Raw genomic sequence first — 144,179 nt, forward strand, 5'->3', positions numbered from 1 at the left:
AGGAAGGAAGGAAGGAAGGAAGGAAGGAAGGAAGGAAGGGGTTGGTGGAGGAAAGGAAGGGGTTGGTGGAGGGAAGGAAGGGGTGGGTGGAAGGAAGGGAGGGGTGGAAGGAAGGGAGGGGTGGAAGGAAGGAAGAAAGGAAGGAAAGAAGGAAGGGGTTGGTGGAAGGAAGGAGTGGGTGGAAGGAAGGAAGGGAAGGGTGGAAGGAAGGGGTGGACGGAAGGAAGGTAGGTCGGACTCACATGCTCATTCAGAAGCATCAGAACTGTCGGCTGCTCTGTGTTCAATTTCCTGCCCACACTTCCTTTGAAGCTGCATGGACTGGAGTGTGGGGCGGGCACAGGGGGAGGCAGAGCAGATCCAGCCTCTCTTTCTCCTCCCTCCTTCTTCAATGAAGCAGCTGAAAGCCACAGGAGGGAGAAAAGGAGAATCGTCTTCCAGCTGCTTTATTGAAAGCCATTCCGTGTCTTTCCTGTGCACCCCTCCCCGCCCCCCGGTGTGTTCCTCAGTGCCCAGTCTGCTATTGGTGCGGTGGATAGAGGGAGGGGCTGGGCACTGAGGAGCACACAGAGGGGGGGGGCAGAAAAGAAACGGAATGATCAGGTATGATCTGTTCAGTGGTGACAAGTAGCAATCTCCTGTATGGCTTACAATAAAGCAGCTAGAAGCGGATTCTCCTCCTTTTCCTCCCACGGCTTTCAGCTGCTTCATTGAAAGCCATACAGGAGATCGCTGCCTGTCACCACCCCCACTGCTGCTCCTCCTCTACACTCCTAGTCTCAGCGCTGCTCGCCCCCACCTTAATTCCACTCGCCCAATGCGAGCGGGCAAGTGGAAATTTTGAGGGCTGTAATAGTATACTAGAAAAAAGGAGGAGGGGTTGTTCCAAAGAGAAAGAATCTCAGGGATGATGGTAAATTGTGCCTATGATGAACCTATATAACATAGTGGGCAAAACACAAAAAATAAATAGGGGTTGAGCAAAAATATATTACAATACTTACCCAAAGAAAACCCAAAAGGATAAACAGTGGGTATTAAGCTTGCCATACATGGCTCTGTCTTTTTTGTTTAGCAAGTGAAGAAAGAAAATACCGCTCAGGTAAAACAACATCAAAACCAAAACAGGTGCAGACCCTGGCTTGCCACCACATACACATGGAAAAGAAGAAGGGTTTGGCCGCACACCAGTGATATAATGAAAAAAGTGAAGACTACTTATTGATCCATAAAAGGACTCAAATAGCACAAGGACCTGGTGCTATTTGTGTGCTTTTATGGATCAATAAACTATCTTCACTCTTTTCATCAGAGCTCCGGAGTGCAGCCAAACTCTCCTTTTTTATCACCCAACGGACTGAGCAAAAAAAAAAAGCTGAATCAATTCTCACCCACACATTTGAGGTGGATGAGAGAATTCTCCCCTCGGCACTATTGTATTCTGATAGTTGGGGGACTTCTCTGCTGCCCAAATACACAGATCAGTGCTTCAGCCATTGGCAGCAACTACTGATCTAGCAGCTTTTTCCAACAGGTCAGTTCAACAGAAGTCGATAGATTGACTTCTGTTGAGCAGCAATGGCCACATATGTATCAAAATTCCACCCTGCTGAAATGGTTGAGTTTTGATCCATCTATTGCCACTTTTAGATTTCAAATATCAAAACTATAGTAGTCTGTCGCTATGGAATTAATTAGTTAAAATTGTATGGTCAAAGTTTGCCCAGTTGTTTGCTAGTTTTAGGTGTTTTAATCACAGTTCAGACTTCCAAGAATAGATATTTCCTTTTCAAGAAGAGAAGGAGAGAATGGAGTCAGGTGAAAGCTAAGTAAGAGTGGCATTGGAAAAGAGAGAATTCGCCAATGATTCATTGAAAGGTTGAGTTTGGAAAATGTGGGTAATTTTCAGGGGTCTACTTATTAGCTGGCCAGCCATAGACTTAAGTTAAAAAGGTTTAGAGGAAGGTGTGGTGCAATGGAACTTGCGCGCTTACATAGGGGTTGATTTACTAAGACCGGAAAGTACAAACTCTTGTGCAGCTGTGCATGGTAGCCAATCAACTTCTAATTTCAGCTTGTTCAACTAAGCTTTCACATCAAAAACTGGAAGTCGATTGGTTTCTATGCAGAGCTTCACCAGATAGTGCACTCTCCAGTTTTAGTAAAACAACTCCATAGTGTCTGGTTTGTTCCCCTTGCAATAATATAAGAATTTTTTCCTGCGCATTTGTTTCTCTGCTAAGTTAGACAGACAAAGGCTGAGAGAAGATTTATATTGCAAGAAGAGGGTTATAAAGGTTTTATCCAAGTCCTGTATCTTTAGTGTGCATATTTCCTTGTAATAAGAGGCTATCGGGATTTATTTATCTTTTGGGCCTCCAAAAGGAGAATTGGAAGATTTCAAAGACACATCTGCTTGGATTTGATTTATGGGCACATCTGTTGAATACTTAAAGTTACACACTTTATGGCAATCCCCACTGAAGTCAATTTAAGGTGAATCTTTAAACCAATTTTCTCAGTTTTCAAGATTAATAGGCAAGGGATAGTCATGAGGAGTGGAGCAATGCCAAGGTGGGACATGTACCAGCCCAAAAACTCTTAAAAAAAATACCAGGGAGCATTTCTTTCAAAAAAAAAAACACACAATGTCTTTAAATAACATGGCCTTAAACTGTTACTAAATCCGCAACAGTAAAATCAATCTGTATATACAGCAAAGCATGCTTGTTATACTCACTGTAGATCTTAAGGAGTTAATCCTCTGCGTTCTCTAAAAGGGATGTTTAATCCTGTCTTCTCTGATCCTCCCCTTCTTCCAGTGTCCCCGACTCATCTCCTGATAGAACAGAGTGCCTTGGGGGTAAGCTGCACATGCTCAGTTTGGGGGAATAGCATTTTTTTTCTTGGGAGAGTGCATGTGCTCAGCACAGGGCCAATCAGCGCTGTCCAGACAGAGGGCCAGGGGTTATGGAGGCTCGAAGGACAATCAGGGGAAAATAAAAACTCCTCCTACAAGCTTTATCCAGTGCTCTGTTGGACACTGATAGAAATCACAAGACTGCTATATACTGCTGTTGAGAAAAGGTATTTAGCAGTTTATATTTACTAAAATAATTGCATTTCCATGTTGTGTGTACTGTGGGAGACCAGATATAGTGAATGCAAGGGTCTGGGGAGACCAGATATAGTGAATGCAGGGTCCGGGGAGACCGGATATAGTGAATGCAGGGTCCAGGGAGACCGGATATAGTGAATGCAGGGTCCGGGGAGACCGGATATAGTGAATGCAGGGTCCGGGGAGACCGGATATAGTGAATGCAGGGTCCTGGGTTTAGAAACACTTTAAATCTGCACATGAAGTGGTGCACCTGTACGAGGTCCTGAAGCAAAAAGTGACATTTACAAAGAAAAAAATAACATTTAAAATTTCCACTAAGTTACATGTCCCAGTCCCCTCAACAACCATACCAGACCCTCCTTATCCTAGATAGGGGTCTGATGTGGATTATAAGGAGGAATTTGACCCAAAAAAAAGTCAAGGGGGTCCCCCTAAGATATTAAGGGGTAGCCCAGGGACAGACAATAGAATGCATGGTGTCCCTCCCAAAACTGTCATCAGATGCTTATCCGAGCAAGCAGCTGGGGGGGGGGGCAATACCAGGCCACCGGCCCTCAAAATTAACAGGAAACCTTGCAATTCTCACGTTCCCCAAGAAAAGCATCTCCAAGAAAAGCAGCTCCTATTATTTTTGCTTTATTACCTGTCCACAAATGGTGGCCCCCTGCAATCCATGCTCTTTTTTAACAATAGCTTGCCTATTAGGCTTGAAAATGGTCAGAATGTAGTATTAAACTTCTCCACCCATAAACTTCAATGGGGTTTGATGCAATGATCATGCATTGTTGAATTTAAGTAGACTTTGATGATCCCCCACAAATCGAGCAGCATTGCTCATCCCAACAAGTGGACTGCTCTCACAAATATTTTCTGAAATGTCTCCTTCACATCTTGCCACCTATAAATGTCAATGGATTTCAAACAGAATTTGGTGAACCCCCTTCATGAATAGATCTTGGGCAAATTTGCTTTTCCCTACTTGTGAACTATCCTGACAGATATTTTCTGAAATGACTCCTTCACATCTTTATTTCTCAAGCTGTATATCAATGGATTTAAGGCAGGGGTTACAACACCATAAATTATAGAAATATATTTTAGATTTGAAGAAAAACTTTTCATTTGTCCCATATACATGCTGATGCACATTCCATAATACATAGAGACAACGGTCAGATGGGAAGCACAGGTGGAAAAGGCTTTGGCTCTTCCGCCAGTAGATCGGATCTTTAATATCGATGAAATGATAAGGATGTAAGACACCACAATGAACAGAAGTGGTAGTACAAGTGTAAAAAAACTTACAACAGCAATAGCTAATTTATAAAAGGTGAGGTCTCCACAGGCTAGCTCGTGAATCGCCAAAATCTCACAAACAAAATGGTCCAGTTTGTTTGCTGTACAGAATACCAGAGGCCTTGAAATAAATGGAACAACAGATATGAAAAAATATCCAGGCCACTTAACTATTATTATGTTTCTACAGATTTTCCAGCTCATAATGATGTTATAATACAAGGGGAAGGATATTGCCGCATAACGGTCATACGCCATCACCGCCAATAGAAAGGACTCAGCACTTCCTAGGTATATTCCGCTGTACATTTGCACCAGACAGCCTGTGATGGAGATTGTCCTTCTAATGGAAAGTATATCTATAAATGCCTTAGGAAGGAATGTGGACGAGTAGCACAAGTCTATGAATGAGAGATTGCAGAGGAAAAAGTACATCGGCAGGTGAAGTTTAGGACTGATGATAACAGCAGAGATAAGAGAAACATTTCCAAAAACTGTAAAAATATACATCAGGAATAATGCAACAAAAAATAAAATGCAGATCTGCATGTCCTGGGAAAATCCAACTAAGATAAATTCTTGAAGGAAGGTTTGATTTTGGGGTTCCATCTTTTAAATTAGGAAAAGGGGAAATATTATTATGCAACTATAAGGTACCCTGATATCCTGCAACATGTATAACACAAAGCAATTTAATGTTGTCTCGTGTAAGAATTTAGTCAATAATATTGGAATCTAAAAATGAATATAAGGCAAACATATTTGTCTTTAGTGTTTAATGTTGCAATATTATTTAAAAATTAAATAAATACAGTAAGAAATTTAAAATAATGCTGTGAAAAGCACCATATAACATTGCCCCATGTCAATAAAATTTATTGAATAAAATATTAAAAACAAAAACCATACACAAATAAATTACTACATAAAGAGCACTGTTTTGTTTCTTTTTTGTTGCATGTTCTTATATCTATGAAAGTGGAGCTATAGCAGAAGAAGGAGTAGAAGATGGAGGTTGAAGGGATTGAACATCCTACTGGATATGAGGATACATGCTCTTATGACCTTGATTGATATTGGGGTCCATTTTAGAGGGTGAGCACACATATTGCACGGGGTGATCAGAATAGTAAGAAGAGAAATGTCAGATTATTGAAGATATTACACATTATTGACACTGGTGATGGGCTAGTGACACTGGGAATGAAGGACTCTTTCTTTTCTTTTTTTTAGATTTTGTGCTACATTCTTTATATTCTGTGTGTTTAATTGGGCAAATATGTGGCAAATGAGGTTTAATGTTGGTAAATGTAAGTTTCTGCACTTGTGGGCTAAGAATATGCATGCATCATACATACTAAAGGGGGTACAACTGGGGGAATCAATGGTGGAGAAGGATCTGGGAGTTCTGGTAGATCACAAGCTGAATAATGGAATGCAATGCCAAGCTGCGGTTTTTAAAGCGAGCAAAATCCTCTCTTGTACTAGGAGAGGTATAGACTCCAGAGAGAGCGATATCATTTCCCCCGGTACAAATCATTAGTAAGACCTCATCTGGAATATGCAGTTCAGTTTTGGGCACCAATTCACAAAAAGAACATTGGGGAACTGGAGAAAGTACAGAGAAGGGCAACCAAACTGATAAGAGGCATGGAGGAGCTCAACTATGAGGAAAGATTAGAGGAACTGAATTTATTCTCTCTTGAGAAGAGGAGATTAAGGGGGGATATGATCTCCATGTATAATACATAAGGGGGATATGATCTCCATGTATAATACATAAGGGGGGATATGATCTCCATGTATAATACATAAGGGGGGATATGATCTCCATGTATAATACATAAGGGGGATATGATCTCCATGTATAATACATAAGGGGGGGATATGATCTCCATGTATAATACATAAGGGGGGATATGATCTCCATGTATAATACATAAGGGGGGATATGATCCCCATGTATAATACATAAGGGGGGATATGATCTCCATGTATAATACATAACGGGGATATGATCATCATGTATAATACATAAGGGGGATATGATCATCATGTATAATACATAAGGGGGGATATGATCACCATGTATAATACATAAGGGGGGATATGATCATCATGTATAATACATAAGGGGGATATGATCACCATGTATAATACATAAGGGGGGATATGATCACCATGTATAATACATAAGGGGGGATATGATCATCATGTATAATACATAAGGGGGATATGATCACCATGTATAATACATAAGGGGGGATATGATCTCCATGTATAATACATAAGGGGGATATGATCTCCATGTATAATACATAAGGGGGATATGATCACCATGTATAATACATAAGGGGGGGTATGATCTCCATGTATAATACATAAGGGGGGATATGATCTCCATGTATAATACATAAGGAGGGATATGATCACCATGTATAATACATAAGGGGGGGATATGATCACCATGTATAATACATAAGGGGGGATATGATCTCCATGTATAATACATAAGGGGGGATATGATCTCCATGTATAATACATAAGGGGGATATGATCTCCATGTATAATATATAAGGGGGATATGATCACCACGTATAATACATAAGGGGGGATATGATCTCCATGTATAATACATAAGGGGGGATATGATCTCCATGTATAATACATAAGGGGGGATATGATCTCCATGTATAATACATAAGGGGGGATATGATCTCCATGTATAATACATAAGGGGGGATATGATCTCCATGTATAATACATAAGGGGGGATATGATCTCCATGTATAATACATAAGGGGGGGTATGATCCCCATGTATAATACATAAGGGGGATATGATCTCCATGTATAATACATAAGGGGGGATATGATCTCCATGTATAATACATAAGGGTGGATATGATCTCCATGTATAAATACATCAGTGGTTCATATAGTGAACTCGGTGTAGAGCTATTCACCCTGAGGTCATCATGTCTGGAGGAAAATAAATTTAATCTCCAAACACGGAAAGGTTTCTTCACAGTGAGAGCTGTGAAAATGTGGAATAGACTCCCTCAAGAGTTGGTTCTGGCCAGCTCAGTGGATTGCTTTAAAAAAGTCCTGGATTCTTTCTTAGATACACAGAATATAACTGGATACTAACATTTATAGGTAAAGTTGATCCAGTGAACATCCGATTGCCAATAGGGGGATCAGGAAGGAATTTTTTTTCCCTGCAGGAGCAAATTGCATCATGCTTTGCTGGGTTTTTTTTGCCTTCCTCTGGATCAACTGTGGGTGTAGGATTATAACTTTTTTTTTCTCTTTTTAATGGTTGAACTGGATGGACTTTTGCCTTTTGTCAGCCAGACTAAGTATGTAACTATATGTAACTATGTATGGTAATTATTTATGGCATGCTGAAAAGCACTACTAATGTTTAGCAGCAATTTCTCTTTATACATTTTTGGGTGACACCGCACTGATTGTTTATTTCTACATTTATGTTTGCTATCACGCCTCACTCTATGTACAGTTTTCATTATGTCTGTGAAGCTGTTGCAAATTTTTTGTACCTGTAGACCTTACCAATAACAGCACTTTCTGTTGTAGAAATTTGCAGTCGTTCAAGGTTCTTCAATTAGCTGTTGCAATGCCTACGAGGTCTCCAACAAACTCCTGCTAAGCAGCCCAAACACCAGCCAAAAGAATGTGCAAAGAACCCTCATTGCTGAAGTGCAGATCACGTGGCTTCACGTGGGTTAGGGCCAATATTAGGGTTGGTGTTATCAACAAAGCCGTTAATTACCAAGTCAGTGCTCTAATGGTGATCATATAACTTTGTTTAATGTTGTAGAAGAAGCCTGAAATTTAAAGACAATATGGCTCATTCCTAGTAACAAAAAGTTCAAAAGTGGAGTTGCTCCCAATGGCAACCAATAAAAGATTATATTTAATGTTTCTTTATAATGAACGGTAAACCAACCCCCGATTTAGTGCCCATTTTCATGTCTTCAGTTTTAATAAATCACCACCATTGGATCAAGTCAAGAGCTGGAAAGTCCATTTGTGGCAATCTGTTTCTAGAAAGGAAGGAATCCTTATAGATGATAATAATGAAAGTAGAAGAATGTGAGTGTTTGGAGATTGTTTGTGGCCAATACTGTTCAATAAAGAAACTATAGAAATGTGATAATTTTCACGTTCTCACTCCAGACTTAGTCCAGAACAAACACATATTTAATACTGATAAGAGCACACATCCTCTTCATTATTGTATTCTTCTTCTGTAATCCTATTAGGGTTTTTATGTATCTGATAAATGCACCATAGAGATTAATCAACACGACAAAAAAAAAAACACTTTGAGATTAATTAACACAATAAAATCAGACTTTATTCCTGTTATCAAGGGGATATTTAATAGCTTCTGTGAATTATGTCATCATTGCAGACAATAAAACAAAAAAAATACAATTGTTAGTCACTTAGCTATGTTCATCCTTTATGGACAAAATTCAATTTCACGGTTTTAACTAGAGATGAGCGAATTTTTCAAAAATTCGATTCGGCTGATTCGGCGAATTCCAGTATGAAATTTGATTCGATGCGAATTAATTCGCTACGAAGTTAACTTATTAAAAGGGTTTCTAGGCTTCAGAGAGCCTTTAAATTAGTGCAGAACACTGTACCTTTAATTTAAATGCCCTTGGAGATGAGGAAGGAGAAGGAGAAGGAGAAGGATGAGAAGAAGGAGAAGGAGAAGGATGAGAAGAAGGAGAAGGATGAGAAGAAGGAGAAGGAGAAGGAGGAGAAGGAGAAGGATGAGAAGAAGGAGAAGGATGAGAAGAAGGAGAAGGAGAAGGATGAGAAGAAGGAGAAGGAGAAGGATGAGAAGAAGGAGAAGGATGAGAAGAAGAAGAAGTGTTGTGGGCCTTTTGAATTATGTCTCAAAAATATGACTTTATCAAGACATAATATTATATGACAAGCAGCTCAGCATAGCCGGATGTTAAGGGTTAATTTGGCTTGGTTGGAAAGTCGAATGACCATCTGGCTGGAGAGGTGTAGACGGTGGGTGAAGGGATTTTTTTTTCCTCCTAGAGACAATCTACTATTTTGAAGTTCTACAGGTGGTCAAACACCATTATTCAGACTTCAATAAGCAGGTAAACATATACAAGGTCTGGACATGACAATAGAGGAACCAAACTGATTGTCTGAGAGCTTACCCAAACCTTGTAGAGTGTGATAAACCAACAGACCTCTGAAACTATCACAATATACTATTGTCCACCAAGGGTGAAAGTATTAAGAGTTGTTTACTGTGACTCAAATACAAGAGCCAGGCAAACAGAGAGTTTTTCCCTACACATAGAAAATGTTGGTTCTAAAACAAAGAAGTTAAATTCAGGACATTCAAGTCTAAAAACTGACTGTATATAACTACAAAGATATACTACAAAAACATATTATAAATGAGATGTTATAAAGGATAGGTTTCACACACCACCAAATATTCAGCAATGGGAACTATATATCACTAACTTGAGTATTGAGATGATGGAAAGTAAGATGTATTATAAACTAGCATTAGTTACATGTCTTATCAGGAAACAGACAGGATGGTATTTCCAGAAGGAATAACTGAATATACACCTATATTCCATGGTCCCTATTTAGAACATTATAGGTATGATCACTTCTATATCTGGAAAAAGCCGTATATTTAATTCCTGAAATTACCTTAAGATTCCACCCAAGGTGAGTCATCTCAAATACTCAAATTGTTCTATGATACATGACTGCCATCTGGCGGGCAGGTGAGAAATAGCTTATGTACACACATTTCTCAACTAGCCAATCAAGAAGCCTGGTGGGAAGGTATCTTAGAACAATGGATTAGTGGATATAAAAAACCCATGCACCTTTAGAAAAAGAACCTCATCAAGAAAAAACTCATCAAAAGAAAAGACCTCAGCAAAAGAAAACCTGACTGAAGAAAGACCTGATTCTGAATAACTACTCTTCCATACTTTCAAACTTCCTAAAACTTTACTAAATTTCTAAACCTCTATCCTTATAACTTCCTACATTCTCCCATACTAAATATCTATCACTTGCCCTATAATATCATTTCTAAAGGCGTTCCACTGCCAGCTAAATCCACGGGAGAGTTGCCTAGTCTGAATGCCGGGTGCGGTGAGATTGTTTATTTGATTTTGTATTACCTATTTTCTCTGTTGTGTGGAATCATAAAATTACCTTAGTGTATCACAACAATATTGGGTAGTTAGATATATGTAGAGAGATCCTGTTTTACTGTTAAAAATTGTTTGTTGCCATATTATAATTTTTTTTCATATTTCATAATTTATTGAATATTAATAATCAGAGTATAAAATATCAAGGGCTAGCTTCTTGCAATCCTATGGCCACGGCTTGTGAGAATATAACCTTTGAGATACTCGAAATTATTAATTATTAATAAATTTAACAAATAATCAGATAATTTAAAAATTGTGATATTGATGTAATTAGTTAGAAACCTTATTATTGTGTCTTACATTGGTAGGGTATATTTTTGATTGTGTGTACCAATGTTCATTTATCACCAGTCTTTTGCGTTTTGTGTTAATATATATATAATTTTTGTACATAAATAAATTTTTATATTTATCTATTATAAGGCAAATTTTGTGTGTATGGTACGAAATCATATTGGCTAAAAGAATTCAAGGTATAATAATAAGTGGTGATCAAACTATCAAGGTGTCCAAATTATTGGTTTACTAAATATTTGCCGTATCTTAACGGCTGGAGGCACTGTAATATTTCATCTAAGGGAAAGGGACACGCCCTTTATAAATAAAATATATCCTTACATAAACCACCACAGGATAAATTTGGAGGCACTGCTGAGATCCATAGAAATCGTACCATAATACAAAACGCACTGGTGATTGTATATTTGTACACTTTAACAAACATATATTTTGTATCAAAATGGCATCCAGTAATCACGGATCCACCTCTTCCAAGCATAACGAGGAAAATATGGCGGCTCAAGGCATTGAGCAGGAAGCTCTGAAGCCAGCTCGGAAAGCTGCCGGTGCTTGGCAGAAGTATGTTGAATGTGAAGTAATAGATTACCTCTGCAAGAGATTAAGTTTGGGGGATAGCAATAATGAATTCGTGGATGAAGAGAAAAGGCAGGCTATGAGCACCTTTGAGGACCTGTTCAACCAAAAGGGCCAGGTTTTTGAGTTTTTAATGGCATTTGCTAGAGTAGAAAGTGATAGAAGCCGTGACAGACTTCTCCTAGAAGCTTGGCCCATGTTATGGTTCATGACCGCTGGAGCTGCCCAGCGAACCATGACTTTAAGGGAAGAGTTGTCAGAGGCCCGCCTCTTGTTAGAAAGCAAAAATCAGGACATTGAGTCTTTGAAAGGGAAGCTTGGTCATGCCGGTATTCGTTTAGACGAATCCCAGAAATATTATGATAGATTGGTCAGAGACTTTCGAAGTGCTCAGGACCTGTATGAAAGAAACTTTCAGGAATTAAAACAACTTCAAGAGAAGTATCAGGACTTAAAAGATGAGGTGGAGTACTTCAGATCAGAACGGTTATCTCCTGTCAAAATTAAAGTTCACCCAGGGGATAAGCATGACCAGTCAGAACTTACATTGATAAAATCTGAGCAGAAAACTCTGGAGGAGCAGATTATGAGGTTGACGGCCCAAATAAATTCTGGGGTCCAAAACCGGACCAACCCAGTCAAGCCAGAGGCTGATGAGCGGAGATACCCGCATCACAGCGAAGTATCTGATAGTGAGGCAGGGTCAGAATATAGGTCACCTCCTAAGCTTTTAAGATACACTCCAGAGCGCTCAGAAGAAAAGTATGAGGTTTCATATAGACAGGAAGGGAAATCCCAGGGGTCATTCAGGAGATATGACACCCCAAAGGTCATTAAGTTCCTGAAGGACACTGTTCCTATGTTTTCTAAGAAAGGGTCCCTTGAGATCACCGAACACATGAAAACATATGAACAGACGTTAGAGATTCTGGGCATTAGAGATGACCACACCAAAATAGAATTGCTGCCATGGGTGTTTGAAGAGAAATACCGGCAATTCTTTGAGACCTTGAGGGCCTATTCCAATCAGTCCTGGAGAGAGGTTAAACATAAGTGCCACATGGAATTTGGGCCTTATAAAACTGTAACCTCTGCCAAGGCTGCGGCCTACAATTTAAAGTGTGGTCCTCACCAAAGCCCTGCAGAATTTCTGGCTGTCCTCAGAAATGCCTATTTCCTGGCTGAAAAGGATCCCAATCCTAACCAGCCAGAATTCAAGACCCTATTCTATGAAGCATTACCTGCTTACATAAAATTGGGACTTGCAAAGGATTACAGAAAGGGATGCTCTCTTGATTGGTTGGTGAGAGAGAGTGACTATTTATTCTCGATCCAACAGTCCAGTGAGGGCGGGATAAAAAGAGAACCCAAAAATAGCCCCAAGATAGTAGCAACCACTACCGTTTCCCCTCCAAATCCAAATTTGCAGGCAGAGAAGAAATCATATGCGGAAGTAGTCCGTGGGGGTAAAACCAATGGTTCCCCTAGATTTGTGCCTCAAACCCAGCAAGTGAAGGAGGTCCATAACTTTGCACCCCAAAACCAGTGGGTGAGAAAGGATAGACAAAAGCCAGGAAACTACGGTAGTGGAAGTGAGAAGAATAAAAAGTATGGTAAGGGCCAGTATAGTGATGAGAATCAAAGGAGTCAATGGTATCCTCGGAGGTTCTATTATCCTCGCCAAAACCAACATGGGAATTTTTATGGGAACCCCAATTTCAACAGGCACCATAATTACAATAAGAATCCCAATTTTAATAAGAACTCCGATTTCCAAAGATTTCCTCCACGCCAAGAACACCCTCAAGCTCAAAGGGGGGATACAGTACCCCAGGCTCCCCTTAATGACAGGGAGACCCCAAAACCTCAGAGAGAACAATGGCGTCGGGACCAGAGCAGTAGTTCTGACTCTGAGTCTCATTACCAGTCCCGTCCAAAATACAAGCGTAAGTATAGGAAGAGGGAGAATCAACAGAATGACTCCTCTGAGCGTATTGGACAAATAGAGGCACAGGTCAGCAAAATGGCTGAACAAATGGACAGGCTTGTCACTCAATTTTCATCCAATCCTTTTTTAGGAGCAGCTCCTGTGACCAACCAAGGGTCACAGAATTAACAGGCAACCAAGCCTTAAACCAACAGGGGAGAACACTGAGTCAAATGACAGGAGATGTGTGCCCCGTCCCTGACACGCCTACTAATGGAGAAGCTAGTTCTCAGGCAAAGGGGGACCATTTGTTGGTTATTGACGATTCTCCTGTTTTTCAGTGTCCATCTATTGCCCCTAATATAGTCGCGGCATCGGAAGTCGTCGGGATTGACAAGCCAGACGGAGCGCCAACTTCTAGTTGTGCTTCTGTCTTGAGACAGTCCAAGAATCCCACCAGGGAGGATAAGGGTGATGTGTCCACCACATGTGGTGAGATAAGAGCTAGTCATATGTTATTGAAGGGCCCACAGATCTTCAACCACACTAATTTCATGTGTGAGCTGACTGAATCTGATGGGAGATATTATGCCACGGTGCAGGTGCAGGATGCCAGTGATCTTTCTATTGTCGGCTTAATAGACACTGGATCCCAAGCAACCATCATGTCACAGGAACATTTTGATAAAGTGGCGAATGTCATGCCCACCAAGCCGAGACTTAAAAGCTTTGACAGCTCATTAATTGGTGTAGGTGGAGACCCTTTACAAGTCATGGGTACCACCTGGCTTAAACTGAAACTGGGTAATAAGGAACTGAGACACCACATCATCATTGCTAGCATCTCCCAGCACCACATGATAATTGGGATGGACTTCCTAAAAAGGCTGAACACAGTAGTTGACTGTGTGAACCAAGTACTGTGGTCACAGGTAAATACCCCGATTAAATATGGGAAAATTAAAACTCCCCATTCCCGACAACACTGCCACCTGGTGGAAGAAAGGCCTGGATAATTAGAAATCCATTTCAGGAACAGTCAACTTCCTGATGTAACGGTTATCAAACCTGATGACCATAACCCTATCAGAAGAGATGAGGAACACATTTTTAGAATTCCCCAAGATAAAATAAAAGATATTTCCCTCCAAGATGACATCCTTACGATATCTTTTCATCAGGAGGATAAACCAAGAAAAGGGGGAGATCATACCCAATTCTTGACAGGTATTGAAAGGGTTAACAGCGACTTGTTTATCCCCATCCGGATAAATGGTCTTAATAGGTCAAAATATGCCAAACTAGATTTGAGACAGGAACACAGCTTTGTAAGCCATGGGTTGATAAAACACCTGACCGAAATGGAAATGATCCGTTTCTCCACACCTCAGCGTCATTGGATTTCAGACTCCATTGATGACTCTGATGATCACAATTCAATGGCTAGGTGTTTCTTAAACGTCACTGTAGGAAACAAAACAGCCACCCATGTGTTCCTAGTCTTGGATAATCCCCAAACTAAAATTTATTTTGGCAACGATGTGTTACATCGATTTGCAATGCAAGTCGACCTAATTAATGACTGTTTATGGAGTCAACTAAAGGGGGACCCCGAAAAATACCAAAATCTGGACTTAGCTTTAAAATCCCAGCAACAGATGCCTTATGCTGTTGAAGTCCAGGTAGCCCAAAAGATTACAATTCCTAAGGGCATAAATAATTTCATACTCCCCATCCAAGTTAAAAAGGGACATAGACTGAAGGGGTCAGATGCATTAGTATGCCTCTCCCATAAAATGCAGGGGGAGGGACTGAACATTACACACACGCCCCTAGTCAACACACATCAATCCCGATGTACATTTACATACATAATCTGTCCAATCAGGACATCGTCTTACCCAAAGAGACCCTTATTGGTCTAGCGGTAGAAACTGAATATTATACCTTTGGGGTCACTAACCAGGTGATTGGACTCATCCCCGATGAATATTTGTCGGAGGAACAATTAATTGAACAAACATTCCATTCATTACCAGAGGGTATTTTCACCATAGAGTCCATTTATCCAGTCGATTCTAAAGATGGCACCTGTCGAATCGAAGAGACATCAATTGTCTTTGATCACCCAATCAAAGAACAAGAGTACCCCAAAGAACCTGGATGGCAGGAGAACACACACACACATCACATACCCAATGACCTCACCACGAAACTTGAAGAGGCATATGAGATAGGTCAGCCGGAAAGCTTTCCTGGATTCAAGGAGTTAGTGGAAGAGATGGTGGCCCTCGCCGACGCGTGTGCCAGTGATCTCGACCGACAATTGCTCCGAGAGCTTCTCCTTGAATTCCAAGAGATCTTTGCCAAGGATTCTTACGATTGTGGGACTACTGACCTACACATCGCTAGGATCCAAACAGATCCAGATGCCCCACCAGTATTCGTAAGACAGTATAGGTTACCATTAGCTTCCTATGAATCTCTAGCTGAGATTATCAGGAAGTTACATGAAAGGGGTATAATTAGGCCCATCCACAGCTCCTACAACCACCCGATCCTGGGTATTTTAAAACCCAATGGACAATGGCGTTTGTGCGCTGATCTCCATCAGCTGAACAAACGTGTGTACATGTCAGGATGGCCGGTCCCATACATAGACCAGTGTCTAGCCCAGCTCCAAGGATCCCAGGTTTTTACAGCCTTGGATTGTGCACAGGGGTATTGGACCATTAAGGTGAGTGACGAAGACCAATACAAACTGGCCTTCAGTTTTGGGAATCGACAATATTGTTGGGTGCGAATGCCTTTCGGATTCATAAATTCCGGACATGAATTTGCTGTGTTCATGCACAAGGCCATGCCAGACGCCTTCGAAAGGGGGACGTTGGCATATGTGGACGATATCCTGATCAAAAGTACTGATATGGCCAAACACATTACAGAACTTCGGCATGTCCTGGGCCAATTAAAAGCAGCAGGAGTTAAACTGTCCTTACAAAAAGCCCAGTGGTGTCGCACGAAGGTAAACTTCCTAGGCCATGAAGTTACTGCTGAAGGTTTGAACCCACAAAAGAAGAAAGTTGAGGCGGTTATGAACTGTAAAGTCCCTACTAACCTTAAAGAATTGAGATCATTCCTAGGTATGGTAAACTACTCGCGTAAGTTTATTGATAATTACGCCGAGATAAGCAAGCCACTGCTTCACCTACTGAAGAAGGATGTCGAATGGTCGTGGGGTAAGAAACAGGAGGACGCCATGAAGGAATTAAAGGAACGTCTCACACAAGCGCCGTGTCTAGGATATCCCGAAGGGGGTAAAAATTTCTATCTAGAGACAGGGTTTACGCAGGTAAGTATGAGTTCCGTTCTTTACCAGAAACGTGATGATGTCAGTAAGGTGATTGCCTATGCCAGTAAAACTTTGTCCCCGGTTGAAGTAAAGTTCAGTGACTGTGAAAAAGCTCTATTGTCCACCGTGTGGGCATTACAGAATTTTCGCAGTTACATTCAGGGAGAGAGAATCATTGTTGAAACGGCACACCAGCCTTTACAGTATTTAAAGAGTGAACGTATCAAGGGAGGAAATGTGTCTAATAGCCGCATCACTGCTTGGACTTTGTCTTTGGCCTCTTGAAATTCGGTACAAACAGAACAAGGAAAGTCCAGTAGCCCAGGGCCTAGCCGAGCTCCATGATTGTTCCGCAACTACGCCTGCTATGGAGGCCCCGGACACTGACTTTCTGGAAGAACAACTGTTCTCTCCCTACAAGGTTTATGATGAAGAATACTGTAAACAGCTGCCGTGTGTATATGTGGATGGTTGTGCTTTTCATCACAAGGATGGGGAACAGCTCCAACTAGTGGCAGATATTGGAATCGTTTGGACCCAAGGTGTCACCCCAATTTCTGTGGGATACAAACTTGGACCAAAAAGCAGTCAGGTTGCTGAACTTACTGCAATTCTTAGAGCAGTTGAGATGGCTATAGAGTTCAACATTAAAGAGTGTGCCATCATAACCGATTCCAATTATGTCAGGAATAGTTTTGTGGAGTATTTCCCTAGGTGGAAGCGAAACAACATGAACAAGAGTAATCACAAACCCGTGAAACATGGTAAGCTCTTTTGTCACATCGATGAACTGGTAAGGTCCAATGATATCACCCTGCACTTCAAGAAGACCAAAGGCCACTCCAAGGTTCTAGGTGCCGAGAAAGAAGGGAACGATCTGGCCGATTCTCTAGCCAAGGAAAAAGCAATCACCGGTGAACTGTTAGACATTGATCAATTTTTAGGTACCGTACAGGTTGAAGCTGTCACCAGGCAACAGGCCAGAACAGCTGGTGATCCAAATGCAATACAGTGGAGTCACGATTCTCCTAGTGAGGATTTAATTACTGCCCAAAAAGAAGACCCAATAATTGGCTTGTTTTATAGTCATATAGAAGATCCCAACCAAAATCCCATAAATAAGGAAGTATGTAGTGGGAAGGAAGATTTACGTATCTTAATGAAATCCAAATCCCAATTCTCTTTATACCAGGGATTGTTGATACGAACCTCAAAGGGTGGCGTACAACAATGGGTCGTCCCACTTAAATTTAGAGGTTTGATGCTACAGCATGCCCATGATGCTCCCACTTCCGGTCATCGTGGAGAGAAGATCACGTATGAGATCCTGCGGGATTATGCCTACTGGCCTCATATGTTACGTGATGTGAAGGAGTACTGCCAAGGTTGCCTAATATGTCCCCAATTTCAACCTACCAAGCCAACTCACAGAGCACCTCTCCAGAAGAGGGGGATATGTATGCCTTGGTCAGACCTTCAGATGGATTTTATTGGGCCCGTAACAAAATCTTCACGAGGAAATCGGTATATGTTAACAGTTACATGTTTATTCACCAAGTATGTCGAATGTATACCAGCACCAAATAATAGCTCCGAGACATGTGCTGCATTGCTAATAAATCATGTATTTTCACGTTTTGGTCTACCACAGAGGATAGAGTCTGATAGAGGATCGCACTTCACTAGCGAAGTGATGGCCAAATTGTGGAAAATTTTGGGGGTTAAAAGGAAATTGCATATCGCCTATCGGCCAGCCTCTAGTGGTGGTGTAGAACGATACAATCAGACCATCGTTAACGTCCTTAAGAAATTTGTTAAGGAAACAGGCAAAGATTGGGATGTCAAACTCCCGCTGGTCCTGATGGCGTTGAGGGCTACTCCGAATACAGTTACAAAAATGTCATCTTTTGAACTGATGACAGGTAGACGGATGGTACTGCCCCAGCACTTATTGTATCGCACTACAGATCAAAATTTGATCAATGCTACCACCACACACCAGTACATAGAGGATTTACGTAAACATCTGCAATATGCTTTTGCCTTTGCCCAGCGGAATTTGGAAAGAGCTGCAACTAGTGCTAAGACATACTATGATCTCAAAACCTCCAAGAAGGAATATGAGATTGGTGACAAAGTCTATCTATACAACTTTGCAAGAGACCAGATCAAGGAACGGAAATTCCTTCCATCTTGGAAAGGTCCGTTCTCTATCATTGATAAAATCTCTCCGGTCGCATATAAATTGCAGGTTACCCGGTATGGTGAAATCAGTGATAGATGGGTGCACATCAACCAATTACGTGCTTGCCATCCAAAGTCTCAATTGCAGTTGTTGGAAGACTAACCCACCAGTTCCTATCTGGAGATATTGAGATCATCATATAATTTCCTTTGAACATATAATTCATTTTTTTCCTTACAGGATCCAGTAATATAATTTTATGTATATCCAATACTTAAACTGTTCATTTTAATAATTTAGAAAGGAAGGCCCAGACGATGACTAAACCGGCGATCGGAGGTGTCAATGACCAGACCCTAGAAGGAAGCTATAATGTCCGGTGGGAAAGACCAGATGCCAGAGATCGATCCGGAGACGATAACCTGATGTCCCAGGCCACCAAGGGCCAGTCCAGAGGAAAAGACCCGCCTAGGAGACCGTCTACGAGACCTGTCGTGCGGAGGACCCATGGACCCCAAGGTGGATGTGCCAGGCCAGGCCGGCCTCATCACAAGACCAGGATCGTCATCAGAAGTGTCCATCTAAAGACGCCGAGTCAAGTTGAGGACCAACCAGCATCACCGCTGCCATTTTTATTATTAAAAAGAAAAAAAAATTATTTTTTTTTTTATTTCATTCACTTCACCGGAGAAGACGAACAATCACTCTAGCCAAAAGCCCCACTCATGTTTTGCGACACAGACACCCCTATACACGTGCCTGTACCCCAAACAAAGGGGGATTTGTTGTGGGCCTTTTGAATTATGTCTCAAAAATATGACTTTATCAAGACATAATATTATATGACAAGCAGCTCAGCATAGCCGGATGTTAAGGGTTAATTTGGCTTGGTTGGAAAGTCGAATGACCATCTGGCTGGAGAGGTGTAGACGGTGGGTGAAGGGATTTTTTTTTCCTCCTAGAGACAATCTACTATTTTGAAGTTCTACAGGTGGTCAAACACCATTATTCAGACTTCAATAAGCAGGTAAACATATACAAGGTCTGGACATGACAATAGAGGAACCAAACTGATTGTCTGAGAGCTTACCCAAACCTTGTAGAGTGTGATAAACCAACAGACCTCTGAAACTATCACAATATACTATTGTCCACCAAGGGTGAAAGTATTAAGAGTTGTTTACCGTGACTCAAATACAAGAGCCAGGCAAACAGAGAGTTTTTCCCTACACATAGAAAATGTTGGTTCTAAAACAAAGAAGTTAAATTCAGGACATTCAAGTCTAAAAACTGACTGTATATAACTACAAAGATATACTACAAAAACATATTATAAATGAGATGTTATAAAGGATAGGTTTCACACACCACCAAATATTCAGCAATGGGAACTATATATCACTAACTTGAGTATTGAGATGATGGAAAGTAAGATGTATTATAAACTAGCATTAGTTACATGTCTTATCAGGAAACAGACAGGATGGTATTTCCAGAAGGAATAACTGAATATACACCTATATTCCATGGTCCCTATTTAGAACATTATAGGTATGATCACTTCTATATCTGGAAAAAGCCGTATATTTAATTCCTGAAATTACCTTAAGATTCCACCCAAGGTGAGTCATCTCAAATACTCAAATTGTTCTATGATACATGACTGCCATCTGGCGGGCAGGTGAGAAATAGCTTATGTACACACATTTCTCAACTAGCCAATCAAGAAGCCTGGTGGGAAGGTATCTTAGAACAATGGATTAGTGGATATAAAAAACCCATGCACCTTTAGAAAAAGAACCTCATCAAGAAAAAACTCATCAAAAGAAAAGACCTCAGCAAAAGAAAACCTGACTGAAGAAAGACCTGATTCTGAATAACTACTCTTCCATACTTTCAAACTTCCTAAAACTTTACTAAATTTCTAAACCTCTATCCTTATAACTTCCTACATTCTCCCATACTAAATATCTATCACTTGCCCTATAATATCATTTCTAAAGGCGTTCCACTGCCAGCTAAATCCACGGGAGAGTTGCCTAGTCTGAATGCCGGGTGCGGTGAGATTGTTTATTTGATTTTGTATTACCTATTTTCTCTGTTGTGTGGAATCATAAAATTACCTTAGTGTATCACAACAATATTGGGTAGTTAGATATATGTAGAGAGATCCTGTTTTACTGTTAAAAATTGTTTGTTGCCATATTATAATTTTTTTTCATATTTCATAATTTATTGAATATTAATAATCAGAGTATAAAATATCAAGGGCTAGCTTCTTGCAATCCTATGGCCACGGCTTGTGAGAATATAACCTTTGAGATACTCGAAATTATTAATTATTAATAAATTTAACAAATAATCAGATAATTTAAAAATTGTGATATTGATGTAATTAGTTAGAAACCTTATTATTGTGTCTTACATTGGTAGGGTATATTTTTGATTGTGTGTACCAATGTTCATTTATCACCAGTCTTTTGCGTTTTGTGTTAATATATATATAATTTTTGTACATAAATAAATTTTTATATTTATCTATTATAAGGCAAATTTTGTGTGTATGGTACGAAATCATATTGGCTAAAAGAATTCAAGGTATAATAATAAGTGGTGATCAAATTATCAAGGTGTCCAAATTATTGGTTTACTAAATATTTGCCGTATTTTAACGGCTGGAGGCACTGTAATATTTCATCTAAGGGAAAGGGACACGCCCTTTATAAATAAAATATATCCTTACATAAACCACCACAGAAGGAGAAGGATGAGAAGAAGGAGAAGGATGAGAAGAAGGAGAAGGATGAGAAGAAGGAGAAGGATGAGAAGAAGGATGAGAAGAAGGAGAAGGATGAGAAGAAGGATGAGAAGAAGGAGAAGGATGAGAAGAAGGAGAAGGAGAAGGATGAGAAGAAGGAGAAGGAGAAGGATGAGAAGAAGGAGAAGGATGAGAAGAAGGAGAAGGATGAGAAGAAGGATGAGAAGAAGGAGAAGGATGAGAAGAAGGAGAAGGATGAGAAGAAGGACAGTTCTGTGACAGTTTCTGTCTATTTTTGACAGTTCTGGGACATTCACTCCATACAGCGGTTTCAACCGCTGTATGGAGGGAATGTCCCAGAACTGTTATAAATAGTCTATTTCTGACAGTTCTGGGACATTCCCTCCATACAGCGGTTGAAACATTGTATCTATTTGTTTCCATAAATGGATCCATTTATGGAAACAAATAGATACAATGTTTCAACCGCTGTATGGAAGGAATGTCCCAGAACTGTCAGAAATAGTCTATTTCTGACAGTTCTGGGACATTCCCTCCATACAGCGGTTTCAACCGCTGTATGGAGGGAATGTCCCAGAACTGTCATAAATAGTCTATTTCTGACAGTTCTGGGACATTCCCTCCATACAGCGGTTGAAACATTGTATCTATTTGTTTCCATAAATGGATCCATTTATGGAAACAAATAGATACAATGTTTCAACCGCTGTATGGAAGGAATGTCCCAGAACTGTCATAAATAGTCTATTTCTGACAGTTCTGGGACATTCCCTCCATACAGCGGTTTCCGGCAAAAAGTGTATGTGCAGAGTTCCTCTATTCTGCAGATACACTTAGAGGAGCTCTGCAGATACACTTTTTGCCGGCTTGGAATTAATCTTATTTTCATCCTACTTCTTCTTTTTCTTCTTCATCCTCATCCTCAGAAGAAGAAGAAGAGGATGAGGATGAAGAAGAAGAAGAAGAAGTAGGATGAAAATAAGAAAAATTCCAAGCCGGCAAAAAGTGTATGTGCAGAGTTCCTCTATTCTGCAGATACACTTAGAGGAGCTCTGCAGATACACTTAGAGGAGCTCTGCACATACACTTTTTGCCGGCTTGGAATTATTCTTATTTTCATCCTACTTCTTCTTCTTCTTCATCCTCATCCTCTTCTTCTGAGGATGAGGATGAAGAAGAAGAAGAAGTAGGATGAAAATAAGATTAATTCCAAGCCGGCAAAAAGTGTATGTGCAGAGCTCCTCTAAGTGTATCTGCAGAGCTCCTCTAAGTGTATCTGCAGAATAGAGGAACTCTGCACATACACTTTTTGCCGGCTTGGAATTATTCTTATTTTCATCCTACTTCTTCTTCTTCTTCTTCTTCTTCTTCATCCTCATCCTCTTCTTCTTCTGAGGATGAAGAAGAAGAAGTAGGATGAAAATAAGAATAATTCCAAGCCGGCAAAAAGTGTATGTGCAGAGTTCCTCTATTTCTGACAGTTCTCTGACAGCTTCTTCACATGTACAGCGGTTGAAACATCTGTATCCTAAATGTAAACTAATAGATACAATGTTTCAACCGCTAAACATGTGTTCCTTCTGTCAGAGAACTGTCAGAAATAGTGGAGCTCACTGCAGGGACACTTTTGCCGGCTGATCGGGAAATATTCGATTCGCGCACCCGAAGTAGGCAAAATTTCGGATTCGACGCGAATCGAATATTTCCTGAAATTCGACTCGAATTCCGGTTCGCCTGGTTCAATTCGCTCATCTCTAGTTTTAACCACTTGCAGACAGTACATATACTGTGATGGGATGGCACCTGCAGGCACAATCACATACATGTGCATCACAGTGCCTTCTCGGACTAAAGGAAGTGCTATGGGTAAAAAAAAAAAAAATCCCTGATCGCCCCCTCAGAGTAGTACAGTGTTAGTATGGTGACACTGAACTACTCTGATGAAAGTATGTAAAAAAATTGTAAAAAATAAAAAAAAGTAAAAAAATTACAAAAAATTTAAAAATTGAATAAGAATTTTTTTTTTCTAAACATAATGCCACCAGGCAGTGTTCCTGATCAACACCACATCAATCGTTTGATGACATTGTACTGCAGTGGTGACAGTATGAAAAAAAAGTGAAATCAAATGTATTCAATTTCTTTACTTTCAAAAAAAGGTGTAAAAAAATTACATCTTCAAAAACTCGTCATGCCTCTTACTAAATGCCTCAGACTGTCTACATTCAAAAAAGTAATTTGGGGGATATTTTTTCATTTCTGTTATCGGTTCTCAAGAAATGAGATACAGTAGGTATTTAATACATCAGGATTGATCAATATTCAAAGATATATTTACCATAGTTTATAGACCTGGGGTCAGCAACCAGTAGATTGTGATCTACCAGTAGATCTTGGCCTAGTGACTGGTAGGTCACAGTCAGGGCTTGCTGACCCACCATCTCAGAGCATCAAACAGAGTGCAATGCAGAGTGACTTCTTGTAAAGTTGGAGCTGTAGTAGGGAGCAAGTCACTGTCTCCTCTGTAGTGCCGGCTCCTACGCCCCGTCATGGTTGGTGGGTGTAGCACCTGCCAAGAATGACCCATTCAAGTGAAAAGAAACAGGGGGTGTAATGCCTTCTATGGCATGTGTACACCTTTGGCTTCTGCCTCAGTAGCTAAAGGGGGTAGGGATTGGGGACGGTAAAACCTTGACTCAACCGCAGGGTTTTACTACCCACCATTTTACATGTGAACAGGTTTTAAGAGTGCTGCTGCCGGATGCAACTAAGTGCAGCAGGCACTGATGCCCCTCTGCAAAGTGATCTGAGTGTGTTTGACAGGTGGTGAGGAGGTGATATGTTGCCTCCTCACCACAATTTAAACCCATGATTGCTGTGCTATGCACAAGATTGTGACATGGTAGTACAGCAATTAGAGGTTTAAATCAGGTCTGAGGAGGCAACACTGTGCCCGGTGATCTTTGATGTCCCATGATGTTCAGGTAGATCTCCACCTCTTTAGGGTTGCCTACCCCTGTTATAGACACTATAACTTTCACCAAAAACAATTAATATACACTTATCGGGATTGTTTTAATAAAAGACATGTAACAGAATATGTTTTGGCCTAAATGTATGAAGTTATTTGATTTTATTTGATATGTTTTAAAACAGAAAGTATAAGATATCAGGGTTTTTTTCAAAATGTTTGGTCTTTTTTCATTTATATTGCAAAAAAATTAAAACAAAAACCCTGTGGTGATCTAATACCAACAAAAGAAAGTTCTATTTGTGTTAAAACAATGAGAAAATGTTAATTTGCATACATGATTGCATAACCTCACAACTGCCAGTTAAAGTAGAGCTGTGCTGAATAGCAAAAAATGCCCTGCTCACGAATCTTCCGGAGCTCAAGTGGTTAGTAACGGTGGAACTTGCACAGAGCTGTGCTGGATAGGTGCATTTAGAGCCTTTCTCTGCCTTTTTGCCCTGGAGGAACCCTTAACCTGCCTGGCAGTATTCCCGAGTGTAGCTGGGATATTCCCTGGATCAACTTTACCTATAAATGTTACATCCAGTTATATTCTTTGTATCCAAGAAAGAATCCAGGACTTTTTGAAAGCAATCCACTGAGCTGGCCAGAATCAACTCTTGAGGGAGTCTATTCCAAGCCATCTCTCTGCACTTGGTCTTGGTGTGTGGTATCTCATTAGTTATTTCAATGTACCTTCTCTGGAGCCGGGATGAGCTCTTTAAAGCACCCTTTAACCTCCCTGGCGGTATTCCCGAGTGTAGCTTGGAGTTAATTTTCAGTACCAGAGGCGGTAACCCCGAGCTACACTGGGGAATACACTGCATCGTTGCTCTGGGATCCCTCGATCACGTACCTTGTCCTGCGGTACTGCGATGTCCCCCCTGCAGTGTCCCCAGCCATGTCCTCCGGCCGATGCCGGCATTCGTCTTCCAGGTTCCATCCCCTGCGAGCATCGGGACGTAAAGGGGACAAAACCGGCGGGAATTTCAAAAATGAAAAAAATTTGACATTACTGTATCAAACAATTTCACATACATTTTGTCCCAAGTGCTTTGTCCGGCGCCCTGCCTGCACTTTTACTGTTCTTTCTGCCTGGAAACGGAGAAACGTCCATGACGTCCAAAAAGCGTCCCTTTAGGTCAAAAGCGGTTTTAGACCAGCTAGAGAACAGCGATAGTAAATCAGAACCACTTGCAGAATTGAGTGATAATGATTCGTGGGGAAATTCGTCATCAGACACTGAAAACGATTTTGTGACTGAACTCAGTGATGTGTGAACTTGGCGCTATATTTCAAATTTCAGTGTTTTGGTTTGATTACATTATTGAATTAAATTTATTATTATTATTATTTTTTATGATTATTTATTATATTATAATTTATGATTTTGTGTTTCAAATTTTATCATACCCGGGATGATTACTAGACTCTTGTTCGTACAGATTTCAGGGAGTTATACACTTTCATTTTTTTAATTAATTTTTTTTTGATCCATTTTTTTGTTTATATATTTTCATTATTTTCCACACATTAGAGTTTTTGCACTACTTGATCACTTGTTGAGTGTTCTTTTATGTGTTTTATTCATGTATTTTCAAAGTGGCAGCATTTTGTTTATGTGTTTATACACAGTCATTATTTGTTTTTTAGTGGTATTCATCACTTTTCACGCATTTAGGGCAGTTTTTTTACAATTTATTATCACAAATTGCTAATCAGCCAATCATATGGCAGCAACTCAATGCTTTTAGGCATCTAGACGTGGTGAAGACGACTTGCTGAAGTTTAAACCGAGCATCAGAATGGGGAAGAAAGGGGATTTAAGTGACTTGGCAACAACGTAGCATGGTTGTTGGTGCCAGATATGCTGGTCTGAGTGTTTTAAAAAACTGTTAATCTATTGGGATTTTCATGTACAATCAACTCTAAGGTTTACAGAGAATGGTCCGAAAAAGAGTATATATCCAGTGGTGTTGATGAAAATGCCTTGTTGATGTCAGAGGAGAATGGCAGACTGGTTGCTGCGACATTCAGAGGGTAGGGTCAGAATTTGGCATTAACAACATGAAAACATGGATCCATCCTGTCAATGGTTTAGGCTGATGGTGGTGTTGTAATGATGTAGGATATATTTTCTTGGTACTAGCAAGGTAACCCCATTAAAGTGGCCGTTGAGTGTAGGTCCATGCATGCAGCAGGTTTGTTGCAGGTCATGAGTAGCACTGTTTGTTATGAAAGTTTCATAAATATCCAACAAAAGGTACATGAATTTATCACACATTGCACCATTTGTAACATGGGTGAGACACAAATTTCTACAACGCTTGTTATGAATTCCATGGAATATACTGTATTTTCATTGTCCTTTAATTACTACCATGGCTTTAAAGCATAAGTTCAACCTCCAGAAGCTTTTCCATAGATCTCCCTATGCAATTTTATATCAAATGAATAGTAAATACTAAAGCTCCTCCTGTTGTAAATGGTAGAGCTCCTCCCATTACAGATGCAGATGTTGGGGGGGGGGGGCTCTCCAGAAAATACACTGTCCAGCTCATTCCTCTTCCATTTTGTGATTTATAGGATGGGATGAATATCACAATAATGGGCCCCCTAGCAGCCGCTCCAGGCCGTTCAAACTGCACGTGATCACAGGGCATTTTTTCCCACTCCAGCTGAGCTCAATAGTGGCCACTATGGGAAGTTCAAACTGCACATCTGTGTGGTATTCTTTTTTAGCTAAGCTCAGAGGCCCCCAGGATCTGCAGGACCGGCACCATTTACAAGAAAAGAGCTGTACTAGTCATTGGTTATAGAATTGCAAAGGGGAATTTTTAGCAAAAGGTGAACTTACACTTCAAAGTTAAACTATAGGAAAAAAATAATTATATATGTCATGCAGTCTGTCAGAACCATTAACACAGCAGTGTTACATTAGTCCCCCCCCCCCCCCGAACATAGTTTTATAACTTGTTGGCCCTGTTGACCCATTATTTTTTTACCTCCTGCAAAAGACCTAGTAAGGTACTCCTGAGGAAGTTGAAGGTTCAATGAAACCCATAAAGAATTCCGCCTCACCGAAGATTCCATCGGCCGTTCGTGTGTGCGGCGAACTCACTAATGATAAGGGCGTTCTGTGGGCTGTTTGCCCGCACTGTGCCCTGACAGTACATTGTGATTGGCCAAAGCAATGCACCTGACCAGGTCAGGTGCAATGCTTTGGCCATTTACAGTGCATGATAATATCATATAGGGTGGGCCCCCATGTGATGTCATCACTATATTTAAGAACTGTCATCCCGGCACAGATGTCAGACAGCCAGTAGCCAGCATCGAGAGCAGAGCATTTTCTTTCTTTTTCCGGGTCGGCAGTGGTGGCAGGCATCGTGATTGATATTGGATCTACTTAGGGGACATTTTTTTACCTTTGGTTTTTAATAAAGGACTTGTCAAAGACTGTCTACTGTCAATTTTTACACTACACTTTTTTTTTTTTGGTGAATGAGTAGCAGTACAAAGTACCCCATACTCATTCACATTGGGGGGTGGGATCTGGGGGGCTTGTTAAAGAGGGCTTCCAGCTTCCAATAAGCCCCCCCACAACCACCAGCCTCGGTTGTGATGAACATGGGGACAAGGTGCTTTGGGGGGAACCCCCACACCAAAGCACCCATGTTGAGGACATGTGGCCTGGTATGGTTCAGGATTGGAGGGGGGCACTCGCTCGTCCCTCCCCTTTTCTGACCTGCCAGGCTGCATTCTTGGATAAAGGTCTGGTATGGATTTTGAGGGGACCCCCATGCCATTTTTTAAATAAAATTGGCATGGGGGTTCCCCTCAAAAGCCATACCAGACCTGAAGGACTTGGTATGAATGGGGGGACCCCACGTGTTTTTTTTTAATTGTTATTTATTTAATCACAGGGCAATCCCAGCAATTGTTTTGACATCAAGCATGCAGCAGAACCCTGATGATAGCTGAAACATGAAATAATGTTTTTAGTAGCTGTTCTGTATCTTACCACATACTCAGATGAAGTAAGATACCGCTTAGTGCATTGTCCCCTCGCAGTCAAACTTTTGTTAGGTTCGAATGTTGGACCCTAACTGATCAATATCTGCATATGAGGTGTTGTGAGAGGATAGTGTTGTTATTGTCTTGTATTTTATGTAATAGGATTTTCTAATCTTTTTAAAAACATGATTGTTCTTTTAACCAGTGGCATAAGGACTCTTGTTACCATTTAAAAATATCCAGCCTATTAAGGCAACTTGTTTTGCGAAATACATCTGTACTTGGTTGTTGAACATGGCTGCATCATTTGAAAGGAAAAACGTGCAAGAACAGTATGCATCTTAAACATCTTACATCACTCACATTCACTGCATGCCCCCATCCCAATAAATAAAATACAAGCTAGTACACTATACACTTATTAGTTATAATAATGTATTATTTTATTTTTATTCTATTATATTATTATTATTATTATTATTATTATTAAAACTATCCTGCTTCTGTCAGATGTTACACTGTTGCAGTATCTTAATTCTTGTAGTAAAGCCCCAGCCTGTACTTTTGTCTATGGTAAATTTGGGCTAGCCTTGATCTAATGGAGTTGACCCAAGTACAGGTTTTAGGTGGAGGTGGGGTAGGTTTCCCTGAATAAATGAGATTTCAAGGATCACCTAAAGGCAGACAGAGTAGAAGCTAACCGGACATACTGGGGTACACAAAAGTGGCCAGGTCTGGGTAGGACAAGGGGCAAGGGATTTTGTCATAAAGGCAGTCAATAGCAGGATGAAGGGAAGGGTTGAGGTGGTGAAGATCTCTACAGGTAACTGTTTGCTGGTTGGAGGCATAGGAGGATGGAGACAGGAAGAGTATGAGACTGATAAGGTTGTGATCAGAGAGAGGAAAAGGGATGTTGGAGAGGTTGCAGGGAGTGCAGAGGTGGGAGATTACAAGGTCAAGGGTGTTGCCATTGGAGTGGCAGTTTGCATCCATTGTTTTACTGTAGGTTAAAAGAGGACATTAGTTTGAGTCATTGAGAAATGGCTGAGGTGTTAACATTGGCTGGAATCTTAATATTAGCAAGGTTGATGGCGGGTATTTCAGAGGAGAGAAAGTAGGATAGCCATGCAGAAGTCTTTAAGAAAGCATGACACAGGGCCAGGAGGCCGGTAAATGACTGAAATACTCTGGAGAAACTGGAGAAAGAAGAGGAATAGAGTGCACTTTAAAAAAGCAGAGAGACATAGAGGGAGGTGTAGGTAGAAGCTGGAAGGTGCTTTGTGAGTAAAGGAAAAGTCTAACTATAGAAATATACATGAATGGTTAATATTTACAAGGATACATGGAGTTGGAGGGTTAGGTTTGGAGGTTGTTTAAACTGTGTTTCTTGGCCAGAATGTAAGCGTTTTTGATTGTCTTTTGATGTTTGAATTTTCGATTTTATTTCTATAATTTAAAAAAAATGTTGTTTTGCACTGCACAAGTGGAATTGCTGGACTTTTAGAGGAGGTTTTTGATACATAGACAAAATATAATCATGGGCCATTTAAAGCTCTAAAACATTAAACTACCCAACATTCAACTCCCTTGTTGATTCCAGTGCATTTAGCAAATATATGGAAATTTGCTAATTTTTGGCTGAAATTTTGATAAAGAGAAGCTAGTCAGTTTGGCTAGTCACAACTGAGCATTCTAAGTCATGGGTAACTCAAGTATCAGGTATGGTTGCAGTGCAGCTTGGTAGATTAAACCTGCTCTCCAAAAATGGGTGTTCAAAACAAACTATTTTTGTTGTATGCTGTAGAGAAAGAGATAGGCCATGAAGGAAGAGATGTCAGTTAGACAGAAATTGACAAATGAAAAAAATTCCCCAACACACATGTATAGCTTCACACTTTTGTCATGAATATAAATTATTATATCATGCTCTATATAAACATATGTTTACTTCTCTTTTATATAATTAAGGCCCAGTTCTGGAACCTAGAAATTATCCCTTGCAGTGGGGCTACACTCGCACTACAAGGCCGATTGCTCATTTAAGTCTAGGGGACTTGTTTAAAAAAATTTACTTACCCAATCCTAACAAATCATCCTAACAAATCATTGGGGTCATACAAAATACTAGATGTGGTATTTTTTTCTGGGGTATTATTTTTGTACCAACTAATTTGATCAAAACCGAAGATTTTGTAATCTAAGTTATATAATTAACTTTACTTTCATGTACTGAGAAAAATAAATGTTCTATAAAACATAGTTTTGTCAAAATGTTGGAAATTGTTCTTGTGTTCATTGAGATATTGATTAAAATCTTACTTTTCAAATTACTCATTTATGCTGAGCGCCATATTTACCATAGTTTGTAGACTTTCACACAGTCTAAATAATAAACACTTTTTTATTTTAACCAACACATTGTTGAATACATTTTGGCCTAAATTTGTGCAGAAAGATTTATTTGCAAAGTTTTCCAACCAAAATAACCAAAACTAAGAGAAACTTTTAGTTTTCAGAATGTATTTCAAAATGTAACCTTTTCACGCCAGCTGTATGCATATGCGTGGCCACATGGGTGGGCCTTAACGCAGAGTGGCCACATATATGCAACCCTTTGTGTGACGGTAGTCACTTTGGGTGGGGGGCCCATGGAACACAGCTCACTTTGGAGAGGTGGGGAGACCCCTGTCTCAGCTCCCCATATCCCTCTTATGTGTAAGTCACCCTGTGCCTGTTAGGGGTGCAGAGTGATATGTCTAAATATTGTGTAGACATGAATAGGTGGGGTGGGGGGTTGTTCATTGTTTAATGCTATGTGGTTGTATCCCATTGTTCTATTGTGCGTCTTGCTTGGGAGCAAACTATTATGGGATGTATGTGTTTGTGTATTGGCTTGGTGGGGGGTGTTTCCAGCAGCCCTTCTCCCTGATGGGATTGTCTGCTGATGTGTCTCATTACTGGGTGTGTATTGCCCCACCCTGTGTATATATCTTGTATCTGTGTTAAAATAAAGTATTCTATTTCCTGATTTATTTCAAGACTGGTCTTGTCTAGTCTCGTATGGCCAGCAGTGGTGTCCGTGGATCTGTGTTTGGACAGGGAAGCGGGAGTCTAATGGAAATACCCTAGTGCAGTCACGGTCCGGTTCCGTTACACTTTGTAAACAACTTACCTTGCTGAGAACGCTCTCCCTGCACGTTCCCAGCATGGTAGCCAGCGGGGATTGGTAAGCTCCCGATGCAAACTTGCGATTGGGAGCTTTCCAATCATGTGACAGCGGTCACATGTCCTTAATGCCCACCTCTGCTTCCTGGCGTTTAGAACTCTTAAAGGGTGAGCAAGCAATAGGTGGGAAGGGGTTAAGGTCTTTTTTCCCTTTTTGCAGTATAATAAAACATAAAGATTACATGCCACCAAACGAAATCTCTGCCTCCCTTAAAAAAAAAGATATAAATTTCACGTGGGTACAATGTTGAATGCCCGAGTAATTGTTAGCCAAATTATCACAGTGCTGAATACTGACCAGCACAGGAAGGGAATTTTACACCACAGGCATTTAGTGGTTAAAGAGCAAAACTTTGTTTTGAACTGGTGGTTTCCAATCTGTTAAATTTCTCTTCGGTGTTATGGGAGAACTAGTGGATGACCCTTACAAACATATTCTGAAATGCCTCTTTCACATCTTTATTTCTCAAACTATAGATCAAAGGATTTAACACGGGAGTAATAACACCGTAAATGAGAGAAATATATTTCAGATTTGAAGAAAAACTTTTCACTTGCCCCATATACATGCTGATACTCGTTCCATAAAACATAGAGACAACAGTCAGGTGAGAAGCACAGGTGGAAAAGGCTTTGGATCTTCCACCAGTAGACCGGATCTTTAATATCGATGAAATGATAAGAACGTAAGACACCACGATGAACAGAAGTGGTAGTACAAGTGTGAAAAAACTCACAACAAGTATAGTTAGTTTATAAAAGGCGAGATTTCCGCAGGCTAGCTCTAGAACCGCCAACATCTCACAAGCAAAATGGTCCAGTTTATTTGCTGTACAAAATACCGGAGGCCTTGAAATAAAAGGGACGACTGATAGGAAAAAATTCCCCGCCCATTTTATTATTATTATGTTTCTACAGACTATCCAGTTCATAATGGTGTTATAATACAAGGGGAAGACTATTGCCATATAACGATCATACGCCATCACCGCCAATAAAAAGGACTCAGCGCTTCCTAGGTATACCGCACTGTACATTTGCACCAGACAGCCGATGATGGAGACTGTCCTTCTAACGGAAAATATAGCTGATAATAGCTTTGGAAGAGAGCTGGATGAGTAGCACAAGTCTATGAATGAGAGATTGCAGAGGAAAAAGTACATCGGCAGGTGAAGCTTAGGACTGGTGAAAACGGCAGCGATAAGAAAAACATTTCCAAAAATTGTAAAAATATACAACAGGAATAATGCAACAAAAAATAAAATACACATCTGCATGTTCTGGGGAAATCCAACAAAGATAAATTCTTTCAAGAAGGTCTGGTTCTGGAATTCCATGTATTAATTTAGATATTTTGGGAATTTCCTTATGCAGGTAGAAACTCTATAGGGGCAATATTGAGGGTAAGGGTAATAAAAAGGAAGAGAACAAAATGTACCAATAAACATTCCAACTTCCAAATAAAAAAACAAATATACAGTATATTAACTTCTATATGCAGGGATGCTGATAGGGAGGTAGTGCTGGCCCTCCTGCACCAGGCCACTTGCACTCACCGGCCATTTTATTCGGCAAACCTTGCTAGTATTGGGTTGGACCCCCTTTTGCCTCAGAACTTCCTTAACCCCCCTGGCGGTATTCCCGAGTGTAGCTCGGGGTTAACTTTCAGTCCTGTGCCCTGCCTGCAATTTTACCATTCTTTCTGCCTGGAAACTGAGAAAAGTCCATGGCATCCAAAAAGCGTCCCTTTAGGTCAAAAGCGGTTTTAGACCGGCTAGAGAACAGCGATAGTAAATTAGAACCACTTGCAGAATTGAGTGATAATGATTTGTGGGGGAAATTCCTCATCAGACACTGAAAACGATTCTGCGACTTTGCTCAATGATGTGCGAACTTGGCGCTATATTTCACATTTCAGTGTTTTTGGTTTGATTATATTATTGAATTCAATTTATTATTATTATATTATTATTTTCTATGATTATTTATTATATTATAATTTATGATTTCGTGTTTCAAGTTTTATCATACCCGGGATGTTTACTAGACTCTTGTTCAGACAGATTTCAGTGAGTTATTCCTAAGAATTACAGGCCTACAATAAAAAAACAACATATTTCCATTGAAAACAATGTACCGCTTTGAGCACAGAAATACTGACATAATCAGACCGCCAGGGAGGTTAATTTTTCACGGCATAGATTCAACGAGGTGTTGGAATTATTATAAGCATTATCCTGCTGGAAGTAGCCATCAGAAGATGGGTACACTGTAGTCATAACGGGATGGCCATGCTCCTCTGAACTCAACAAGGAATTTTTGTCCACACAACTGCCACTCACTGGATACTTTCTCTTTTTCGGACCATTCTCTGTAAACCCTAGAGATGGATGTGTGTGAAAATCCCAGCAGATCAGCAGTTTTTTAAATACTCAGACCAGCTCGTCTGGCACCAACAACCATACCACATTAAAAGTCACTTAAATCCCCTTTTTTTCTCATTCTGATGTATGGTTTGAACTTCAAATATAAGTCGTCTTCACCACATCTAGATACCTAAATGCATTGGGTTGCTGCCATGTGATTGGCTGATTAGCAATTTGTGTTACCAAGCAATTTAACATGTGGACCTAATAAAGTGGTCGGTGAGTGTATGTTCAGCAAGAAGTACAGGGGCCAAGAGGGGACAATTTAAATACATTTTTGCGCATGCAGAGTAATCCCACAAGCTATAGCCCCAGAGAATAACATTTTCCTGGGCCCCATCAATTTGAGCAGCAGGGGCCAAAGGCAGAGAGGGAACTATTTACTTTTTTTCAGGAGCAGGCAGAGAAATCCTCCATGCCACATCTCCTGTCAATTAAATTAAAATTCTGGCCTCTTCTATATAAATCTGCTAGGGCAGGCTGAGGGAAACCTGTCAGGCAGGGGCCTTATCATTGTATGGAGCCCCACAATTTCTAAAGGTGACCCTGCCTGTATGCATCTTACATCTGAGTCATAAATATAACAAAAAAAATGCAAAAAAGATTTCCTCTGCATTCTAAATAGCTCAAAAAAGATCTGTTATTGTTACATTTTAAAGTGGACCTAGCATCACATGCTAAGAAATGTGTGAGCATATTGGTATTTAATACCATTCGCAGAGACTGCAGTACTCCCCTGAAAATGACTTTATCTGTTTTAGTCTCCATAAGGATCACTCCATCTTTGTTTGGTCATCATCCGGGGTCACCATCTACTTCTTGAACTGAGATGCTAGCTCCAAGATGATACAATCATGTCAATTCTAGTGCCTGTGCTGTTCTTGGCTGTGTTCACAAATGTCTGGTTCAGATCAGCCTCTGCTGCAACCTCTCATTTTTGTGACCATATACAAAGTTACAATGTACAGTCAGATCGCAGATTATTTATGTCAGAAATCCTTATCTGCATACTTCTTGCTAGAGTATTAAAGTGTTACTAAACCCAGGAGCCTGCATTCACTATATCCGCTCTCCCTGCACCCTGCATTCACTATATCCGGTCTCCCCGTACCCTGCATTCACTATATCTGGTCTCCCCGGACCCTGCATTCACTATATCCGCTCTCCCCGCACAGTGCATTCACTATATCCGGTCTCCCCGCACCCTGCATTCACTATATCCGGTCTCCCCGTACCCTGCATTCACTATATCCGCTCTCCCCGCACAGTGCATTCACTATATCCGGTCTCCCCGGACCCTGCATTCACTATATCTGGTCTCCCCGGACCCTGCATTCACTATATCCGCTCTCCCTGCACCCTGCATTCACTATATCCGCTCTCCCCAGACTGGGCTCCCCGGACCCCGCATTTGCTATATCTGGTCTCCCCGGACCCCGCATTCACTATATCCGGTCTCCCCGTACCCTGCATTCACTATATCCGCTCTCCCCGCACAGTGCATTCACTATATCCGGTCTCCCCGGACCCTGCATTCACTATATCTGGTCTCCCCGGACCCTGCATTCACTATATCCGCTCTCCCTGCACCCTGCATTCACTATATCCGCTCTCCCCAGACTGGGCTCCCCGGACCCCGCATTTGCTATATCTGGTCTCCCCGGACCCCGCATTCACTATATCCGATCTCCCTGCACCCTACATTCCCTATATCTGGTCTGCCAGGACCCTGCATTCCCTATATCTGGTCTCCCAGGACCCTACATTCACTATATCTGGTCTCCCAGGACCCTACATTTCCTATATCTGGTCTCCCCGGACCCTGCATTCCCTATATCTGGTCTCCCCGGACCCTGCATTCCTTATATCTGGTCTCCACGGACCCTGCATTCACTATATCTGGTCTCCCCGGACCCTGCATTCACTATATTTGGTCTCCCTGGACCCTGCATTCACTATATCTGTTCTCCCCGGACCCTGCATTCACTATATCTGTTCTCCCCAGACCCTGCATTCACTATATCTGGTCTCCCCGAACCCTGCATTCAGTATATCCGGTCTCCCCGGACCCTGCATTCACTATATCCGGTCTCCCCGGACCCTGCATTCACTATATTTGGTCTCCCCGGACCCTGCATTCACTATATCTGGTCTCCCCGGACCCTGCATTCACTATATCCGGTCTCCCCGGACCCTGCATTCACTATATCCGCTCTCTCCAGACCCTGCATTCACTATATCCTGTCTCCCCGGACCCTGCCTTCACTATATTTGGTCTCCCCAGACCCTGCATTCACTATATCTGTTCTCCCCGGACCCTGCATTCACTATATCTGGTCTCCCCGGACCCTGCATTCACTATATCCAGTCTCCCCGAATCCTGCATTCACTATATCTGCTCTCCCCGGACCCTGCATTCACTATATCCTGTCTCCCCGGACCCTGCCTTCACTATATTTGGTCTCCCCAGACCCTGCATTCACTATATCTGTTCTCCCCGGACCCTGCATTCACTATATCTGGTCTCCCCGGACCCTGCATTCACTATATCCAGTCTCCCCGAATCCTGCATTCACTATATCTGCTCTCCCCGGACCCTGCATTCACTATATCCGCTCTCCCCGGATCCTACATTCACTATATCCGGTCTCCCTGGATCCTGCATTCACTATATCCGGTCTCCCCGGACCCTGCATTCACTATATCTGCTCTCCCCAGACCCTGCCTTCACTATATTTGGTCTCCCCGGACCCTGCATTCACTATATCCGCTCTCCCCAGACCCTGCATTCACTAAAACCGCTCTCCCCGGACCCTGCATTCACTATATCTGGTCTCCCCAGACCCTGCATTCACTATATCCGCTCTCCCCGGACCCTTCATTCACTATATCCGGTCTCCCCGGACCCTGCATTCACTATATCTGTTCTCCCCGGGCCCTGCATTCACTATATCTGGTCTCCCCGGCCCCTGCATTCACTATATCTGTTCTCCCCAGACCCTGCATTCACTATATCTGGTCTCCCCGAACCCTGCATTCAGTATATCTGGTCTCCCCGGACCCTGCATTCACTATATCCGGTCTCCCCGGACCCTGCATTCACTATATTTGGTCTCCCCGGACCCTGCATTCACTATATCTGGTCTCCCCGGACCCTACATTCACTATATCCGGTCTCCCCGGACCCTGCATTCACTATATCCGCTCTCTCCAGACCCTGCATTCACTATATCCTGTCTCCCCGGACCCTGCCTTCACTATATTTGGTCTCCCCAGACCCTGCATTCACTATATCTGTTCTCCCCGGACCCTGCATTCACTATATCTGGTCTCCCCGGACCCTGCATTCACTATATCCAGTCTCCCCGAATCCTGCATTCACTATATCTGCTCTCCCCGGACCCTGCATTCACTATATCCGCTCTCCCCGGATCCTACCTTCACTATATCCGGTCTCCCTGGATCCTGCATTCACTATATCCGGTCTCCCCGGACCCTGCATTCACTATATCTGCTCTCCCCAGACCCTGCCTTCACTATATTTGGTCTCCCCGGACCCTGCATTCACTATATCCGCTCTCCCCAGACCCTGCATTCACTATATCCGCTCTCCCCGGACCCTGCATTCACTATATCTGGTCTCCCCAGACCCTGCATTCACTATATCCGCTCTCCCCGGACCCTGCATTCACCATATCCACTATCCCCGAACCCTGTATTCGCTATATCTGGTCTCCCCGGACCTTGCATTCACTATATCTGGTCTCCCCGGCCCCTGCATTCACTATATCCGGTGTCCCCGGACCCTGCATTCACTATATTCGGTCTCCCCAGACCCTGCATTCACCATATCCGCTCTCCACGGACGCTGCATTCACTATATCTGGTCTCCCACAGTACACAGAACATGAAAATGCAATTATTTTAGTAAATATAAACTGCTAAATACCTTTTCTTGCCAGCAGTATATAGCAGTCTTGTGACTTCTATCAGTGTTTTGCTGAGCACTGGTTAAAGCTTGTAGGACTTTTAATTCTCCCTTGATTGTCCTATGAGGCTGCATGACCCGTGACCTTCTGTTTGGACAGTGCTGATTGGCCCTGTGCTGATCACATTCACTCTCGCAAGGAAAAAAAAAATGTATCTAGCAATACATGTCAAACTGAGCATGTGCAGCTTGCCACCAAAGCTCTGTTTTATCAGCAGATGGATTAGGGACAGTAGAAAAAAGGGGAGGAACAGAGAAGACAGGGTCAAACAGACTGGAAGATTAACCCCTTAGAGGTTCCACAGTGAGTATAACAAGCATGCTTTACTGCATATACAGACTGATTTTGCTGTTGCGGGTTTAGTGAAACTTTAAGCTTAACATGGCTAAAACTCAAATAATGCCAATTTATGTCAGAATTGGTCCTCAAATCGGCATTGAAGTGGAAATTTAAAAATAAATCATTTGGTGCATGTTCCTCAGGGTATTGCCCAGCCCCCCATGCAATTTGTTTTACAATGTCTTGCTTTTTAGCCTAGACATTTGCAATTACTCTTTTTTAGCAATTGGGCTTGGAGTCGGCATCCAAAATTTAGCATTGTTCACCGAACCCGGGTACATTTACTTTGTCACTATCATTGAATAATAACTGGCGATCCTGCAATGAGGGTCCTTGTTCAGGCACTTCCCATTACAGAATGAAAATGTTTTGTACTTGTCTCCTAACTGTGCTCTGCATGGTCACATATGGATGCTACCATTGGGCCTTTTAACATGCAATATGCAAGCCTTGTCCACTTTCTGCCACCATCCAAAAACCAGACATGAGAAATGCCATGCACCCATCATCAGAGTGCATGTAGACATAGCGTTGCTGATTGCTGTCTTCTCCAGCGATGTAAACCGAGCTGCAAATGAGCAACTCAACTTACAGTGATGGCCCGATCCCTCTGTGCCAGGATGACTGCCTCTTGCGCATGCACAGGAGCAATGTCATCCTGCATCGGCCAATGAAGGCAGCTGAATACTGTCACACAGAAGAAGATACTGGCACTAGCAAGAGACAAGGACCATTGTAGGAAAAGTGTGTATAGACCCCTTTAATTCTGCTTTAAATGCTTAATTTGGCATTACTATTACTAAATACATTTTCAAACAATTATTTTAAAAATGGTAACCTTTCTCACTATGGAATAAAAGCTGAAAATGATACCAAAGGTAATTAAAAATAAATAAATTAAAAAGGAGGTTCTACTTACCTGCTCTGAGCAATGATACTGCATGGAAAAGTTGCTTTCCTTCTCTTCTGGCATTCCCCTGCCAGTGCTGTCCACAACACTGACTGTGTGATGGGGGAACCCTTGGTTGAAGGAGAGACAATTGCATAATCTACGGCCCAAGTCTATAGAAGCTATGTCTATAAAGATCTGGACAATTGAGGGGAAACAAAGAGAGACCACCAGAACACCAGAATAGGCCGCAATGGTAATTATTGGATATATCTATGGCATTTATATATGTTTGCCCTATGTCTTGTCTCAGTGTCTGTGTATTTAATACTGTGATTGTATGTTGGAGCAGCCTTTCTCAACCAGGGTGCCCAGGCACCCTGGGGTGCCTTGAGATTTCTTCAGGGGTGCCTTGGCAAGATGTCTAAAAGTTGCACAAAACGTGTATACAAGCCAGTGAGTGGAAGAAGCTTGACTTTTAGTTACACAAAGTCACAGGTTTTCATTGTGCACCATTACGACCTTCTAGCCACCGACAACCAATGTCATCATCAGTTGATAAGGAGGATGTCAGTTGCCTTCACAGCATCCTTGTTTGACCCTCCCCTGCCCCTCTCCATCAGTGCTGGGTTCACATTAGCACAGTGATGGAGAAAAACAGAGAAAAATACTTCAATACTAGTCAGTACCAGTGTACAAAAGTGTATTTGATTTGGAAGAATAAAACACCTCTACCATTGGGTGCCCTACGTGTTTGGATGTTGCTGTGCTATATAAAACTGTTAGAATAGATTTTTACATTTTGGAATGGGGTGCCTCAGGACTGTCCATAATTTTAAAGGGTGCTTCAGGACTGTCCATAATTTTAGAGGGTGCCTTGAAATTGTCCATAATTTTAAAGGGTGCCTTGACTGAAGAAAAGGTTGAGAAACACTGTGTTGGAGCATGCTTAATAATTTCTCTGCCTAGGAATAAATTATCAGTTGGCTGTATTAAGTTCATTTTATTATATACCCATACATTCCTGTTGTTATGTTAAACTGCCATTCAAGTGTATACACTCTCTCTTTACCAAATTGAATTACTAGAGATATTAAAACCCAAAGTATATTAATTTCAGGTAACACTTATTGACTGTAAACAGGTCTTTTAATATCAACAAAATCACCAAAAAATTTTCTCTTGCTGTTTGTTCTAGTGATACTATTAGTTTGTTGCACATTTTGTTTCCCATTATTTATTGTACAATATAATGCTAGGCATTTTCATTGTGTTCCTTTAAAGTGTCTTCTGTTACTTTATATTTAAAGAATTAACTTTATATTTAAAGCAAATATTTAAAATAATATTTATATTTTGATATTTTTTGGTAGAGGAGTTAAAAAAACAATTTATATAATTTTTACTATACATAATGACAAAGATATGTGAAAGAATAGAAGCGAGGAACTTGTTTTCCAACTTCAAATGGATTACCTCTATTTATCTTTCAAGAGCCCGCTGTATATCACCGTGAATTAAAGGACACACTCCAGAATTGGTGAATACTAATACTACATAGGGAGAGCAGAAAATACATTCACGCTTCCATCAGTTTCCTTTCTCTATGACTATATATAATGTTTTAATCACAAAGGATAATGCACCAAGGAGATCAATTAATACACAAACCACACTTTTTTTTTTTTTGTAAAATGATTTGGTGTAAGTGATTACCTATTCGCCGAAAATAAATGAAAGAGAATATAATGATCCTCAGTCACAAAACAATATTTATCCTTTTCGGACAAAACTTTATTTCACAATATCAATATATCTAAACTCCTAATACACATAAGCTAGTTTTAGGCAGAAATAAGGACTACTCTACAGTTTAGATTTAGTGCACCAGTTTACAAAAAGATTGTACAGCCAGTTCAGAAATGGACAAATAAATTAATAAAGGGCATAAAAGGATCTGAGCCATGAGGAATTTTACTAACTGAAATGAATGTAAGATCATTTGCAAAAAAGTGACGAAGTGGTGATATGATCATTTTTATAAATACCTAATTGGTCTATACTGTATATTGGACTTAGTGGGAAATTGTTTACTTTATGGTCACAGCAAAAAAACTAAAGGACACTCGTTTTGGTTGAAGATAAGGAGGTTCGACTTCTCTTTAAAGGAAGGGTTCTTCCCAGCAAGAGATATAAAGATATGAAGATAGTCTAGCTGACCCAATAGATTGCATACAAAATGGGATAGGAAAGAATGTTTATCTATTGGAGTAAGTTGCACCATGATTTTAAGGATATTTACTTTTTTCTGTGGGTCAAATACAAGTTTAGGGGTTTTTTTTCTTACTCAATGGACTAGTGTCTTGTTTCAAAATAGTTATGGGGGTAATTTGCAATACACTCTAAAAAGTTACTCCTCACAGTGTGTAGCACAGTCAAGGGAAGGTTCCACTCTGGTTGTTAGAATAGAATGAGGTAGGCTGGCTGCCATACACCTCACATGGCCAGACTGGTAAGCAAGTAAAAGCTTGATTCATCCAGACCATGTCTCCAACATTTTTAATCATGGAGATCATAATTATGAGACATGGTCTGGGTGAATCGAGCTGAGGCTGCTTTTAACTGCTTGCTACTCGGGTGAGGTGTGATATGGCTGGCCTACCTCTTTCTACTTTTGCAGCATGCTTTGGGTCTGGACGGACCTTTCCTCAGCCTGCACCCTCACTGGTCATCCAGCTCACCAGACTTTGGCAGCCTGAGCAGGGATCTTTAAGCATTTATCATGGTCCACTCTGGTTGTTGCTATGTGAATTATTTTGCACTTATCACCCCTGCATAGGGGAATACATAACAGGTAATTGAGTTAGTTCATTGTGTAGTAAAGAATCTGATTGAGGAGGAACTCCTTTTAGAAAGAGGGAAAAGTTGAAGAGTTGAGTTCCTGACTATAGAAGCTAACCAGTTTGTAGTTACTTGGTAAAAACGTTTATCCATTTTTAAATATAGGAACCACCTTGGCATTACACCAATCCAGTGGTTCCATGCCAGTTATTAAATAGTCTCTAAAATTAGAAACAATGGCTTGGATATAACAGAGCACAGCTGTCTGAGGACCCATGGATGTAAACCATCTGGTCCAGGTGTTTTATTCACCTTTATTTTGTCTAAATGTTTCTGGACCATGTCACTGTGGATCATTTAGGGCTGTGTCAAAACTAACCCCATTATGAACTTGAACTTCTCCATTTTCTTTTGTATACAGATAGCTGAAGAAGCTAGTTAATACATTGGTCTTCTCCATGTTCTGGGTAACCAGCTCAAAATTATGTAGTAAAGAGCTAAATGCTTAGACCTGACATTTTTACTGTCAATATATTTGAAGAATTTTGGGGGGGTTGTCATACTCTGCAACCTGAGGTTCATTTTCAATTTCCGCAGCCTTGCTAGCTTTTTTACATATTCTGTTATATTCTTTGTAATCTTTAAAATATGATAGTGTTCCTTCATTTTGTATATATTTTTAAATACATTTTCTCAATATTTATAGCTATTTTAACCCTGGACATGAGTCACATGGGGTTTCTCTTTAGTCTTTTTTTAACTTTTTGCCCATGGGAATATACACTATATTACCAAAAGAATTGGGATGCCTTCCTTTATACGCACATGAATTTTAATGGCATTCCAATCTTAATCCATAGGATCCAATATTGAGTTGGCCCCGCCCTTTGCAGCTATAACAGTTTCAGCTCTTCTGGCAAGGCTGTCCACAAGGTTTAGGAGTGTGCCTATGGGAACGTTTGCCTGTTCTCCTGGCAACCGCCAAACCCAGACACGTTCATAGGATTGCCAGATAGAGAAGTGTGATTGGTCATTCCAGAGTCCAAGTGTACAATCCAAACGCACACATTACTGAGTTAAAAATGGCTGTGTGTATAAGTGAGTGCTGCAGCGAACGTCAGCTGGAACCAAACAGAATCTGCAAGGGAGCACACTGAGGATCACCAATATGGGTCCAAAAGTTTTAATAAATTATCACATACAGCAAGGCAACATTTTGGAGTCTCGCAGGACCCCTTCATCAGGCATGTGACCCCTGATGAAGGGGTCCTGCGAGACTCTGAAATGTTGTCCTGCTATAACTATGTGATTGTTCATTAAAACGTTTGGACCCATATTGGTAATCCTCGGTGTGCTGGAGATATTCTCCCTTGGTCACTCCAGAGAACACGTCGCCATTGCTATAGAGTCCAGTGGTGGCGTGCTTTACACAACTGCATCTGACGCTCTGCATTGCCCTTGGTGATGTAAGGCTTGGATGCAGCTGCTCTGCATTGGAAACCCATTCCATGAAGCTCTCTACGCACTGTTGTGCCAATATGAAGGCCACATGAAGTTTGGAGGTCTTTACCTATCGACTCTGCAGACAGTTGGTGATGTCTGCGCACTGTGCGCTTCAGCATGTGCTGACCCCGCTCTGTCATTTTACGTGGCCTACCACTTCAGTTGCTTCCACTTTGGTTTAATACCACTAACAGTTGACCGTGGAATATTTAGTAACAAGGAAATGTCATGGATGGACTTATTGCACAGGTGACAACCTACCATGGTACAACACTTGATTTTACTGAGTTCCTGAGAGCGACCCATTCTTTCACAAATATTTGTAGAAACAGTCTGCATGCCTAGGTGATGATTTTATACACCTGTGGCTATGGAGGTGATTGGAACACCTGAATTCAATGATTTGGAGAGGTGTCCCATACTTTTGGCAATATAGTGTATTTTGCAGTGTGTTTGCATACAGTTGATTTGAATCATCCCCATTTCTGTTGAACAGTATATACCAGTAAATACCCATCCAATGAATAGTGTATACTAGAGCTCCTCCTGTTGTAAATTGTGAAGGTCCTTCCATTACAGATTCAGCTGTTGGTGGCTCTGCAGAACAAATGCTGGCCCCTCATCCCTCCTCCATCCTTTGTAGGATAGGCTGATCATCACAATAATGCGCCCCCTAGCGGCATTTTCTGGCTGTTTAAACTGCACATGTGCGCAGTGCATTCTTCCCCTGTCCAACTGAGCTCAGTAGGGGCCACTCCAGGCTGTTCAAACTGCAGTTCTCAAGCTAAGCTCAGAGGCCACCCCAACACCTGCAAGACCTTCACCATATGCAACAGGAGGAGTGTTGATATGTACTATTCTCTGGAAATAGAATTGCAAAAAGTATAGTTGAACTACTGGCAAAGTAAATAATTAAATACAGTATATCATGCAGTCTGTCAGTACCATTACCGTAGCAGTGTTACATTAGTCCCCTCCCTGTAACATAGTTTTATCACTTTTTGGTCTTGCCAGTAGACCCATTATTTTAATTCCTGCAAAATGCAAAGCTGTTTGGCAAATGTGACAGTTTCAGTTATGTTAAAGGGGGATCTTTGTGTTAAAGCGGTAGTAAACTCTGCCACCTTGTACCTTAATAAACATTAAGGCAACCAATAAAGTCACCACAGGATACATCACTATACTGTATCAGCTGCTTATAAATATGTTAATATCTGGGCTGTGATGCTGGTGTTGGTGTATTGGTGGTTTGGGGGATTTAGGTCCAATGCTGCTGTCTGCTTGGAAGCAGCCTACCTGAGATCTCTAGTTAATCTCCATAACATTCCTTATCGGGGACGTAGGGCTTATGATACTATCCCTGGGCCAATGCAGGCTACTATGCAAATCTTGGTTTCGACTAGATGACGATTTCTTCAACCTGACCACATCTCTCCGGCTCAACCCCTTTGGGTTCCTGCACTTCCTCACTTCCATTCCATCCCCAACCCGCACCTCTGGGCAAGATATGGTATTAGGACCCTTGGCTAATGTTATGCCCTCTTGGGTATTATTACAATTCTCTCAGCTATCCCAAAAATCCCATCTCCCACGGAGAATGCTCTTTCAACTGCGGCATATGGCCAGGGCCCAGTTCCCATGACCATATATCCTCCAGGGGGACACTATTCAGGATTTGTTGACTCAGAAAGACCTCCAAAAGCCACTGTCTGCCCTTTATAGAACATTGCTTAGTGTTAACTCCCCTAAGGTTGAGAAGGTATGGGCCATATGGAAAGAGAATATCCCTTCTCTGGATGAGGATTGGACAGAGGCTCTAGAACAGGGTTGGTTATCTCCTCCAGGTGTATGCTTATACAAATCTAATTTCAATATAGGGTTTATTATACCCTCTTGAAGCTCTCCCAGATCTACCTGTCCTCGTTGCCACTGACATCCGGATACTTTATTACACGTTGTGAACATACCCTAGAATTTTTTTTTTTGGTCTGATGTTTTAGATATGATCAATGTACAACTGCAGCTGTCCCTGACCCCTTCACCTGCCTTCGCATGGTTGGGGCTTCATGATGATATGCAATGGTCCCACCACTTGAAATTGCTGATCTCCTATCTCCTCTACTATGCTAAAAAAGGGATTCTTTTAAAGTGGAACTCTGGGTGCCCCCCCAGTGACATCGTCCTGGGAATCAGCTGTGGATGCGGCCCTTCCAATGTACAAGCTTACCTATGTTAATAGGGGCTGTCCCTGGAAAGTTTTAACATGCAGACATCATGTTTATACCAATTCTTAACGTTGGATACTGGCCCTTTAAGTTCTCCAAAGTTCAATGTGCAGATTAGAGATGAGCGAATCGAAGTAGGCGAAGTGGAATTCGAGTCGAATATTGTAAAATTTTCGGACGCGCGAATCGAAATTTTTCCTAAAATGGCGGCGGACATGTGCGGCGACGGAGCGGGGATGTCTGGGAAGGCGCGCAGACAAGGCGCGCTGACCCATAATGCATTCCTTAATGACATGTGATCGCATTAGCCAATCAGCAGCCAGCCAGCCAGCACTGTGTAATGGTCGAGCTATAAATAGCGGCCATTTTAGAATTCTTCATTTGCCTCCAGTCATTCAAGAGAGGCAGACCGCTCTGTATTAGGGACAGAGTTAGGGCCACAGAAACGTTACTTGGGGACAGAGAAACGTTACTTAGGGACAGAGAAGCATTACTCAGGGACACAGAATTGTTAATGAGGGCCACAGAATCGTTACTTAGGGCCAAAGAAACGCTAGTTAGGGCCACAGAATTGTTACTCAGGGACAGACAGAATTGTTACTGAGTGCCAGAGAATTGTTACTTAGGGCCACAGAAACGTTAGTTAGGGCCACAGAATTGTTACTCAGGGACAGACACAGAATTGTTACTGAGGGCCACAGAACTGTTACTTAGGGCCACAGAAACGTTATTAGGGCCACAGAATTGTTACTCAGGGATAGACAGAATTGTTACTGAGTGCCAGAGAACTGTTACTTAGGGCCACAGAAACATTATTAGGGCCACAGAATTGTTACTCAGGGACAGACAGAATTGTTACTGAGTGCCAGAGAATTGTTACTTAGGGCCACAGAAACGTTAGTTAGGGCCACAGAATTTTTTACTCAGGGACAGACACAGAATTGTTACTGAGGGCCACAGAACTGTTACTTAGGGCCACAGAAACGTTAGTTAGGGCCACAGAATTGTTACTCAGGGTCAGACACAGAACTGTTACTTAGGGTCACAGAACTGTTACTTAGGGCCACAGAACTGTTACTTAGGGCCACAGAAACGTTACTTAGGGCCACAGAATTGTTACTCAGGGACAGACACAGAATTGTTACTGAGGGCCACAGAAATGTTACTTAGGGCCACAGAAACGTTATTAGGGCCACAGAATTGTTACTCAGGGACAGGCAGAATTGTTACTGAGTGCCAGAGAATTGTTACTTAGGGCCACAGAAACGTTAGTTAGGGCCACAGAATTGTTACTCAGGGACAGACACAGAATTGTTACTGAGGGCCACAGAACTGTTACTTAGGGCCACAGAAACGTTATTAGGGCCACAGAATTGTTACTCAGGGACAGACAGAATTGTTACTGAGTGCCAGAGAATTGTTACTTAGGGCCACAGAAACGTTAGTTAGGGCCACAGAATTGTTACTCAGGGACAGACACAGAATTGTTACTGAGGGCCAAAGAACTGTTACTTAGGGCCACAGAAACGTTACTTAGGGCCACAGAATTGTTACTCAGGGACAGACACAGAATTGTTACTGAGGGCCACAGAATTGTTACTTAGGGCCACAGAAACGTTACTCAGGGACACAGAATTGTTACTGAGGGCCACAGAACTGTTACTTAGGGCCACAGAAACGTTAGTTAGGGCCACAGAATTGTTACTCAGGGACAGACAGAATTGTTACTGAGTGCCAGAGAATTGTTACTTAGGGCCACAGAAACGTTAGTTAGGGCCACAGAATTGTTACTCAGGGAAAGACACAGAATTTTTACTGAGGGTCACAGAACTGTTACTTAGGGCCACAGAAACGTTAGTTAGGGCCACAGAATTGTTACTCAGGGACAGACACAGAATTGTTACTGAGGGCCACAGAATTGTTACTTAGGGCCACAGAAACGTTACTCAGGGACACAGAATTGTTACTGAGGGCCACAGAACCGTTACTTAGGGCCACAGAATTGTTACTCAGGGACAGACACAGAATTGTTACTCAGGGACACAGAATTGTTACTGAGGGCCACAACCATTACTTAGGGCCACAGAATTGTTACTCAGGGACACAGAATTGTTACTGAGGGCCACAGAACCGTTACTTAGGGCCACAGAATTGTTACTCAGGGACACAGAATTGTTACTGAGGGCCACAGAACTGTTACTCGGACAGACACAGAATTGTTACTGAGGGACACAGAATTGTTACTGAGGGCCACAGAACCGTTACTTAGGGCCACAGAATTGTTACTCAGGGACACAGAATTGTTACTGAGGGCCACAGAATTGTTACTCAGGGAAAGACACAGAATTGTTACTGAGGGACATAGAATTGTTACTGAGGGCCACAGAACCGTTACTTAGGGCCACATAAACGTTAATCAGGGACACAGAATTGTTACTGAGGGCCACAGAACCGTTACTTAGGGCCACAGAATTGTTACTCACGGACAGACACAGAATTGTTTATTGAGGGACACAGAATTGTTACTGAGGGCCACAGAACCGTTACTTAGGGCCACAGAAACGTTAATCAGGGACACATAATTGTTACTGAGGGCCACAGAACCGTTACTTAGGGCCACGTAAACGTTATTCAGGGACAGACACAGAATTGTTACTGAGGGACACAGAATTGTTACTGAGGGACACAGAATTGTTACTGAGGGCCACAGAACCGTTACTTAGGGCCACAGAATTGTTACTCAGGGGCAGACACAGAATTGTTACTCAGGGACACAAATTTGTTACTGAGGGCCACAGAACCGTTACTTAGGGCCACATAAACGTTAATCAGGGACACAGAATTGTTACTGAGGGCCACAGAACCGTTACTTAGGGCCACATAATTGTTACTCAGGGACAGACACAGAATTGTTACTGAGGGACACAGAACCGTTACTTAGGGCCACAGAATTGTTACTCAGGGACAGACACAGAATTGTTACTCAGGGACACAGAATTGTTACTCAGGGACACAGAATCGTTGAATTAAAGAGTATGTCAGACAACATGCAGAGGAGTGGCAGAGGAGGCAATGTTTTAGGAGCGAGCAGACGTGGCAGCAGAGGAAGGGGTCGAGGCAGCACTTTTCGCAGCCAGAGGCCAGTGCTCCCCGTGTCATCCAGCGGTCGTGTCTCCACCGACAACCCTGCCGTCATCGATTGGTTGGCTCGGTCGTCTTCCTCTTCCCAGGTCACCTCTGACACCTACAGCCAACGGTCGGTGGGTACGTCAGACACAACCGTTAGTTGGCATGGCCCGGGACCAAGCCCACTGAAATCACGTGTCCTCTACCTGCCCCTGTCCTTTGGTGTTCCCTCACCAAGCGAAGTATCGCATGCTGTGGGCTCAGCCCCACTGTACAGTGAGGAAGAGCTAACAGAGAGCGGTCAGGAACGGGGGGAGACATCCGCCTTTTCAGCAGCCAGGCGAAGAAGTAGTGGCGAGGAGAGTGGCTCGGTAGCCGGTCTAGAGACAGGTCTGTCTCCTGACCCAGACGCAGCCGAGGGGGCTAGTAGTGAGGCGGAGACCCTACTTGATGATGAGGAGGTTGATCGCACTTGGCAGCCTCGTCGTCATCAGGCAATTTCTTCCGCATCATCAGGAGAAGAGGGTGGCAGCTTGGCAGTGAGCGAAACAGTCGGTGGGTTGCCCAGGAGGCAGCAGGGTCGCAGCAGTGTCAGTGGAGCCAAACGGCCACGGAGTAGAGCACCAGCTCCACTGCAGCCTACCACCACGGCCAGTAGTGGTGCCGGTGTGCACGGAGGAAGCAGCAGTCAGCCAGTGAGGAGTATCGGGGGCAAAGTTTCCTACTCGGCGGTGTGGCAATTTTTCGTCAAGCCGCCCGAGGAAGTAAACGTAGCCGTATGTCGACTATGTGGCCAGAAAGTCAAGCGTGGCCAGGGGGCCCATGTTGGGACTACAGCGTTGCGGCAGCATATGCAGCGTCGCCATTTGGTGGCCTGGGAAAACCGTGATAAAGATACTGCGGTTCTGCCCGCCCCAGCCCCCGCTCCATCACCCGCTCCGTTACTTGCTCCGTCACCCGACGTCAATCGCCCTCCATCAGCCAGTCAAGGCTCCAACACCTCTGCTGAGGGGAGTTGTCGCTCGTTGGCATCTTCCGCTCATTCAGATGCTCCTTCTCCTGCTACTCCTCTTCACGGATTCCGTCAGCAGTCTTTCTTGGAATCCGTTTCCAAGAGACAACAGTTTGCGAGCACGCACCCGACGGTGCAAAAGCTGAACGTCCTCCTGTCCAAGTTGCTGGTGCTGCAGTCCCTCCCTTTCCAAGTGGTGGACTCAGCACCTTTCCGAGAAATGATGGCTTGTGCCGCGCCGCGGTGGAGAGTGCCAAGCCGTCATTTCTTCGCCAAAAAGGCAGTGCCAGCCCTGCATTCACATGTAGAAGACATGGTGGGCCAGTCTTTGAGCATGTCGGTCTCTGCCAAAGTGCACGGCAGCGCCGACGTGTGGAGCTGTAACTACGGTCAGGGACAGTACATGTCATTTACGGCCCACTGGGTGAACGTGGTGCCGTCACAGCCACACCAGCAACTTGGACAGGTCACGCCGCTTTTGCCTCCACGTTTGCACGTCCTTGGTCCACAAAAGATGTCCGCCTCTACCACCTCTTCTTCCGCCGTGTCCTCAGCCGCCACCCCCGTGCCAAGTCCCATTACCCGACCGGCATATCACATGTGCAGGGCGCAACTGTGTCACGCTGTTCTGCACCTGGTATGCCTTGGAGAACGTAGTCACACAGGGGAGGAACTTCTCAGTGTAATGAACAGAGAAATCGACAGATGGCTGTCTCCGCGCAAACTGAAAATCGGAACCATGTTGACCGACAACGGAAAGAACATGGTGTCTGCTCTGCGTCAAGGAAGGTTGTGCCATGCGCCATGCATGGCTCACGTGTTCAATCTGGTTGTCAAGCGGTTCCTAAAATCCACCATCCCACTGCAAGACATCCTTAAAATGTCACGTAAACTTTGCATGCATTTCAGCCATTCCTACACCGCAAAGCACACCCTCATTGAGCTGCAGCGGCAGAACGGAATTCCACATCATCGCCTGATCTGCGACGTTGCAACAAGGTGGAATTCAACCCTACACATGTTAGACCGCCTTTACGAGCAGCGAAAGGCCATTACCGATTTCCTGATGTTACAAGCGGATAAAGGTACTCCCCTGTGTAACTTCGATGTCAGCCATTGGCAGCTCATGCGTGACACCTGCCGCTTGCTCAGGCCCTTTGAGGAGGCCACGCTATTCGTGAGTCGGCAGGACTATGGGATGAACGACGTCATTCCTCTGTTGCACGTCCTTGAACAAATGCTGTTAACAATGGCTAATCAGGGTGCGGTAGACGTGGCGCAAAGATCTCAACGCCACATGACCCCTGTGGGGGCAGGACAGGAAGAAGAGGAGGAGGTAGAGGAGGACATTTGTGCTCAGGAATTATTGAGTGAAATGGGTGGTTTTTCCACTCAGCGGACAGGAGTGGAGGAGCAGGAGCATCTGGTAGAGGAGGAGGAGGAGGAGACAGAGGACCCAGACGCACCGTGGCAGTATGCTGTGGAGATGGAGGCAGGGAGTCCCTCGCATTCCTTGGCACAAATGGCCCATAGCATGCTCGCTTGCTTGCGTAGCGACAGCCGAATAATAACCATCAGACAGAGGGATGACTTTTGGCTGTCCACCTTGTTGGACCCTCGCTACCGTTCCAAAATGGTGGCCTTTTTCACACCTGCTGAGAGGGAGGCCAAAATAACGTACTATAAAAACCACCTATGTAGTCAGTTGGTCTCTGCCTTTGTGCGCCAACGTCCATCCTCAGACACTGTGGGCCCTATGCGCTCGCGTTCCGCTGCCATGGCAGCAGGGGAGGGGTGGGGTGGTAGGAGCAGTGGCAGCTCCACCAGCAGCGGCTGCCTCAGTCTGCAGTCGATGATGAGTAGCTTTCTTCACCAGCGCAGTGAGGAAAGTACTAACCAGCCGCAGCAGCAGCAGCATCAGGTGGACCTGGAGCAGGACCTCAAACAACAGGCTTGGGCCTACTTGGACAGCACCCTGCCAACCGAGGTAGACAATCCCCTTGACTACTGGGCAACGAAACTTGACCTTTGGCCCCAACTAGCTGAATTTGCCCTTGAAAGGCTGTCATGCCCGGCCAGTAGCGTGGCATCGGAGCGCGTGTTTAGTGCGGCAGGAGGTATTGTAATTCCGCGGAGGACACGACTGTCCACCCAAAGTGTGGAGAGACTCACGTTTGTGAAAATGAATCAGGCGTGGATTAGTCTGGATTTCAAACCACCAGTTCCTGACACAACTGACTAAATCCGCCATGAATCATGCCTCAAACATGTGCCACTTTCAGGTCTCCTCACACACTGCTGGTGTGTTCCATTTTTTGTCATAGGGTGCTGGCAGATTACGGGCCTCCCATAGCTGCTGCCAGGCCCCTAATCTGCCATAGGCCCCTATATACCGCCTCCTCATGCTGCTGCCAAGTCCAGAGTCTCTCATGGGTCCCTGTACGGCCTCCCATTGCTGCTGTCTCCATCGCCACACTCTGCCATGTGCCACTTTCAGGTCTCCTCACACACTGCTGGTGTGTTGGATTTTTTGACATAGTGTGCTGGCAGATTACGGGCCTTCTATAGCTGCTGCCAGGCCCCTAATCTGCCATAGGCCCCTATATACCGCCTCCTCATGCTGCTGCCAGGTCCAGAGTCTCTCATGGGTCCCTGTACGGCCTCCCATTGCTGCTGTCTCCATCGCCACACTCTGCCATGTGCCACTTTCAGGTCTCCTCGCACACTGCTGGTGTGTTGAATTTTTTGACATAGGGTGCTGGAAGATTACGGGCCTCCCATAGCTGCTGCCAGGCCCCTAATCTGCCATAGGCCCCTATATACCGCCTCCTCATGCTGCTGCCAGGTCCAGAGTCTCTCATGGGTCCCTGTACGGCCTCCCATTGCTGCTGTCTCCATCGCCACACTCTGCCATGTGCCACTTTCAGGTCTCCTCACACTGCTGGTGTGTTGAATTTTTTGACATAGGGTGCTGGCAGATTACGGGCCTCCTATAGCTGCTGCCAGGCCCCTAATCTGCCATAGGCCCCTATATACCGCCTCCTCATGCTGCTGCCAGGTCCAGAGTCTCTCATGGGTCCCTGTACGGCCTCCCATTGCTGCTGTCTCCATCGCCACACTCTGCCATGTGCCACTTTCAGGTCTCCTCACACACTGCTGGTGTGTTGAATTTTTTGACATAGGGTGCTGGCAGATTACGGGCCTCCCATAGCTGCTGCCAGGCCCCTAATCTGCCATAGGCCCCTATATACCGCCTCCTCATGCTGCTGCCAGGTCCAGAGTCTCTCATGGGTCCCTGTACGGCCTCCCATTGCTGATGTCTCCATCGCCACACTCTGCCATGTGCCACTTTCAGGTCTCCTCACACTGCTGGTGTGTTGAATTTTTTGACATAGGGTGCTGGCAGATTACGGGCCTCCTATAGCTGCTGCCAGGCCCCTAATCTGCCATAGGCCCCTATATACCGCCTCCTCATGCTGCTGCCAGGTCCAGAGTCTCTCATGGGTCCCTGTACGGCCTCCCATTGCTGCTGTCTCCATCGCCACACTCTGCCATGTGCCACTTTCAGGTCTCCTCACACACTGCTGGTGTGTTGAATTTTTTGACATAGGGTGCTGGCAGATTACGGGCCTCCTATAGTTGCTGCCAGGCCCCTAATCTGCCATAGGCCCCTATATACCGCCTCCTCATGCTGCTGCCAGGTCCAGAGTCTCTCATGGGTCCCTGTACGGCCTCCCATTGCTGCTGTCTCCATCGCCACACTCTGCCATGTGCCACTTTCAGGTCTCCTCACACACTGCTGGTGTGTTGAATTTTTTGACATAGGGTGCTGGCAGATTACGGGCCTCCTATAGCTGCTGCCAGGCCCCTAATCTGCCATGGGCCCCTATACCGCCTCCTCATGCTGCTGCCAGGTCCACAGTCTCTCATGCCATGTGCCACTTTCAGGTCTCCTCACACTGCTGGTGTGTTGAATTTTTTGACATAGGGTGCTGGCAGATTACGGGCCTCCCATAGCTGCTGCCAGGCCCCTAATCTGCCATGGGCCCCTATATACCGCCTCCTCATGCTGCTGCCAGGTCCAGAGTCTCTCATGGGTCCCTGTACGGCCTCCCATTGCTGCTGTCTCCATCGCCACACTCTGCCTTGTGCCACTTTCAGGTCTCCTCACACACTGCTGGTGTGTTGAATTTTTTGACATAGGGTGCTGGCAGATTACGGGCCTCCCATAGCTGCTGCCAGGCCCCTAATCTGCCATGGGCCCCTATACCGCCTCCTCATGCTGCTGCCAGGTCCACAGTCTCTCATGCCATGTGCCACTTTCAGGTCTCCTCACACTGCTGGTGTGTTGAATTTTTTGACATAGGGTGCTGGCAGATTACGGGCCTCCTATAGCTGCTGCCAGGCCCCTAATCTGACATAGGCCCCTATATACCGCCTCCTCATGCTGCTGCCAGGTCCAGAGTCTCTCATGGGTCCCTGTACGGCCTCCCATTGCTGCTGTCTCCATCGCCACACTCTGCCATGTGCCACTTTCAGGACTCCTCACACACTGCTGGTGTGTTGAATTTTTTGACATAGAGTGCTGGCAGATTACGGGCCTCCCATAGCTGCTGCCAGGCCCCTATTTACCACCTCCTCATGCTGCTGCCAGGTCCAGAGTCTCTCATGGGTCCCTGTACGGCCTCCCATTGCTGCTGTCTCCATCGCCACACTCTGCCATGTGCCACTTTCAGGTCTCCTCACACTGCTGGTGTGTTGAATTTTTTGACATAGGGTGCTGGCAGATTACGGGCCTCCTATAGCTGCTGCCAGGCCCCTAATCTGCCATAGGCCCCTATATACTGCCTCCTCATGCTGCTGCCAGGTCCAGAGTCTCTCATGGGTCCCTGTACGGCCTCCCATTGCTGCTGTCTCCATCGCCACACTCTGCCATGTGCCACTTTCAGGTCTCCTCACACACTGCTGGTGTGTTGAATTTTTTGACACCCCCTTGAGCTGCAGCGGCAGAACGGAATTGCACAGCATCGCCTGATCTGCGACGTTGCAACAAGGTGGAATTCAACCCTACACATGTTAGACCGCCTTTACGAACAGCGAAAGGCCATCACCGATTTCCTGATGTTACAAGCGGATAAAGGTACTCCCCTGTGTAACTTCGATGTCAGCCATTGGCAGCTCATGCGTGACACCTGCGCTTGCCCAGGCCCTTTGAGGAGGCCACGCTATTCGTGAGTCGGCAGGACTATGGGATGAACGACGTCATTCCTCTGTTGCACGTCCTGGAACAAATGCTGTTAACAATGGCTGGTCAGGGTGCGGTACACGTGGCGCACAGATCTCAACGCCACATGACCCCTGTGGGGGCAGGACAGGAAGAAGAGGAGGAGGTAGAGGAGGACATTGGTGCTCAGGAATTATTGAGTGAAATGGGTGGTTTTTCCACTCAGCGGACAGGAGTGGAGGAGCAGGAGCATCTGGTAGAGGAGGAGGAGGAGGAGGAGACAGAGGACCCAGACGCACCGTGGCAGTATGCTGTGGAGATGGAGGCAGGGAGTCCCTCGCATTCCTTGGCACAAATGGCCCATAGCATGCTCGGTTGCTTGCGTAGCGACAGCCGAATAATAACCATCAGACAGAGGGATGACTTTTGGCTGTCCACCTTGTTGGACCCTCGCTACCGTTCCAAAATGGTGGCCTTTTTCACACCTGCTGAGAGGGAGGCCAAAATAACGTACTATAAAAACCACCTATGTAATCAGTTGGTCTCTGCCTTTGTGCGCCAACATCCATCCTCAGACACTGTGGGCCCTGTGCGCTCGCGTTCCGCTGCCATGGCAGCAGGGGAGGGGTGGGGTGGTAGGAGCAGTGGCAGCTCCACCAGCAGCGGCTGCCTCAGTCTGCAGTCGATGATGAGTAGCTTTCTTCACCAGCGCAGTGAGGAAACTACTAACCAGCCGCAGCAGCAGCAGCAGCAGCATCAGGTGGACCTGGAGCAGGACCTCAAACAACAGGCTTGGGCCTACTTGGACAGCACCCTGCCAACCGAGGTAGACAATCCCCTTGACTACTGGGCAACGAAACTTGACCTTTGGCCCCAACTAGCTGAATTTGCCCTTGAAAGGCTGTCATGCCCGGCCAGTAGCGTGGCATCGGAGCGCGTGTTTAGTGCGGCAGGAGGTATTGTAACTCCGCGGAGGACACGACTGTCCACCCAAAGTGTGGAGAGACTCACGTTTGTGAAAATGAATCAGGCGTGGATTAGTCTGGATTTCAAACCACCAGTTCCTGACACAACTGACTAAATCCGCCATGAATCATGCCCCAAACATGTGCCACTTTCAGGTCTCCTCACACTGCTGGTGTGTTCCATTTTTTGTCATAGGGTGCTGGCAGATTACGGGCCTCCCATAGCTGCTGCCAGGCCCCTAATCTGCCATGGGCCCCTATATACCGCCTCCTCATGCTGCTGCCAAGTCCAGAGTCTCTCATGGGTCCCTGTACGGCCTCCCATTGCTGCTGTCTCCATCGCCACACTCTGCCATGTGCCACTTTCAGGTCTCCTCACACTGCTGGTGTGTTCAATTTTTTGACATAGGGTGCTGGCAAATTACGGGCCTCCCATAGCTGCTGCCAGGCCCTTAATCTGCCATGGGCCCCTATACCGCCTCCTCATGCTGCTGCCAGGTCCACAGTCTCTCATGGGTCCCTGTACGGCCTCCCATTGCTGCTGTCTCCATCGCCACACTCTGCCATGTGCCACTTTCAGGTCTCCTCACACACTGCTGGTGTGTTCCATTTTTTGTCATAGGGTGCTGGCAGATTACGGGCCTCCCATTGCTGCTGCCAGGCCTGTAATCTGCCATGGGCCCCGGTACCGCCTGGTCACGCTGCTGCTGGGTCCACAGTGTGACATGGGTCCCTGTACCGCCTCCCATTGCTCCCACTCTGCCATGTGCCACTTTCAGGTCTCCTCACACTCCTGCTGGTTTCCATTTTGTCATAGGTTGCTGGCAGATTACAGGCCTCCTATAGGTGCTGCCAGGCCCCAAATCTGCCATGGGCCCCCGTACCGCCTCGTCACGCTGCTGCTGGGTCCACAGTGTGACATGGGTCCCTGTACCGCCTCCCATTGCTCCCACTCTGCCATGTGCCACTTTCAGGTCTCCTCACACTCCTGCTGGTTTCCATTTTGCCATAGGTTGCTGTATGGCCTCACATTGCTGCTGCCTCCACCGCCACACTGTGGCTCCAAACACTGGTTTTGGCCCCGTGACTCTCCAAATGAGTGAAGTGTGCGGTGATTCTAAGATCGACGGCACTCATCTGCATGTCATACTGACTGACAGTATTATTTCTCTTCCCCAGCAGACTCCAAGGGCATTTAAATTAAAGGTACAGTGTTCTGCACTAATATTAAGTCTCTCTGAAGCCTAGAAACACCCTTTTTTAAGTTAAATTCACAGCGAATATATTCGACTCGAATCGAATATTTTCCACGAATTCGCCGAATCAGTCGAATCGAATTTTTGAATACTTCGCTCATCTCTAGTGCAGATATCATGTGTATATTTATTTTTTAGATATGTAGGTAAAAATTGAACAGGATTTTTGCCCAGTTTTTATTACAGCCTAGTGTAATTTCTGGGCTTGTTTGTGTTACAAGAGTTATACTATCAGGTTCATATGGTAATACAGTTCACCAGGTGAGAGATTGAACCATTTCAATTATTTTTAAGTGATTTTTAGTTTTCGTTTTATAATTTATGTCATTAGGATTGGAGTTGCCCTTTAACTTGCACTGGCCCTTTAAAAATAAATATATTTCATTTATGTATAATTATTGATATCATTATTATTCTCAGCTTGCTAGGATGTCGGATAATGAAATGCGTAGGACGGAGCCTCGGAGGTGACATCACCACCTATGGGTGAGCTGCCTTTGTCTGTTTAGACCAGAGCAATACCTATTATAGTGATTTCTTATGCTTGTGATGCTAGTGTCGGCTCTGACACTGATTAATGTGAGTGGTTTTAACACGTTCAATGCATTTAATAAAGCCTGGATGGTTTTACACTGTGTGAATTCCTTTTTTCTTCCTCCGTGTCCGATTCTGATTATATGAGGAGCCAATTGCTATTTGAAGGAGTTTCTATCATCTGTTGTGTGCTGCTGCAGATCGTTGCTCCCAGAGCACAAGCGGTTATAGCTGTTTTATAATCTTACCATCATGGAGCTGTGGTGAGTGGATCCAATTGATTTGGTGGTGGATTCTCACGTTTTTTTGATTCACATTGTATGAGAAGTTTAAAGAAGAGTCATTGGTTCACAAATACAAATTTTTGTATACTTTTTATTTATTTATTTATTTATACAATTTATGGACTTTTTGTTGGACACTTATTTATATATTTTTTCTCTGATTTGAAAAAATATTTTTGATTGATTTGTCACATTCATCTGATATTATTTGATATATGATTTATTCACATTATAATACTTTCTGAGTTCACTCATTTAGAGATATATTATTTTAAAGAGCGCTGCCTTTCTTTTTTTTTTTTTGCTTTTTAGATTGATCCAGAGAATGCAGCTACACCTTTTGCTTTAGGCTTCAGTCGTCTTCTGTGTCAGGTAGAAGAAATAATTATCTGGTATTCTGATCCGAAGGGGGTGACCCAGAAAGAATGGAAGGAAGAGACAGGAAGAGAGGGGAAGGTGTAGGTAACTGATGGGGAATGAGAGAGGAAAATAGATACAAAGGTGTCTGGAAAATAGGATGCACATAGCAATTGTGTTTCCTTTCAAAATTAATCAAGGGTACCTTATTAACCTAAGTCTAATTCAGTCCTTTAGTGGCTTTGTAGGTTTCAGAGGATTGGAAGTCTTTCCATGCCTTCCACGTGTTATTGAACTGAGTTAGTCCGTCTAGTTTGTAGTGCATAATGGATCCCATGACATGAATATGGCTACATGTTCTACCCACTCCCTCAGAGAAGGAACTGTGGGGTATCTCCAAAGTCTGGGGATCAACACATGTGCTGTGTGTATCAAGTGCCTGGTCAAATGTTTAGGTGGGGGATTAAGACCATCTATCTCAACATGTTGTAAGAAGATTTATATGGACTAAGAGAGGTTCAAGCCTGTGACCAGGGGGCGGACTGACAACTCATGGGACCCCCTGGCAATAGGGGATCATGGGGCCCCTGTGTCCTTGCCCAAACTTAAAAAAGCCTATGAAAAAGGTACCAGGGGCATCTCATGGGGCCCCCTACTGACTCGGGGCCCTCGGGCAGTGCCCGCGTTTCCAAATGGTCAGCCCGCCCCTGCCTGTGACTTGCCTAATCAGAGAATATATGGTTTCCAAAAGGTTTGTAGTGGCGTGCAATACCAACTGTGGTTCAGAGAGCCATTGTCCCTTAAGCATCACCAGTCTTTGAAATGAGTGAGTTTATTTTATTCAATCTTGTAGGAGTCCTATACCAAAATGAAAACATTTTGTAATTAATCACTTGAATTCTTGTGCTAAATGGACTGCTATGAGAGCGCTGACAGGTGTTGGTCCATTGTTCATCTGTAACTGAGATCTGTAATTCTTTCTCCCATTTTTGTTTAAAGCTGGAAGCCAAAGGGAAAAGAGAGTCTGCTAGTGTGGGATAAATCCCAGAGATTACCATGTTATACATAAGTATACTGTATCTTTAGTTCCATTTTATTTAGTTAAAGCTCAAGTTCAGGGAACCTAAAAATTATCCCTTAGAGCGGGGCTGCAAACACACTGCAAGGCTTAATTGCTCACTTAGGTCTAGGGGACTTGTTAAAGACAATTTATTTACCTGATCCTCTACTTTTCCCCATGCTACAAGATTGGTTCAGTCCAGCTCCAGAACTTGGGGGAGTGCCATCTGCCAGGGGAGTGGAGGTTCAGCATCTGCATTTTCTAAAAACTTCCAAATAACAGGATCTTCAAAAGACTCACCATGCCTCCAAATAAATAAGTTGGAGGTCTGCTTTCCAAAATGTGGTCATTTTGTGAGTGTTTCTCCAGTCCTGGCACTTCAGGGCCTCAAGAATTATGATAAGTAGTCAGGGGATCAGATACAAAATGTGTGCCCTTAAAAACCTGAATGTGCTCCTTGGATTTTGGGCCCCATTATACATCTCAGCAACAAAAATGTCTCACACGTGTGGTATCCCCATACTCAGGAGGAGTAGAAGAATTTGTTTTGGTGTAATATTGCAATTATATCCATGGTGTGTATAAGAAAAAACTTGTTAATAATTTTCCAAATTCAGGTCATTTTGGGATTTGTTTGCACTGACTTTTTCAATAAGATAGGCAGTCAGAACATCATGGTTGATATATTTCAAACATACTGTATATACCATTGTTTGTAGACTTTATAACTTTTACACAGTGTAAATAACATAAACTTGATTTTGTTAATTTACCAAAGAAATGTAGCAGAATAAATTTTGGCCTAGATTTGTGTAGAAATTTTTTTGTCAAAGTTTTAAAGCAGAAACTAAGGGAAACAGTTTTTTTTTCAAAATGTAACATATTTTTCCTTTATATAGTAAAACATAAAAAACCCAGTGGCAATTCATTTAACCACCTCCTGTCCGGCTGTTGTATATAAACGGCCAGACGGAGGCAGTGCAGGGTCGGGTGGTCATTTATAAACGGCCTCCCCGCACCCTGCTTGTGCGTGCTCCCTGGGAGCGCGCAGCACCGCGATCCAGTGCCCACTGTGTCCTCCGGACACAGTGGAACACCGATCGTTGTACAGGACCTCTTTGCGAGGTCCCGATCATGTGTTCACTGATTGGCCAATCAGTGATCACATTCACAGTAGTAAGCAAGATGTCACTTGTGACATCATTGCTTACTACGTGTGAAATCTGTGAATGATCACAGAGGTCACATGGTACAAGGTTATTCACAACATCCTTGTACCATGTGACAAGCTGTGACCAATCACAGCTCACTTAGTAGTTCTCAATGGCTGCAAGAATGCAGCTAGAGAGAAGGAGAAATGATTGCTTTTACATCCTTTATGGGTGTAAAAGCAATCAGTGTAAAAAAAAAAAAAAAAATCTTCATCACCCCCCACAAGCAGACACTGTACTGCTAGGATAACAGTATGAAAAAAAATTATAAATAAAAAATAATATTAAAAAAATAAAAAAAGTAAAAAAAATGTTTAAAAATTATAATTTTTGGTTATAAACTAATTTGGGTTATTTATTTTTTACTAAAAATATAACGGAATACATTTTGGCCAAGATTTATGATGAAATACTATTTATTTTCAAAATTTTATAAGAAAAACACTTTTCAAAATATTTGGACTTTTTAATTTACATAGCAAAAAAAAAATAAAAATCTAAGTGGTGAATAAATACCACCAAAATAAAGCTTTATCTGTCTCAAAAAAATGCTAAAAAATTCATATGGGTACAGTGTTGCATGACCGCGCAATTGTCAAAGTGTGATAGCGCTGAAAACTGAAAATTGGCCTGGACAGGAAGGGGGTAAAAGTGTCTGGACTTGAAGTGGTTAAGTACAGTGTTGCCTGCCCAAGTAATTGTCAGTCAAATTATTACTGTGTTGAAAACTGAAAAATGGCCTGAACAGAAAGGGGATTTTACATGGCAATCATCTAGTGGTTAAAGAGCTAAAGTTTTGTTTTGACACATGGTTTCCAAATCTATTACAATTTTCTTACAAACATGTTCTGAAATGCCTCTTTCACATCTTTATTTCTCAAGCTATAGATCAAAGGATTTAACACAGGAGTAATAACACCGTAAATAAGAGAAAAATATTTCAGATTCGAAGAAAAACTTTTCACTTGCCCCATATACATGCTGATACTAGCTCCATAAAACATACAGACAACGATTGTGTGAGAAGCACAGGTGGAAAAGGCTTTGGATCTTCCACCAGTAGACCGGATCTTTATTATTGATGAAATGATAAGGATGTAAGACACCACAATGAACAGAAGTGGTAGTACAAGTGTAAAAACGCTCATAACAAGTATAGTCAGTTTATAAAAGGCGAGGTTTCCGCAGGCTAGCTCTAGAACCACCAACATCTCACAAACAAAATGGTCCAGCCTGTTTGCTGTACAAAATACTGGAGGCCTTGAAATAAACGGGACAACTGAAAGGAAAAAATTCCCTGTCCATTTTATTATTATTATGTTTCTACAGACTATCCAGTTCATAATGGTGTTATAATACAAGGGGAAGACTATTGCCATATAACGGTCATAGGCCATCACCGCCAATAAAAAGGACTCAGCGCTTCCTAGGTATATGCCGCTGTACATTTGCACCATGCAGCCTGTGATGGAGATTGTCCTCCTAAGAGAAAATATATCTACGAATACCTTTGGAAGAGAGCTGGATGAGTAAAACAAATCTATGAATGACAGATTGCAGAGAAAAAAGTACATCGGCAGGTGCAGTTTAAGACTGGTGATCACAGCAGAGATAAGAAAAATATTTCCAAAAACTGTAAAAATATACATCAGGAATAATGCAACAAAAAATAAAATACACATCTGCATGTTCTGGGAAAATCCAACTAAGATAAATTCTTTAAGGAAAGTTTGATTTTGGGGTTCCATCTTTTAAATTAGGAAAAGTGGAAATATTATTATGCAACTATATTGTACAATGATATCCTGCAACATGTATAATACACAACAATGTAATGTTTTCTAATACATAAGAATTTGGTCAATATTATCTACTGAAATCTAAAAGGGAATCTATGATAAATATATTATTTTTTAAATGTTTTGTTTCCATAAAGTTTTTATTGAGGTGAACAGCATAAAACAAGTACCAACAGTAAGCGCAGTAGGATAAGGTACAGAAAAAAGAACAAAAAGTCAATCAATGACGCCCCTGAAGATGTCACAGATGGCGAAACGTGTTGGGATGAGTCAGAACGCGTGACGTCAGCACGCATCTTGTTGGTTAGAAACTCACCATTTGGTTATATGGTGACATGCTGTTTTAACTATCTTTTGCTGGATGTTTAATACTACGTTGTAAGGCAATAAATCCTGTTAATAATACTACACTATGAGGATTCTTTTGCTTTTTGGATGATTTTTCCCTCTTTGAGGATAATTCATTGTTTTAGGTCTATGTCTGGCAAATTACCTGAAGTATTAGTTGGGAGCTAATGCCTTGATTTGGGAATTTATTGAAAGGGATCCAATAAGCGTCTATGTACATCTAACATTTGGAGTTCACCTTATCCTCCCAGAGTCAAGAGTGTCTGAGCTCATCATCCTATTTGGATATCCACACTTCGGTTTTCTTGACCGGCACTTAATTGTGTGCTCATTCGAGTCTGGTAAGAGGCAGTATTTTTTGAGGTGCTGGTGAAGGTGGATTTCCAAGGCGGTTTTCTGAACTTTTTGAATTTTTATTTGTCATGAGAGACTTTTTATTTATTTATTTTTTTTTGCAAATCATTGGACTTTTTAATTTATAATTTTTATTTATTATTTACTTGTAGTTTTGTAATTTTGGTGCCATACCTTTTTTGTTTTATATTAAGCAGGTATGGCAATGTCACTTCTGACATCATTGCTTACTACTAGTGAAATCTGTGAATGATCACAGAGGTCACATGGTACAAGGCTGTTCTACTGTACTACTTGTGGGGGGTGATGAAGATTTTTTTTTTTTTACATACTGTCACCCTAGCAGTACAGTGTCACCATGGTGACACTGTACTACTTGTGGGGGGTGATGAAGATTTTTTTTACTGAGTGAGCTGTGATTGGTCACAGCTTGTCATATGGTACAAGGCTGTTGTGAATAGCCTTGTACCATGTGATCTCTGTGATCATTCACAGATTTCACACCTAGTAAGCAATGATGTCACAAGTGACATCTTGCTTACTACTTTGCATGTGATCACTGATTGGCCAATCCGTGATCACATGATCGGGACCTCGTACAGAGGTCCCGTCCGACGATCAGTGTTTCACTGTGTCCCGGAGGACACAGTGGGCACCGGTTCGAAGTGCTGCGCGCTCCCAGGGAGCGCGCACAGCTAGAAATGGCGGGTGCCATTTATGAACGGCAACCCGCCCCTGGAGTGCCACCTTCCTGCCATTTATAAACAGCAGGTGGATGGCAAGTGGTTCAAATTCTTCGCAATCTTGAGGAACCCCATTCTAAAATTTAAAAAACGAACAGTTTTACTTAGCGTAGCAACATCTACACATGTAGGACACCCAACATTAACCACTTCACGTTGGTGCCTCCTGGCCATTTAAGAGTATCAGAAGCCAGGAGGCAGGAGGGTTTTTTAGGGTCATGTGACCACCTTGATTCACCATCACAGCGATAAAAGGAAAAGGTCCTGATTGGGACCTTTCCGTGAGTCAGGGACATATGTGCTGGGAGCACGCAGGGCACGCGCTCTCAGCACATATTTATTTTCTAATTGCACGCAAATATGCGGTCGCTCGGCATCAAGAGGTTAAAGACGAATTATTCTTCCAAAGCAAATATACCTTTGCACACTGGTACTGACTAAGGTCCCAATGTTTCCCTTCTTCCTCATTTTCTCTCCCTCTCTCATCTAATGTGACCCCCAGTGTTGATAGACAGGGGCAGGAGAGGGCAAACAAGGATGCAGTGTAAGCACCCAATGTCCACCATATCAACCAGGTGACGTCATTGGTTGTTAGGATGCTGGCGGCCAGCAGGTTGTAATGGTGAACCGTGAAAACCTGTGGCTTTGTGCAATGAAAAGGCAGGCTTGGTCCACCCACTGGCATGGATACAATTTTTGGGCAATTTTTAGGGATTTTGCCAAGGCACCCCCGAAGAAACCTGAAGGCCCCCCAGGGTGCCTGGGTATCCTGGGTATAAAAAGGCTGATCTAAGTCTTGACTCGGTTCAATGGTATTGATTTATGGAAACTGAAGAATCAGTTTATTGAATCAGAAGGATGGCATCATTATTATATATTTAAGAAGTTAGTAGCAATATCACACTATATGCTATAATTTCTTCTTTGGCACAACGGTGGAGCGTTTTGTTTGGAGAAAGGAAGTGGAAGAATCTTCTGAGTCTGGCGTGGTGGAATGGAGGTCTAGAGGCTTTTAGAGGGGCTGTAGGATCCCTAAAAGTCTTACTATTCGCCAATATCTGGTGAGTGCAATTAATGTTGGTTTCTCACTGGTGGATGGTGGAAGCACTTATTACAGAAGGATATCACATTATAAATTTATTGGTTTTTGGTGAAGCACTTTGAAGTTGAAGAAAAGGCTAAAGTTTCATAATGTTATATATATTTTGATGATTTTTGATATTTTGATGGACACATTCATTTTGGACACTTTAAATCACATTATGAGTTTTTCATTTTATTTGGATATTATGTGAAATTTATTATATTTTTTTGTTTGTTGGACGCATTTATTTTGGACACTTCAAAATTTTTATACTAGTATTTTTCTTTTTTTATGTATCATTTGTTGGGTATTGTGCTGTTTATTTGATTAATAACTGTGTATAACCACATAAACTGAGCTGCCACTTTAAAAATAAATAAAAAAAAAACAAAAAAACCCCAAACACTTTAACAAGTATTCAAGTGGCGCATAATCAATATTCCGAACAAAAAAAACAGTAAAGCATATAGAAGTGAATAAAAATATTCCACAAAAACATGTACAGTATATATATATAATTAAAAATAATTGCGTATAGTCCAAAAAAAGTCCAAATAATATCAACAAGTCCGTCCAATAGAAGATCACCACGTTAAGAAACCTTGAGCAAAACAAGTGAATAAATAAATATATATATATACAGTGTGTGTATATATATATATATATATATATATATATATATATGTGTGTGTGTGTGTGGAGTGCCCCCCTCTCAGGTATGCACTCACCGGCAAGTGTTGCCTCCCACTCTCATGGTTGGCAAACTAGGCTTCAACAGACGATCTTCAAGAGATAAATCAGACCACTATGGTGTAAAAGGTGGGTAAGTGAGCGCAGACAGATCAGGTAAGCAGCTAACATACAGGGTAATCCTCAATACCTTGGAATGTAAACTATAAATGGGGTATGTAGCGCTAGAGAACCGATAATAGGCACAGGAGCTGTTACGATATGAAGGAACAGTACAGCAGTTCTTATAATAGTTCATATAATCCGGCCAGAAAAAGCATGGAAAAGGTCCAATGATGTTCCAAATCGCATTCAGTAGAATAGGCAAAAATAATGAGGTTGTGCGCTTACCACAAGTACACACAATATGAGCATTGTATGCAATTTCAACAGCAACCGGGCATCATGGTCTAGTCAACAGCCTGGGCGACATCTGGTCATATCCGGACATCTGGATAACAGGTACACCGCTGTCCAGGTCCCCTCTGGCTTCCAAATCCAAAACGCCACCTTGCATAAGCTCATTAAAAAACGAGCCGGGAGGCAAGAAAGTGCTAATAGTGAAGTACGTTTATTAAAAACATAAAACGTGAGCAAAGCAACCAGAACTCACATCAACAAAATATACATCCAGGCCCAAATGAATGGGCTCCCTGGTGGTAAGTGGATCACTCAGCATGCACTGCATACAAATAAAAGTCCAATAGATAACCCTGGTGGCTAGTGGTATCATAGGTATATAGCCATAGAGTAAGGTAAGTAATTGCAGATATACTCATCCAGGTCTGGTAGGTTTGTTCCCTGGTGGCTAGTGGTTACTAAATAGCAGAGGCGTCAATAGGGTGGATCCCCTAACATGTTTTGAGCGAAAGCTCGTTCTCAAAGGGGTGAATCCTACCCTTAGACGCCTGTTTAAAAACCCCCGCGGTCACGCATGCGCATTACGCACCACGCGCCGCTCCGAGACACTGCGCATGCGCGAGTGACGTCACACGCTACCGTGTAACTACCGCGCATGCGCGAGCGCATCATCAATATGGACACTGAAGCCGAATCACAAAGTCTGCCCACACATAGGCAGGCTCAGGGCGGGTCTGGACGGCTGCTCTTCTCCCCCATTGAAACGGAGACCAGAGCAGCATCCCCAGACAGTAGATACATAATATAGATGCCCTAGATCACCAGGGAAAAGATATCAGAACCCCAGAATCCACATAAATCACTAAATATGACAACATAAAAGAACAGCATATGTTCAATATAATCTATATAGAGACTGCAGGATCCCATACAATTAAAGTCCTTAGAATGATCCATCAGTTACATGAAGTGCTAAACTCATAAAAAACAACATGATAATAGCACATTACAGTGACTAATCCATAATATTCTCAAAAACCAAAATATCATATACTTAAAACAATAGTACTAATGTACATATACTGACATGTAAAAAAGTTCCTATATGTAAAAAAATATTAATAATGTTGTACTAACACAAATACACAATATAAAATAGTAAAGAATAAAAGCAAGCCCTCTGAAGTGCAGAATGGAGCATCCTACACAATCATCACAAAATCCCTATTTAGCATGACCCTATTACTATCAAAGGGGGTATGAACCATTAATAGGTAATAAATCAAATATTATATAAATGACCGGAACAATAGTCATTATCAAGCCTGAAAATAAGTTAAAATAGAAAAACACAATCCAACCCTCAATGGTGAGACTGTATAACGAATGCACCCCAGATTACGGTATGATAAACCGAACCTAGCAAATCCTTAATGGAGAATAGCATCATAATAAAGATAGCACCGTGGACAAATGAAAGCCTAAAATCATAAAAACCTATCCATACTAAAATAACACCTACTAAAGCGGAAATCAGCTGTTGTCAATAAAGCAGTTGATGTCCAAGTCCACATTCAAGCCCCTGGGTTGCAGAGACTTAAGCTCCACAATCCACTTCGTCTCAAGACGGGATACTGCTCTTCTCTTGTGGCCCCCCCTCCAATGCTGATCAATCACATCTATAGCTGTAAATCGAAGGGATGTGGGGTCTTTAGCATGACAATCTTTGTAATGCTTAGATAATGAGTGATACTCAAAACCCTTTTTAATTTTATTGTAATGTTCCCTGAGGCGATCCCTCAGGCGTCTTGTAGTTCTACCTACATATTGGAGATTACAGGGACATTGTAGGAGGTATACTGTATGCGTTGTATTACATGTGATAGTCTGACGTATGGTATACTTTTTACCAGTAATATTAGAACCAAACTCCTTAACTTTGGTCTTATGTACCCCATTATGTCTACAGGCAATACATTTATTGCACGGGAAGAACCCTTTAAGGCCAAATGGTAAAGTCATACTCCTTGGTTGATCAACTACATTAGGGGCCACCAACAGTCTTAGTGGGGGTGCCTTCCTGAAAGTAATTTCTGGGAATTCAGGTAGAGAATCACCCAATATGGGGTCATCCCTAAGAACAGCCCAATTCTTCTTGATAATTCTGGTGACTTCTCTGAATTGAATAGAGAAGTTGGTGATAAAGGGACAGAATTTATCCGGTCTTACTTTTTTCTCCATAGTAAGCAAACCTTCTCTATTCAATAAGCCAATCTCATTGGCAGTTTGATCCAGAATGTGGGAGTTGTAACCTTTCTCCACAAATCTGGCTTTAAGCAACTCCGATTGGTAATGATAATCGGGCAAGGTGGTACAATTCCTCCTCAACCTGAGGAATTGTCCCCTAGGAACATTATTTAACCAGGATGGATGATGACAACTATCTGTGGGTATATACCCATTCCTATCCGTACTTTTAAAATACGTCCTGGTCACAACCTTAGTACCACTATTCATTAGAACAAGATCTAAAAAGTTAATTTCTTTAAGATCATATTTGATCTTAAAGAAATTATATTTGATAAGGGAGAACCCCCTTGCCTAGTACTGGATGTCCGGCTTCGGCTGGGCATAAGGAACGGTGGTCCACCAGGCCTTTTGGCCAGGAGGACCAAATGGGAACCTTGTCCCTGTCAGGAGCTTCGTGCCCCGGGGGATCGGGTGAACGGTCCAACCCTTTCGGGGGTAGGACAAACACACCCCTAAGTGCACGTTTTTCGTGTGTGTGTTTCTGCACTTGCACTTTTTTGCGGACACTTACGGGTTTTTTCGTTATAGTTCCACGTTTGCGGACTTAAAAAAAAAAAAAAAAAAAACTAGTAAAATTTTAAAGAAAATCCCATTATCTATACCGCCATTTGTAAACACTATAACTTTCACGTAAACCAATTAATTTACAGGTATTGGGATTTTTTTTTTTAGCAAAGACATGTCGCAGAAATTAGATTTTTAAAATTTTTTTACTGGACATGTTTAATAGCAAAATGTAATAGCAAAAATAGTTTTTTTCTCAAAATTGTCGGTCTTTTTTTTTTTATAGCTCACAAAATAAAAACCGCACAAGCAATCAAATACCACCAAAAGAAAGCTCAATTTGTGGGAAAAAAAGGACGTAAATTTAATTTGGGTGCAGTGTTGCATGACCGCGCAATTGTCCGTTAAAGTAATGCAGCGCCGTAACACAAAAAATTGCCTGGTCAGGAAGGGGGGTAAATCCTCTGGAGGGCAAGGGGTTATAGGATATATACAGCATGTTTCCCATAGAAATCCTTCCATCTTCTTATAGTCAATATTTTTTTGTAATATTGATGTCATTTTAAGAAATAAAATAATATGTTTGGATGTACTCATTGTGGGGGCTGGTTGGGGGGCTGCGAACATGACGCAAGTGGTCTGTCCTTTCCTATACCCCTCCCTCCCCATCCTTTCCTTTGATCCCTTTCTTCTCCCCCCTCCTTTTTTTTTTTTTTTTCATTTTCTCTCTTTCTTCCTCTTCCCCTCCCTCTTTTTTCCCTCTCTTTTTCTTCTTGGCCCTCTATCTTTCCCTATCTCTGTATTTGCTTCTCTTATCTATGACTGTAGGTTCTTGGTTGGGCAGTGTTCCTTGCATGCAAGCAGGTGGAATCAGGTTATAATCAGATAGCCTCCATTTCAGTTGCTGTTAAGCTGGTTCCACAGTTACTCCTAATTCTTCTCCCGGTGTCAGGAATGGACTTGCCAATAATGGTGGGACTCATCTGCCTTGTGGGCTGCAGTACCAGGGCTGGCCAGCGGGTGCTCTCAGCAATCAGAGACTCACCACTGCAGTCAGCCAAACACCTGAAGCTGATTGCAGGGGTTGTATTAAAGGGATGGCCAGACCTGCAGTCTGTGCCTTGTTGTACTGTTTGCTTGGCCCTGGTTTCCTGATCCTGTTACTTCTGTCCTGACGCTGCCTGAACTCTGCCTGTACTGACCTCGGCTAGTCCTGACCACTCTCCCGCCTGCTCCTGGTACTCCGTTTGTCCGTTTGCTACCGACCCGGCCTGCCTGACTACTCTTGTATTGTATGTTTGTTATCTGTAGGTGGTTTGGTTCAGTTTGTTTGCACTGTGTTATGTTTAGTTTTGCACTGCGTTTGTATTGTTAGTCTTAATAAATTATATTATTTACTATATCTGAAGCCTGCGTTTCCCTGTGTCAGTCCACACACTTCTGGTCATACCCGCATCCCTGACACCCGGCCTTCGACCTAAACATGCTGATATTTCCTTCTCTCTTTTTCTATTTTGTATTTCAAACATTACTTGTTCTTTGATACACCTGTTTTTGCTTACTACTATTCATGTGATCACTGATTGGCCAATCAGTGATCACATGATCGGGACCTCACACAGAGGACACAGTGTGCACCGGATTGCGGTGCTGTGCACTCCCACAGTCCAAAAACCCGCCCCTTCACTGTGGTCATCTGGCCTTTTATATACGTGGGCCGGACACGAAGTGGTTAAATTGAGACACTGCCTGTGATCTTTATAAAAGGGCTTTTGTGTCATTTATTACATATTTTTGCTTTCCTCAACTGTACGTATCTGACAAAGAAAGGAAAATGGAAACTTGTTTTATATCATTTCATGAAATACCTGTTTTTTATCCTTGTAACTTTCCAATAAGGAACCTGTAAGAAATTCACTGCAAATTGTGACGTTCTCACACCAGACTCAGTTCAGAAGTAATACATATTTAAAGCCAATAAGAGCACCTGTCCTCTTCATTATTGTATTCTTTCTCTGCGATCAAATCAGGGTTTTTATGTGTTTGATCAGTTCACCGTAGAGATTAATCGACACGACAAAAACAGGCTTTGAGATTAATTAGCACACCAAAGTAGATTTTATGTCTGCTGTCAGGGGGATCTTTAATAATTGCCGTAAATTATGTTACCATTGCAGAAAATAAAATAAGGAAAAGAGCACTGTTAGTCACTGAGTGATTTTCACCCCTTTATGGACAAAATTCTTTTTCACAGTTTCAAACTGCTGTTAAAAATTATTATTATACAGGATTTATATAGCACCAACAGTTTGCTCAGCGCTTTACAATATAAAGGCAGACAATACAGCAACAGTACAGTTCAATACAAGAGGGTTAGGAGGGCCCTGATTCTGGGAGCTTACAATCTAAGAGATTAGGAATAATCTAATGCAGTGCTTACCCCCACAGGAGCCGCAGGAGGTGATGAATCCTCTGTTCTGCCACAACTCTATTAACTGCCCAATCCCCCGACACACTTGGTCCTGGCCTGAAAAGCCATTTATACCTGTGGACTTAAGAGAAAGTAAACCCCCACTCCTTAGTGTTACTAAACCCACCACAGTAAAATCAGTCTGTATCAGGGGCGGACTGACAACTCATATGGCCCCCAGGCAATAGGGGATCATGGGGCCCCTGTGTCCTTGCCCAAACTCAAAAAAGCCTATGAAAAAGGTACCGGGAACATCTCATGGGGCCTCCTACTGACCCCGGGCCCTCGGGCAGTGCCCGAGTTTCCAAATGGTCAGTCCGCCCCTGGTCTGTATATGCAGTAAAGCATGCTTGTATAGTCCATTATCACAAATTCAGTGCTGTGAAAACAAATAATGTGCTGTTCCTCCTTTGAGTGAAAAAAAATGCTCACCTTGTGATTAGACTTACTAATCAATATAGGTCACATGCGCTGTGGTATTATTTCAGACCAACTCTTACATCCAGACTCTCCTTGATGGCCCCAAAGATGTGGAAAATGCACTCAAGCAAAAAAACATATTTCATCATGCAACACCGTATGACTACTATAAAGTGAATAACCTTAATAAGTGCACTCACATAAAGTGTAGTAAAAATGTGCCCATCCAACCAAAATATCCTCTCTTATGAGTGGTGGCGATTCTCAAACAACACCTCCAAAGCATGCTCAATACCCCATCACCACTAGGTGCGATGCGCGCTCACCTTCTCATTAGACTCATATTATCGTAGGTCACAATTACATGAAATTTATCCCACTCGGTGTATTAGTGTCAGGGCTCTGTCCACAGCAGAGGTACTTGGAGACCTGGCATTCCTGCCAGTACCTTGCATGGCCGCAGAAATGCACACTGGCGAAAATCTAAGCGCATTGGTGCACAGAGGCAAGCCAGAACATGTATGCGCAATGGCGCATAGTTACGCACGCATTAGCACAGTTTGGCGCCAGATGGCTTTTTTAAGGAAGCCCATCACTCCCTCAGATTGCTGGTTGATCTCTGGCTCCCCAGTACCTTTGTCTGTGTTCCTTTGCTACTGTGATCTGCAGCTACCGACTTGGCTTGTTCCTGGACCTGACTTCTCTGCCTGACTCCTGATCTGACCCGGCTTGGCTAATAGATATTCTCACCTGCTCTCCTGATCTGAACTCAGCTTGACTAATAGATACTGGCATCTGCTCTCCTGATCTGACCCGGCTTGGCTAATAGATATTCGCACCTGCTCTCCTGATCTGACCCGGCTTGGCTAATAGATATCCTCACTTGTTCTCCTGTGTATGACCAAGGCTATCCTATTGACTACGTATGCTCCAATCTCCACCCAGCATCTGACCTTGGCTTTGAACCGACTACTCTGTGGTCCTCTGCTACCCTGAAGGGCTGCATACCTCTCACAGGCGCCACCTGTCTGCAGACACCATTCCAGTGCATCAGCTGTGCTCCTGGGTATACCTCTGACAAGCACTCCTACAGGCGACCCATGCTACTTTGGACCTGACTCCTGTCCCATATCCAGGGGAGTCTGGAACTTAGCTGCAAGGGAAGCCCTCTCTCCATTGGCCTCTAACAACAGGTATGTGATAATTAGCTTCCACCTCGTTGCAGCTACTTCACTCCTCCTGTCCCTTTAAGGGACCGGTATCTTGCTGTATCCACCCAGATGAGTATAGGCTCAAAGGGAGAAAAGATAATTCATATTGCAACCCCGTATAAACATAAAGCCATTTATTGAAATATATCACACTCATAGAATAAAAAACAAAAGGAAAGCATATTCCCTTTATCAAAATGGCTCCTGCAGCGCCACGTCTGATTTCCGTGGTACTGGAAGTGACGTCACTAGGCTCCTCCCGACACGTTGCATCACTGGTAACATGACTTAATCGGTATTTACTAATAGACATATACCGGTTTCTGCGGTACTGGAAGTGACATCACTAGACTCCTCCTGACACGTTGTGTCACTGGTCACATGACTTCCTCAGTATTTACTAATAGACATATATCGGTTTCCGCGGTACTGGAAGTGACATCACTAGGCTCCTCCCGACACGTTGCAACACTGGTCACATGACTTCCTCAGTATTTACTAATAGACATATACCGGTTTCCGTGGTACTGGAAGTGACATCACTAGGTTCCTCCCAACACGTATCACTGGTCACATGACTTCCTCAGTATTTACTAATAGACATATACCGGTTTCCGCGGAACTAGAAGTGACGTCACTAGGCTCCTCCCGACACGTTGTGTCACTGGTCACATGACCTCCTCAGTATTTACAAATAGACATATTTAATCACTTTAGGGTTTTTATATTTTTTTATTTAAAGGGGTAGTACACCACTTGGTTGGTATGTATCTTTATACAATGTATCCTAAAATAAACCGTCATTAGCTTTGACATTTCAAATCCTTCACTGTCACCCTGTATCAATTACAAAGAAGGGTGCCCGCACTCTAGGAAATGCTAAATTGAGCTTTAACAGGTGAAGCTAGAGTCTCTGCAACACTATTAACTAAGTCAAATGAGTAACTTCATCCCTGGGCGCACGCTATGCAAATAAGCTCCTCAGCGGGCGTGATCACACGCTCCTAATGTATGGGGTGCTTCTTTAAGGTGTCTGAAAGTACCTGGTGCCTAAAAGTTAATGTTGGCCAGCTTTTGGTAGGCCCGCGCTGCCGGATCCCACAGACCTGAAAATGCATGCCAGTGGTTAGCGTATTGTGGGCACTGTCTTTTAAGTGGTGTGCTTTTTGCTGGATATACCTTCTAATGGGGACTTTTTCCTTGGTACATTTAGGCACATGCACTGGAAAGCACACATAAGGGTGAAGTTACCATAGTCAATGGATGGCGTTTAAGCAGTGTTTGCTGGATGCCTTAACAAATACTGTATATATGTACCAAATATTGTTAGCCTACCTGTAGTAACATGTAATGATGTGGCAGTTCCATTTACAGTTTTATCTATATTCTCTATCATCCTACTGTAGGTGTGTTGTGCTTTATAATTACCTGATGGAGGCACACTACTCCTTCTTCCTATGTATTGCTTTTTGGACCTCTAGGTTTTTGGCTACCATTTTAACATTAGTTCCATCAACTGCCCTCCATGCCAATAGCCATACTCTGTAGGACCTTTTACAGGATTTGGTTAATTCCCCTTTGTTGAGGCTATTTGGTTGTATTTACTCTTGTAAGTTTATAATGATTATATTTTATATGATATGTATATTGTAGGATTTTATATGTTAAATATTATATGTTGTGTTCTATTCTGCAGCCTTACTCAATTGCACCCCAGGAACCCCTGAAAAAGCAAAAGTGTGAAAAGCGTCTGGATCTTCGCACCCCCTTCCTGATATATATATATACAATTATCACAATGTTTATAAATACTTTAAATAACAAGTGATTCAGGAGTGGAGGTGCTTTTCTGGGGGGCGGTTTAGGGGGTTATGGCCTGCTGTAATCTTTGCTTTGACTTTTCACCCTAGATTCACATCTGTGTGGGTGGTGCCTCTACGGATCGTGGCGAAAATCCGTGCAGCCGCACCATCTACACGGAGAGATGCGGACCCACGGGCGGGTGCCATGACTTCTAATGGCACGCCGCCCGCACTGGAAAACGCAACCATGCTGGAAACCAAGGTTCCCATGCGGGCTGCATTTTCCAAAGAAGTGCAGGGACTTCTTTCCCTGCGTGTCAAAACACGACCCGCACGGCTGCATATATGTGAACCGGGGGTTAAGGGACTATACTCACCCCAGCTGTTTCAAATGAAACTTTGTAATAAAACGTTGATGGTTATATTTTAATTTGTTTGTCTAATCTATTCTGAGAAAAAGGTACCAGCACTGTGAAAAATTCAATTTTTTTCTTTTTTTGACTTGTCTTTCAATCCTATACCAACAACTGATACTCTTGAAGCCACATAAAAAGACCATCTGATTACTTGAAAATTAAAAAAAACAAGTTGAATATAAAAAAAAAGACCGTCTGCCCCTGTATGAGAACGACATTTTTTGCATCTGTACATATTCCTCATGGCAGTTCCTAACTTTTTTGACACTACTTTGCCCATTAGCAATAAAAAATGTCCATAATTGCAAAAAAAAGGGGGTTCCTCTCAATATAAATGAATGAGATTCACAGCTAAGATTGGGATTTTAAACAGGATTCACTGAACTCTTGAATAATTGAACCTGGGCAGATTCGCCCATCTCTACTCTCTATTTCATTCTCTCAGCTTTGCAGATACAGAGAGAGAATTCTGGTATTTCAGTAGACTCTACACCAGTTCTTCACTCCTATTCAAGGATTGACACGATCCCCATAATTTTTCAGATCCCTTCCTTGTTACTTTTCTAAAGACAAATACCATGGTCTGGCCTGGCCTTGATTGGGAAAATGTATATTTACTCAAAGCCTAAGTAAAATTTTACAACTTTAACATGTGTTAGTAAAACTGTACATATCATCACGACTACTTTGTACATCCAAATGAATTATACCTTGTTTTTTTTTTTTCAGGACAAATTGGGCTTTCATTAGGTGGTAAATGGTAATGGATATCTCCTGATTTCTTTTCATTATCAAATGAAAACAGGCCCAAAATAATAAAAAATAAACATATTTTTTTAAATTTAGCTGTGTGTTTGTTGTTACTACCATAACCTACCACCAAAGAATAACCCAAAATAAATTTTCCAGCTCTTGACGATCTCAGAGATATCATATATGTGTATGTTATTTGTTGTTTGTACCTGTACTACAGCCCAGAAACCATAGTGCACATTTCTGTTTTTTTTTTTTTTTTTTTTTTACCTAAAACACACTGACACTGATACCAATTTAAAAAAAAAAAAAAAAAAAAAAATACTGACCTTTGACCCTGACCTTGACCCAAACACTAACCCTGGCACTAAATTAGATCAAACCTTGATCTAGGTATTTTTTCTTTATTTTTTGTATTTTATATTTTAATATTTATTTATTTAGTTAGTTATCTTTTTCTTTTTTTAACAAACAGTTGTTTTTTTCTCTCTGCAAGGATAGAGAGAGATACAATGTATCTCTTTCCTCTATTCAGAGAGAAAAAAAAACAAGGGGGACTGGCTTCACAGTGACTGATCACTAATCAGAGGCTATCACAGCGATCACGTGAGCCGGAATTGGGAGTCCAGTGACACCACAGTCTTTGTGCTGGGAGAACACTGTGCGGCGCGCTCCCAGCACAAGGACAGGTACGCAAATATGCGGCCCGACAAAAAAAAACCCAGTTCTGTAAGGCTACATATTTGTGTGACGTTGGCGTCAAGGGTTTAAGTTCTGCATTGTATAAGAATTTTTTTATTATTATGAATACTATTGAACTAAATAAAAATTGTCACATTTTCTGTCTTCCCAAAAAATTAACCCAGAGTTATAGGTTCAAATTTAAGTGACGATGATGTACCCCAAAATCTTATGCTAGTGGTCACCAATGCATGATGTACTCCTCCGTTCATATGGTGGAAAGCAATTTCTTTCAAGCCATGCTCTCAAGCTAATAAAATTGAAGGCTATAATTCGTCAATGAGAAATTGAAAATTATGACCAGCACTGAAAATATCACGTCTTTCACAGGTATATAACACAGATTGCTGGGAAATTTTGTTAAAATCATCCTTGTGGGGCTAGAGAGAAAAATTAAAGCATATCTAAAGCCAAAACTTTTTTTTTTCATTTTGGATAGCGTAGGGGAGTAATAAAAACATGTATTTTCTTTTTGCCATTCAGGTCTCATTAGGGAGATATTCCTTTACTTCCTGTCCTTTAGATTTAGGAGGAAGCGAAAGGATATTCCATTTCAGACATTGTCATGGGACCAAGAGTCCTTACCTGAATATTTCCCCTCTATTCCTGTTCTGGTAGCACCTCTGAATTTTAGATTTACCCTGGCTTTCAAACTTGGTGACTTTGGTCATCGGGACAACTAATTTCATGATGAAAGTAAAACAAACCCTAACGCCTGAACACAATTTTGCAACTTTGACACGTGTTAGTAAAACTTCACATATCATTGCAACTCCTTTGTGTAGCCAAGTGAATTATATATAGTTTCCTGGAGAAATTGGGCTTTCATTTGGTGGTAAATGGTAACATGTATCCTAATTTTTTTTTATTATCAAAGAAAAACTGGTCCAAAAATTTTTTTTAAAAAATGTTTCTTGCTATTACCTTAACCTACCACCAAATAACAACAAAAAAAAATTTTTCCTGCTCCTGATGATCGCAGTGATACCACATACAGCGTGTACATGGTATTTGTTTGCACTCCTCATACAGCCCAGAAACAATGCATTTTCCTTCTTTATCCTACCTAAAACTGACACGACTACTAGTTTAAAAAATATATTTTTTTTAAATCCTACCTAAAATTTACTGATCTTAACCTTTGACCTTTTCCATTCACTCTGACCTTTAACCACTTGCCTACTGGGCACTTTTACCCCCCTCCTGCCCAGGCCAATTTTCAGCTTTCAGTGTTGTTGCATGCAACACTGTACCCTTACAAAATTTTTATCATTTTTTTCACACAAATACAGCTTTCTTTTGGTGGTATTTAATCACCATTGAGTTTTTTTATTTTTTGCTAAATAAAAAAAACAAAACTTTTTTTTCAGAAAAGCGTTTTTCTTCATTTCTGTTATAAAATTTTTACAAATAAATAACCTTTCTTCATAAATTTAGCTCAAATTCTGTTACATTTCTTTGGTGAAAATACCCAAATTAGTGTATATTATTTAGTCCGTAGGAAAGTTATAGAGTTCACAAACCACGGTATCTGGCAATCGATCAATCCTGATGTACTGACGGCTTGTCTCATTTCTTGAGGCCCGAAAAACGCCAGGATAGTACAAATACCCATTTTTGGAAAATAGGCAGTCCATGGTATTTAGTAAGAGACATGGTGAGTTTATTTGAAGATGTAATTTTTTGTTACAATTTTTTTCTTTTCTCTCTCTGTCTTTCTTTCTCTCTCTGTCTTTCTTGCATTCTTTCTCTCTTTCATTCTTTATTTCTTTCTATCTCTCTCTCCTTTTCTTTCTCTTTCTTTATTTCTCTCTCTCTCTTTTTCTTTCTCTTTCTTTCTTTCCTTCCCTGTCTTTGTTTCTCTGTCTTTCTTGCTTTTTTTCTCTTTTTCTCTCTCTCTCTTTTTATCTTTCTTTTTTTTCTTTCACTCTCTGTCTTTCTTTCTCTCTTTTTCTCTCTTTCTCTTTCCCTGTCTCTCTGTCTTTCTTTCTCTCTCTTTTTCTTTCTTTCTTTTTTCTCTCTCTTCTTCTCTTGTTCTTTCTTTTTCTCTCTCTCTTTTTCTTTCTTTCCCTTTGTCTCTCTGTCTTTCTTTCTCTCTCTGTGTCTTTCTTGCATTCTCTCTCTCTCTTTCATTCTTTCTCTCTCTCTCTGTCTTTGTTGCTTTCTCTCTCCCCCCATTTTCTTTCTCTTTATTTCTCTCTTTTTCTTTCTCTCTCTCTCTCTTTGCTTTCTTTCTCTTTTTCTTTGTTTCACTCTCTTTCTTTCTCTCTCTTCTGTCTTTCTCTCTTTTTTCTTTCTTTCTCTCTTTCTCTTTTTTTTCTCCTCTACCAAGGAGAGAAAGATGCAATGGGATTGAGTTACTAAAACTGGAGATTGCAACACCTGCTGCAGCTGTGCATGGTAGTCTATCAGCCTCTAGCTTCAGCTTGTTCAATGAAGCTTTGACATAAAAACCTGGAAGCTGATTTGTTTCAATGCGGAGCTGCACCAGATTTTGCACTCTCCAGTCTTAGTAAATTAACCTCAATGTATCTTTCTCTCCATTCAGAGGAGAAAGCATACACAAGGGCGGGCTTTACGGTGACTGATCACTGTGATAGCCAATCAGAGGCTAACAAAGCAATCAGGTAATCGGAAGCTGGGCTTTCTGGGCCCTCATCATTAGTACAGGACCCAGGGCACACAGCCTCTGTGCAGCATTTTGCCAGAACAAAGACATGTACGCATATATGTGGCATTGCGGAAGAAGACCCATTTCAATGAGGATGCATATAGGTGTGCGCATGGCAGCAAGGGATTAAAGAATGTTAATCTTCCTAGTGGGAAAAAAACTGTAATAACATCTGATAATGGATGTAAACCCTCATAATTCTATTCAAATCTAATTAAAAGGTTCTTAAGGTCGTAAGATCAGGAATGCTGTTAGAAACAACAGGGCCCCCCCCTGAAAAAAACCACAGTTTACTATACTTCAGTTATGAACACAATGAGCGACCGGTACTGAACACTCACTGTGTTCATAATGGCAGCCTAGTAAACTGTTTTTTTGGGGGGTCTGTCAAATTGGCTGTATGGGGCCCCATCAAGGAAAGAAAAGGGGCTGGTAAATGTGACATATTTACTGGACTCTGCTCCCACTCTCCATCCAGAAGGATCCTATTGTGCACTTGCAGCCGCTGGTGGAAAGGAGAGGAGGGAAGCTGGCAGCACTGCGGGGGTCAGGGCACACAGGGGGGGCCTGGGCAGCAGGGGGAAATGTATGGTGAACATTGCACTTACATTCAGTTGAGTACAAAAAGAGCAGCGGAAAAGATCAGACCGATCTCCAATCCCAGAGGACACTATTTTTGAGGAAACACGTCAGGTGGAGTCTTTCTGTGATGTCACCACGCACCAGGCGACGGACTGACACAATGGCTGATTTTGTCTTTTCCACTGCTCTCTTTGTACTCAACCGAATGTAAGTGCCATATTTTAGCCATAGTAAACTTCTGTTTTTAATGGGGTTGCACTATGAAGTTTTTCTTGCTAAACCCTTCCATATATTACTGCGGAGAGTAGCTTGAAGTGGTTAAGCCGGTTCCTGGTGTGAGCATGCAGGTATCCATCCTCCCTGGATTTGTCAGCGAGAGTGTCAGTGTGGAGTTTGGACACTATCTGCTATGATCACTATGATCTCTATAGCTTGAGATCAGTTTGGTTCGGAAAGAGGCTTGTATGTTTTTTCTGAGGAACACCTTTGAGCATAGCAGCACCTTTTCGTAGAATTAAGCATGCAGCACTTTTTCTTCACATTGGATTGGGGACTTTATACATGCGTTCATTTTTGTACTGCATATCATTTATTAATTGATGGTATATATTGCAGGTTGTTTTAGTTTGGATTGTTTACACATTATTTCACATGACATGTATTTTAGTTTGCACACATTTTCTTATTTGTTATAGGTTTAAGTGAAGAGCGCACTTTTTTATGTGTTGCAATTATTCATTCTGGTATTTTATATATATATATATATATATATATATATATATATTTTTATATATTCATGTGTTGTTTTTTATTACATGTGGTATTGGGCTTAGCTCAGGATTTTCTTCTTTTTTCTCAGTCATCTAGTGGTTAAAAAGCAAAACTTTTGTTTCGAGATAAGGATTCCAAATCTATTAACCACTCGCCCTCCAGAGCATTTACCCCTTCCTGACCAGGCCATTTTTTGCGATACAGCTCTGAGTTATTTTAACTGACAATTGTGCTGTCATGCAACGCTGCACCCAAATTAATTTTTTTGTACGTTTTTTCCCACAAGTAGAGCTTTGTTTCGGTGGTATTTGATCGCCTGTGCGGTTTTTATTTTTTGTGCTATAAAAAAAAAGATTCGACAATTTTGATAAAAAAACAATATTGTTTACTTTTTGCTTTTAAACATGTCCAGTAAAAACATTTAAAAAATTAAATTTTGTCTTAAATTTAGGCCAAAATTTATTCTGCTCCATGTCTTTACTAAAAAAAAATCCCAATACGTGTAAATTAATTGGTTTACATGAAAGTTATAGCGTTTACAAATGGTATAGATATGCAGAGCAATGCACAGCAATGTACAGCAGCTGACAGGGGAGAGATCTGTATTGTTCACATACAGGTCTCTCCTCCGTTGGTGATACACAGCGATTGGTGGCTGCCAGCGGGGAATCACTGGCTGGGACCCGGTGATCAACAGGTGAGGCCACCAATGGCAACCCGTAAATCCAAAACCACATTTATATATATAAAATTTTGAGCACCCCTGCCGCCCTGCAGCAGTATTTCTGCTATAGGGCAGCGGAAAAGTGGTTAAATTTATTTTCGGTGTTATGGGCGAGCTAGTGGATGACCCTTACAAACATATTCTGAAATGCCTCTTTCACATCTTTATTTCTCAAGCTATAGATCAAAGGATTTAACACAGGAGTAATAACACCGTAAATGAGAGAAATATATTTTAGATTTGAAGAAAAATGTTTCACTTGCCCCATATACATGCTGATGCACGTTCCATAAAACATAAAGACAACGATCGTGTGAGAAGCACAGGTGGAAAAGGCTTTGGATCTTCCACCAGTAGACCGGATCTTTAATATCGATGAAATGATACGAACGTAAGACACCACAATGAACAGAAGTGGCACTACAAGTGTAAAAAAGCTCATAACAAGTATAGTTAGTTTATAAAAGGCGAGGTTTCCACAGGCTAGCTCTAGAACCGCCAACATCTCGCAAGCAAAATGGTCCAGCTTGTTTTCTGTGCAAAATACTGGAGGCCTTGAAATAAAAGGGACAACTGATAGGAAAAAATTCCCTGTCCATTTTATTATTATTATGTTTCTACAGACTATCCAGTTCATAATGGTGTTATAATACAAGGGGAAGACTATTGCCATATAACGATCATACGCCATCACCGCCAATAAAAAGGACTCAGCGCTTCCTAGGTATATGCCGCTGTACATTTGCACCAAGCAGTCTCTGATGGAGATTGTCCTTATAATGGAAAAAATATCTATGAATGCCTTAGGAACAAATATGGATGAGTAGCACAAGTCTATGAATGAGAGATTGCAGAGGAAAAAGTACATAGGCAGGTGAAGCTTAGGACTAATGATAACAGCAGAGATAAGAAAAACATTTCCAAAAACTGTAAAAATATACATCAGGAATAATGCAACAAAAAACAAAATGCTGATCTGCATGTTCTGGGAAAATCCAACTAAGATAAATTCTTTCAAGAAGGTCTTGTTCTGTAATTCCATGCTTTAACTTAAAAAAAAAATTGTGGATATCCCTATACAATTAGAAACTCTATAGGGTCAATATTGAGAGTAAGGGTAATAAAAAGGGAGAGAACAAAATGTAGCAATAAACATTCACACCTGCAAATGAAAAATAGCCATATATTAACCTCTGTATGCAAGGTTGGCAATAGGAGGGTAGAGTTGGCCCTGCTGTACCGCGTCGGGGCCCATATGTTCAGCAGAGGGTACGGGGTAAAGAGGGAACCCTTTAAATATGTTTGAGCCTATGCAGAGTAATTGCATGGGCCTTGTGGAAAAAAACTTCCCTGTGTACCATCAGTGCAGCAGCTGAGGCCAGAGGCAGAGAGAGCATGCACAATGTACTGTGTGTGTATGTATGTATATATATATATATATATATATACACAGTGGGGCAAAAAAGTATTTAGTCAGCCACCAATTGTGCAAGTTCTCCCACTTAAAAAGATGAGAGAGGCCTGTAATTGGCATCATAGGTAGACCTCAACTATGAGAGACAAAATGAGAAAACAAATCCAGACAATCACATTGGCTGATTTGGAAAGAATTTATTTGCAAATTATGATGGAAAATAAGTATTTGGTCACCTACAAACAAGCAAGATTTCTGGCTCTCACAGACCTGTACCTTCTTCTTTAAGAGGCTCCTCTGTCCTGCACTCATTACCTGTATCAATGGCACCTGTTTGAACTTGTTATCAGTATAAAAGACACCTGTCCACAACCTCAAATAGTCACACTCCAAACTCCACTATGGTGAAGAACAAAGAGCTGTCAAAGGACACCAGAAACAAAATTGTAGACCTGCACCAGGCTGGGAAGACTGAATCTGCAATAGGCAAGCAGCTTGGTGTGAACAAATCAACTGTGAGAGCAATAATTAGAAAATGGAATACATACAAGACCACTGATCATCTCCCTCGATCTGGGGCTCCATGCAAGATCTCACCCCGTGGGGTCAAAATGATCACAAGAACGGTGAGCAAAAATCCCAGGACCAAACGGGGGGACCTAGTGAATGACCTGCAGAGAGCTGGGACCAACGTAACAAAGGCTACCATCAGTAACACACTACGCCGCCAGGGACCCGTCTGAAGTTTGCTAGAGAGCATTTGGATGATCCAGAAGAGGATTGGGAGAATGTCGTCATATGGTCTGATGAAACCAAAATAGAACTGTTTGGTAGAAACACAACTCGTCGTGTTTGGAGGAAAGAGAATGCTGAGTTGCATCCAAAGAACACCATACCTACTGTGAAGCATGGGGGTGGCAACATCATGCTTTGGGGCTGTTTCTCCGCAAAGGGACCAGGATGACTGATCCATGTACAGGACAGAATGAATGGGGCCATGTATCGTGAGATTTTGAGTGCAAACTTCCTTCCATCAGCAAGGGCATTAAAGATGAAAGGTGGCTGGGTCTTCCAACATGACAATGATCCCAAACATACTGCCGGGGCAACGAAGGAGTGGCTTCGTAAGAAGCATTTCAAGGTCCTGGAGTGGCCTAGCCAGTCTTCAGATCTCAACCCCATAGAAAACCTTTGGAGGGAGTTGAAAGTCCGTGTTGCCCAGCGACAGCCCCAAAACATCACTGTTCTAGAGGAGATCTTCATGGAGTAATGGGCCAACATACCAGCAACAGTGTGTGCCAACCTTGTGAAGACTTACAGGAAACGTTTGACCTCTGTCATTGCCAACAAAGCATATATAACAAAGTATTGACATGAACTTTTGATATTGACCAAATACTTATTTTCCACCATAATTTGCAAATAAATTCTTTCCAAATCAGACAATGTGATTGTCTGGATTTTTTTTTCTCATTTTGTCTCTCATAGTTGAGGTCTACCTATGATGCCAATTACAGGCCTCTCTCATCTTTTTAAGTGGGAGAACTTGCACAATTGGTGGCTGACTAAATACTTTTTTGCCCCACTGTGTATATATATATATATATATATATATATATATATATATATATATATACGCAGTGTGTGTGTGTGTGTGTAAAGCTCTTCGTAAATTGACGGCGCTATATAAGTACCAGTAGTGAATAAACTACATACTTTTTGGGGGGGAGCAGGCAGAGTAATCCTCCATGCCATGTCCTACATCAATTAAATTCAAGTTCTGGTCTCCTCTTATATATCAATCTATATCCAGGGCAGGCTGGGGGAAGCCTTTCAGGTAGGATGTATGGGGCCCTGTCAAGCAGACCTGTATTGGGGCCCCACAATTTCCAAAGGTGGCCTTGCCTGTATGCATATTACATCTGAGTTATAAATATAACACAAAAACATTCAAAAAGATATTGTCTGCATTCTAAATTGCTCAAAAATGATCTGCTATCATTATAAAATAGTAATATATGGCCACATGGAAGCATCAGGTAAGACAGTGAAGGCTTTTTACCTTCATGCCTTTACAACCACTTTAAGGCTTTACATAAAAAGCGGTTGAGTTCTGGTGACAAAAGATTATCTGAAGGTACCCAACACTTGGAGGATTAGTTGGAGTTGATTAGATATAGTAGATGCCCACCTATCATTTCCATTCTATGTACGTCTGTAGAGGCTAGGTCTATAAAGATCTAGACTACCAAGGAGAAACAATGTTTTTTGACCACCAGAAGAACAGAATGTGACCCCGCACACATTTCAATGGTAATTATTGGATATACAGTATCTCTGGCACCTATACATGTTTGTCTTGTCTATCCCATGGTTTGCGTATGTGTTAGAGATATGCTTTATCATTTCTCTTCATAGGAATACATTGCCTGATTTCTATATTAAGTTCTTTATATTATATACCAATATATTTATGTTGTTTTCTTAAAGTGTCATTCAAGTGCATGAACTCTCTTTACAATTCTGAATTATTAGATATTATATCTGGAAGTATATTAATTTGGGGTAACATTTACTGACTGTATACACTTATTTGAATATACAGTCATGGCAAAAAATATTGTCCCCCCTGCATTTCTGTCAGATAATAAATAAAGCAAAAAATGATGTAGCGCTACATCATTTTTTGCTTTATTTGTTATATTTTATCAGATCTATTGGTATAGGATCAGATGTTAGCAGCTATATGTGCTTATGTATTGATCATTTATCATAAGAGCGCAAGTAGATTTTATATATTATCTGTCAGAGAATACACCACTTCGCCCAGAAAATTGTTGCAATTACAAATGTTTAGGCATTTTTAATGTTTATTTCTTTTGTTTGTATTGGTATGACACAAAAAAGTGGAGAAACAGAAATACAAATCTGACACATTCCACGCCAAAAATTAACTGGACAAAATTATTGGCACCCTCCATTTAATATTTTGTAGCACACCCATTAGAAAAAAATAACTGAAATCAATGGCTTCCTGTAACCATCAATGAGTTTCTTCCACCTCTCTATTGGAGTTTTGGGGCGCTCATCTTTCGCCAGCTGCTCCAGGTCTCTCAGATTGGAAGGGTTCCTTTTCCCAACTGCTGTTTTGAGATGTCTCCACAGGAGCTCTATGGGATTGATATGGACTCATTGCTGGCCAGTTCAGTACTCTCCAGCGCTTTGTCTGAAACCATTTCTGGGTGCTTTTTGACGTGTTTTGGGTCATTGTCCTGCTGTAAAACCCATGACCTCTGATGAAGACCCCACTTTCTGACACTGGGCCCTACATTGCACCCCAGAATTCTTTGGTAGTCTTCAGATTTCATAATGCCATGCACACAGTCCAGACATCCACTGCTGAAGCAACCATCATATTTGACTGTAGGGACTGGATTCTTTTCTTTAAAGGCCTCATTGCTTTATCTGAAAACAGTAGAATGATGGGCTTTACCAAAAAGCTGTATTTTGTTTCATCTGTCCACAGCACATTCTCCCAAAAGATTTTTGTTCCTCAGATAAGTTTTAGCACTCTCCAATCTGGCTTTTTTATGTTTCAGTGTCAGTAGTGGGGTCCTCCTGGGTCTCTGACCATAGCGTACCTTTTCATTCAGATGGCAACGTATATTGCGAGCTGACACAGTTGATTAGCTTGGATTTGTCTGGAAGTTGATTGAGGTTCTTTAGCCACCATTTGAACAATCTTTTGTTACAATCTTTGATCAATTTTTCTCTTTCATTCACATCCAGGGCTTTAAACTGCTTGACAATATTGCACACAGTGAACACAGGAAAAATAAGATCTCTGGAGATGGACTTGTAACCTTGAGATTGTCCATGCTTTTCCACAATTTTTCTTCTCAAATCCTCAGACAATTCTTTGCTACTCTTTCTTTTCTCCATGCTCCATGTGGCACACAGAGACACACAACAGAAAGGTTGAGTCAATTGTTCACCATTTTAACTGGCTGCCGGCGTGATTTTTATAAGTTTGGGTAAGTTTAATTACAAACTACAGGAGCCTCACAAAATTGGAACGCAATTATTTCTTACAATTTTGAGAAGGTGCCAATAATATTGTCCAGTCCATTTCTGGGGTTTTCCGTGGAATGTTTCAGATTTGGCATTTTGTTCCTCCACTTTTTTGTGTCATATCAATGCAAACAAAAGAAATAAACATGAGAATGCCAAAACATTTGAACTTGCAACAATTTTCTGGGTGAAGTGGTGCATTATCTGACAGAAATGCATGGGGGGAGGGCAAAATTATGGGCAGGACTGTATTAAAAAAATTCCCCAATTAATTGTCTCTCCCTGTTTGTTCTAGTGATACTATTTTTTGGATGCACATTTTATTTCCTATTATTTATTTTAAAATATAATGTCAAGCATTTTCCTTGTGCTCCTGTGAAGTGTCTACTCTTGCCGTATTTAAAGAATATATTTAAAACAATATCTATATTTTGGGAGAAGGGTTAAAACAATCATTTATATACTTTTTGCTGTACATAATGACAACGATATGAGAAAGAATGGAACTTCTGACGGATTACCTCTATTGCTCTTTGAACAGCCTGCAGTATATCTCTATGGATTGAACAGCAGACAGAATTAGAGAATATTAATACATAGTGAGAGCAGAGGGCACAATTACGCTTTCATTGTTTTCCTTTCTCTGTGACTATATATAATGTTTTAATCACAAAGGAAAGGACTCCATGGAGATTAATTACTACCCAAACTGCGCTATTTTATGTAAAATGATTTGGTGTAAATGATTACCCCATTGCGTAAAATGAATAATATGATGATCCCTAGCCACAGAACAATATTTATCCTTTTTGGACAAAATTCTATTTCACAATGCCAATATATCTAAGCTACTAGTAAACACAAGCTAATATTAGTCACAAATAATGAGTAGCCTAAGGTTTGAATTGGGTTCACCAGCTTACAAAAAGAATATAGAACTGGAAAGTGTTCAGAAAAAGACAAATTAATTGATAAAGGGCACAAAGCAGATAAGCTATGAGGAAGGAACAGAGCTGGCCATATACTGTAGTTACATAGCTACAGTTAGTCTGGCTGAAAAAAGACAAAAGTCCATCCAGTTCAACCATTAAAAAAAGTTATAATCCTACACCCACAGTTGATCCAGAGGAAGGCAAAAAAAACAGCAAAAGCATGATCCAATTTGTTCCTGCAGGGGAAAAAATCCTTCCTGATCCCCCGAGAGGCAATCAGATATTCAAAAGAGGGGGGTTGTGAAAAGAGATTCACAAAAAAGTGGTTACATCATGGACAGAATGCGATACTTAGAGTAGTTCCCAAAAATTATGCTTTATTACACAATAATTATAGACAATAGGAGCAGGGATCGGCACCGATCATCAGGGCACTGATGATTAGTGCCCTGATGATCGGTGCCCAGCAGCGCCACCCACCAGTTTCACCCACCTGTGCCCAGCAGTGCCGCCCACTAGGTTCGCCCACCTGTGCCCCCACCTGTGCCCAGCAGTACACCCACTTGTGCCCAGCAGTGCCCACCAGTGTCACCTACCTGTGCCCAGCAGTGCCACCCACCTGTGCCCACCAGTGCCACTCTCCTGTGCCCACCAGTGCCCATCAATGCAGCCCAGCAGTGCTGCCATCAGTCATCTCGGCTTCATCAGGACCTGGCGAAGCTGAGTGAGATACGCCCATCGGCGAAACGCGTTGACGTCATACACGTCACTTCTGGTCACACGCATTGGCGCCATACATGCTGACCAGCAGGGAAGCGGCCATATTTGTGGGCCACAAGTTGTGCAAGGCTGCACAGGCACCAAAGGGAGAACGGAGCCCGCCAGTTACAGTCCCGATGGTGGCGGCTGTCCCCGGGAGTATGCCTGGTAATCCAGACGGAGGAAACTTCCAGAAAATATCACCTATGGCTCGGGTGGTGAGTGGACTGTCACACAGCTAGACGAAAAGGCGTTAACTCACCACTCTATACATACATCAGCAAGAATACATATTGATTGACTGTCCATTTGTCATCAATTTAATGAAGGATGGGGACAATATGATTCACTATCCAGGTGCAAGGCACCATTTATACATTACAAGAGACGGAGGACCCAGCAGGTTTCATACTATCATCTATATTAAGGTGGTCTATAGCCCACATGTGGTGGTGAAGAAACCCCTTGAAGCAGGGCCCTGCCATCTTTATCATCTCTATATTATTAACCCCTTGCCTACTGGGCACTTATACCCCCTTCTTTACCAGGCCAATTTTCAGCTTTCAGCGCTGTCGCACTTTGATTGACAATTGCGCGGTCATGCAAGATTGTACACATATGAAATTTTTATAATTTTTTTCTCACAAATAGAGCTTTCTTTTGGTGGTATTTAATCGCCGCTGGGCACTTTACTTTTTGCGCTATAAACAAAAAGTGTGCAAAAAAAAAAAAGTGTGCAAAAAAAAAAAAAGTTGTTTCTATTATAAAATTTTTCAGACAGGTAAATTTTCTCCTTCACTGATGTGCGTTGATGCGGCAGCACTGATAGGCAGCACTAATGAGGTGTCATGGATAGGCGGCACTGATAGGTGGCACTGACTGGCACAACCGCTGGGCACTGACTGGTGGCAGCACTGCTTGGCTGCATTGATGGGCACTGGTGGGCACAGGAGGGTGGCACTGGTGGGCACAGGTGGGCGGAGCTAGTGGGCGGCACTGCTGCGCACAGGTGGGTGGAACTGGTGGGTGGCACTGCTGGGCACCGATCATCAGTGCCCTGATGATCAGTGCCGATCCCTGCTCTGACAACTGCCGGTTCTCGGCAGTACTTTCCTCGCGCTCTGACAGCGTGAGGAAAGTGCAGCCGAGAATCGGCAATTGCATTTCCCGGTGATCAGCATGTCATTGGACACGGCTGATGTGGTAAAAGGCTGCTGTGATTGGCCTTTTACAACATCACATGATCAGCTGTGTCTGTAGGACACAGCGATCACGGAGATCGCCGGGGGCATGCCCCTGGGGCGCGCAGGAGAGCGCATTCTGGAAGGACGTCATATGACGCCCTCCCAGAACTAGCCGGCCACAGTGTAGCCGTCATTTGGCTATCTGCGGTTGGCAAGTAGTTAAGGATACCAACAGTGATTCTTTCATGACACTTCATCTATATATATATGGACATGTCCACTGTGAATTTGTACATGTTCACCACTCACTCATGCCCTGAATAGTATTGCAATCATCCTGTTATTATAGGAGCATCCGAATCCCCACATATATTTTCAATTTTTCACCCACATTGCCTTGATTGGGTTATGGGTAATTTTGTTAATATATGGTGCCTGTTATCAGCCATTATTGCATAGCATTGTATAGTACATCATACCTGAATTTTTTGACACACCCCCTACTGGTGGTGTAACCAATGTGTTGGTGCTGCAAATGTACTAGACAGGTTTCTGCCATTACATATGCAGCACATTAATGAATAAGACCGGTCTTGATGTTGCTTTTATGTGATTTTAGGTCTCTTTGTATTGTCTCATACTGAGGTGATGGTGAACCAGGGTATTTATCCTATTGTCTATAATTATTGTGTAATAAAGCATAATTTTTGGGGACTACTCTGAGTATCGCATTCTGTCCATGATGTAACCACTTTTTTTGTGAATCTCTTTTCACAACCCCCCTCTTTTGCATGCATGTTTTTTGGTTACTTGGCAGAAACCATATATTGGGTGATACAGCATATCTATGAACCTCTACACTCTCTTATTCTTTAGGCAATTCCCTGGATCAACTTTACCTGTAAATGTACGTATCCAGTTATATTCTGTGTATCTAAGAAAGAATCCAGGACTTTTTTAAAGCAATCCACTGAGCTGGCCAGAACCAACTCTTGAGGGAGTCTATTCCACATTTTCACAGCTCTCACTGTGAAGAAACCTTTCCATTTTTGGAGATTACATTTCTTTTCCTCCAGACGTAAAGAGTGCCCCCTTGTCCTCTGTGATGACCTCAGGGGGAATAACTACACCGAGTTCACTATATGAACCACTGATGTATTTATACATGGAGATCATATCCCCCCTTATGTATTATACATGGAGATCATATCCCCCCTTATGTATTATACATGGAGATCATATCCCCCCTATGTATTATACATGGAGATCATATCCCCCCTTATGTATTATACATGGTGATCATATCCCCCCTTATGTATTATACATGGTGATCATATCCCCCCTTATGTATTATACATGGAGATCATATCCCCCCTTATGTATTATACATGGTGATCATATCCCCCCTTATGTATTATACATGGAGATCATGTCCCCCTTATGTATTATACATGGAGATCATGTCCCCCCTTATGTATTATACATGGAGATCATGTCCCCCCTATGTATTATACATGGAGATCATATCCCCCCTTATGTATTATACATGGTGATCATATCCCCCCTTATGTATTATACATGGTGATCATATCCCCCCTTATGTATTATACATGGAGATCATATCCCCCTTTATGTATTATACATGGTGATCATATCCCCCCTTATGTATTATACATGGAGATCATATCCCTCCTTATGTATTATACATGGTGATCATATCCCCCCTTATGTATTATACATGGAATCATATCCCCCTTATGTATTATACATGGAGATCATATCCCCCTTATGTATTATACATGGAGATCATATCCCCCCTTATGTATTATACATGGAGATCATATCCCCCTTATGTATTATACATGGAGATCATATCCCCCTTATGTATTATACATGGTGATCATGTCCCCCCTTATGTATTATACATGGAGATCATGTCCCCCCTTATGTATTATACATGGAGATCATGTCCCCCCTTATGTATTATACATGGAGATCATATCCCCCTTATGTATTATACATGGTGATCATATCCCCCCTTATGTATTATACATGGAGATCATATCCCTCCTTATGTATTATACATGGTGATCATGTCCCCCCTTATGTATTATACATGGAGATCATGTCCCCCCTTATGTATTATACATGGAGATCATGTCCCCCCTTATGTATTATACATGGAGATCATATCCCCCCTTATGTATTATACATGGAGATCATATCCCCCCTTATGTATTATACATGGTGATCATATCCCCCTTATGTATTATACATGGAGATCATATCCCCCCTTATGTATTATACATGGTGATCATATCCCCCTTATGTATTATACATGGAGATCATATCCCCCCTTATGTATTATACATGGTGATCATATCCCCCTTATGTATTATACATGGAGATCATATCCCCCTTATGTATTATACATGGAGATCATATCCCCCCCTTATGTATTATACATGGTGATCATATTCCCTCTTAATCTCCTCTTCTCAAGAGAGAATAAATTCAGTTCCTCTAATCTTTCCTCATAGCTGAGCTTCTCCATGCCTCTTATCAGTTTGGTTGCCATAGATGGATCTTTTTTTTTTTTTCAGTCGTGGGCTGATTGAAAAAAAATGAATGGATTTTCCCATTCATACAAGTAAGGTGGATGGAGGAATCCTCCCTTCTGTGCCATTGTATTCTAATAGCAGCACTCCTCCACTGTCAGAATACACTGATCAGTGGCTGAAGACATTTGGCTGCAGCCAGCTGATGTAGAAAAGTTTTCCAACAAGCTGATTCATAGATCAACTTCTGAGTAGTCACACGTGGATTAAAATTTGTCTGGTCCCTGCTGAACTGGTAGGATTTCGATCCATTTATGGCCAGCTTAACTGAATGTGTTTTCCTTAGCAAAGTAGTGATGAAGAGGGAAACATAGTAACCTTTATGAATACCTAAATGGTCTATATAATAAACTTAGTGGGAAATACTAAAGGACACAAGTTCTGATTTAAGGAAATGAGGTTTGACCTCTCCATAAAGAAATGGTTCTTCCCAATGAGAGTTTTGAAGATTGTTCTAGCTGACACAATAGATTGCTTACAAAATGGCAGGGGTCAGGAAGGAATTTATCCTTGTTGGAGCAAGTTACACCCTGCCTTAGAAGGACATTTACTTTTTCTGTGGAACAAATGCAGTTTTAGGATGTTTACTAACTTGTTAGACTAGTGTCTAGTTTCAATATAATTATGAGGGGCATTTACTATATACTGTACTATACTAATAAAAAATAGTGCTCATGAGTTTATGGATGTGCAATATCTTAATCAATGTATAATATGTTTACTACAAACCAAACACTAAAATTGCAGCAGTCTTAAAGGTGTACAAGGCCACCACAATGTGAAAAAAAATAAATATATATATATGTTTAGACTGCGCATCTACATTAGACATAAAATATGTGCATATCCTCTGTTTAATCTCGAAAATTCAACACGTTATGCCATAGATTATCTCACATCTGTAAATCAAACATCACATACAGTATGTGCAAAATTGCTACACCATCACAGTATTCACAACATGATTGCCATTAGTTATAGTCCTAAATTTTCGAGATTAGACAGAGGATATGGACATATCTTATGTCTAATGTAGATGCGCGGTCTAAACCAGTGGTTTCCAAACTGCGGCTGGGGGCCGGATGCGGTCCTTTGATTGCCTTTATCTGGCCCTTGGGGCACTATTCCTCTGACTGATATCAATAATGAGCATTATACCTTCTACGGAGACCAGTGATTGGGCATTATTTCTGCTGCATTTTCCATTCCCACTGGTTACAGTCCAGGCCCCCCTAAAGTCAGACAACCAGAAAACTGGTGTTCAGAAAGTCTGGACACCCCTGGTCTAAACATATATATATTTTTTCATATATACTATACTAATATACAGTGCAGTGACAAGGTCAGCCAGTGCCCAAGGCAAAGATGCCAAACTGTGCCCCCCCCTCCCCATCCTGGTTTAAGTTTAGGGCATCCTACTGCCAGTAGCCATTCACTTTTCAAAATCACTTTCACTACACCTGTCCTTTTTAACATAAGGAAGGCGCCCCCATTCCTACTACAAACCAGGGCAGCCACCCCTTCCACCCACCCCTTGTCCCGACCCTGCTAGTATATACCGTACTCTGCAAAGTTACTTTAATTTAGAACTCTTTAAGGTATAGTTCCTCTCTGATTGTTACTATGGGAATGCTTTGTCTCTCAACATCCCTACTTAGAAGGATATACAGCAGATGTGGGCAGGGCTGGGGGCAAGTTGAGTTAGAGCCGTAGAAAAGTACTTAATTGAGGGAGAACTTTTTTTTCAAGAAAGGGAACATTGTGAAGCCCAATTGTGAATACCTGGGACCTAAGCTACTTTTTGGGAAGCAGAGCACCCCTGGTTGTAGCAGGGGGTAAAGTGTTGGGTTTTCTTCCAAATTATGGATCGCAGTGATGGTAGTTGAGACTGTGTCAGCAACCATTTCCTCCTATAGAGCACTGGTATTGATAAAGAAAGATGTACGTCTCTATAAATGTTAAAATCTGTTTTCCCAGTAAGGTTTCAGTAGCAAGCAGGAGCAAATGGACACGACTGTTCCCTTATAGGGGGGAAGAAGAAGTAGTAGAGAAATTATGTTCATCCTTCTGGTTTATGGTAGTCTTGAGAGGTATGGGCCAGACTCGAAGAGGTTGACCTCCAGTACTTTACTGTGTCTGTTAGACCCATTCAATGAAAAGCTGAGTGTAAACTGGTCCCTTCACTGTAGTATTGATACTGGAGAATGTGTCTCCAGGAGTGAAGTTGGGAAAAATAATGTAACACCTGTCAGCAGAATTATGGACAGCTAAGGTTGACCTAGGAAGGATCTCGATACCAGTGTCTGGAAGTGTCTTCTGGGCCCTGTGCACTATGGTAAGTTTGGTACTCAAATAGGAGGAGACAAGTTACCAGCTGTAGTGTGGAGCAGGGTTGGAGGACCTCCGTAAAATAATAAATCACCCCCCTTCCACAAGTTGCCTGTGTTTTATGGAGTATTCATAAAATGCAGCTTGCACTTTGGAGCCTGCAGCATTCTATGGAGTTCCCGCTACTTGTTTCAGCAGACAGAACTCAGTGACTGGAAGAGAGGTCAGTCCAGGGCCGGACTGACAACTCATGGGGCCCCCGGGCAATAGGGAATCATGGGGCCCGTGTGTCCTTGCCCAAACTCAAAAAAGCCTATGAAAAAGGTACCAGGGGCATCTCATGGGGCCCCCTACTGACTCCGGGCCCTCGGGCAGTGCCCGAGTTTCCAAATGGTCAGTCATATGGCTTTGACAGAAAAGCAAATCAGATGCATATACTTGAAAATACTCAAACAAATCAAAAATGAACGTGTAAACAACTAACCTTATCTGGTCATCTTTATGGGTAAAAATAATGAGTTAGAGCCTGTCCACAACAGTGGATAGAATCCCAATTTCTTTTTTATTTAACTATACAGTCATGGCCGAAATTGTTGGCACCCTTGATATTTCTCCAGGAAATCATGTATTTCTCACGAAACGTATTGCATTAACACATGTTTTGCTATACACATGTTTATTCCCTTTGTGTGTATTGGGACAAAACAAAAAAAGGGAGGAAAGAAAGCAAATTCGACATAATGTCACACAAACCTCCAAAAATGGGCTGGACAAAAGTATTGGCACCCTTTCACAACTGCGGATAAATAAGAATGTTACAAGCATGTGATGCTCCTGTAAACTCACCTGGGGCAAGTAACAGGTGTGGGCAATATAGAAATCACACCTGAAAGCAGATAAAAAGGAGAGACGTTCACTTAACCTTTGCATTGTGTGTCTGTCTGTGCCACACTAAGCATGGACAACAGAAAGAGGAGACGAGAACTGTCTGAGGACCTGAGAACCAAAATTGTGGCAAAATATCAACAATCTCAAGGTTACAAGTCCATCTCCAGAGAACTAGATTTGCCTTTGTCCACAGTGCGCAACATTATCAAGAAGTTTGCAACCCATGGCACTGTAGCTAATCTCCCTGGTCGTGGACGGATGAGGAAAATTGATGAAAGATTGCAACGCAGAATAGTCCGGATGGTGGATAAGCAGCCCCAAACATGTTCCAAAGACATTCAAGCTGTCCTGCAGGCTCAGGGAGCATCAGTGTCAGCGCGAACTATCCGTCGACATTTAAATGAAATGAAACGCTATGGCAGGAGACCCAGGAGGACCCCACTGCTGACACAGAGACATAAAAAAGCAAGACTACAGTTTGCCAAAATGTACTTGAGTAAGCCAAAAGCCTTCTGGGAAAACGTCTTGTGGACAGATGAGACCAAGATAGAGCTTTTCGGTAAAGCACATCATTCTACTGTTTACCGAAAACGGAATGAGGCCTACAAAGAACAAAACACAGTACCTACGGTAAAATATGGTGGAGGTTCAATGATGTTTTGGGGTTGTTTTGCTGCCTCTGGCACTGGGTGCCTTGACTGTGTGCAAGGCATCATGAAATCTGAGGATTACCAAAGGATTTTGGGTCGCACTGTAGGGCCCAGTGTCAGAAAGCTGGGTTTGCGTCCAAGATCCTGGGTCTTCCAGCAGGACAATGACCCCAAACATACGTCAAAAAGCACTCAGAAATGGATGGCAAAGAAGCGCTGGAGAGTTCTGAAGTGGCCAGCAATGAGCCCAGATCTAAATCCCATTGAACACCTGTGGAGAGATCTTAAAATTGCTGTTGGGAAAAGGTGTCCTTCCAATAAGAGAGACCTGGAGCTGTTTGCAAAGGAAGAGTGGTCCAAAATTCCGGGTGAGAGGTGTCAGAAGCTTATTGATGGTTATAGGAAGCGACTGATTTCAGTTATGTTTTCCAAAGGGTGTGCAACCAAATATTAAGTTAAGGGTGCCAATACTTTTGTCCAGCCCATTTTTGGGGTTTTGTGTGACATTATGTCATATTTGCTTTTCTGCCTCTGTTTTATATTTGTTCCAATACATACAAAGGGAATAAACATGTGTATAGCAAAACATGTGTTAATGCAATACCTTTTTTGTGTGAAATACTTGATTTTCAGGAAAAATATCAAGGGTGCCAACAATTTCGGCCATGACTGTATGTACCTAAATAAGAAATTTAATTTCATTCATGGAAATGCAACAGGAAATAAGGGGAAATCTCTGCAAAGAAAGGAGAAACCCCTCTCAGACAGCATATAACTAAACAGTTGTACCCACTGGATGATTTAAATTTTATTTGCATGCAGATGACAACTTAAATATTTGCATTTCTAAATGCTTTATTTCTCAGTGGTCAAAGGTAGCAGAAGACAATAGGGTTGAATCCAAGGATTTTGAGAACTCCTGGGGAAATTGTAAATAGGAATTTTGGAAATTAAAGTCTTAACAAGAGTAAAGACACAAAAAAACTTGTACAGGGTCAGGGGACACAAACAGTGAAATACTGTGTTGCCGGATGATAGTAATTGTCTCTTACAAAAGGTAAGACCAGAAAAACCGGTGAAGACCAGGAAAATGTTGTCTTCACCAGACCTAGTACACATGAATTCCAATGATCCGCAAATGGAGAAGGGATTGGATGTATGTACTAAGACATTAGTTGATTTTGGATGGATTTACTCTATCTTGAAATACCTTAACACATTTTCTCCTATTTTGCTTATAGAGCTATCTAATTGGAGAAATTAATAATTCAATTGTTGTATACAAATATCAAATCTACATTTATTATCCACTTGCCCTCTGGAAGATTTACCCCCTTCATTTTGCAATATGGCGCTGCACTATATTAACTGACAATTGCGCGGTCATCAGGGCTTCCACTAGGCAAACTAGGGCACACTGCCACCCAGAGGTGCCTGGGCGCAGCAAAGGCCGGTGCGCTCTCTGTGTTGGATGTCGCCATGTCATGAATGATCCTGGGGAGGGCAGCAGAGGGGAGGAAGAAAGGATAGAGTAAGATGCTGATTGTCTGGGGCCAGTGTAGCAGCTGAGCTTCCAGTGTACCTCTCAGACTCAGTCCCTTACTGCAAGCCGACTGGCGGCTGCTAATCACTGTGGAGTTCCAGCCCTTCTCTTCCCATTCATCAGCAGAGGTGGAGCTGCACCTGCGGAGGAAGGTAATGTCTGACTCGTGTCTGTGTGAGTGTGACCCGGCGGGCCAGACATCCATCACATGTGCAATGTGTCAGTAAGTGATGACATCATCACAATCCCACAGCCTGCTCTTCTGGTGCCTGCTGATCTTTGGCAATGTCAGTCTGATGGCATTTTATGGCACTTATTTTTGCAAATTAAAAGAAATTTAGCAGTTTCATGTTTTGTTGTTTTATTATTTTCTTGTTTTTTAAATGTTTTATTTTATTTATTTTTTTGGGAGGGGGGGTGCAAGTAGCTTGTCTAGCAAAATAGTCTAGCACCGGCCCTGGTGGTCATGCAACACTGTGCACAAATGAAATTCAGATCAATTTTTTCACACAAACAGAGCTTTCTTTTGGTGGTATTTGATCACCACTGGGTTTTTTAAAAATATTTTTTGTGTGCTATAAATGAAAAAATACCCCGCAAATTTAAAAAAGCAATATTTTTTATTTTTTGCTATAAAATATATCCAATAAAAATTTAAAAAATGTAATTTCTTCATAAATGTACTGTAGTCCAAAATGTATTCTGCTACATGTCTTTGGTAAAAAAAAAAAAAATTAAAAATTAAATTCCCAAAAAGTGTACATTAACTGTTTTTCATGAAAATTATAGCATCTACAAACAATTGTAAAGATACTGGAATAGTTTTTTTTTTTACTGGTAGTGGCAGCAATCAGCGACTTATAGCGGGACTGTGATAGGATTGTGGGCATTCTGACATTAACTGCCACTGGGTGGGAACTGACTAACTGCCACTGACATCTCCAGTGACACTAATTCAGTGGTCAGTGCTAATAAAGCACTGTCACTGTACTAAAGACACTGGGCAGGAAGGGGTTAACTGGGGAGATCAAAGGGTGTGCCAGGGAGTGTTCTTACTGTGTACTGTGTGGTGCTTTATTAGGGGGTGTGCTGGTTTTTATTTCCTGCCTTGCAGAGAGATAAAAACCGCTGTATCCCCGCTGACAGGAGAGAGATCTGTGTTGTTCACATTCACAGATCTCTCTCCTGTCAATTGCTCCACTGATCACCGGGTCCCAGCTATGAATCGCTGGCTGGGACCCGGTGACTGTAATGTAAGGGAGCCAATGATAGTGCAATTAGGCGGGCACATGTGCCCCCTACCCAGAAATGCAGAATCACATATATATGTGATTCTGCATAGAGTGGACTCTCCGTAGCAGTAAAGCTACATGTGCCGGTTTGCAACTGGCTTTTAAAGAACCAAAGTTCAAGACATATATTTAAAACCAATTAAAATTCATATGTATCCAGCACGGCTAGTATTATACATGATTCTCATAGTGAACTAGTGCTTATCAATACCCACTCTTTCTCCTATGTCCACAGTGAATATTATAATTCTTTTGGAGGAGATCGCAATCACTTGAATACCCTTAACTCCAATGGTGTTCCCTGCAGTCTTTTTTCAGTACAGCATAGGAAACAATTAAGTCTCTAACAAATTTTCACATATGAAATGGGCAATTGTTCTGTATCCATTTCACAAGTAAATATAAGAAAGGATTGGTTAATATTCAGTTGTCTCACAATGGCCTTCAAAATGTCCTCTGATCCAGTCAAAGGGACAAAGATGTCATGAATGTATCTGTGTCATATTGAAATATGGCACGGGTACATGGAGAGATCATTTCTACATAAAATTTACTTTTCTACATCCCCCCAGGTGCAGTTTAGCGTAAGATGGTGCATAAGTAGTTCCCATCACTAAACCCTTTACCTGAAGGTAGTGGGAACCAAAACATATTATGCATCAGCAAGAATTTCAACAAATTCAATTAAAAAAAAGCAATGCTTATGTTCATAAAAATCCCAGACATCCAGAAATGTGTTCAGCCAAATCATACAGGCTAGAGAATATAACACCTTCACATCTGGTCCTACCAGTGTATATTTAAGGGCAGTTCTAAACCTGTCAACTGTGATATTTGTGATATCTTTAATGGGGAGTATCCTTGACATGTGAAAACAGTTCTTCTATGTAGAAATTTAAAAATAGATCGATATAAGCACTAGGTTCAGTAAGTGAGCCATACCTGGACACTGTTCGTCTCCCAAGAAGTTTTGTGAATTTTCATGTATCTTGGGTATTGCATAAAATACTGGCGTCCAGGGATTAGGAAGAAAATGGGTGTGATACAAGAAGTGCCATCATCCCTATAACAATGCAATGAAAACACCCTCTTTTTGGTGGGATTTTTAGAGGCACAAGTGATACCAGTAGTATTGTAAAAGATAAACTTCTTTTTTTTAGTAAACCATATTTTATTTATACAAAGTTAAAATACATATCATTACAAAATATGGCAGTAACATCAAATATGATTTTACAGTAGATACATTTATTTTATTTATTTCATGTACTTATACAGCGCTGTCAATTTACGCAGCGCTTTACACATATATATTGAACCTTCACATCAGTCCCTAACCCTCAAAGGGTGTACAATCTAAGGTCCCTAATGTACATTCATACATACACATATTAGGGCCAATTTAGACAGGAGCCAATTCACCTACCAGCACGTCTTTGGAGTGTAGGAGGAAACCGGAGCACCCGGAGGAAACCCACACAAGCACAGGGAGAACATGCAAACTCCATGCAGAAGGTGCAATGGTCGGGAATCAAACCCATGACCCATTTACTGCAAGGCAGACGTGCTAACCACTAAGCCACTGTGCCGCCCATAAAGGAGGATGAATCATGCATGTCAACGATTGCTGAATTTTCTTATACTAGTCGTTATTTTATTATAACCATATCCTCATTTTGTTTAATTGTCATGATTACCACAATCTCACCCTTGTCAGATGGTATACAATTATGTCTCCTCTGCCTTCCGATATGCAGAGTGCCAATCTCTGTGCATGTGTTAAATTATCCAGTATACCCATAATTTCATTGCTTACTCTGTTTACAAAACTTAAAAGATTTCTATTCTGGAACAAGGGCGGGGCCTGGTTGACTTTGGTTTATTTTTTTATTTTATTTTTTTTTAGTTTTAACCTATTAATCCGATACATATCCTTCTTTCTAAAGATTACACATATCTTTAAGTGCTCTGTAGTCCTTACCAGTATACTGATTCAAATCTTATAAAGTACCTAAAGTCCTTTAAAGAACCTGCTTAAGTAAATAAGATCATGTTCTTTATGGTCTTGAATTTGTCCATTTTTGCTTCTGGGCAACATGTGAGGATTTCTCAATAGCATCATGTCCATCTTCAGTAAATTCAATGTTTCCCTGAGTAAATATTTATCCATATTCATTCTTTTACCTTGGGTCATTTAAAATCCTTGTTTGCTCCCTATCTCTTTCCCTCCAGGACCTTTCTGCTTCTGTATATTATAGGGTCCCTTAAAAAAAAAAAAATGATAAAGAGAAGTCCTCTTGTACTTGTGTACAGTGTGTTGAATATTCTGCAGTGTTCTTCGAACTCGTTCCTCCCTATATTTCTATTTCTTCACCTATAATTCCAAGCACATTTGTGTCCCCTATTCATCTCCCATGTGCTTTAACTTTGCTCTGTTTAGTCATTTTCTATTGATATCTGTGTTATGTCATGCCCCTTCCACTGTGCCCAAGTCCTCAATCGAGGATACACATAACCCTGTGCACACAAGCCGAATATCGGCCATTTCAATAGAAACCAGCTGACATTCGGCCCGTGTGTGTGAACTATCTAGACCAGAGGAGGACCGACAACTCCTGGGGCCCCCGGGCAATAGGGGATCATGGGGCCACTGTGTCCTTGCCCAAACTCAAAAAAGCCTATGAAAAAGGTACCAGGGGCATCTCATGGGGCCCCCTACTGACCCTGGGCCCTCGGGCAGTGCCCGAGTTTTCAAATGGTCAGTCCCGCCCCTGATCCAGACATGAGTTATCCCTACCTTTTCTTTGTGAATCTCCTTGCTTTTCACTCTTTCTCCAATTAATCCCCCTACCCTCCCATTTTTATGACTTTCCATTCACATAGGCAAGTCTACTCCTTTCTAATTTGGTCTTCTTTTTATTGATACGTTGATGGTTAAATTTCTCAATATACGCTGATAAATCTTTGCTGGCCTGCCGAAAGATTTACGTGTGTTTGTGCACTCCCAAAGATTTATTAATTCATTAGATTCTCAAGATATTTTTCCAAAACGATCTTATTCTTCAACGATTTCGATTTATTTTCATAACTTCTCTGTATTAAAAAAAAACATTTTTCTAGGAAGTGAGTAAAACTGTGGGCTTAAAACGGCTGTAATTGTAGTGACATCACTGGCAGATATACAACATCCAAGAAAATAATTTATATGGACAGTACATTCAGTAGATAGTGGAACGTCAGTGTATTCAAGTATATTCAAGTGGATTGTGGTTTCCTCTGATGGAATTGAGATATTCACGGTGGACATAGGAGAATAGTAGATATTGGTATGGTCTAGTCCACCGTGAGAACCATAATCAACCGTGCTGGATTCTATGAATTTTATTTGGTTTTAAATGTATGTCTCAATGTTTAACTGATGTATTTTGATGCTTCTTTGTGTAACAATTGAACCCTGAATTAAGCATATCAGTATTGTATGGCACACACTAAAGCCAATGCTATGTTACAACATTCAACTGATCTGCTTGCTTTGGCCCTTTCAGTTACAATGCTGACATGTGTTACATACAAAACCCATTGTGCGCAATTTGAATACATGCGAGCTTTTCAACTAAATCGCCTACATCTAATATTGCTATGAACAATTTGAGCAATTTAAGTGCCTAGTACACACGATCAGAAAATTTGATGAAAAATACCACTTTCGAAGTGATTGTCCGAAAATCTGATTGTTAGTACACAGCTTTCAAGAGCCAATCATAACAATCCATGCAAAATTATCCAAAGGGACAAACGCGAACATTTTTCTCATACGATACCTGAACAAACAATTTTCATTTAATCAGTACAGTATTCATCAGAAAAAGATTTTATAGTATATAAAACAGCGCAAATCAACCTCCTCGCCATATACAATATCAAAGATATGTTAAAGCAATCAAAAAATTCAATCATAAAAAAAATATATATATCAAAAAATAATACAAACAAATGAATAAATAAATATAATAGAGAAAATAAATATTTTTTAGAATAATAAATCAATTCATTCATTAGTGTCCAAAAAAATTAATATTGTGTGCAAAAACAAATTCTTTCTTCCCAAAACACAAAAAAATCTCCAAAAGAAATGTGCTTCCACCTTCACCAGTGTGAAATCAACATCAACCGCACTCACCAGATATTAGTGAGTAATGTGCCTTTTAGGATTTTAGGGATCCTACACCCGCTCTATATCTTCCAAAGCTCCTTTCATCTTGTATGGCTTGATGTACTCCTTCCATATACTCCAAGTAAAAGCTCCATACCGGTGCAGAAGAGAAAAAAAACCATAGTGTAATACTGCTAGTAACATGTATAGTATTAAATAACACCAGGCCACTCACATGTTTAAAGAGAGTTAAAAGCATTGATTTATTGCCTCCATTGGCACACATAAATCCATAAGCCAACAATCCAATCCAGGGACCTCACTGACTCCTGGTTTGCAGAGGATAACAGACACAGCTCAAACAATGAAGATGGTCGCCTGGAACAATGCGTTCCACTCACCAGAAGTGACGCAGGGCGTAAGGATGGCAAACCGGAAGTGCGTCGACACTTCCGGTTTGCCATCCTTACGCCCTGTGGGAGGGGCGAAATGTATCAACGCACTTTCGGTTTGCCATCCTTATGCCCTGCGTCACTTCCAGTGAGTGGAACGCACGCTGCGGGGTGCGTTCCAGGCGGCCATCTTCATTGTTTGAGCTGTGTCTGTCAAGCCATACAAGGTGAAAGGAGCTTTGGAAGATATAGAGCGGGTGTAGGATCCCTAAAATATTAAAAGGCGCATTACTCACTAATATCTGGTGAGTGCGGTTGATGTTGATTTCACACTGGTGAAGGTGGAAGCACATTTCTTTTGGAAAAGATTTTTTTGTGTTTTGAGAAGAAAGAATTTGTTTTTGTACACAATATTAATTTTTTTGGACACTAATTAATTTATTATAAAAAATATTTTTTTTCTCTATTATATTTATTCATTTGTTTGTATTTTTTTTATAGATATATATATTTTTTATGATTGAATTTTTTGATTGCTTTAACATATCTTTGATATTGTATATGGTGAGGAGGTTGATTTGCGCTGTTTTATATACTATAATATCAATTGCTGTGATACACTGGTGCGCAGCAGCATATTTTTACCTCTATTGCTTATTGGCAGGTATTCCTGTGTGCTGGGGTGTGAGAGGTATTTATCAGAAAAAGATTGACCAAGATCGTACATGCTTGGTAATGAAAGAATACATTACAATACAATACATTATATCACTTCGGAAGTTGTACTCTGTTGTACGTATGAGAGTTTTAGTAACCTCTTCATATTCGATCTGAGACTAGCATACAAAAAAAAAATTATAATTTGTCTGATATTATCATCGTGTGTACGAGGCTTAGGCAGGCCATACTTGGTTTGAATTCTGAACAAATTTTCTTTAGAAAATCAGAAATGTCATGCATCTTGTAATCTGATGGTATCCCCATTGATTTCAAAATTTGGCAAACCAAGCCTTCAATTTCCCCTCGTTGGTACAGAAAAGAATTTTCATGGCTGGAAATCTTCTTTTCTTTCCAGGTCACTGCTCATGCTCATTTCTTCTCTGATTATATTTCTCACACGATTACCCCCGTCATTGATTAGAAATTCATTCATTGTTCAAATAATTTCCAACATGACCAATCAGTCAGATTCAATGGCTGCACAAAAATCGGCCAATGGTGCGAAATTTGAATGGAAATTCTTAGTTACGATTTTCAAAAGACAATTTGTTCGGAATTCAATCCATGTATGGACTGCATTAAGCAGACGTTTCATATCTTGATTGCACAAGCAGATACTGCTGGCCAGTAACCCTTCAAATCCAGCAATTAGCTTCCCTGCATAGATTCCCCCAGGAAAGCTCTAATTTCAGTCCATTCAAGGTTCTTGTTTTAACTGAAGCCTTTATGAAGAAGGGTTTTTTTTACTGACCCCTGAAATTCATTGGCCATTTTTTAGTGTAAACCAATAAATTCATTTGGACTCCTTTATCCTATGGTCTCCCTCCATTGGTGCATGTTTTAATTTTTTTTCTAGAAAGACGAGACCAGACAGAGTGCCAATACACCACAGACTAACTGAAAGAGACATAACCAGTAAAAGATAATACAAACATACAGAAGCAGATATATAAAGCAAATTCAGGTCATAATCAAAAGAGAATGTTCAAGGCAGAAAGGCTTAGCACACATGTTGGAACAGATGGAAGCTGAAGTGCTGGAGATGTTACAGAATCACTTGAAGAGCATTTTGAGGTAAGTACATAGATGTCACTGCAAACACAGAATAGATAAGATGCAGATATAGAAAGACTGACAGAACAGCCCTGACAGGCTTAACCACTTCAAGTCCGGACACTTTCACCCCCTTCCTGTCCAGGCCAATTTTCAGCTTTCAGCGCTATCACACTTTGAATGACAATTGCGCGGTCATGCAACACTGTACCCATACGCATTTTTTAGCATTTTTTTAAGAGAGATAAAACTTTATTTTGGTGGTATTTATTCACCACTGGGATTTTTTTTTTTGCTATATAAATTAAAAAGTCCAAAAATTTTGAAAAAAAGTTTTCTTATAAAATTTTGCAAATAAATAATATTTCATCATAAATCTCGGCCAAAATGTATTCAGTTATCTTTTTAGTAAAACAGTCTGCACTCTGTGTGCAGCACATCCCTGAACTCTGCATTCTATATGTAACACCCCCCCCCCCCCCAAAAAAGAAAACTCTGTATATAATGCACTCCTGGTATTTATTGCCCCCTTAAGACCCTCCCACTGTTAATTATATTTGACGTCACCCACTATTTGATGCGGTTTGAAGGGTGTATGGGGGGGTTTGGGGGAGTCGTGGTTGAGTTCCTGCACCTATTTTCTGAGAAAAAAAAAGCCCTGGTTGTAATGATATGTACGAATTTACTAACGCGTGTCAAAGTTGCAAAATTGTGCTTAGGCATTTTTATTTTTGTCTTACCCATAGCCATGAAGGGGTTAAATGTTAGCATAAACCTAGGTTATTCTAAAACTATGGTAACAATCGTGCTGGTATGAACAGCTGAGTATGGCTTTTTGTACTTGAAATAAATGTAACGATCTCTTAATAAATACACCATTGCATTCATTGGTATTGTTTAAATATATCTGCCTGGATTAGGATCTAAGTTCGCAAAAGTCCAGGAACATGCGCCGTCCTTTGTAAAGCGTACTTATTCACTATTTTCTGAAATGCTTCTTTCACCTCATTATTTCTCAAACTATATATCAGAGGATTTAACACAGGATTGGCAACACCATAAACCACAGAGATATATTTCTGATTTGAAGAAAAACTTGTGGTTTTCCCCATGTACATGGTAATACACGTCCCATAGAAAAGTGAGACAACAGTCAGGTGAGAAGCACAGGTAGAAAAAACTTTGTATCTTCCGCCAGCAGACCGGATCTTTAATATGGAGGAAATGATAAGGATGTAAGACACCACAATGAACACTAAAGGAACTACAAGGGTTATCAAACCTACAAAGAGTATAGCTACTTGATAAAAGGCGACGTTTCCACAGGCCAGATAAAGAACCGCCAGTATCTCACAAGTAAAATGGTCCAGTTTGTTTTCTGCACAGAACACCAGAGGCCGTGAAATTGGTGGGATTATAGACATGAGCAAACTCCCAGACCACACAAATAAAGTTATGTTTCTACACATCTTCCAGTTCATTATGATTTTATAATACAAGGGTAAGCATATTGCCACATAACGATCGTACGCCATCACCGCCAAGATCAAACACTGGGTGCCCCCAAGGAATGAGCCAATGTTCATTTGCACCACGCAAGCTTGGACAGATATTGTCCTTGGCCTGGAAAGAGCATCTATCAGCACTTTTGGAAGACACAAAGATGAGAAGCACACATCGATGATTGAGAGATGACATAGAAAATAGTACATAGGCAGGTGAAGTTTGGGACTGATTAGAACAGTACCAATTAAAAATATATTTGCAAAAAGGGTAAAACCATATATTGGCAACAATGTCACAAAAAGTAATACGCAGAGCTGCATGTTTTGAGAAAACCCAACTAAGATAAACTCTTTTAGGAAGGTTTGGTTACTGGGTTCCATATTTTAGTTACATGTTAATATATCCTATGGAATCAAGCTATCCATAAATTCAGCAACCTGTTAAAAAAAAAAAAAATGGATTACGTTCCCCAACATATTTTATCTTGGTCAAATGAAATAGGAATTGAAAGGAAAACTGCACCCAATAGGAGAAGTTCCGCTTTAAGGCTTTGTCCCCGGCTTCTCGTAAACGACTGACACCATTGGGGAGCGGGTGCCCAAATTTGACAGGTACCCTCTCCCACTTCCGGTGTGATCACCTAAGGCGATTGGAAGGGGATGCTGTCCTTCCCCGCAGTCTACTGGGACACGTGACAGTCCCAGAAGACTATGGGACCATTAGCAAAGGGCAGCGCTACTCACGCACGTGCAGTGCTCACACTGAAGATGCCGGCACTAGGGAGAAAAACCAGCCATGGTGAGGACACCACTGGACCGAAGGACAGGTAAGTGTCCGTATTTTAAAAATCAGCAGCTACAGTTTTTGTAGCTGCTGACTTTTATTTATTTTTTTTAATTCAACTTTAATAGAACTTTAAAATGGTATTAAACTCCTTTTGTATACTTTTTCCTATAGGTAAGCTTGTAATATAGGTAGGTAAAATGAGTATCTCCTAAATGTGAACCGCTTAGGAGATATACTCTCCTTTTGACAGTCGGGGCATGCGCTCTGAAGGAACGGCATAGCCGTGCCCAGGGGAGTATTTACCACAAGGCAATTGCCTAGGGCAGCATTTTTCAGGGGGGCAGCACTGCCACCTGGAAGAAGGGACACTTGAACATGGGGACCAGACGGGAGTCGAGATAGGCTGAGCTCTCGTTCCCGGGGATGTCCGGAGCTGTAAAGGTGAGTGTCTTTCTCTCCAGGTGGGGGGGGCAAGTGTGTTGTTGGTCAATGTCAGGCGGGGGAGCGTCCGATTTTTGTGTTGCCTAGGGCAGCACAAAACCTAAATACACCACGGCCATGCCACTCCTAAAGAGCCCTGTGCCCTGGTCCGAGACTCCTGTGCGCATGCACGGGAGTGGCGTCATCGTGGCTCAGCCAGTTTGACAGCCGGAGCTTGTGGACCCGGAAGATCGGATGAAGATGGAAGCCTCTGCAGAGGTGACAGTGCACCACTGGAGGGCTTTGTTTTATAAGTCCTTCATAATGTGCTAGTTTGCTAGGATCTTCTCTACCAAGGGCCAGTTTGCCACCCAGCATCACAGTCACTGGTTTCAGTGTCAGGGCTGTTGAAGTCAAGGTCTTGGGAGATAGGGGTCTCACAGATTTGGCAATCCCCATGCCTTTACAAACTGGGAAATCTACCTCTCACAAGGCATGTGCTGGTATGCGATGCATACTAGCACATTATGACATTACCTTGCAGGGGAAAACATTGCGGTTTAAAGTGTTACTAAACCCACAACAGTAAAACCAATCTGTCAATGCAGTAAAGCATGCTTGTTATACTTACTGTGGAACGTAAGGGGTTAATACTCTGCATTGTATAAAAAGGGCGTTTGATCCTGTCTTCTCTGATCCTCCTCTTTTTTACTGTCCCCAATTCATCTGCCATAGTTAGAGCAGCAGTGGCAAGTCTGCACATGCTCTGTTTGGTGTGGAGCGCTATAGAGGGTGCATTTGATTGGCACATGGCCAATCGGCGCTGTCCAGAAAGAAGGTCAGGAGTCATACAGTCTCATAGGGCAGTCAGAGGAGAATGAAAACTCCTCCTACAAGGTTAACCACTGCTGCGCCAGACACTGATAGAAGTCACAAGACTGATATATACTGCTGATGAGAAAAGCTATTTAGCCATTTATATTTACTAAAATAATTGCATTTCCATGTTCTGTGTACTGTGGGAGACCAGATGTAGTGAATGCAGGGTCCGGGGAGACCGGATATAATGAATACAGGGTCCGGGGAGACCAGATATAGTGAATGCAGGGTCCGGGGAGACCCAATATAGTGAATGCAGGGTTCTGGGAGACCAGATATACTGAATGCAGGGTCTGGGGAAGCCAAGATATAGTGAATGCAGGGTCTGGGGAGACCAGATATAATGAATGCAGGGTCCGGGAGAGCGGATATAGTGAATGTAGGGTCCGGGGAGATCAGATATAGTGAATGCAGGGTCCGGGGAGACCGGATATAGTGAATGCAGGGAGTCCAGGGAGAGCGGATATAGTGAAAGCAGTGTTGGGGAGACCAGATATAGTGAATTCAGGGTCCATGGAGAGCAGATATAGAGAATGCAGGGTCCTGGGAGACCGGATATAGTGAATGCAGGGTCCGGGGAGACTGGATATTTTGAATGCAGGGTCCTGGGAAAGCAGATATAGTGAATGCAGGGTCCGGGGAGACCGGATATAGTGAATGCAGGGTCCGGGGAGACCGGATATAGTGAATGCAGGGTACGGGGAGACCGGATATAGTGAATGCAGGGTACGGGGAGAGCGGATATAGTGAATGCAGGGTACGGGGAGAGCGGATATAGTGAATGCAGGGTCCGAGGAGACCGGATATAGTGAACGCAGGGTCCGGGGAGACCGGATATAGTGAATGCGGGGTCCGGGGAGACCGGATATAGTGAACGCAGGGTCCGAGGAGACCGGATTTAGTGAACGCAGGGTCCGGGGAGACCGGATATAGTGAACGCAGGATCCGGGGAGACCAGATATAGTGAACGCAGGATCCGGGGAGACCGGATATAGTGAACGCAGGGTCCGGGGAGACCGGATATAGTGAACGCAGGGTCCGGGGAGACTGGATATAGTGAACGCAGGGTCCGGGGAGACTGGATATAGTGAACGCAGGGTCCGGGGAGACCGGATATAGTGAACGCAGGGTCCGGGGTTTAGGAACACTTTAAACTTTTTATTTTAAAAACTGACATATAGGATGTAGAATTTATTAATACTCTATATTTACTATCAGTCTTAAAACACTGCTCAGATCTGCCTTTTCTCTGCCATATTGAAAGAGTAACTTCACTTTTGAGAAAAAAATAGTCCCCTCTGGGTAATCACGGATCGGGTACATGTGCAGGGATTTAAACAAACTTTGTTGCAGATTCCTGCCTGTTTCTGCTCTAAAGAAAAAGCTGTTTGGTTATGTCAATGTGCAGTTTGAATCTGTATGAGGTGACCTTTTCATTATTAATCAGCTGATGCACTTGCAGTGTTCTATTAAAAAAAAGATCCCTTTAGAAGTGAATAACCCTTAGGGAGTATCTTACCAAAAATGACCAAAAATGTTTGTTGCAGGAGATGCCTAAAATCTGACTTGCATCTTAGTGCAAATGTCTAGGAAAATCAGTGAGCCAATCACACAAGCAGGAAATTACATTGTTGGGGGTGTATCATACACCAGCTGTGTAGAGAATACCTCCATGTTGCAGTATTGCATTGAATTTTACAGAAAATTTTAGTCCTGCAAATTAACCGCTTGCCCGCGGCACTATATGTACATGATTTGCATTTATGGGTGGGGCGATCGTATGCGCTGCCCTACCTGCACCGCTATTGGCTGCTGGGGATGCCAATCACCGTGTCCCGGCTGGGACTCAGTGATTGTCGAAAAAGCTGACAGAAAATAATAGAGTAAAACAGAACAAAATAGAATAGAAAATAAAGGAATAGAAAAGAATAGATTCCATTAGAATAGAACAGAAAAGATGAGAATAAAAAAATCAAAGAATAGAATAGAAAAGAATAGAAAAATTAAAATAGAAAATCAAAGACTAGAATAGAAGAGAACAGAATCAATTAGAAAAGAAAATCAAATAAAATAGAAAATAATAGAGTAGAACAGCGCAAAATAAAACAGAAAATAAAGGAATAGAATAGAATCAATTAGAATAGAATATAGTAGAACAGAAAATCAAAGAATAGAATAGAAAATAACAGAATCAATTAAAATAGAATAGAAAAGATTAGAATAGAAAATAAAATAATAGAAGAGAAAAGAACAGAATCAATTAGAACAGAACAGAAAAGAATAGAATAGAAAATCAAAGAATAAAATAGAAAATAATAGAGTAAAACACCACAAAATAGAACAGAAAATAAAGAAATAGAATAGAATCAATTAGAACAGAATAGAAACTAAAAGAATAGAATAGAAAAAAATAGAAAAGATTAGAATAGAGAATCAAAGATTAGAATAGAGCAGAACAGTATAGTAAACAAATAAAATATAATAAAATAAAAGAATATAACTGCCTTCTGAAATTAAAATTTTGAATACAATGTATTTGAACAGAATATATCAGAATAGAATATAAAATAATAAAAAAAAGAATAGAATAGATTAGAAAATACTAAAATACTTTAAAAAAAATTGTGAGCTGTGCTATGGTGACGTGAGTAGTGATAAAAAAAAAAACTGTGAAAATTTTGCTGAAACAGAAATTTCCAATATGGTCACGGAACTCTTCCTATAGCCCATATACCAGCAAAAACACATATGGATTGGAACGTTAGAATTATTATTGAATCCGTTAGAATTCTTTTCAAATCCGTTTGAAATTTAGAAATCGGTCAAATTCGAATAAATAAAATGAATTCCAAAAAATAGATTAAATGAATTTAACTAATCGAACGAAACAAAACAATTTTTTCATTTTGCACAGGTCTAGTCATCCAATCATGTGCAAGCACAAATAATGTTTTGGGTTTCCCTTTCACATGATTGGGTATTCTTTGCAAAGTACATTTCACCACTTTCACTAAACTAAAGGAAAACTACATTGTAAACAACCTGCAGGGAGACCACAAGTAATACTCTTGATCAATAATTTAGCATTTTCCTTTTTATTTTACTCCAAATGTGTGATTGCATTATGATTGCATCTGTTGTATAATGCCCCATCATTGGTGTCAGTGGGAGGAATCGTGCCCCATCATTGATATCAGTGGGAGGAATAGTGCCCCATCATTGGTATCAGTGGGAGGAATAGTGCCCCATCATTGGTGTCAGTGGGAGGAATAGTGCCCCATCATTGGTGTCAGTGGGAGGAATCGTGCCCCATCATTGGTATCAGTGGGAGGAATCGTGCCCCATCATTGGTGTCAGTGGGAGGAATAGTGCCCCATCATTGGTGTCAGTGGGAGGAATAGTGCCCCATCATTGGTGTCAGTGGGAGGAATCGTGCCCCATCATTGGTATCAGTGGGAGGAATCGTGCCCCATCATTGGTATCAGTGGGAGGAATAGTGCCCCATCATTGGTATCAGTGGAGGAATAGTGCCCCGTCATTGGTATCAGTGGGAGGAATAGTGCCCCATCATTGGTGTCAGTGGGAGGAATAGTGCCCCATCATTGGTGTCAGTGGGAGGAATAGTGTCCCATCATTGGTGTCAGTGGGAGGAATAGTGCCCTATCATTGGTGTCAGTGGGAGGAATAGTGTACCGTCATTGGTATCAGTGGGAGGAATAGTGCCCCATCATTGGTGTCAGTGGAATAGTGCCCCATCATTGGTGTCAGTGGGAGGAATAGTGCCCCATCATTGGTGTCAGTGGGAGGAATAGTGTCCCATCATTGGTGTCAGTGGGGGAAGGGGATAGTGCCCCATCATTGGTGTCAGTGGGAGGAATAGTGTCCCATCATTGGTATCAGTGGGAGGAATAGTGTCCCATCATTTGTGTCAGTGGGAGGAATAGTGTCCCATCATTGGTGTCAGAGGGGGAAGGGGATAGTGCCCCATCACTGGTGTCAGTGGGAGGAATAGTGCCCCATCATTGGTGTCAGTGGGAGGAATAGTGCCTCATCATTGGTGTCAGTGGGAGGAATAGTGCCCCATCATTGGTGTCAGTGGGGGAAGAGGATAGTGCCCCATCATTGGTGTCAGTGGGGGAAGGGGATAGTGCCCCATCATTGGTGTCAGTGGGAGGAATAGTGCCCCATTATTGGTGTCAGGGGGAGGAATAGTGCCCCATCATTGGTGTCAGTGAGAGGAATAGTGCCCCATCATTGGTGTCAGTGAGAGGAATAGTACCCCATCATTGATGTCAGTGAGAGGAATAGTACCCCATCATTGGTGTCAGTGAGAGGAATAGTGCCCCATCATTGGTATCAGTGGGAGGAATAGTGTCCCATCATTGGTATCAGTGGGAGGAATAGTGTCCCATCATTGGTATCAGTGGGAGGAATAGTGTCCCATCATTGGTATCAGTGGGAGGAATAGTGTCCCATCATTGGAATCAGTGGGAGGAATAGTGTCCCATCATTGGTATCAGTGGGAGGAATAGTGTCCCATCATTGGAATCAGTGGGAGGAATAGTGTCCCATCATTGGTATCAGTGGGAGGAATAGTGCCCCATCATTGGTATCATTGGGAGGAATAGCGCCCCATCATTAGTATCAGTGGGAGGAATAGTGCCCCATCATTGATATCAGTGGGAGGAATAGTGCCCCATCATTGGTATCAGTGGGAGGAATAGTGTCCCATCATTGGTATCAGTGGGAGGAATAGTGCCCCATCATTGGTGTCAGTGGGAGGAATAGTGCCCCATCATTGGTATCAGTGGGAGGAATAGTGCCCCATCATTGGTATCAGTGGGAGGAATAGTGCCCCATCATTGATATCAGTGGGAGGAATAGTGTCCCATCATTGATATCAGTGGGAAGAATAGTGTCCCATCATTGGTATCAGTGGAAGGAATAGCGCCCCATCATTGGTGTCAGTGGGAGGAATAGTGTCCCATCATTGGTATCAGTGGGAGGAATAGTGTCCCATCATTGGTATCAGTGAGAGGAATAGTGCCCCATCATTGGTATCAGTGGGAGGAATAGTGCCCCATCGTTGGTGTCAGTGGGAGGAATAGTGCCCCATCATTGGTATCAGTGGGAGGAATAGTGCCCCATCATTGGTATCAGTGGGAGGAATAGTGCCCCATCATTGGTATCAGTGGGAGGAATAGTGCCCCATCATAGGTGTCAGTGGGAGGAATAAATGCATTTTCAAACCTGTTCCTAACAAACGTGACAGTTCTTTGAATAATATAAACAAGAAAAAAAAATTAAAATAGGCCGGTAGTAAAAGGATTAAAACAGATATGCCAGTAGTGATAGAGAAAAGAAGGAAGTGTATTATAAATAATCCTGTATTCATTTGTACTGTAATTGTACTGTCACCCTATATATTGTAAAGTGCTGTGTAAACTGATGGCGCTATATAAATCCTGTATAATAATAATAATAAAATCAATCATAATATGTGATTTCATAAAAGCATTACCACATTTTCAGATACATACTGTGTATTTTATATTACAAAGTCTTCAATGGTAAAGCGATTTGTGGAATGTCTATTTCCTTTATAGTTGATGGACACGATTTATTTCTTTTTCAGCCCCATACATTTCCTGTAAACAGCCGGTTGTAATGCACAGCAGATTCCGTGGAGAAATTATTCAGCAAATATAACCAGGTCGAGCTACAAGAGCTCTTTTTTTTTCCTCTTCTTGTAACGGAGTATATATATTATTTTTTTTCATTGATACAACACTTTAGAGATTCATTAACACATACAAAACATATATAATTACTGCTGTGAATTGTTTCTTCATTGCAGAAAAAAAAACAAAAATCTCAGACCACAGAGCGATAATCAGATGTATTCTGATGTAACAATAGCAATTGAAAATGAGAGTGAAGCCAAAATCTTTTTTTCTAGCCTCAATTTTAATAGGAACCCCAACAGCCATCTTTAACCACTTCCTGTCTGGACACTTTCACCCCCTTCCTGTCCAGGCCAATTTTCAGCTTTCAGTGCTATCACACTTTGCATGACAATTGCGCGGTCATGCAACACTGTACCCATATTGATTTGTTTTGCATTTTTTTGAGACAGATAAAATTTTATTTTGGTGGTATTTATTCACCACTGAAATTTTTTTTTTTTTTCTATATAAATGAAAAAGTCCAAACATTTTGAAAAAAAAAGTGTTTTTATTATAAAATTTAGCAAATAATCTTTCTTCAGTTATCTTTTTGGAAAAAAAATAACCCAAGTTAGTTTATAAACAAAAATTATAATTTTTCAAATTTTGTTTTTACAATTTTATTTTTTTATATTATTTATGTTTTGTTCATCCTAGCAGTACAGTGTCACCATAGTGACATTGTACTACTTGGGGGGATGAGGAAGATTTTTTTTTTCTTTTTCTACAGTGCTTGCTTTTAAACCCATAAAGGCTCTAAAAGCAATAAATTCTCCTTCTCTCTGGCTGCATTCTTGCAGCCATTGAGAAATACTGTGTGAGCTGTGATTGGTCAGAAGTGACATCTTGCTTACTACTATTCATGTGATCACTGATTGGCCAGCACAAACATCCACAGAAGTGTGATTACAGTGAAGCACAAACACAGAACATCATGTAAAACAGCACACAGTTAACCCTTTGATCGCCCCACATGTTAACCCCTTCCTGCCCAGTGCCATTAGCACAGTGTCAGTATATTTTATTAGCACTGATCACTGTATTGGTGTCACTGGGGATGTCATTGACACCAAGTCAGTTACCCCCAGTGTCAGAATGTCTGTTGCAGTCCTGCTATAAGTCACTGATCACCACTATTAATAGTAAAAATGTAAAAAAAAAAAATCCCAGTATCTATACCGCCATTTGTAAACGCTATAACTTTCACTTTAACCAATTAATTTACACGTATTGGGATTTTTATTTTTTAGTAAAGACATGAAGCAGAATACATTTTGGCCAAAATTTATGATGAAATTTGATTTTAATTTTAATTTTTTTTACTGGACATGTTTAACTGCAAAAAGTAAAAAATATTTTTTTTTCTCAAAATTGTTGGCCTTTTTTTAATAGCGCAAAAAAACCGCACAGGTGATCAAATACCACCGAAAGAAAGCTCAATTTTTTGGGGAAAAAAAGATGTAAATTTAATTTGAGTGCAGCGTTGCATGACCACACAATTGTCAGTTAAAGTAACGCAGAACCGTATAAGTCAATTATGTCACACGGCCAACAGGGGGTGCCATGATTAACACTAAGAGCGCTGGATGAGGGATTACAAAGCTTAAATGACATGCATAAAAGAGAAGGATATATACACATGAAACTAAAAAGGATATGCCAGTAATACTCACAACAGAAGTAGGTGGCTGGGAGGAAAAATAATTGACTGATCAGCACCACCTACTGGCTTTGCCCATATAAGCCCACAATAAGATGGCTGCTGGATTGGCCTGACGAAGGAGTGAGCATGCTCCGAACGCACGCCATCTTGGAAACCCAGTCCATGCAGTGACATCATCCCTGTGAGCCTCCCTGCGCCCCTCTGCTACTCCCCGAGCCCTGGACACCACCGAAGCGGCAGGAATACACCCAGAGCAGGGCCAAAAGACCTGATGCTCCCACTGGACCTCCATTACTTGACATGCCTACCTGTTACCTACCTACAGTCAGGTCCACAAATATTGGGACATCGACACAATTCTAGCATTTTTTGCTCTATACACCACCACAATGGATTTGAAATGAAACAAACAAGATGTGCTTTAACTGCAGACTGTCAGCTTTAATTTGAGGGTATTTACATCAAAATCAGGTGAACGGTGTAGGAATTACAACAGTTTGCAGATGTGCCTCCCACTTGTTAAGGGACCAAAAGTAATGGGACAGAATAATAATCATAAATCAAACTTTCACTTTTTAATACTTGGTTGCAAATCCTTTGCAGTCAATTACAGCCTGAAGTCTGGAACGCATAGACATCACCAGACGCTGGGTTTCATCCCTGGTGATGCTCTGCCAGGCCTCTACTGCAATTGTGTCTTCAGTTCCTGCTTGTTCTTGGGGCATTTTCCCTTCAGTTTTGTCTTCAGCAAGTGAAATGCATGCTCAATCGGATTCAGGTCAGGTGATTGACTTGGCCATTGCATAACATTCCACTTCTTTCCCTTAAAAAACTCTTTGGTTGCTTTTGCAGTCTGCTTTGGGTCATTGTCCATCTGCACTGTGAAGCGGAGTCCAATGAGTTGTGAAGCATTTGGCTGAATATGAGCAGATAATATTCCCGAAACACTTCAGAATTCATCCTGCTGCTTTTGTCAGCAGTCACATCATCAATAAATACAAGAGAAGCAGCTCCATTGGCAGCCATACATGCCCACGCCATGACACTACCACCACCATGCTTCACTGATGAGGTGGTATGCTTAGGATCATGAGCAGTTCCTTTCCTTCTCCATACTCTTCTCTTCCCATCACTCTGGTACAAGTTGATCTTGGTCTCCTCTGTCCATAGGATGTTGTTCCAGAACTGTGAAGGCTTTTTTACATGTCGTTTGGCAAACTCTAATCTGGCCTTCCTGTTTTTGAGGCTCACCAATGGTTTACATCTTGTGGTGAACCCTCTGTATTCACTCTGGTGAAGTCTTCTCTTGATTGGTGACTTTGACACACATACACCTACCTCCTGGAGAGTGTTCTTGATCTGGCCAACTGTTGTGAAGGGTGTTTTCTTCACCAGGGAAAGAATTCTTCGGTCATCCACCACAGTTGTTTTCCGTGGTCTTCCGGGTCTTTTGGTGTTGCTGAGCTCACCGGTGCGCTCCTTCTTTTTAGGAATGTTCCAAACAGTTGTTTTGGCCACGTTAATGTTTTTGCTATCTCTCTGATGATGGCTTGCTTCGCTGATAGTGACAGCTCTTTGGATCTCATCTGTTGACAGCAACAGATTCCAAAGGCTAATAGCACACTTGAAATAAACTCTGGACCTTTTATCTGCTCATTGTAATTGGGATAATGAGGGAATAACACACACCTGGCCATGGAACAGCTGAGAAGCCAATGGTCCCATTACTTTTGGTCCCTTAACAAGTGGGAGGCACATATGCAAACTGTTGTAACTCCTACACCGTTTACCTGATTTGGATGTAAATACATTCAAATTAAAGCTGACAGTCTGCAGTTAAAGCACATCTTGTTCGTTTCATTTCAAATCCATTGTGGTGGTGTATAGAGCCAAAAATGTTAGAATTGTGTTGATGTCCCAATATTTATGGACCTGACTGTATGTGAGTGCAATTTGACTATTAAATCTGCCTGATTTTAACCATCTACACTTAAGAGTGGCGCTGCTGTCTCTCTTCTCTACCTTATTTTGCATTATTGTCTTTTCTCTTTGGGTTTTTGGGTATATATATATATATATATATATAAAACACTAGCAGAGTAAAAATATGACACAAAACCAAACACTGTAAATATACACAAATATTTAAATCATTTGACATAGGTCCATCAACGGCAAAATGCACTTCATCACAATTTTCATTTTTCAGTTGATGGACGCATGTCAAATAATTTAAATATTTGAGTATATTTACAGTTTTATGTCATATTTTCACTCTATTTGCACTGCTTTTATTCATCATTTTCTCATTATATACCATTAGGTATAGAAAACTATACTTACCTGCACTCCAGCACTGCGGTGTCCTGGAGCTCCCCCGGCTGCCCGCTGTCATCATCTGGATACCAATCTCTGGCTGTCTTAATTGGCCAGGCCGAGGTGACATCGCTCCCGCGTACGCAGAGGAGTGCAGTCATCTCAGCATTGCCTAAATTCTTTACTGGGGTGTACATGTGCAGCCTAGGGTAAAGCAGAGGACAGGCGGGGAAGAAACTAATGATGTCCAGACCAGAGGTGTATGTATGTCACGTGACTTCAAGTGATGCCTGCAGCTGTGCAGTTTTAAAGCGTGACATGTTTGGTATCTATTTACTTAACGGAACATCAACTTTTATATTTTAAAAAAAAAATGGGTTATATATTGTGTTTTTTTTTGCACTAAAACTTAAAAAAAGTGTATTTTTAGTTGAAAAACCGCTGTGCAAATACCGTGCAAAATACAAATGCAAAACACACCAATTTATTCTCTAGGGCTTCTGCTTTTAAAAAAAAAAAAAGATAATGTTTGGGGGTTCTAAGACATTTTCTAGCAAAAAAATATTAAAAAATATTGATTTTAACATGTGAACATGTTGAAGTGGTGCACCTGTGCAGGAGAGCCAATCAGCTTCTAACTTCAGTTTGTTCAATTAGGCCTTGACAATACAATCTGGAAGCCGATTGGTTAGAATGCACAGCTCCACCAGATTCTCTGTGCTCCTGTTTAAAGTGACATTAATGGATAAGTTCACCTTTGGAACATGTTACATGTTCCACCCGTTTTTAAGGTGAAACATGTAACATGTTCCCATAGCAGAAGCTGCACCCCCCTCCCCTCTGAAGAAAAGTAAAAAAAATGTAAATAAGTAAATATAATTTTCTTTCCTATCTAGTTACTAATGCTAGCAGCAGAAGGTTAAAAAATAGTCGATGTTGATTGAGAGCGTGAAATTCCAAAGCTGTAATCTGCAAAGATCTGATTTGGTGTTTTCCTGCAAAATTTGCAAGAAAGCCTTTCCCAGCCATTCCTTTCTACTGAGCCACATGTAGGTTCACTCCATAGCAAAGCCATTCATCTGTAGGGACTGCGCTAAGGTTTTCTGTCAAGGTGACTACCTGAAATCTCACTGCTGGTTACACACAGATTAAAATGCTTAAAAATGTCTGAAATACAGCAGCCATTTTTCCAACAAACCAACCCTGAAACAGCACCGCCAGGACCAGCACAACCGGCTGGATCGAAAGCTGATGGAGGTGAAACTGCTGCTCCATCAAGACCCCTCCTGGCCACTAAAGTCAGATATGTGTGTGATGTATGCAAGAAGAGCTTCACCAAATCGTACAATCTGAAGGTCCACCATAAGATTCACTCAGGTGAGAAGCCTTTCCAGTGTCCAAAGTGTGGCAAGTGTTTCTTGCAGAACATTCAGCTGAACATCCACCAGACCACACATGAGGATTGTGCACGTGGCTGGTTGGTTCTGGAAAGGCAAGCCTATGACCCAACCCGAAAGGGTCCACAAGTGTGAGGTGTGCGAGAAGAGCGTCAGCAAATCATCGGTACTTAGATGGCTACAGCCAAGTAGCAAACAAAGAACATTGGGCGCCGCCATCCAAGTGTAGATTTATTAGAAGCAATAAAAAGATGTAAAACTGCACTCACATTTAGTAAGATCATAAGAGCATATCAAGGCCTCTGTGTCTGCAGAGCTCGGCAGGGCAGCGGCCAGGTAGAGTAGAACTTTGCAGACACAGAGGACTTGATATGCTCTTATGATTTTACTAAGGGCCAGTTCACACTACATGCATTTCTGTTGCTTTTTTCTGCATCCAAAACGCACATAAAGTAGGTGATATGGTTTTCAATGTCATAGTTCACATCAGAGTTTGCTGTTCCAGTGCATTCCTGCTGCAGAAAAAAAAAAAAAAGAAAAAAAAGGTGAACAGGCTTCATTTTTCCTGCACACAACTGTACTGGAACAAAGCAAAATGCATCAAAAACGCACCGGAATGCACATGTCCCGGTTTATACTGAAGAAGAGAGGGCAAAAAGTTAACCGAAAAGCATGAAAAACGCATGCAGAAATGCATCTGGACTGAGTTTCTATATTGGGAAGTGACCCTAAATGTGGGTGCAATTTTATTTCCTTTTATTGCTTGTAATAAATCTACACTTAGATGGCGGCTCCCGATTTTGTTTGACAGTGCAAGAGTTCATATCCAAATACTCATCCAGAGAAGCTGCAGCCATATCCAGTGGACATACCCAATGGTTACTTAGCACAAGACCTTAACCACTTCAAGTTTGGACACTTTCACCCCCTTCCAGTCTAGGACAATTTTCAGCTTTCAGTGCTATTACACTTTGAATGACAACACTGGACCCATATGAATTTTTTAGCTTTTTTTGAGACAGATAAAACTTTATTTTGGTGGTATTTATTCATCTTTTTATTAAAAAAAAAAATAATAAACCAAGTTAGTTTATAACAAAAAATTATAATTTTTCAAAAATTGTTTTTACATTTCTATTTTATTTTTTTTTTATATTATGTTTTTTTTAAACACACTTTCACTATAGCAGTACAGTGTCACCATAGTGACACTGTACTACTTGTGGGGGGTGGTGAAGATTTTATTTCATTTTTTACAGTGATTGCTTTTATACCCATAAAGGCTGTAAAAGCAATCATTTCTCCTTCTCTGTGGCTGCATTCCTGCAGCCATTGAGAAATACTGTGACAGCTGTGATTGGTCACAGCTTGTCACATGGTACAAGGCTGTTGTGAATAGCCTTGTACCATGTGACCTCTGTGATCATTCACAGATTTGGCAAGTAGTAAGCAATGATGTCAGAAGTGACATCTTGTTTACTACTATTCATGTGATCACTGACTGGCCAATCAGTGATCACATGATCGGGACGTCACACAGAGGTCCCGTAGAGCGATCTGTTGAGGACACAGCGGGCACCGATCATGGTGTCGCGTGCTCCCAGGGAGCGCACACAGGCAATGGATGTGGGGGACGTTTAGAAACATCTACCCGCATCGGCAGCGCTCCCGTCCGGCCCTTTATCTGGGCCAGAAGGGAAGTGGTTAATACTTTCATGACTCATCTGCCCCCAACTTCACTGCCTTAGCTTTTCTAGCGCCATATGTTGTTTTTTTTTGCACAGCCAAATAGCACTTGATTTGCCAAACACTTTTTGGGATACAGGCTGTATTGGCAATGCTGCCATATTGGGCTTGTTGAGCCCAGCCCTGGATCACCTCTTGTAAGATATTATGTTCTATGTAAGCCCTGGTCCTGTGATTTGAAATTGCATGACAAGTTGCACCCTCTTTTGTTCAATGGAACCATTCAAATCAGTGCAACTCTGACTCCGTCAGAGGTGCACCGATTTTGAAGATAGTTCCTGCACTACTTTTTGCGATTTCAGGTGCGACTTGCATGGACCAGAGCTCACGAACAATGTATCTTTGTGAGGAGCTTGAAGCAGAAGGGCCCACACTCAGCTTCAATTTCAGCTTCACTGTGGCAGTTGTCACTATCTAGGACTTCTCTTCGGGCCGGGAGTCAGAGTAGAGTAGCTCCTATCTGAGGCTTCTCATATAGGCCCTTTAAGGGAGGATTGCAATAAAGCATTCGTCCATCTAAAACTGATATTCGAGTGTTTGATGGATGCTGGCGAGTCAAACCACATGACAGTCTTGAAGACTCTAATGGTGAGAACTGTGGTCTGTACACCTGCTGTGCCCATTATGAGGGTTTCCCACAATCCCTATGCATAATTTCCATTTCTCCACACCTCCTCTTTACGAATTTCAGGTGTTCCCACCATCCCTGTGGGAGTGACCTTTTTTCTATTTGCCTACTGTGCCTGGAATGAGGGGTTCCAAGCATCCCTGTGCTGAGTTCCCATGTGTGTGCACCTGATGTACCCATTATGAGGGTTTCCCACCATCCCTGTGCTGAGTTCCCATGTCTGTGTACCTGCTGTGCCATTATGAGGGTTTTCCAGCATCCCTGTGCTGAGTTCCCATGTGTGTGACCCTGATGTACCCATTATGAGGGTTTCCCACCATCCCTGTGCTGAGTTCCCATGTCTGTGTACCTGCTGTGCCCTTTATGAGGGGTTCCCAGCATCCCTGTGCTGAGTTCCCATGTATTTGTACCTGATGTACCCATTATGAGGGGTTCCCACCATTCCTGTGCCGAGTTCCCTTGTCTGTGTACCTGCTGTGCCATTATAAGGGTTTCCCAGCATCCCTGTGCTGAGTTCCCATGTCTGTGCACCTGATGTACCCATTATGAGGGTTTCCCACCATCCCTGTCCTGAGTTCCCATGTCTGTGTACCTGCTGTGCCATTATGAGGGGTTCCCAGCAACCCTGTGCTGAGTTCCCATGTGTGTGCACCTGATGTACCCATTATGAGGGTTTCCCACCATCCCTGTGCTGAGTTCCCATGTCTGTGTACCTGCTGTGCCATTATGAGGGTTTTCCAGCATCCCTGTGCTGTGTTCCCATGTGTGTGACCCTGATGTACCCATTATGAGGGTTTCCCACCATCCCTGTGCTGAGTTCCCATGTCTGTGTACCTGCTGTGCCCTTTATGAGGGGTTCCCAGCATCCCTGTGCTGAGTTCCCATGTATGTGTACCTGATGTACCCATTATGAGGGGTTCCCACCATTCCTGTGCTGAGTTCCCATGTCTGTGTACCTGCTGTGCCATTATAAGGGTTTCCCAGCATCCCTGTGCTGAGTTCCCATGTCTGTGCACCTGATGTACCCATTATGAGGGTTTCCCACCATCCCTGTGCTGAGTTCCCATGTCTGTGTACCTGCTGTGCCATTATGAGGGGTTCCCAGCATCCCTGTGCTGAGTTCCCATGTGTGTGACCCTGATGTACCCATTATGAGGGTTTCCCACCATCCCTGTGCTGAGTTCCCATGTCTGTGTACCTGCTGTGCCCTTTATGAGGGGTTCCCAGCATCCCTGTGCTGAGTTCCCATGTCTGTGCACCTGATGTACCCATTATGAGGGTTTCCCACCATCCCTGTGCTGAGTTCCCATGTCTGTGTACCTGCTGTGCCATTATGAGGGGTTCCCAGCATCCCTGTGCTGAGTTCCCATGTGTGTGACCCTGATGTACCCATTATGAGGGTTTCCCACCATCCCTGTGCTGAGTTCCCATGTCTGTGTACCTGCTGTGCCCTTTATGAGGGGTTCCCAGCATCCCTGTGCTGAGTTCCCATGTCTGTGCACCTGATGTACCCATTATGAGGGTTTCCCACCATTCCTGTGCTGGATCGATCTTTATATTATTGAGAACGTAACAGGAAGAGCTTCAATGTGGACGGGAACACCCAAACTTCCCAGGTGTGTCAGGAATTACAGAGGGGAAATCTCCCCGTTCTAGTTCTGTTCACCATACCCGATTAAAACTGAAATATCACTTCTGGGTAGGCTGATCTTATAAATATTGCATTTTAACCACTTGCCCTCTGGAAGATTTTACTCCCTTCCAAATCAGATCATTTTCTGCTATTTGGTACTGTGTTACTTTAACTGACAATTGCCTGGTCATGCAACACTGTACCCAAAATACATTAATATCATTATTATTAGAAAAACTCCTAGAGATCCTGACACCTACCTCGCCAGCACAGGAAAAGGATCAGGATACGGCAATAGGAGGCAGAACTTCCAACAGTACTGAAGGTGCACATAAAGAGGAAAAATCCCGTCCAAATAAAGACCGTGACACCTCCCGGGAATGTCAAAAACACCTTCTGGCTGCAAACCTGCAGACTTTACACAAAGCCGGGTACTTCACAGAGGCAAACAGCCACCAAGAGATCATCAACCTAATTACTGAAGAAATCAAAGGGAAAGAGAACCTGCTAGAGAAAAGAAAATCTGAGATAACAATCAACCAGCAGGTATTAGCTGATCTGGAGGAGACGTGTGCATTACTGGAGGACTCCATAGACATGCACAAGAAGTATAAGAAAAGCTGTATGGACATCCTGCTCTCTGAACACTCAGGCATTGATGGAGAGATCCACAAGATCTATTTTACAGAAGATTCAACTACATACACTGCCAAAGAGTTATTTAAGAAAGGGATCATAGTGAACACACCGGGGGAAGTCAGGCAAATGAAAAGAGATGTCATTTGTGTAAAAGCTGTTGATGATCACTTCCAAGTCAGATTAGGCAACAAAGGTCAAGACCTCCCAATTGGCCAACTGCTGCATGCTAATCACAGCGATTATCCAATCATGAACATTTTCCATTACAAAATCGATGTGGGAATGTTTCTGTATGAGATTTGCAGGAACCGTTATGGAAGGTTAACAAACGTTTAAAGCTTAAGTTGTTTTCTTTTTTTTAGATTTTTTTTGCAGCAAATAGCTGAAGTTTAAGCTGGCTGTGCTGTCTGAATGCCAAAAACCGAAGACATGTGAGGTGGAGGTGGGAATCCTCCCCTTTCTGCAACTACCCTCCCCCACGCCCCACATCGATCCTCCTGCTGTCCGGGCCACTGCAAGAGCACCGGTGGTACCCCTCTGATGGCAGCCCTGCATGGCTCTGTCCACCGCTGCTCAAAAGGTCCCTGCTTCCAGGGGGCAGTGCTGCACCCCTAAAAATAACCGCCCTAGGCAAACGCCTTATTTGCCTCGCAGTATATACGTCCCTGAAGAACCCGTGAGCCACATTGGTCACCGTACCTGTGGTCCACATCGGTCACCGTACCAATTATTCACATCGGTCACCGTACCAATTATCCACATCGGTCACCGTACCAGTGATCCACATCTGTCACAGTGCCAGTGATCCACATCTGTCACAGTGCCAGTGACCCACATCTGTCACCATAGCTGTGATCCACATCTGTAATTCTCATCTGTTATAGTGCCTGTGATCCACATCTGTCACACAATATCAGTGATCCACATCCATCATGGTGTACTAGTGGTCATCCACATCTGCACCAGTGATCCACATCTCTCACGTGTACCAGTGATCCACATCTGTCACAGTGTACCAGTACTCATCAACTTCTGTACCAGTGATCAACATCTGTCACGACCTACCAGGGTCAAAGCCACATCTGTCACAGTTGACCAGTGCTCAATATCTGTCGGCGGATGAGATGAGAGTAGCGGGGAACTCTGTTTGTCAGACTCAGATTTTGAGTATGAGCCCATTGAAAGCAGTGGGTCAGCAACAGATTGTGAGGAGAGAGTCCAAACAAAGAGGTTCAAGAGATCTGAGGAGCAGCAGGCACCCACCAGTAGTGCAGTGGCTGGAAAAGTCTTACAAGTGTGGTATCCCCATACTCAGGAGGAGCAGCAGAATGTGTTTTGTGGTGAAGCTGCGAGTATGCATGTGCTATGTGAGAGGAATAACCTGCTCATATAACAGTTGTGTGGAAAAAAAACACATTTTATTTACTTTCTTCATTTTCCAAAGAATTGTGGGAAAAAAATCACAGGTTCAAAAAACTCACCATGCATCTTACTAAATACCTTGGAATGTCTACTTTCCAAAAAGGGGTCATTTGGGGGTATTTGTACTGTCCTGGCTTGTTATGCAGACCATAGACGGTTCGCACTGTTGGTGGAGCAATGTCATCGGACAAATTTTGTGGTTCCTCCTCATTTCGTTTATCGGTCATGCTGGAAAATTTGTGAAAAACAGCCGATTTTTGAAATCATTGGTGGCAACATCGGATTACACAACGAACGATGTTACATTTTTGGACAAAAATCGGCTGATAAACAAACCGTCTATGGCCTGCATTAGTGTCACAAGAAATGAGATAGGCCATCAGTACATCAGGTGTGATCAGGTGTGTTCAATTATCAATGATCGGTACCATAGCTTGTAGACTCTATAACTTCCACACAGACCAAATAATACACACCGATGGGGATTATTTTTACCAAAGCAATGTAGCAGTATACATTTTGGCCCAAATATATGAAGAAAAATTACTTATTTGCAAAATTTATAAAGGGAACGGTTTTTTGTTTTTTTAATTTACAGCGCAAAAAACAAAAAAAAAACACTGCTGATTAAATACCACCAAAAGAAAGCTCTATTTGTGAAAAGAAAAGAACAAAAATGTCATTTGAGTCCAGTGTTGCATGACTGAGTAATTGTCATTCAAAGTGTGAGAGCGCTGAAAGCTGAAAATTGGTCTGGGCAGGAAGGGGGTAAAAGTGCCCGGTATTGAGATGGTTAAATAACGTTTTAAAAATTGAACAAAACATTATTTTGTGTTCATATTAACATATTGTCAGCATTCAGTATCCCTGATCACCGCCACACCAGTCATACTATGACACTGTACTGCTCTAGTGACAGTATGTAAAAAAAAAAAAAAAAAAACATTTTGAAAAAAAGGTTTTCAATTTTTGTATTTTTTAATCAAAATTGTGACAAAAAAAATTAAACCTTTCCAAGCATTTTATGAAATACCTCAGACTGTCCACTTTCAAAAAAGGGGTCATTTGGGGGATATTTGTACTGTCCTGGCATTTAGGGGCTTCAATAAATGAGAGGCCGTCAGTACATCAGGATTGAGCCATTTTCAGATATACAGTCAAGGAAATAAGTATTTGATCCCCTGCTGATTTTGAATGTTTGCCCACTCACAAAGAAATGATCGGTCTAAAAATCGAATGGTAGGAACACTGAGACAGAATAGCAATAAAAAATTCAAAAGAAATACATGTCTAACAAATGATGACTGATCTGCATGTTCATGAGGGAAATAAGTATTTGGTACCCTATCATTCAGCAGGATTTCTGGCTACTAGGTGTCTTTCATACAGGTAACAAGCTGAGATTAGAAGCAGTCTCTTAAAGGGAGTGCTGCTAATCTCATTTTGTTACCTGTATAAAAGACACCTGTTCACAGAAGCAATCAATCAGATCCCAAACTCTCCACCATGGCAAAGACCAAAGAGCTGTCCAAAGATGTCAGGGACAAGATTGTAGACCTACACAAGGCTGGACGGGCTACCAAACTATCGACAAGCAGCTTGGTGAGAAGGTGACAACAGTTGGTGCAATCATTCGCAAATGGAAGCAACACAAAACAACTGTCAGTCTCCCTAGGTCTGGTGCACCATGCAAGATCTCACCTCGCGAAGTGTCAATGATCATGAGAACAGTGAGGAATCATCCCAGAACTACACGTGAGGATCTTGTCAATGATCTCCAGGCAGCTGGGACCACAGTCACCAAGAAAACAATTGGTAACACACTACGCCGACAAGGATTGAAATCCTGCAGTGCCCGCAAGGTCCCTCTGCTCAAGAAAGCACATGTCCAGGCCCGTCTGAAGTTTGCCACTGAACATCTGAATGATGCAGAGGAGGACTGGTTGAAAGTGTTGTGGTCAGATGAGACCAAAATCGAGCTCTTTGGCATCAACTCAACTCACCGTGTTTGGAGGAGGAGGAATGCTGCCTATGACCCCAAGAACACCATCCCAACTGTCAAACACGGTGGTGGAAACATTCTGCTTTGGGGGTGTTTTTCTGCTAAAGGGACAGGACAACTGCACCACATCAAAGGGACGATGGACAGGGCAATGTACCGTCAAATCTTGGGTGAGAACCTTCTTCCCTCAGCCAGGGCATTGAAAATGGGTTGTGGATGGCTGTTCCAGCATGACAATGACCCAAAACAAATGGCCAAGGCAACAAAGGAGTGGCTCAAGAAGAAGCACATTAAAGTCCTGGAGTGGCCTAGCCAGTCTCCAGACCTTAATCCGATTGAAAATCTGCTTATTCTCTTGGACTTTTAATCCACGTTTGACCCTGTTGACTGTTTTGATACACACCACGTCTTAAGCTACAGGTCTATATTTCTATTGTGGCTCATTTAACATGAAGTAAGCCATTTATCCGCAAGCATACACTCCGCTTCACTGTTTTACCTTACCCTAAATCCTCCCCCCCCACCCCCCTTTTTATTTATTTATTTTTTTCTCTCTCTCTTTCTTCTTCCTTTCTATTCTATATACTTACCTTTACTACTACACTATACTACATACCCTTTTCTAACCCACCCTTTCTCTCTCTGATCTCTAGCTCAAACCTGTTTTCAACTCCTATCATCATTTTTATATCATAAATGATACAGAGCATTGACCTTCAAACAGGTGTGCTATGCTCCATATAACTCACATATCCAATTCATGGACACACGGAACAGAACTAAAGCTGCATCATGTGCTGCTCTTACTCACTACTCCACACTTCACACTCCCTTGATATACAATCCTGCTCATAGGTCAGAAGACAACATATCTCCCTGCTTCTCTCCTATACTCTGTACATTTACTGGATTGTAATACTATGTTGTCATAACGTCTTACACTGTTATATTTTGTATTGCCTTTTATTCTTTAACATGCTATGTTTTGTTCAGATTTGGATCCATAACTGTATTTGCATTGTTACGCCTGTTTTCTTCTAATATAAACATTTTTGGGGGGGGGGGGGGAATAAAGAAAATCTGTGGAGGGAGCTGAAAGTTTGAGTTGCCAAACGTCAGCCACCAAACCTTAATGACTTGGAGAGGATCTGCCAAGAGGAGTGGGCCAAAATCCCTCCTGAGATGTGTGCAAACCTGGGGGCCAACTCCAGGAAACGTCTGACCTCTGTGATTGCCAACAAAGGATTTACCACCAAGTACTAAGTCATGTTTTGTGAAGGGGATCAAATACTTATTTCCCCCATGAACATGCAAATCAGTCATCATTTGTTAGACATGCATTTCTTTTGAATTTTTTGTTGCTATTTTGTCTCTTGGTGTTACAATACACCGAACATTCGATTTTTAGACAGATCATTTCTTTGTGAGTGGGCAAACATTCAAAATCAGCAGAAAAAAAAACATATTTCCATCACTGCATATCCCATAGTTTGCAGACATCAGTACTGTCACACAAACCAATATACACTTACTGGGATTTGTTTTTACCAAAGACATGCAGCAGGATACATTTTGGCTTAAATTTATGAAGAAATTTGATTTAATTGGACATATTTTAGAACAAAAAGTAGAAAATATAATTTTATTTTCAAAATGTTCAATCTTTTTTTGTTTATATAATAAAAAATAAACCCAGTGGTGAGCAAATACCACCAAAAGAAAGCTCTATTTGTGTGAAAAAAAATGTTACATTTTATTTGGTACAGTGTTGGATGAACGTGCAATTACCAGCTAAAGTAGTGCAGTGCTGAATAGCACAAAATGTCCTGGTCATGAAGGGGGTAAAACCTTATGGAGGACAAGTGGTTACAAGACGTCCATCAGACACAGTACTGAACACAACATTGGTGCTAGACATGTTTTGGAGTGTCACTCACCCAGCTCTTGGGGGTTATCTTCCTCCTTCACACCTATCAATAGGAAGTCAGAGCTGTGAGCAGGGAATTCTGGGAATAAAATTACAGTTATAATTCAGGTTCCAATAACAAGGCGTCAGCAAGTTTCTAAAAAGGCTAAAACTGAAGTTTCATAGATGTATATTTTCTGTCCTAGTTCCTCCCTCCTCACTTATTAACACGCTAATAACATGTTACATGAAACCTTTGTCTTTTCATTACACATCTTATTTTACATCTAGTGATGTCATCACTGCGTCTCTGTGCTTCTTCATGCAATTCAGGCAGATCATGGCTAGTGGGAGGGGCCGGCAGGGTGCTGTGCATAGCTTCCTGAAAACATCACAGCACCCCGTACTCCTCTCAAGAGCCTTTCATTATGATGAAAACAGGGGGCTGGCTCTTGGGAGGAGTTATGCAAATATATAAATAATATACACTCTGCAGAGTGTAACTTCAGCTCTACGCCCCATTTTTTCTGAACGCTCAGACAAGCTTTATCAATTAAAGAACTTTGAACAGATGTAGAGAAGAGAAGACTACAGATAAAAAGGTACAACCTATACAGGAGGATCTGTTTCATCTCTGTGTACCACCTGAGGACAGTCTCTTCACTGGGTATATGTTGGGGTTTACAAACACTTTACATCCAATAAATGGAAGGGACAGCCCAGTGAGGCTGAGGAGGAAAGCGATAAATCATGCTGGATATCCTCTAGCCAGGAATGAGGCGGGCTCTATCTGACGTGATGACACTTGTAATGCACATTGTAAGCAGCTCACAGTGTGCAGTGTGAAATCAGAGGAAGCCATTTCAGTCCAGGAGAGGAGCCTCTATAACTGTCACACTCCATTGTTGGGGTCCCTCTGTATAGTAACACGGAGCTGCCTTGTTGTATTTGTAATGAAAATGGAACGGCACGGTGATGGCCGCTCGTGGGCGCCCCATGGGGCACGCAGCACGGTGATCTGTAGTGAGCTGTGACCCTTGGAGACAACCAATCACCAATCAGGGTAAAGAGACAATGACAATGGCTTGGCTCTCTGCTTATCCCCCCCCCCCCGATCGTTCCCCCGTGAGATCCGGAGATGGGGCATGTGCACATCCCACGGGAGGAGGGGGGGGACTGTGAACCTCCCCTGTACAGTGTGTACTCCACCCATCATTATATATCCCCCAATGTATCATCACTGCACTCCACCCATAATTGGAAGGATTCTCAACAGCTCCCCCAAAACTATTAAAAATGTTCATTAAACATCTCATAGATGTGGTCGCCTTCCAAAGACATTGCAAGCCATGTGCATATCCAACAAATCCATCTTGATATTCAATCGCTCCACCCAAAACTAATAAAAACAAACACCCCATGTGATCAGCTTCAAAACACAATGTGATCCATGTGAAAATCCAATCAACCCTGCTTGATTCTCAATCGCTCCACATTAAAATGAAACAACAAAAACGTAAACACCCCATTTACGTGGTCCCGCCAAAGACACTGCAATCCATCTAATAGATTGTGATTCTTAATGGCTCCGCCCAACACTGAAACTATTAAAACACGCCACATATTTGGTTGCATTCAAAGACATTGCAATCCCTGTGAAAATCCAATAAATCCTGTTACTGTATTGTCCCCACTATAATGTACAGGGCGGAGCAAACCGTTGGCGCTATAGAAATCCTGGATAATAATAATATTACATCTATCTTGATAATCAATCGCTCCATGTAAAACTGAAGGGAATTAAACACTGCATTTATCACATTCAAAAGACATTGCATTCCCTGTGAAAATTCAACAAACTCATCTCAATCGCTCCACCCAAAATTGAAAACAATAAAACAACCCATAAATGTGATCACCTTCCAAAGACATTGCAATATACGTGAATATCCAGCAAATCTATTGTGATTCCCCATGTATGAGGCTGCCTTACAAAGACATTGCATTCTCTGAATATCCAACAAATCCATCCTGATTCTCAATCACTCCACCCAAAACTGAAAATTATAAACACCCCCATATATGTGCTCACCTTCCAAAGACATTGCAATCCATGCGAGTATCCAGCGAATCCATTGTGATTCTCAATCACTCCACCCAGAAAAAAAAAACAATAAACACCCCACACAAGTGTCACATTGGTATAATGTCCAAACGACAAAGTGTTTCCCAAACGGATTTTCAAGACGTGCGGCTCCACCCAATACTGAAGATACAGCGATGTGTTCATTCCTCCTCTGCTGGCAGTTATTACTTCCAGGCTATGATGTGCGTCAGTTGGCTGTCACTGTGTCAATAAAGTTTTGTTGAAAAAAAAAAGTTTGAACTGTGCAACTGTAACTATGAGGTCATCAGAGTGCAGCAGAGGCTGTGTCAATAAAGTTTTTGTACAAAAAAGAAACTGTCACAGTGGAGCAGAGGCTAAAAATAGAAGCCAGCAGAGGCAGAGTTCAGTCTACAAGTGACTGTTGTGGTGAACACATCTGATCTGAAGACCTCTGATTACTACCAATAGAAATTCTTGGTGTATTCTACCATCTGATAGCAGAAATGGTGAGAAACACCCACCGCACTACAGGAGGGAGGGCATCTCCCAGAAGGACAGGCTTGGGCTTCCTTTGCAACAGTCCCTGCAAATGGCTGAGGTCATTATTTGCAGAGGAAGATCAGCCAAAGACGACGAATGAAGACATTAAACTCAAAGAGACGGAGGAACAGAAGAAAGACGAAGTGGTGAAGGAGACTGAAGATGAAAGACTTGAGAGAGAAAGGTTAGAGGAGCGGCATCGTGAAATCGTTATAAAACTTCAGTCATGGGCCAGAAGAAGCTTGGAACAACAGCGATTCCACGATTTCATGCATAGTGAAAACCCATCGCCGAGCTCGGTCATCCAGTTTTCTAAATGCTTGAGCCCCCATGACCCAAACTTCAATCTGCAGCTGCGGATGAACACATTGAACGTGGAATTAACGTCTCATTCTAAAACCCTCAATGAACAGAGGTGTGAGATGGACAACTTGGACATAGAAATCGCAGCTTTAGTGAAAGAAAATATCACTCAACAGGATCTCGTCTCCAGATTCAAAAAACTAAAGCCTAGCAATAAGGAGCAAGTTAAAGAGGCCATAGCCAAGCATAGACAGGAGGCTCGCGAGGACAGGAAGAGAAGTGAGAGGCTGGAGTCCTATGAACACCTCTTCTACTATCTGCAGACGGATCCAGCTTACCTGACCAGACTCATGGACCAGCTGACATCCTATAGTGATATTATCACATTTACAAGCAGACTGCTCCTCCAGCTCTACAACTACGGCAAAACTCCACGAGAAGAGTACTATTTCCTGAAATTGATGGAATTTGCTCTTCGTAAGGAAGTGGAAACCAAAATTGCTAGCGTTCAGGACATATTTCAGGGAAAATCACAGATTCTAAAGGTCATCAAATATTTTTACACCCAGAAAGCAAAGTACAATCCCGTAGTCAACGCGCTGACTCGGGGAATAATGGACACCTTGAGAATCGATGATAGACTGACCTATCCAGACTCTAAACACAAGAAGCGTACCAAGCTAGAGAAAAAAATGCGAAAACTATTCAGCCATAAAATTGATGTATATGCCCTGACGGACACATTCCTACAGGACATATTCTCATCTGTGAACAAGATTCCTTATGGGCTGAGATACCTAACCAAAGTCCTCCAACAATCTTTGCTAAGCAAGTTTCCAATGGTAGGTGAAGATTTACTGTCGGAGTCTGTTGGCTATTTCCTTTCTCAGTACCTCCACACAGCCATAGTGGAACCGGATAAATTTGACATCTATGTAGATGGATTTTCAACCCAGAGGAACAACTTATTGTTCATATCTTCAATCTTCTGCATGACCATGCATCCCTTCTCTGCCAACACAGATCAAGCGCCTGGATTGGACAACTATATCAAGAAAACCTCCCAAAAGCTCGGGAGTTTCTTTAAGCAAGTTCTGAACACTATAGAACCAGAGAAAAAATTTGGCTTTACCAAGTACGCTGACGCAATACAGACTCCCCAGATAATCATACATGCAGGGGACATCATCTATACACATACTCTGCTTTCTATGTATGAGAAGGCTGTATTTTGCGACCGCGGACTTTCGCCAACCGCGGACATTGTGTACCAAATGTATAAGGGTATTGAACCGGTCCCTCCACTTAACGAGCTTGAGGCCACTCATGGAGCTGCCTATAACAAGACAAGGAAAATAACTAACATCCCCCTATCTTTATACAGCAAATTACCTCCACTGGAGAATTTGGATGGTGAAACAGAGAAAGCCAAGGTTTCCACCATGAATTTGGTCCTACAACTTATGGCTAAGACACCTGAACAAAAACTCCAAGAGATTCTGACGCTCGAACAGGAAAAGAAGGAGAAGGAGGAGAAGGAGAAGGAGAAGGAGGAGAAGGAGAAGGAGAAGGAGGAGAAGGAGGAGAAGGAGAAGGAGAAGGAGGAGAAGGAGAAGGAGGAGGAGGAGGAGGAGGAGAAGGAAGAGGAGGAGGAGAAGGAGGAGGAGGAGAAGGAAGAGAAGGAGGAGGAGAAGAAAGAGAAGGAGGAGGAGGAGGAGAAGGAGAAGAAGAAGGAGAAGGAGGAGAAGGAGGAGAAGAAGGAGAAGGAGGAGAAGAAGAAGGAGGATAAGGAAGAAAAGAAGGAGGAGGAGAAGGAAGAAAAGAAGGAGGAGGAGAAGGAGGAGAAAGAGGAGATTGTAACAGAAAGCACAACTCCCACCGACACTAAAGGTGCAAATGAACAGGAAGAATCCTGTTCAACTGAAAATCAAGATGATGCCTCTCAGGAATCTGTAACAAAAACCGTCACCGCAAACCTGCAGATTTTGCAAAAAGCCGGTTACTTCACAGAGGCGACATGCTACGAAGAAGTCACCAACCTAATTCGCAATGAAATCAAAGGGAAACATGAACTTCGTGAGAGAAGAGCAGCTGAGGTGAAAATCAACGAGCAGGCGTTAGCTGATGTCAAAGACACCTGTGAAGATATGAAGGGCATCATAGACCTGTACAAGAAGTATAGGAAAAACTGTGTGGACGACTTGCTGGGTGAAAAGACAGGCTTTGCTGGAAAGGTTCCAAGGATCCATTATACAGAAGATATGACTAAATACACGGCCAAAGATCTATTTAAGAGAGGTGTCATAGTGAGCACACACGGGAAAATCAAGAAAATGAAAAAGGAAATGATTTATATAAAAGTGGTTGGTGAAGACATATATATCGATTTGGACGACAAATGTGAAAAGATATCGATTTTGGACATATTACGTGCTCATCATAGCGGTAATCCAAGGATGAAGATCTTCCATTATGACATCGATGTTGGACTGTTTCTGTTTCTGCTTTGCAGCAACCTTTATGGAAGGCTGGACATGGATGAAGTTTAAGCTGGCCATACTGGCTGAACGACAAAAGGCAAACGCATTGGAGGTGGAGGCAGGAATCCTCCCTTCTGCGATACTGTATTCTGACAGCGGGGACTCCTGATTGGCGGCAGCACTGATTAAAAATAAATTTCCCAACAAGACCTTTCGACATGGCCGGATCTAGGGGGGTGCTAGGGTGGGATGCCGGAGAAATAACAGCGGCAGAGAGCCAGGCGGTGGGAGCTGTGCTGTACTCTTCCCACTCCTGTCATCAGAACAGCACTCCTCCATACAGCAGATAACATTTGAGGGGGGGAGGATTTATGCTAGGAAGGGGGTGGGGTGATTTGAGTTATGGTGGGGGAAGATCTTGTGGATAGAATTAGTGCTAGGATGAGGGATGGGGGGGGAAGGGGAATTTGGGTCAAGAGGCAGGATTTCTGCTAAGGGTGGATTTATCGTAGGACAGGGGATTAGTGCTGGGAGGGGGAATTAGGGGGGATTTATCGTAGGACAGGGCATTAGTGCTAGGAGGGGAAATTAGGGGGGATTTATCGTAGGAAAGGGGATTTGTGCTGGGAGGGGGAATTGGGGGGATTTGTGCTAAGAAGGGGGATTTATACTAGGAGGGGTGATTTTTAGGAGAGGATTTGTGCTGAGAGGGGAAATTTGTGTCACTATCCAAGGCCAGAGGAAGTGACACCATCACGCTGACCGGAACCCAGAAGTAGGCTGCCGCCAATCAAGGAAGGAGGATTGGATGCTTTGACACTTTTCTATGTACACTGCCTTTGATATCCCTATGGAATGTGACTGTTTTTAGCCTTTCATGAAAATCAGAAGTTTGTTGTTACTACGCCATGAGAGTCTCCACTTTTTATATATAAATATAATGTAATGTAATTATTAGTCATAATTTATTAATTGAATGAGACTTTAGAGCTGCGCTAGATGACGGCGCGGGTAGGGTGGGGAGGAGAGGTGGGGTATGAAAAGGGGAGGAGGAGGTGTGGAGGGATCATTTATGATTTGTTTTGTGTAAATTTTGCACAAAAAAAAGAAGACCATACCTAGTGTGATGTCATGAAAAGAAGACCATACCTAGCGTGATGTCATGAAAAGAAGACCATACCTAGTGTGATGTCATGAATGGAAGGTCTGTCATGTATGCAAGAAAGTGGGACACTTAGCCAAGCAGTGTATTGAGTATCTACTGCCAAGGAGAGCTCTGTGGATATCCTGATCGGTTCCGGATGGGAGGTGCACAACATAACTAAGAGCGCAATACTGTGATAAATGAACCTTCACCTTGGGAAACAACAGCTCCGTACCGTCAAGCTGCAGTCTACCCAGTCCTCCAGGAGGAGAGCGCCATGCCCTTTGCTGCGATATATGGGCCTTCACCTTGGGAAACAACAGCTCCATACCGTCAAGCTGCAGTCTACCCAGTCTTCACGGAGGAGAGTGCCATGCCCTTTGCTGCGGTAAATGGGCCTTAAAAAAAATATCTTAAAAACATATCATTTAAAAAAAAAAACAGTTTTGAGCCTACCTCTGAGGCAGCCGGTTGTACCGGCGAAATCAGTCAGAAAAAGGCCTATTTCACACCTAGAGGTCTCTCAGGGACTTTGATCTTGATGCTGTTACCATAATTACCAACAATCCTACCTTTGCTCTGCCTTGATAACTTGGGACTGTCCATACTTCAGGACTTGCTCACCAATATGCCTTCTGTTTCACAAAGATATGCCTACTTGGCCTGTGTATGAGCCAGACCTTTCTTGATGTACGAGGGAGGTTATGTGTCCTCCTCTGGATGGTGCCCTTGGCTCTTCGGGTACCGGAGGGAGGTGAAGACATCACCATTCATATATGTTTGTTATGTAACTTTCTTCCTCCTCTGGACTACATCAGGATTAATTATCTATCTGGGGACTTTGATGGATACCCTATAAGAGATTAATTCGGCTACTCACACAGTGTAGTCATTCACAATGAGCTGTGCCATCACGTCAGCTCTAAAACAGAAGTGGACCAACAGCTCAGTGATAGTCTGGGACAAGGCCATTGTCTCTATAGAGACACAACGTATGCTCATCAGGAAAATTGATCAAGATGGTTCCGTCATTTACAATGAGCTGTGCCATCACTTCACCTCTACAACAGAAGTGGACGAGCAGCTCAGTGATAGTCTGGGATAAGGCCATTGTCTCAATAGACACATAACCTATGCTTACCAGTAAAATGGATTAAGAAGATGGTTCCGTTATTCACAATGAGCTGGGGGGGGGGTGGAGTGGTGTTAGTGGAAGGCTCTCTTGGGTGGGTGGGGGAGGCAAGGGTGTTGGTCACTGTCAGAATCTCTGCAGGGGAGGGAGGTCTGGGGGAAGGTCTGATTTTTGTGTTGCCTAGGGCAGCAAAAAACCTAAATACACCACTGGCCAAGTGCCCAGGTTGTCTGCAGTGCGGGGATGGAATGAGGAGCTTATCCTCTTCACTGCTAACCCCTGTCCTCTTACCTGCTAACTCCCTGTACCCTGCCTTGCTGACCCTTGTCTTCTGCCCCCATAGCCCTTGTTCCCTGCTCTGCTGACCCCTGTCCTCTGCCCTACTGACTCTTGTACACTGCCCTGCTGATTCATCAGAGTTTACAATGGCACAAAGTCAGTACAGGGAGAAAGGAGTGCAGCTGGTATGAAAGTACAACCTGTGATTGACCCCAAAGAGCTCTTTCACACAGGCAGTAGTAAAAACAAGCATCTGAGTAGCAGTTTTAACGCCCCCACCTGCCCACCCAAATGCTAACACAACAGCCTGACAAGGCTGTACACATACTGAAAGTATAGCTGCCTCCTTGCTCAGAGGGACACAGCCTGGGAGATGGAAGGGGTGGGACGGATGACTGAAAAAGGGACTGTGCCAGCAAGTCTGGGACAAATGACAAGTCTTTCTATTCAGCACAACAGCACTGCACTTTTGGAAAAGGTACCAGTGCTACTTTGCTGCTGCTGTTGTTGCTCTTTTTTGGCCCCAGAGATTTACACAGAAAATGCACCAAAAATGTATTTAAAATACACATACGTACGAGTTTTGTGTAGGTGTTTAAAGAGGCACCTGCTGGCATCCTTACATCCCCGCCCGGATCATTTAGCTGTCAGCTGGCTGACAGATGAATGTAAACAAAGGAGAAGGGTCATTTAACCCCTTTACGCCCTAGTAACCAATAGTTGCGTCGGCAAAAAGCTGGGCTTTAACGCATATGAGCTGCTGGGTGGGCAATGTTTCTGCGCAAAAAACAGCTCTCGGTCCTGTGAAAACATTGGTAGCCGGCGGGACCGGCTTCCGTTTATGTGATCATTGCCAATCCAACCAATCACAATGGTCACATAATTGTTGACCCTTGTAGGACCTCTTCTTCATAACACTGACCCGGTGGTTACAAGGGGCCTATGGGTGGGGGGCATATTGGAATCTGGAATATCTATTTAACAATATGTGAATAAGGGATACAAAGTACCTCTATTAATCCACGAAAAAAAGAAGTAAAAAACCCCTTGGGTCTTTGTTACAAGGACATAGACGGATTTGTGCTGATGGAAGATTTGGGGGTGAGGATTTGTGCTGAGCGGGAGGATTTAGAAGTGAGGAATTGTGCTAGCATGGAAAATTTGAAGGGAAAAAAAGGATATGTGCAAGGAGGGCTAAATTATTTTTGCTAGAAGGGAGGAATTGGGGTGATTAAAGCTAGGAGGTGAGATTGAGGGGCAAAGATCTGTTTTAAGAGGGGAATTTGGAGTGGGAGGAGGATACATTTTTGCATTTTTGTTTGGGGAGAATTTTTGCTTGCAGAGGATATTTTTGCTTAGGCGGTGAGCTTGCTGACCACTGCTTAATTTGTAAGGGGGGGGGGGGTCCAATGCTGAGACATGATGCTCACACATGGGGGGGAATAGATTATGTCTGCCATGAGAGGTAGATGACCTTGTCCTGTCAAGTCTCGAGACTTACACAGAAAATGCACCAAAACTACATATAAAATGCACATACGTCACAGTTTTGTGTAGGTTGTTACAGAGGCACTTACAACCCTTGACTCATCCCTGCCCGGCTCATTTAGCTGTCAGCTGGCTGACAGATGAATGTAAACAAAGGAGAAGGGACATTTAACCCCTTTAGTTTTGATTCTGTGTGCATTGTGTAGATTGTTTATTCAAAATTAAAAACATAGTAGTTGTGGCCGAGCGGTTAAGGCGATGGATTCTAAATCCATTGGGATTTCCCCACGCAGGTTCGAATCCTGCCAACTACCATCTGTAGCTTTGGAAACAGTACACACATTGGGTACATCAGTGCTCTGTAGGTCAATGTTCCAGTTCTGCTGGTTGATGACTCTTGACAGGAAAAAGTGCTGCACTTGACAGCCTAAAACTTTAGCACGGTTCTGTAGCTCCTACAGTCCCTTGACTGAGATGAAGCTCTGTGTCCATGGAGGTCTTGGCGGGGTGTGGGGTCTAAATGACCTGTAGAGTTCCCTGAGACTCAGATAAAGGCTTGGCCCGGTCAGTAGGTGACATTTACAGTCACACATCCCGCAGGAGTTTTTAGGAGGGGAGGAGGGCTTTTCTCAGCTAAGCACACGGTTAAGGGAGTTAAGTACAGATGGATTCCAAGAAGTAAATGCTACACAATCATCTTCCCTTACTCAGGATGGATATGACCAGAAATGCCAGGAGGTGTTTTTCAAAGTGATTTCTCTGCAAAATAAAGCATGGAGACACGGATGGATGGGGGAGTTACTTTGTTACCGTTTTGGCGAGCAGCTTTGGCGGCGATGTGTTCTCTCTCTTCATGGTTGGTGTATTGTGGAGGTCACTGACTGCTAACGCTTCACAGTTCATACAATCTGCAGGAAGAAATGGCTGTCAGTAACTTATTATAACTGTTCAATGTCACATGGAATGATCCTTAAATATAATGAGAAATAAAGCTGATCTCTAGGCTCTACCTATCTCCACCATACCCCTCTGACTGACCGCTGGCCCTTTTTACTCATCTAAAGCCGCAGTCACATGATTCTCTCGCCCTGAATCTTTTCTTGAGACTAGAGAATAAAGATTACAGGAAGTGGGGTCCTTCTTTGGGTGTCCATGTCACTGCTCGTGTGATGTGGACACTTATTGGTTTGCTAGTGGTGCGGTTTTCCCAAGATCCAGAAGAGGTAGGAAATCAGCACAAGGGGCCTCTTAAGGTCCAGCCTGGGTGGCCGCATCTGCAGAGTTTGATTAGCATCCCCCCCCACACCCAGAAATGGCATCTGTGAGAGAGTGCAGGTTGGGTTAGAGGGGGTGAATGAATAGTTGTCTGAAGATAGGCAAGCTTTATATCTACATTTTATTTATGTTACAGAGGCCATGTGTGATCAGGACACACTGGGAAAATCTTTGACAGGCTTCAAGTGGGATTCTGGGCAAGTTGAACCTGTTCATGGATGCCCACAGTACATGTGCTGTGGGATGGCGGGCGGGTGGCACAGGCAGGCCAAGCGATGTACTTGTACGTCACTTAGCATATGCGCATTGGCGAGCCGCTCCCTTGGCGGACACAGTGGATTGCAGATCCTGGTAACCGGCCACTATGAGAAGCAATCAATATGATTAAAAAAAAACATCTCTGATCACCTGGCCAGAGAAGTATAGTATCACTAAGATGACACTGAACTACTCTGAAGACAGATTTTAAAAAAAAAAATAATAAATAGTAAATTAAAAAAATATATTTAACCACTTTCCACCCAGCAACTGCACATAAACGGCCAGGTGGGAGCTTTGTTGTGCTGAGTGTATGTTCAGGGCCTCTGATTGGCCCTTCTGATCACATGACGGCTATATCCAATCACAGCCGGCATGTGATGTCAGTTCAACGGCTCTGCCTCTCCTCACACAGAGCCAGTGAGTGAGGAGAAGCAGAGCTGATCAGCGAGTACACACAAGCACATCCCCTTGTCACAGTACCATCTGTGATCCACATCTGTCCCAGTGCTAGTGATCCATATCTGTCACCGTACCCGTGGCCCTCATCTGTCACCGTACCCGTGGTTCACAACTGTCCCAGTACTAGTGATTCATATCTGTCACCGTACCTGTGGGCCACATCTGTCACCGTGCCCTTCTTCCACATCTGTCACCATACCCGTGATCCATATCTGTGATCCACATCAGTCCCAGTGCTAGTGATCCATATCTGTCACCGTACCCTTGGCCCTCATCTGTCACCGTGCCCTTCTTCCACATCTGTCACCATACCCGTGATCCATATCTGTGATCCACATCTGTCCCAGTGCCAGTGATCCACATCTGTCACCGTACCCGTGGGCCACATTTGTCACCGTAACCGTGGGCCACACCTGTCACAGTGCCAGTGGTCCACGTCTGTAATCCACATCTTTCAAAGTGCCAATGACCCACATCTGTCACCGTGCCAGTGGTCAACATACCCGTGATTCATATCTGTGATCCACATCTGTCACAGTGCCAATAACCCACATCTGTCGCCGTGCCAGTGGTCAACATACCCGTGATTCATATCTGTGATCAACATCTGTCCCAGTGCCAGTGATCCACATCTGTCACCATAACCGTGGGCCACATCTGTCCCAGTGCCAGTGGTCCACATCTGTGATCCACATCTTTCCCAGTGCCAATGATCCACATCTGTCACTGTGCCTGTGATCCCCATCTGTCACCGTGCCTGTGATCCCCATCTGTCACTGTGCCTGTGATCCCCATCTGTCACAGTACCCCAGTGGTGTATTTAGATTTTGTGCTGCCCTAGGAAACACAAAAATTTTGCACACCCCCCCCCCCCAATGAGAGAGAGAGTCAATAAGTGTGTGTATGTATATATGATTCTCTCTCTCCTTTTCTTCCTCTTTTCTCTCTCCCTCTTCCCACTCTCTCCCCTCCCTCTTCTCTCTCTTCTCTCCCTCCCCCCCTTATCTCTCTCTTCTCTCCCCCCTCTCTCTCTTCTCTTTCTCCCTCTATCTCTCTCCACCCCTCTCTCTTCTCTCCCTGCCCCCCCCTTCTCTCTCTTTTGCAGATCCTATGGGACTGCACACACACACTTCCTCCTAGGGCTGCTGATCTCCCAGCAGGAATGGGGCAAGGGGGAGGTGTGTGCAGTCCCACAGGATCTGTCAGTGTATAATGTGCTGGATGGACAACACGACAGGAGTTGCCCACAGAACACAACACAGCTCAGCTCCTCCGAGCTCTTTCATCTCCGCCACTTTTCCTCTCCCTGCTCCAGGTGGTCCCCTGGTCCTGGCTCCTCAGCTGCGGGAGGGAGAGATACACAAGCATCGTTCTGCAACTACCCTCCCCCACGCCCCACCATATTGATCCTCCTGCTGTCCGGGACACTGCAACAGCACCGGTGGTACCCCTCTGATGGCAGCCCTGCATGGCTCTGTCCACCACTGCTAAAAAAAGGTCCCTGCTTCCGGGGGGTGGTGCTGCACCCCTAAAAATTACCGCCCTAGGCAAACGTCTTATTTGCCTCGCAGTATATACGTCCCTGCAGAACCCGTGAGCCACATTGGTCACCGTACCCATGATCCACAGCGGTCACCGTACCCGTGTCCACATCGGTCACCGTACCCGTGTCCACATCGGTCACCGTACCAATTATCCACATCTGTCACAGTACCAGTGATCCACATCTGTCACAGTACCAGTGATCCACATCTGTCACAGTACCAGTGATCCGCATCTGTCACAGTACCAGTGATCCGCATCTGTCACAGTACCAGTGATCCACATCTGTCACAGTGCCAGTGATCCATATCTGTCACAGTGTACCAGTGCTCATCAACTTCTGTACCAGTGATCAACATCTAGAAATTCTGAGGACCCTCTGCACACTGGTATATACCCTTACAAGCAGACTATGCAATAAATTGGGAT

Source organism: Staurois parvus, unplaced genomic scaffold, assembly GCF_062004578.1.
Source record: "Staurois parvus isolate SC_StPar_1 unplaced genomic scaffold, SC_StPar_1.0 ptg000860l, whole genome shotgun sequence".
Lineage (NCBI taxonomy): Eukaryota > Metazoa > Chordata > Amphibia > Anura > Ranidae > Staurois > Staurois parvus.